The 143421-nt window shown below is 42.6% G+C and overlaps 2 protein-coding genes, 4 long non-coding RNA genes and 1 other non-coding gene across 10 annotated transcripts; 2 read left to right on the top strand and 5 right to left on the bottom strand.

Annotated features, from left to right (window-relative positions):
* Positions 1-18607: 18607 nt before the first annotated feature.
* Positions 18608-23477, bottom strand: LOC140608436 (uncharacterized). Its single transcript, XR_012010473.1, has 2 exons — positions 23347-23477; positions 18608-19583 (listed from the first exon to the last, which is right to left on the bottom strand). It is a non-coding gene; the product is annotated as an uncharacterized lncRNA (long non-coding RNA).
* A 2352-nt stretch (positions 23478-25829) lies between these two features.
* LOC140608187 (uncharacterized) lies at positions 25830-39214 on the top strand. Its single transcript, XR_012010202.1, has 3 exons — positions 25830-25993; positions 33312-33442; positions 37590-39214. It is a non-coding gene; the product is annotated as an uncharacterized lncRNA (long non-coding RNA).
* LOC140608491 (U6 spliceosomal RNA) lies at positions 29105-29206 on the bottom strand. The gene has a single exon (XR_012010514.1). It is a non-coding gene; the product is annotated as a U6 spliceosomal RNA (small nuclear RNA).
* Positions 39215-50165: 10951 nt separating the features above from the next.
* Positions 50166-54159, bottom strand: LOC140608435 (uncharacterized). Its single transcript, XR_012010471.1, has 3 exons — positions 54049-54159; positions 53436-53630; positions 50166-52373 (listed from the first exon to the last, which is right to left on the bottom strand). It is a non-coding gene; the product is annotated as an uncharacterized lncRNA (long non-coding RNA).
* A 5164-nt stretch (positions 54160-59323) lies between these two features.
* On the top strand, positions 59324-115762 carry MED4 (mediator complex subunit 4). Of its 4 annotated transcripts, none has more exons than XM_072783104.1 (8): positions 59324-59481; positions 59710-59822; positions 103681-103747; positions 107642-107812; positions 109933-109990; positions 111620-111706; positions 113172-113303; positions 114876-115762. In XM_072783104.1, the coding sequence occupies exons 2-8, from the start codon at positions 59800-59802 to the stop codon at positions 115046-115048; spliced, it is 711 nt and encodes a 236-aa protein (XP_072639205.1). In that variant the 5' UTR covers positions 59324-59481; positions 59710-59799; the 3' UTR covers positions 115049-115762. The 4 variants fall into 4 exon arrangements, with proteins under 4 accessions (XP_072639205.1, XP_072639207.1, XP_072639206.1 ...); XM_072783105.1 differs by lacking the exons at positions 59324-59481; positions 59710-59822 and adding exons at positions 68689-68865; positions 69317-69386; XM_072783106.1 differs by lacking the exon at positions 59710-59822 and having other exon boundaries at positions 59335-59481.
* On the bottom strand, positions 113498-117981 carry LOC140608188 (uncharacterized). Its single transcript, XR_012010203.1, has 2 exons — positions 117539-117981; positions 113498-117103 (listed from the first exon to the last, which is right to left on the bottom strand). It is a non-coding gene; the product is annotated as an uncharacterized lncRNA (long non-coding RNA).
* A 1103-nt stretch (positions 117982-119084) lies between these two features.
* On the bottom strand, positions 119085-129320 carry NUDT15 (nudix hydrolase 15). Its single transcript, XM_072783107.1, has 3 exons — positions 128968-129320; positions 126014-126210; positions 119085-121815 (listed from the first exon to the last, which is right to left on the bottom strand). Exons 1-3 carry the CDS (start codon positions 129123-129125, stop codon positions 121673-121675), a joined length of 498 nt encoding a protein of 165 aa, XP_072639208.1. The 5' UTR covers positions 129126-129320; the 3' UTR covers positions 119085-121672.
* Between the last annotated feature and the right edge of the window lie 14101 nt (positions 129321-143421).

Raw genomic sequence — 143421 nt, 5'->3', positions numbered from 1 at the left:
CTTTGTGATTTTCTAAGCTAGAAGTTGTTATTGGCATCATTATCAAAACAAGACATAAGAGAGCTGTTAAGAGATGGTCTGAGTTTCAACATGTTTGTCCAAAAATGAAACAAAAATAAGTTAGAAAGAAAGTGGAAAAAGAGAGAGAGAGAAGCAGAAGCAGAGTTAATATTATGGTATTAGGTAGGGGTCCCTGGGTGGCTCAGCAGTTTAGCACCTACCTTCAGCCCAGGGTGTGATCTTGGGGTCCCGGGATCGAGTCCCCCATTGGGCTCCCTGCATGGGCCCTGCTTCTCCCTCTGCCTGCGTCTCTGCCTCTCTCTGTCTGTGTCTCTCATGAATGAATAAATAAAAATCTTCAAAAAAAATATTATGGTATTAGGTAAAATAGATCAGAAACTGAAACAATACAAGTGAGAGACAAGATTGCTATGTAAGTGGTAAAAACTATATGAATATGTAAAATATTAACATTAAATCTAACTGTCTTCAAGAAATAAAGCAAACAAATACCTAAAACAAAAGCTAATGCAGAAATACAGGAAGAAATAAATAAAAATGTATTCCTCATGAAGACTTTATAAACTCCCACTATAAAAATGGCAGATCAATCAAACAATCAAGTAGTTATATAACTGAACAATGAAATAAAGTAGAATTGATACACATGGAGAGAAAAAAATTAGATTTTCTCCTTAAGAAGTAGAATGAGATTCAAAGATGCGTGATAAATGAAAGATCGTAATTCTGCATGCCATTTTGTCTATGATACAATAAGATAGAATTTTTTTTTTAACTTTTATTTATTTATTCCTGAGAGACACAGAGAGAGGCAGAGACACAGGCAGAGGGAGAAGCAGGTTCCATGCAGGGAGCCCGACATGGCACTCGATCCCAGGACCCCAGGATCACATCCTGAGCCGAAGGCCGGCTCCCAACCACTGAGACACCCAGGCATCCCACAAAGATAGAATTTGAAAGTAACCAATCATCTGGAAAGCATGAAACACTCTCTTAAATACCCAAGTCAGAGAAGAAATCAGAACTACTTAATGAAACAGGATGTATATTATCAAAAGCAAGTTGTATACGTTAGAAAGTCCAGTAAACATTGTAGTCAATGGTCCAATATTCTTTCCACTCCGATGACATTGCAAGGGATTTGCTTCTGAGTTGGGTATATACACAATTTTTGCCAATGAATTTAATTCTGTGAAGAAAAACTGCCTTGCTCCTATGAGAGAATCCGAAGGGGAGATGGCCGGTCTATTTCCTCTAGGCTTCTCGTACCTGGATATGATGCTTGGAATCACCTAGCCATTTTGTTGTCAGTGTTAGCACATCTAAGAGCTGGATAGGACGTGGGTCTTTCATGGGATTATTGAAATGATACACTGGTCCACTGCCGATCTTGTCCTATCAAGATCTCTTACTAAGTTAGTGAAGCTAGTCCTTCTTAAATGAGTTTTTTATTGAGTTTTCTGTTATTGTACCAGAAAGAATCCTGACTGATATGAAGCATAAAAGTAAAGAAAATGTTTAAAAAAAAAAAAAAGGAAGAAAATGTGTATGGCATAATGCAATTTTTAAAAAGATTTTATTTATACATGAAAGACACAGAGAGAGACACAGAGACATAAGCAGAGGGAGAAGCATGGGGAGCCTGATACGGGGACTCGATCCCAAGATTCTGGGATCATGACCTGAGCCAAAGGCAGATGCTCAACCACTGAGCTACCCAGGCATCCCCATAATGCAATTTTTAAAAAAGGAACAAAATAGACTCATACGTGAAAATATACAACTGTTAGGAATGGCTAACACTTTATTAAAATTTTTTAATTAAAAAAATAATTTAAAAAATTATTTTAGGAACAGCTAACACTTAAAGAGGATTTACTTTTGGCTGAGCACTGAGCTAACTATTTTATATACATTAACTCATTTAATCTTCAGAATACTTCTAATGAGATGGTTGTCATTATCAGCCCCATTTAACAGATGACAAGGTATTTGTTGTTAATTTGCTAGTGATTGGCAGAGCCAGCATTTGACCCCAGGCAGTCTAATGCCCTAGTGCTCTTATACCTTATGCTACACTGCCGCTCACCTCTCTATATTTTTCTCTGATTTGGAAAAAAAAAAAAAAAAAAGATTATTCCAAATAAAGGATTAGACAAATACAGGCATAGCTTGTTTTATTGTGCATCGCTTTCTTATACCTCACAGATACTGAATTTTCTATAAATTGAAGGTTCGTGAGCCTGTGTCAGCAAGTCTATCAGCGTCATTTTCCAACAACTTTCGCTCCCTTCGTCTGGTTTTCGTCTCTCTGTCACACTTTGGTAATTCTCACAATATTTCAATTTTTTTTCATTATTATTATATTTGTTATGGAGATCTGTGATCGGTCATGATTCACTGAAAGCTCAAATGATGTTTAGCATTGTTTGGCAATAAAATATTTTTAGATTAAATCATGTACTTTTTTGATATAATGCAATCGCGCAGGTAATAGACCATAATACTGGGTAGACATAACTTTTACATGCACTAGGAAGCAAAAAGATTCATTCGACTCGTTTTATTGTGATTCTCACATTATTGCAGTGGTGTGGAACCAAACCCGTAATACCTGCAAGGTATGTCTGTACATGTCAACATTCCAAATTGCATTTGATATATGGTTAAGTGAGATATGCACAGTGTATCCATTGTCTGTTGCTGGGTGACAAACCAGCCCCAAATTTTGTGGTCTGAAACAAAATAATTATTTACTTTGGTCATAAATCTTTAATTTGAGCAGAGCTGAGCAGGGATGCCATACTTCTGTTGGCCAACAGCATTAGCAAGAGGGACTAGTTTGAGTGTTAGTGCGTAAAGGTGACTCAGTCACGTGGCTAACAAGTTGGGACTGGCTGTGTACTGAGCTCAGCCAGGACCGTGGGTTGAGGCCCTCAGTTCTGCTCCTGTGGGCCTCTTTACAGTTTGCTTGGGCTTCCTCACATCTAGGTGGCTTACTTCTAAGAGCAGGTGTATCTTTTGATACACTTCTTTTGAACTCAAACATTCTATAACCTCACTTTGGAGGTCACACGGGTCACTTCTGTCAGAGTCACAAGGCCACTTAAAATGCGGAACAAAAGTGTAGCTTTTACTTCTCACTGGGAGGAGCATCAAAGAAGAAGGTATGGGGCAGTTTGGTTGTCACAGAAAGATTAGGAAAGTACAATCTACCACAAGCACTTTTATACATGTGAGAACCTAGATAGCAAGTCATGGAGTGGGAAAATGTGTCCACAAATATAAAAAATATATATGTATTTTATTATATATGGTGTATATATATGGTGTATATATATATGGTGTATATATGGTGTATATATACATATATACATATATATATTTATATATATATATAAATTTAAAAGCCTTCAAAATAATTAAAATTTTGAGGGTTAGGTGTCTGCCTTCAGCTCAGGTCATGATCCCGGGGTCCTAGGATGGAGCTGTTATCAGGCTCTCTGCTCAGTGGGGAGTCTGCTTCTCCCTCTACCCTTCCCCCTGCTCATGATCTCTCTCAAATAAATACATAAAATCTTTAAAAAAAAAAATAAGAGAATGAAAATTTTGAACCCAGTGTTTGGCAGGGCTGACCATGCACTGTAAATTGGTTTGAGATTTTTAGAAAGCTGCTTCATGTATGCATACTCTTTGACACAATCAAAAATATTCTTAGTACTAACAAGATGTCAGTAAACATGATGACTCCAAACTGCTTAAAAATCATTTGGATGGTGAAAATGGCAATTTTGTAGGCTTGTGAATATAACACACATGCGCATTGGAAAACAAAACAATACAAAAATAGTATGCACAAAATGTTAGAACTATGCAATATGCATTCATATATACTGACAGATTAAAACTGAACATGAAGCAATAGAAATAGAATTTAATGGACTTTTGTGATCTTTTTTCTATAAAATTGCTTAAATGTATTGATAAGTAATTTTAATGTACTATATAAATTGAATATCTCACAAATTCAACAATCAAAAATACAGTACATTAAAGAAAAATACTCATAAAAATAGAGACATTCTACTTTATCATACATGGGTTAATATGTACTATTTGTTGAGAATGTTAACTATTTGGGGGTGTGCCTGGCTCGCTCAGGCAGGAGAGCACACGACTCTTGATCTCTGGGTTGAGCCACGTTGATCATAGAGATGACTTTTTAAAAAATGCTGAATACTGGGTTAAGAATAATTTGCTTGGGGACTCCTGGGGGACTCTGTGGTTGAGTGTCTGCCTTCGGCTCAGGGCCTGATCCTGGAGACCCCGGTTTGAGTCCCACATCAGGCCCCCTGCATGGAGCCTGCTTCTCCCTCTGCCTGTGTCTCTGCCTCCCTCTCTGTCTCTCATGAATAAATAAGTAAAATCTTAAAAAAAAAAAAAAAAAGAACAATTTTCTTGCCTTTTAGAATTTAGAAAAATTATTAAGCTAAGATTGTAAGACTGTTGGTGTGACTTAAAATAACTGTCTGTGGAAGTTATATCTCTCCCACCCCTGCCATGATGGAGGATATGAAGAATGACCTCCCTCTCCACCTGCCCCAGTTCCTCAAAATTACAAAAATTATAAAGATGAAGAGGAATTCATTCTGTTGCTTGAAAATAACAACATATGTTATCAGGAGATCTGAGATTTTGAAAAATTCCAGAAATATTGAAAGCTTATATAATCGGATTAACTGAGCAAACCTCAGTTCTAAAGCTAGTGCCGACTGTAACCAATGCGCATGCTGATGGAGAAGGCAGGGATAGGTGGTGTGTGGGGTGGAGGAGGGGAGATGTAGAGACTCTTTATTTCCTGATCCGTTTACTATGAACTTAAAATTGCCCTAAAAAGATTAAGTCTATTAATAAAAAAAATAACAAAAAAACCCTAGTACATCAGAGACTTTAGAGGTAGGAATGTTTAAAATTCAGAAGCATTGGATAAAGGAGCCAGTTAAGTCTTTGGGCATCTCCTTTCTAAGCAGATTGCAGTAAGAGCATTTACTCCAGCATCCTTGGTACCGAGAGGCAGGGACCTTCCTTGGGGCATGCATTTTCAGCTGGGGGTAAGTGATGCCACTCTCAGTGGGGGTGGGGAAAGAGGAAACAAAAAAGTTAGATATTGCAATAATTTCTGTGGCCATATCTGTGGTATTTCATTGGGCACAAGTGGTGATTAGGTGGGGGAAAGGGCTCAATTAAGGTTTCCTTTGGAGGACAATAGTGAAAAAAAAAAAAAAAGGTTGAGAGACATTGCTCCAGAGAGAGGTGAAATGCAGAAGGAATGGGAGAGAAGTGAGGAGATCCTCTTAGCACCTCTCCCCGCGGCCCAACCACGATGACCAGAGACAAACTCACTGGAACAGAACCAGCTCCCACAAACAGGGACGCTCAATTACAAAGACAGGCAGCAAACCAGGAATCATCAGGCTTTTGAGGAAAAGCAACACCATGAAAGGCAGGCACCAAACCCAATCAATATAAGCACCAATGCCCAAGGAAACAGTTACCGGAGCAAATACAATTTTAAATGAACTATAATCCATAACCTCAGAGATAGGAGAAGTTACTACAACCATACCAGCAGGCAGTTTTTTTTTTTTTTTTTTTTTTTTTAAATTTTTTTTTTATTTATTTATGATAGTCACAGAGAGAGAGAGAGAGAGGCAGAGACATAGGCAGAGGGAGAAGCAGGCTCCATGCACCGGGAGCCCGATGTGGGATTCGATCCCGGGTCTCCAGGATCGCGCCCTGGGCCAAAGGCAGGCGCCAAACCGCTGCGCCACCCAGGGATCCCAAGCAGGCAGTTTTTAATTAAAGAATCAGTTGTTGATCTTGAAAACACTAACTGCAATCATTGAAATACAAACCCTTGTAGATAAACCAAACGGCAAAATAAATATGATGCATTTTAATTGCATCAATAAATTTTTTGAAAAGAAAACATGTGTAACTACAGTCTAGATGTGGTGGGGGAGTTTCCTAAAATGGTCCCTGCTGGTCCTCTAATCTCAGAAGGTTTTAGTTCACTTTTCCATAAGAGGGAAATTTCATGGAATCATTTTAGAAAATGCTTACTTCATAGAATTGCTGGAGAGACTCATTATCACAAAATGCTGCACAGTTTACCAAGACATGTTTTTCTTTCTTTTCCATTATGGTGCTATTGTCTTACTGGGTGACTAAGACTTTGTTTTTGGTGTGTGTGTGTGTGTGTGTGTGTGTGTGTGTGTTTGCCATTACACAGTGAGATCTTAGCATCAATAAATGGATTTGAAATGATTCAGTAACTTTCTAACTTCATTGCATAATGGTAGTGAGTAGAGCTGAGTCATTTGGAGAAGAAATAACATGTCTTAAGTCAGGTGAATAAGAACCCCTTTCATCACAGTAGCCCCGGATTGCATGTTCACTGCATTCTACAATTAGCAGTTAATTGCAATAAGAAACTACTTATCCACATATCATAGCTTAGCAAAGCAAAAAGGAAGCGCTTAACATGATCTTTGCGAACGTTTCAAGCAACAGGAATATTGGAATCTCCTGCCATTCCCAACTTTCCAACATTCCTCTGTACTTCTCTGCTGGACTTGTAGCTCCAGTAGCCTTAGTGGCTCTCTGATGAAGATAGGAGCTCATATAGACGGAACACCTATATTCCAGGTGTTATGCTAAATGCTTTCCATGAATTAACTCAGGTAATGTGTCCACAAGCTAGGTAAGACTCTGATTATCCCCACTTTACAGGTGAGAAAACTGAGGCCCAGAGATGAAGCAACGCACCAAGGCCTTACAGCTGGTAATTGGCAGCGTTCAGTGTAAATCCGGGGGTCTGGCTCCAGAGCCTGTGCTCTCAACTTTGTGCCAAGTAGAGACACCTTGGGGCTGTGGAAGAGCTTTTATGAAGTAGGAGTCAAGAAACGAATTGTGCTATTTGGCAATCCAGATGTGACGGGAAGGCTTGTTACTGCCCAGTGGGAAGTGTTGGCTCTGCGTCTAACGTCTAACGGGTCACTGTATCACATTCTACTTGTATCTTACTCTATCTCTGTTACTTTTTCTCTTGACTTGTTTTCTCCCTTGTTTTTTTCTGTGGATTGATACCAAGCCTAGGGAGAGGTGGCCACCGATCACAAGCCGGCGGTCCTCGTGTGCTGAACAGTGTGTACACATTGAAGAGGAGTTTAGACATAGCACAGGGAGGGTCCATATGGTGATCTTTCAAATTTCAAAGCAAAATATGGGAAGCCTAGTTTCATCCTTTTACCATATTGATGTTTTTCAAATTACATCTGTTATTGGTTTTGTTTTTGTTAAGATTTTCATAGAAAGATATATCCATACTATACTAGCTGGTGATTATATTTCTTAAAAAATTATAGCGTTAATTTGTATTCATTGCAACAAAATAACTGAAGAGTGCAGATTTGTGTAAAGTAAAAACTTCTTTTAAAAAAGATTTTATTTACTTATTCATAATAGACATAGTGAGAGAGGCAGAGACACAGGCAGTGGGAAAAGCAGGCTCCATGCAGGGAGCCCGACGTGGGACTCGATCCTGGGACCCCAGGATCATACCCTGGGCCGAAGGCAGACGCTCAACCACTGAGCCACCCAGGTGCCCCAAGAGTAAAAACTTTTCATGTGGATCAGATATTCAAATGTAATTTAAACCCATAAAATTAGTGGAAGAAAACATTGGTGGGTTTAAATAATCTTGGCCGGAAGGAAGGACTCTATGCCTAAAGCGATAGTCTTGAATGATGAAGGTAAACATCAATCAATATGTAATATTGCACAAGACTTTCTCTTAAAAATGTACCATAAACAAACTAAAATGATTAACAAAAGCAGGGGGACAGAATCTATAACATAAATAGCTATTTAAAAAATATATTCAGGGGCACCTGGGTGCCTGAGGGGTCCCCGCAGGGGAGCCTGCTTCTTCCTCTGCCTGTGTCTCTGCCTCTCTCTCTGTGTCTCTCATGAATAAATGAATAAAATCTTAAAAAAAAAAAAAAAGTTCAAAGAGCTACCTCAGATCAATAAGAAAAATAAAATTAAATAGAAAAATGAGCAAAAGGACACAAACAGCTTACAAGGAAAAAAACCATAAAAATGACTTGACCTCACTCCTAAATAAAAATATTAATACACTGGTGATATGTGATTTTCATCTGTTCTCCAAAAATTTAAACTCTTTATCATACCCAACGTTGCCAAGGGAGTGAAGAAATAATTATGCTCACATAGTCTTAGTAGGAATGTAAATTGATATAACCTTTTGGAAGGCACGACAGCAGTATTCACGAACATTTTCAATTCTCAGATTTATTGACCAAGCAATTCTAGTAGGAATTTCTCTTACGTACATATTCAAACAGGCACAGCAGAGCATGTGTCATTTTGCTAATGTTTGTAACAGGGAACAGCTGCAAACAGCCTCAACGTTCTTCAGAGGAGGGGGAAGGACAAATAAACTGCGATGTTTCCTTTTGACAAAGACTATCTAGTATTTAAACTACAGAAGCTGATCTAAATGTGCTTCCCTGGAAAGATGTTCAGGATCATGTGACTTAGTAAAAAAAGCAATTTGCAGCTCGGTACCTGCGACATGATCCCACTGGGGGATGCATCTTTTACGGTATGTCCAAGTCTTGGTGAGGATGCTCTAGTTCCAAGTAAACAAAAAACCATGACATTTAGCAGATGCCATAGTTGCATGTGTGAGGCCAGTCGGGTTTAGGGTTAGCTTTACCTGCTGGCCCAACTCTCTGTTTTCTGGATTCTCCTGGCTCGGCCTCCTCTGCTGACTCCTCAAACTGGCTCTAGCTGTTCTGGGTCTCACCTCTTGAGAGGAACCACCCCCCCTCGCCCCTCTCAGCAAATTTCCCTTTGGATCTCTCTGGCCTGAGCTGGACCATGGCAGTGACTCAGGAGCTCAGTGTCAGCCCAGGCCCAGGTGAAGGGAAATACCCTGTCCTGATGGCTTAAGGCCTGGATTTCTGAACCAGTTACCAGCAAGGGAGAGGGATTTAACATGATCGTCTTGAGACCAATTAAAGCTCACCCAATAGGTGAACCCAAGGTCAGTATTACGACTCATATGCCAACCCCTCACCCCTGCCAAAGAAAAAAAACAAAACAAATGACAGACAAAATGACAACTGTATATGGAATTGCAGGGAGTGAAAGGCTGTAAGGGTACATACAGAGTTTTATTTTTCACCTTCTACACCATTACTTTTTTTTTTTTTTTATTGCTGCATGAGTCTGATTCAGGATCACAGCAGGGGTCATAGGAACAGATGGCATACTCAGAAGGGTTTGATGAAGAGACTTTAATAAAGAGATTTTATTTACCAAGGTATAGATGAGGTTAAAGGAACAACAACAAAAAAAAGGGATGGGGAAGCAGGTAGGGACAGGCAACCACAGGAAGTTGTTCCTAGCCCTAGGCCTGAGGAGGCCTGGGGAGTGGGTGGGGGCCAGGCAGGCGGGGAAAGGACCACAGTGAGCTGGTGCTTGGGCCCAAGAATGAAAGAAGGGTGAGGCAGGAAGGGAGTGCTGTGTCGGGGAACTAATAAATACCTCGTGCTTTCCCAGCTCCATTAGCCAAACCCAACCAGAAATGAGAGGACAAGCGCTGATGCAACCCACAGAGGTCAGCCTTTTGGGACTCCCAGCCCAGCGGAGCCTGAGCAGGATGGGGAATGGATTGGGGGAAGAGGGGAGCAATGCCCAGCACAGCAAATATTTCCTAATTGAAAACAGGAACACTTAAAAAAAAAAAAAAAAAAAAAAAACAATTAAAAAGCACCAGGAATCCTGTCACATGTGACAAAATGGATGAGCTTTGAGGACACTATGCGAGTGAAATAAAGCAGTCACAGAAAGACCAATACAGTATGATTCTACTTGGGGGGGGGGGGGGGTGACTAGAGTAGTCAAATGCATAGAAACTGAAAATAGAAAATAGAAATACAGGGGGGCTGTGGGGAGGGGAAAGGTGCGGTTTTATTGCTTAATGGGTCTATAGTTTCAGTTCTGTGCTGTGCAGCGATGCGAATAGACTTAGCACCAATGACCCATACGCTTGAACATCAATGATTTCTGGCCATTTTAATAAGTGTGTAGGGGTATCTTGTTTTAATCTGCAAACTTTGCATGACATGCTATGTTGAGCATCTTTTCATATGCTTCTCTGCCACTTGTAGACTTCCCTGGGGAGGTGTCTCTTGCCCCCCCCCTCCTTTTTTTAAGATTTTGTTTATTTATTCATAAGAGACAAGGAGAGAGAGGCAGAGACACAGTTAGAGGGAGAAGCAGGCTCCCTGAGGGGAGCCCAATGCAGGACTCGATCCCGGGACCCTGGGGTCACACTCTGGGCCCAAGGGAGACATTCAACTGCTGAGCCCCCCAGACGTCCCTTTTGCCCCTTTTAAATCAAATTATTTATTTTCTTATTGTTGATTTCTGAGAGCTCTTTGTATATTTGGGATAACAGTCCTTCATTGGATGTGTCTTTTATAAATATTTTCTCCCAGTCTGTGGCTTGTCTGCTCATTCTCTTGGTAGTGTCTTTTGCAAAGCAGAGATTTTTAATCTTAATGAAATCCAGCTTATCAGTTTATTTCACTAACTACACCAAATGCTGGGTTAGGAGGTGGAGTGATGGAAACTTTCAGTCATGGCCGGTGGGGATGAAAAATGATCCAGCCTCTTTGGGAGACATGTTGGAAGTTCCTTGCAAAACTGAACATATTTTTTACCATATGATCCAGTGATTGTGCTCCTTGATTTTGCCCACATGAGTTGAAAACTCATGTCCACACAAATGATTGCAGCAGCTTTATTCATAACTGCCCCCCAAACCTGGTAGCAACCAAAATGTCCCTCAGTTGGTGAATGGATAAATAAGCTGCAGTACATCCATAATATCCAGTGGAATATTATCCAGTGATAAAAAGAAATGAACTATGAAGCTTTGAAAAGCTATGGAGAGGGGGACCTGGGTGGGTCGGTCAGTTAAACATCTGCCTTCAACTCAAGTCATAATCCCAGGGTCCTGGGATCAAGCCCCACACTGGGCTCCCTGCTCAATGGGGGGACTGCTTCTCCCTCAACCCTTCCGCCTGCTGCTCCATCTGCTACTGCTCTTTCTCTCTCTGTGTCAAATAAATAAATAAAACCTTAGGGGAAAAAAAAGACAGAGAAGCTTAAATACATATTGTGAAGTGAAAGAAGACAATCTAAAAAGGCTATTATTATGGAATTCCAACTATAGGACATTCCAGAAGAGGCAAAACTATGGAGACAGTAAAAAGATCAGGGATTGCCAGGGTTTGAGAGAAACTGAAGGATGAATAGGCAGACCAGAGAGGATTGGGGAGTAGTGAAATCACTAGGCATGATGCTGTAATGGTGCAGACCCATCATTAAACATTTGTCCAAACCCATGGGATGTACACCAGCAAGAGTGAACCTTAATGTAAACTATGGACTTGGGTCATAATGATGTATCAAAGTAGTTTCATTGGTTATATCAAATGCACCACTCTGGTGGAGGTTTTTTTAAAAAAAATATTTTATTTATTTATTCATGAGAGACACACAGAGAGAGGCAGAGACATAAGCAGAGGGAGAAGCAGGTTCCCCGCGGGAAGCCTGATGCAAGACTCAAACCCAGGACCCCGGGGTCATGCCCTGAGCCCAAGGCAGACGTTCAACTGCTGAACCACCCAGGTGCCTCTGGTGAAGGATTTTAAAATGGAGGAGCCAAGCATATGTGAGGGCAGGGAGTATATGGGAATATATCCTGCTTATTTTGCTCTGTAACTAATGGTGCTGTAAAAAATAGTCTATTTTTTTAAAAATGGTTATGATGGTAAATTTTATTTTGTTTTTTAACCACAGTTTAAAAAAAATCTTTCCTTTATTCCTCACTCCCTAATCTCATTCACCAGCAGCAGAGACCATTAATTGTGTCCATATTTTTAACCAAGTTCTTTTGTTTTCCAAAGGTAGTTATTTAAAAGCAAAATGGTGCTCAGAGATTGGTCCTGACTGGAGAAATACAGACTTATGAGCTCCCAACATGGGTGTGATGCTCCCATTTGGAAGCGTGGGGTGGATGAAATCTCTAGGGGGCCATGCGCAAAGAATGCAGGATGGGTTGAAGAAGACAGAAGCTGGGAAACTCACGCTGAAGAAGCCAAGAGAGGATTTGGCCAAGGAGAATGAAGAATAAACAAAGAACCGATAAGAAGACAGGAACCAAAGACCGAGAGCATTTTAAGAATAAATGCATAAATCAAGACCACAGTGAGATATTTAGGATGGCTATTAGGGACGAAAGAAAGAAATGAAGAAAGAAAAGAAAGAAAGAAAAGAAAAGAAAGAAAGAAAGAAAGAAAGAAAGAAAGAAAGAAAGAAAGAAAGAAAGAAAGAAAGAAAGAAAGAAGAAAGAAAGAAAGAAAGAAAGAAAGAAAGAAAGAAAGAAAGAAAGAAGAAAGAAAGAAAGAAAGAAAGAAAGAAAGAAAGAAAGAAAGAAAGAAAGAAAGAAAGAAAACAAGTACAAGTGTTGGTGACGATGTAGAGAGAAGCGTTGCTGGTGAGAATGTAAAGTGGCAGAGCCACTGTGGAAACTAGTGTGGCAACTAGGAGTTAAACGGGGTTGCCATAAGGTTCATTCCTAGGTCTATGCTCAAAAGAGGTGACGCAGGGACTTTAGTGTTCATACATTACTAGTCCCAGTAACCAAAACAGTGGAAACCCATCCATGGGTGAACAGATAAACAGAATGTGACACACGGATGCAACGAAATATCGTTTGGTCTTAAGAGGGAATGAAGTTGTGATACGTGCTGGGGCCTGAAGGAACCTTGGAAACATCACGGTGACCAAATAAGCCAGACACAAATGGGCAAACCGTGTCTGAATTCACTTATATGAGGCACCCCAACGAGGCAAATTCATAGAGACAGAAGTTAGGTGACAGGGTACCAGGGGCTGGAGGGCAGGGGACAGTGAGCAGTTGGGGCCTCTGGGGACAGAATTTGGGTTTGGGACGGTGGTGACATCCTGGAGGTGGGTGGTGGTGATGGTTGCACAAGCAAGCGAATGTACCTAACGCCACAGGACTGTACACTTAAAATGGTTGGAAGGGTGAATTCTATGTAATGCTATTTTATCGTAATTTAAAAAAAAAAAGGAGAAAAAAAGGGATAAATGCGGAAAGAAACCAGATGCAAAAGAGTATGTATCATATACATCGGTTTGTGCGAAATTCAAGAATAGGCAAGCTCAATGGGCAGTGGGTGGAGTGGGATTGGTGGGAAAGAAAAACTGTACGTTTCCAGGAGTTTGCAAAGGGAAAAGGGGACAAACAGGGTGATGTGAGCGAGGAAAGCCTAGAGTGAAGCTTTTGTCGGGAAAAGGAAAGTCGGATGTATTTTTAGTGGGAGGACAGATGGAAAGGGAAGGATGGCCGCGAGAGGAGGCTGACACAGTGACACCCGGGGTGCACATGGAGAGGACAGGGCCCAGCAGGGTGCCCCGTGGCACAGCCCCGGGACACCCCCTGTGCTGGGGTCGGACACACAGTGCAGGAATGGGTCTGGGTTAGCCAGGTGGCCGTGTGGAAGGGGGGCCACAGAGGGCGCTCCAAATTGCCGGGTCTTTCCTGCGCAGTGCTCAACTGGCCCCCCTGACCTGTGCACCCTCAGCGTTTCTCTGCAAATCCTATCCGTTCTCTCCCTAAAACAGGACTCTGCACCAAGCACTGCTTTAACAGACGGTTCTGTGGAAGCTTTCCTTGCCCGAACACCCAAATATTCGATTAGAGGACTTCTAAGCTCTACTCCAGGCACAAGATTTTGTCTCACTATGGATGCGAAGTTTAGACTAAGTTGGTGGGAAAATATATGTATTTTTATGTATTTATTTTTTAAAGATTTTATTTATTTATTCACGAAAGACATGAGAGAGGCAGAGTGGGACTCAATCCCAGGACCCCGGGATCATGACCCGAGCAGAAGGCAGATGCTCAATCACTGACCTACCCAGGTGCCACCAAATATATGTATTTTTAATTTCCTTTGTCTCCTAAGTTGAATAAATGCAGCTGAGAAATAGATGGATTATGCCAAAATTATACTGGAAATAGAGAGCTATCTGCAGTCCCTATAAAAGTTTCATTTTTTTTTTAATGAAACTTCCATTCCACCAAGAAAACTGATTTCACACTTAGCTGAATTAAATATATACACACACACACTTGATGTATCAAAACTTGGTTAGTAAGAGGTGAATGATCGGAACAGGTTTCTCTGTCTCTTGGAACAGTGAAGGCTTCATTGTAGTGCAGCAGGTCCTTGATAAGATTCTGGGACAGCTTTAGGATGGGTTGTGTCATTAAGTTAAAAGCTGAGGTCTCTGTTGGAGGGCAGGCAATACTGCAGTAGAGAACTAACTAGAAACTACTTCCGAAGAAGCCCCTTTTCAAAGGGCACACGCAGGCCATTCAGAAGGCGCAGTTATAAGTGGTTCATGCATGCAGGAAAATGGAAAGCTTCATTAATAGTCAAAGGATGAAAATGAAAAGGACACCCAGATGCTGTTTCAGCTTACCAAATGAACAAGATTCGTAAAAATCACACGTAAGAGTAAAGCACGGTGGGAAATCTCGTGGACCGCTGGTAGGAGTACAAATCGGTTCATCTCTCCCACAGAACAGTACAAGGATGTGTCTCAAAGGCCCTCACCACTGACTCCAATGGCCACACCTTTGTGAATCAGTAACGTAAGGCCAGGCTGTCTGTCATCCTTTAAAGAATTCAGAAAAGTGGCGTAAAGCTTCTTCACACAAAGATGTTCATGACAGTGGTTGTGATGATAGGAAAAAATTAGAAACGTCTGAATTTCTGAACTAACACAACAGTATTTAGTCTGATTATGAGAATTTCAATCACAAAAAAAAAAAACAACAACAAAATACACATGATCTGATATGTTTTATAAGCATTTAAAATATGTTTTAAGAAGTTTTAAAGGAGGCACCTGGGGGGCTCAGTTGGTTCAGTGGCAGACTCTTGATTTCAGCCCAGGTCCTGATTTCAGGGTCCTGGGAGAGAGAGCTGGGCGACTGGCTCTTCTCTCTCTTACCCTTGCTCTCTCTCTCTCTCTCTCTCTCTCTAAAATAAATAAATAAATCAAGAAGAAGGAGGAGGAGGAGGAGGAGGAGGAAGGAGGAGGAGGAGGAGGAGGAATAAGAAGAAGAAGAAGAAGAAGAAGAAGAAGAAGAAGAAGAAGAAGAAGAAGAAGAAGAAAAAGAAGTTGTTTTATTTTTATTTATTTTTTTAAGAAGTTGTTTTAACAATGTAGGGAAAGTATGACATATGGTAAGTGATGCAGTATTATTCTACTATGTGAAGATATGTGTATGTATAGAAAAAAAAAAAAAAGACCAGCAAGTGTCAACAGTTAAAGTGGTCATCTCTAACTGGCAGGGTTTTCAGTGTTTTCCCCCTTTCCTTATACTGTTTTTGCATTTGGCAGAATGGATGGGCACCATTTCAAAAATATGACTACGAAGTTATTTTTCAATAACAAGAGAAAGTTCCTTTTGATAATTTTTGGTAACGGTTATCTCCCTGCACTCTAGGAAAACGGACCAAGACACCCAGCTGTAGTCAGCTACTCACTCAACAGTGTTTAGTGAGCACCCACTGCACACCCAGGCCTGAGGATCAAGGGCAGAGAAGACATCCAGACGCAGGCTGGCCCTTGTCAAGCTTACAGTCTAGGGGAAAGTATGGGGCATGAGTTTGCTGAGACCAACCCTAACACGGGTACCAAAGACTGGGTGGCTCAGAAAAGTGGAAATTTATTTCCTCACAATTCTGAAGGCTGGAAGTCTGAGGTGAAGACGTTGGCACAGTTCCCGAGTCTCTCTCCTTGGCATGTAGATGGCCATCTTCTCCCTGGGACTTCCTATTATTAGACCTCTGTGTGTGTCCAAATTTCCTCCTCTTATAAGGACACCACTCATATTGGATTAACACCCACCCCGATGACCTCTTTTCAATTTGGTTACCTCTTCAAAGACTCTATCTCCAAATCCAGCCACTTTCTGAGGGGTCAGTCACAGGTACTGGTGGTTTAGAACTTTGACGTGTATTTGGAGGAGGCAAAACTTAGCCCATCCCATAGTAATTAAACAACACTCGCGTCAAGAAGAAAAATGGAGGGGCACCCGGGGGGCTCAGTATTTGAGCATCTGCCTTTGGCCCAGGGCGTGATCCTGGAGTCCCGGGATCGAGTCCCACATGGGGCTCCCTGCATGGAGCCTGCTTCTCCCTCTGCCTGTATCTCTGCCTCTTTCTCTGTGTCTCTCATGCATAAATAGATAAAATATTTTTTTAAGAAAACAGAAAGCCAAGGACTGGATAGGCTGAGATCAAAGACTAGACTCTGCGCTCGAAGCACGCCTGGTCGTCTCTAGGCAGCGACACTGTGTTCACCGCGCTCCAATGCTTGCTACCTGCAGTCTTCCTTTTCAGTGCTTTGGTATGTTTTGTGGCTTCTTCATTTAACAGGTTGACAGGAAGAAAACAAATTTCCATCTAGTTAGGATGAGATGCAACTGACATTTTAAATTTATCTTCTCTTCAGAGTGTCAGAAAATGAATATTTATTCTCTGATGCCTGATATTACGAAGTCATTCATTATCTTTCAGGGAACAGATTGGGTTGTGCATTGATACCTGCTGAGTTCCCAGATGAGCATATGTCACAATTCCCAAAAAAGGGCTCAGCTGCTTCTAAGTCTCCAGAGCAGTAAACACACCCCGGTCGGGGGAATGAACTCTGTCCGGCCTCATTACTTCTCTGTGACTCATTTTTGATGATTTTCAAAATTCGGAACAATTTTTACAGGGCCCTATGTAGACTCTACCTAATTTACCTAATTGACAATCCGCTTCCTCTAAACCTGTATCCGTTCTGGTCGCCAATCCTTCACGCCACGTGGCAGGCCGTACGTAAATTCATTAAATTCGTTTTAAATGGATAAAACTAAAACAGATTCTTGAAGCTGGATAGACCACAGTCACAAAGTGTTTGTTCCATTGCGTTCCTACCCCTCATCGCCCCCGCTCTGTTCCAGGACCAGACAGAAATTTATACAGTGACTTGACAAGCAATACAGGATTGGTATCACCTGGTGGTGAGGGGCCTGGCCTGCAGGGCGGCAGCCCCACCTTCCACCCCCCTGCAGGATCATGCAGGGGGACCCACTGAACCCCTAGGAGGCCCTTAGAACAAGGCCCGGCACCCAGTGACACACACGACGTATATTGTGAGAGCTGCTCTTATTATTAGACTTCGCAGGGCAGACTTTCCCGTGGATGGGCCCTTGCCCTCTCACCCCCCTCCGACAGGACCAGTGCTCTACGACGACCTTGAGCGCTTCTGTTACATCTTAATAAGATAAACACTTGACCTCTTAACTATGTGAAATCCACTACCTGTGCTTAGCTGGATCCACCCAACTGCAGCGACTCCCTTTTCTATGACCAGTAAAGTTAGAATTTGTGTAACTTTATCTTATTTTATTTTAGATTTTATTTATTTATTCATGAGACACAGAGAGAGAGAGAGGCAGAGACACAGGCAGAGGGAGAAGCAAGCTCCTTGCAGGGAGCCCAATGCGGTACTCGATCCCGGGATGCTGGGGTCACGGCCTGGGCCAAAGGCAGCCACTCAACCCCTGAGCCACCCAGGGACCTCCAAACAATAACCTCTTACTCCATTCATACTGCAGCCCCTGCCAACCGCCATTCTACTTCCTCTCTCTATGAATTTGACTACACTGGGTTTCTCATTATGTAAGTGGAACCTTACAGTACTGGTCCCTTTGTCTCTGGCTTATTTCACTCGGCATGTCTTCAAGGTTCATCCATGTTGCAGCATGTGTCAGATCACATTCCTTCTTAGGGCTAAGACCAACTTTTTTATTTTAGTGGTTGCAAAACATTCCCTTTCTGTTGTTGTAGTTTTAGGTGTTTCCCCCTTTTTAACGACTCCGCCAATGAACGTTGGGCTCCGTATTTAAATGTCCCCAAGTTTTTTGAGGCCTACCGTAATAATGGAAGCTTGAAAAAAAAAAAAAAAAGGAAAAGTCTAATGTCCAGGAAATCTCACTAAAAACACGTCTTTTTGGTTTTATCAGACATAAATAGATTTTAAGATGCATTTCAGATTTTGTTTTAGAAGCCAGGGAAATGTTCAGATGTGTGGCTTTGTTGTCTTTCAGCAATGATTACCACATCATCTTGGCCAATATATTCACTAACCATAAAAGGAGAAAAATGTGCATTTCCTTGATAATATTGAGAATGAGTTGGCAAGTGATCCCTGAGCTCTGGGATAGGCTAAAAGGTGAAATGGAAGATGTTTCACCCTGCCAAGACTTGAGTTCAAGTCCTTAAAAATGGTTTCTTTTCCAATAATCGTTAAGACTTACAATTGCAACACTGGATGAGGAAGCTTCTGGCACGTATTTTATTTCAGACAGCAAACTATTGATGAGAAAAGCAGGGAGACATCAGATGAGAAAAACTGACAACAACCTTGGTAGTTTAAAATACATTTTTCAGTATGAATGGGGGCTCTGGTAACAAGCCTGGGCCTTCGAGGGATATGGATATCCTCTTTTTCTTTCTTTCTTTTTTTTTTTTTTTTTTTTCTCTTTTTCTTATAGGGAGGGAAACTTTTCATTGGATTTTATTTTATTGTCCCAGGTAGAAGAAACATTTTTATATCCATTATTCATATATCCTGCCTAACACAAAAATTATTTAAGTAAATTGAGAGAAAATTAAAGAACATAATTTAAGAAATCTGAATATAAATTCTCTGGCTTGTTTTTTTATTGTTGAGGCATGGAACTTTCCTCTGAAGAGATGAACAGAAACTTCAACACGAACGTGAACTCTGATGACAGTGAGGAAATAACTCAGAGCTTCTCAGATGGTAGTGGCTATGTTTTGTCTACCTAGGGTGGGTCAGCTCAGTCCTCTATTGTAGTTAGGATTTTCTTGGCCCATAAATTGAGTAACCATATGCTGTAGATTTTCTGGAACAGCCTTCATTTAAAATATTCTTTCCTGGTGTTAGACCATGTGTCAGGCCATGTGTTCTGACATTTTTATGGAAAATGTGGTCAGCTTACCCATAGTTTTCAATAGTTCCCTGATGGGTCTTTCCTTCAAGGTACCCAGAGGCATCCGGGTTGGGGTGTGAGTTCTACACATTCTCCAGGAGTCAGCTGATGTCTTTGCATCTCTGTGAAGTCCAACCTGCCTTTGGCAACCATTTCCAGAAACTTTCCCTCTCCATTTCTCACACCATTTACAGAATGTCACAGCCAGCCCAGCGTTCGGTGGTACGTGGTCTTACGTTGCTGTTGTTGCTGCATGTGGTTTAGCTTCATCTCCTCGACTACCTTGTGCAGCCTGGAAGAAAGGAACACCGCCCGATTGCTCTCACAACCTCCCCAGGGCATCACACCATACTGGGCAGACGCAGCTCCAGTTTAAACAAAAAGATTCGTTGAGTTTTTTGTATCATTCAGGGAGAGGAGCCCCTTGGGAAACGTCTCTACCTGAACCCTGTGGTGAACCTGTACTTACTAGGCTATTGGTTAAACCCTCACCACATTCTTGCCAGAATTCAAATATAGATTTTTGGCACCAGATTTCTATTCCAAAGTATTCATTTGATAACAAATAAGTAAACATATATTTGAGGGAAGAGGGGAGTAGAAATCCAGCCCTTGGGTTCTCGTATGTGCTAAGTACAAGAGCTAAGGTTTACGACTTTATGATTTTGTCCGAGACATAGACATAGAATTCCATAATTTCTTTTTCAGGTGTCTCTTCTTTTTTGTCTCCTCACTCCGGAGGCCCTCCCCAACTGTGGTGCTCTATTCTGTCAACGTTTGTTCCATGGGAGTTGCTCATGAGGGAGACAGGAGATGATTGCTCCCAAATCCACATCTCTTGAAGCAGCTCTTCCCTGCGCTCCAGCCAACTGCTCACGGGCAGGTGGAGGGTGTAGGAGAGAGAGAGGGTGAAGGCCTGGGAAGCTTGGGGACACTCGGGCAGCACCAGGCATCAGGGAGCCTTTTCGAAGGATTCAGAACAGATGAGATGGAGTAGATTGGGGTGGGGACACCTGTGGCCCGGATTTCAGAGGGCGTGGGCTCCAGATCGCTTAGTCCCCATGTCCTGAGGCACCTCTGAAGGCCTTGCGTCAGCTTGTGCCTCTATCACGCCTCCTTCCCAAGACCCCATTCCTATTAGTATTAATGCTCATCTTTTTTCCAAGTAATTGGAATGTTTAAGAGAATCTAATTAGCCATATGTATACACATACTGCATTAGATTTATAAGAGTTATTTAAGTACCTGGGGAAGATTTTGCTCATTAGGTTGTAAATTTGCTCTGCAGGCATTTAACATGTGTAAAACAAGAATTGACTCTGTTAAATTTACAAATGCAGTTTAAAATGGTTAAGGGGGTGTAATTATCCAAGTTTGTAAATGATATTGATTGCTTAATTTAACTTCTTTACCATGAGCTAACCAAATATGAATCAAAGAAAAGTGAGAGAATTATTCTTAACTTGCAATATAAGATTACTAATTTGAACTCAAGGAAAACTTGATTTTTAATTCTGTAACTTTAAAGAATGAATATCAATTTGATATCCCAATAAATACAGTTTTTTCTTTAAAAAAAAAAAGATTTTATTTATTTATTCATGAGAGACACAGAGAGAGAGGCCAAGACACAGGCAGAGGGAGAAGCAGGCCCCATGCAGGGAGCCCAATGCAGGACTCGATCCAGGACCCCAGGATCATGGCCTGGGCTGAAGGGAGATGCTCAACCGCTGAGCCCCCCAGGTGCCCCAATATAGGTTTTTTTTCCTACTTCTAAAGATTTCTTTTCCGTCCAAGACATAAAAAACAAACAAGCGAACCTCTGATAATATTAAAAGACAGACCCTAAATATGTTTACATGTAAATGACCCCTTATTGGCCACAGTCTCTTTTTTCTTCTTATGGGGTCCTGAAATTTCTGGAATATAAATGATCCACAAGAGCCTTCCTTACCTAAGGAAGGGAATTGTTAGCACTTTTAAACTTTCCCGTTAAACACAAATTTCCTTCAATATCAGGCATGGGATATGGAACATGTTTGCTTGATGAAATGGAATTTGCTCCTTGATTTATAAATGATCTACGTTAACCCAAGCCTATTACTAAACAAATCACGGAGACTCTTTAGAGCTAGAAAAGTATCTCAGACCTGCTACCTTCCTCTCTCCTCCTGCTTCCTCCTGCCCCCTCTTAGTTTCTCTTCTTGGGGGCAATCCACAGGAAATAAAGAATGAGGATGCCAGCAGCTTCAAACACACATGCAAAACCTAATGTCTTTGATATGGGGAAAGCTGGAACTCTACCCTGCTGCTTCTTTACTTCTGGACGGTGCACTGCTGTCTAAAACTACAAACGAGGGGTGCCTGGGTGGCTGGGGGGTGGTTAAGCATCTGCATTGGGCTCAGATTGACCTCAGGGTCCTAGGATGGGGTCCCACAGTGGGTTCCCTGCTCTGCGGCGGAGGGGGGGAGGGAGGGGGGGTGCTTCTTCCTTTCCCTCTGCCCCTGCCCCTGCTTAGGCTCTCTCTCTGTCTCTCTGAAACAAATACATCTTAAAAAAAAAAAAAAAAGAAGGAAAAAAATAAAATAAAATAAAATAATAAAATAAAATAAAATAAAATAAAATAAAATAAAATAAAATAAAATAAGGTGACAAATGAACCCACTACCATGGCACAGGTACACAATGCCTGATGAAGTGCCCGGCCAGACTCTAGAGCTCTTCCGTGTACTTGCTCTCTTCAGGCCACAGTGACCGAGTGGTGGCAGGTGGCCTACACCAGGGCCAATCACGACCACCTTACCCTCTAGACAGCTACGTACTTTTTGTTTGTTTTTGTTTTGTTTTGTTTTGTTTTGTTTTGTTTTGTTTTTGCTTTGGAGGCTTCTTGCTATTCATACTTGATTTTATTGAGGAAAAAAAATTCCTCTAACACTACCTTCTGGATTAGTCCAATTGAAGAGAACCCTGTCACTGCAGACAAACTATAAAATAGAAAAGCAAATGAAAATGACCATATGCAGGGACTTATCAACGCTTATCAGTGTTTCTTGCTATTATAAGACCCCAATAAAATTCACAAATGAATTAAATATTTGGATGCTAAAGCGTATACCAGATGCAGCTCTACTGCATCACCTGAGAGTTAAACCTTCTCCGTGTATTTAATCAGCCTCCTTTATCTTTTGTGTGTTATATGTTTAAAGCGATAAAATAAATTGTCCTAATAAAAAGGCCACTATTGGGATGCTTGGGTGGCTCAGGGGTTGAGCATCCGCTTTGGGCTCAGGGCATGACCCTGGGGTCCCAGGATCGAGTCCCGTGTCGGGCTCCCTGCATGGAGCCTGCTTCTTCGGCCTGTGTCTCTGCTTCTCTCTCAGTGTCTCTCATGAATAAATAAATAAAATTTAAAAACAAATAAAGGCCACTATTTTTTTTTTCTGCTTCATATATTGGGATTTCAAATGGGAGTTCATTTTTAGAAAGGATTCTCTGCTAAGGAAAGTCTGAAAAGCCACTGATTTACATCAAGCTAAAAGCCTCTTATTTTTCCTCTAGGATTTCAGTCCTCGTCCTTCCTTATCTTGTTGCACAGAAACACCACCAGCAGCGTGCTCGTTCTCCTGAAGATTTCATATTTCCTCCCTCTTCAATAATCTACAAAGGCTCCTTGTAGACTACTAAACTAAATTCGGTGTTTCTGGCCTGGCTTTCCGGGCAGAAATAATCTGACCTGACTTTAGCTTATCCAGACATGTTCTTTCCTAGCCACTCACACAGATCCCTCGAGTCTGGGAAAGGTCACTGTGTCCCCACTTCCTTGTCTGCTGCCCCTGACAGGTCCTGTTGCTCCCCCTGCTCTGGGCCACCACCCATCTGGGATGTGGCCTGAGAGAAATGAAGCCCACTTGCCATCAGCTCTTTCCTACGCCCCAGCGTCTTCTGCATCTTGGTTCATTGTGTCCCTAAATCTGAGACTCTTCCCCTCCCCCTTTCCCCTCTCCTACTTCCTCGGGATCCTTCGCAGTCCACACACCTGGAGACTCTTTATTACCTTCCTGAGTTCATGATGATCTCTTCTTCCCACAGGTTTGTGTTTAATTTTGCCTAATTTTGCTTTCTTTGTTCTATGGTCTTCCCACCAGGATCACAAACTTCTGTATTTCTTCATGAGCTTGTGATGACCAATGGGGCTTAATCCTTGAAGGGTGGGTGGAGTTCTTGGCTGCAATTACATGCCCTGTCTTAGTCCCATCTGTCACTCACTGATTCTGCGATTTTTTATTTTTTTACATTTTTAAAATTTAAATTCACTTTGCCAACATATAATAGAACACCCAGTACTCATCCCATCAAGTGCCCTTCTCAGTGCCTGTCACCCAGTTAACCCCAACCCCACACACACCCCTTCCACAACCCTTTATTTGCTCCCCAGAGTTAGGAGTCTCTCATGGTTTGTCTCCCTAATTGTTCCCACTCAGTTCCCCTCCTTTCCCTTATAATCCCTTTCATTATTTCTTATATTCCCCCTATGAGTGATTCTGCAATTTTAACCAAATCCTGTAAACTTTCAGAGTCTCATTTTCCCCTCTGTAAAATGGGAATAATGAAATCAGTTGGGCTTTAGAATACAGTTGTCACAGACGGAGTGCTCTGCCGCTGGTTTAGGCTAGCTGTCTTAGTGGAGTCACCATGGGTGAAGAAATGATTATTGAGTTGCTCTGGTTCAGAAACCCAACCTTATTAACCCACCCAGAGTTGATGGGTTGTAAGACTCTGAATCCTGAGATTATAGCTCACAAGAGACTGGTGGTTCTTTTGGCTCCTTTTCTGCATTTGCTCCCTGCGTCACTTCTCTAATCCCAAACACTGTTTTTACACACCGGTGACAGTCAAATGTTCGGGGCCCAGTCTGGATCTCTACTAAGCTTCATGGCTGTGAATCTAAAGGGCCCCTTGACATTTCCCCTGGGAGAGCTCACATGCTTCTCAAATGTCACGTGTTCAAGATGAACTCTTGTCCACTCCATAAAGTCGACATTCCCACCCAGGGCCACATCTAGTCTATGCCTCGTCCCTCCTTGCTCATTAGTGAATGGATGGCACCTCCTCAACCCAATTGCTCTTCCCCTACACACAGTCTATCAACAAGGTCTAGTAACCCTATTCCTGGGCATATGGCAACGCTGTCCCCTTCTGCCTACTGCCACCATTCTTGTCCACATCACCATTATCCCTTGACTGGATTATTGCAAAATTCTCCAACCTGGTCTCTCCATTTCTACTTCAATCCTCCCTCTCACCCATTCTTTCTATAGCAAATGGAAGGATCTTTTAGGAGCACAAACGTCATCATATCTCGTCCTAACTTTATATTTTGCATTCCAAATAATTCCAAATCATCTCTGAGTGGCCTCTGTGGCCCTTTGTGGTCTGGTCTGCCTCCCTCTCCAGGTCATTCCTTGTGGTCCTTCTCTTCCCTGACCCCATCCGATCTGTATTGGCCCTTCCGATCCTCAAACACGACAAACTCTTCACTGTCTTCTGACAGTTTTCTCTTTGGTTCCATCAGCTGGTTGACTCCCGGCTCCACGTAAAGTATCAGAAGAGCCTCTCTTACTCCTCTAGCCTGATACACACTTAGTGCAAGGTGCAGTTGTGGTTTTATTCGTGTGGTTACTTGTTTGCCCCTCTCTCCTCTGGACCGTAACACCAGGGCAGGAGCTACTTACCACTGTATGGTGCCAGCCGGATGGTAGGGGCTCCCTAAGTGTTTGCTGAATGGATACTCACTTGTTCGCTTTATAGGGATTGCTTTCCAAGTGGTTCCCTTTCCCAGTGTCTGCAAAGCTGGTCAAAAGAAAAGTACTTGCGTGATAAACATGGACAATGTGAACCAAAATATTTGCATGGTGTCAGGAGAAACTTTGGTCCGTGAACTTGACCAGTCTGGTCTCATACGGGCATCCCTCTTGATGAGATTGTGCTGGATAAACATCCTTCCCAGCTCTTCGGCTTCTCTGCCCTACTAATACGTTTTCGTGATCACAAGCAATTGCAATTTTTCAGGCGGTCAGATCACAATACCATTGATTAGGTAATAGAATTACTCTACTACTAATAATAGGAATCACAACCATAAATGTTCATATCATACTTTATGATTTTCTAAGTGCTCTTAATGGGCATTATGTCTTTAATCTTGGAGTCTGGGCCTGGAGACACATCTGCTACCTCGGTTGATTTGGATGGATCCCAAGCTCTGTCTGGAGGAAAGACTACTTCAGCTGAGTGCTGATGTGAGGCTTTTTTTATATTGACTTTGGGTGGTTCCATCTCCAGATGGTGACCTTTTGGTCACCACATCCTCAAATTCTAGAGGCTTTTACTGGATATAGTCCCCACTTTACCAATTATCATTCCTCCTGAGGTTGTTAAGGCAGATAAATGGGGTAATACTAATAATAACAAATGCTCAAGTGCTCAGTGTGCAGGGCAGTGTCCTAAGTGCTTTACACACACTCCAGTTCACTCAGTCCTGGTAGCTGCCCCAACTCACAGGACGGCCCTGGACTCATCTGCCCACTGGTGCAGGGAGGACTAAGACCCAGGAAGATGAGGTGACTAGTCCCCTTGCCAATAACTGGGGGAGCTGGGACCTGAAGCCAGCAGACGGACTCAGGACTACATGCTCACGGCAGGTAGATCTGTGAGGGCTTGTTCACTCTTCCCTGACCGAGTTCTCCAGGCACCATCATCCAGCCTCAGGAGCGCTTGCCGGGCCTCAAGGCAGCTCAAGGCAGCCACCTCGGTGGTAGGGAAGGCAGGCTCACACAGGCCTGGCCAGGGTGGGTGGGCGTGGGCCCCCTGGTCCAGGGTGGGCTGGGGTGAGCCATGTGGGTCGGGGTGGGCTGTGGTGGGTCAGGGTGAGCCACAGTGGGTCGGGGTGGGCCACGGTGGGCCAGGGATGGGGGACAGGGTGGGCCGGGGTGTGCCACCAGGGGTCGGGGTGGGTGGCGATTGGCCACACCCGGGTGGCCCAGGATGGGGGGAGCTGGGGTGGGCAGTGGTGGGGCCGGGGTGGGTCACAGTGGGTTGTGGGGCCGGGGTGGGTCCCGGTGGGCCGCGGTGGCTGGGGTGGGCCAGGATGTGCCAGGGTGTGCTGCAGTGGGCTGCGGTGGCCCGGGCTGGGCCACGTGGGTTGAGGTGGGCCGGGCTGGGTCGCAGTGGGCCGCAGTGGCTCAGGGTGGGCTGGGGTGGGCCAGCAGTGAGCCGGGCTGGGCCATGGTGGGTTGGGGTGGGTCCCGGTGGGCCACGGTAGCTCGGGGTGGGCTGCGGTGGGTCGGGGTGGGCCGCGGTGGGTCGGGGTAGGTCCCAGTGGGCCGCGGTGGGTCGGGGTGGGCCGCGGTGGGTGGCGGTGGGTCGGGGTGGGCCGCGGTGGGTCGGGGTAGGTCCCAGTGGGCCGCGGTGGGCGGGGTGGGCCGGGGTGGGCCAGGGTGCCCTGTGCTGCGGGAATGAAGGCCCGCTGTGCCGGCCCACGCAGAGCAGGGGACCGCGGCTCCTCCTGCAGTGCGGTCAGGGAGGGCTTCCGAGACGAGGCGACGGGCCGCTGAAGCCTGGGGGGCAGGCCCAGGCGGCCCAGACCCAGGGCAGGAGCGGGGTGTCCCGCAGGGCAGAACCTGCCGCGACTCCCGACGAGCCCGGGGCAGTCCGTGTGGCGCTCCCGGAGCGGGGAGCGGGGAGCGGGGAGCGGGGAGCGGGCCCGGGGACGCTGGAGAGGCAGGGCCCAGGCCCTGGCAAGGCTCCGGGGCTTCGCCCCAAGGGCCTCGGGCCACCTGGGAAGGGGGGGCACTGCGGAGGGCAGGGAGGGGCAGGCAGAGGTCTGGGGGCTGCAGTGCTGGGGGGCGGGGGAGGGCCGGGCAGGGGGGCAGCGGGGCTGCACCGGGTCCAGGAGGGAAAAGGAGCAGGACCGTGGGCGACGCAATGCGCAGGCCGGGGTGGGGGTGCGGGGAGGGCAGGGGGCCAAGGTCTCCATTTGCGCAAGGTCTTCATGATGGAAACCGGAGTGGAGCACGGAAACTGGAGCAGGTGTGCGGCCCCCGGGGCTCCGTGGAGGAGCAGCTGCCTTGGGCCTAGGCCTGACGCCGGGCCCCGGGATCGAGTCCCGCATCGGGCTCCCCGCAGGTGCTTCTCCCTCCGCCTGGGTCTCGGCCTCTGTCTGGGTCTCTCAGAAATAAATAAATAAAATCTAAAAAAGGGGGGGAGGGAAGAAAAGATAAGAAAAGAAAAAAAGAAAGGAAAGAAAGGAAAGGAAGGAAGAAAGGAAGAAAAGAAAGAAAGATAGATTTGGGTGCGGAAATTGTCGGAGTGATGGATCGAATTTCAGGGGTGTTGACACAGAAGGGGATGTGCTGTCCACGAGGCACCTGGCTTGCACGGGTCACGGAGGAGGAATTGGGCTACAGAGTTTCTCTGACTCTGAGATGGTCGTTTTTCATATTTACTACTTCCAAAATTAGAATGTGGCTTAAAAAAAACCTGTTTGTTTGTTTTTTTAAATAGTGTTTTAACAGTGAACTATAATCGATGGTGTCTTAAAATAGACAATAGTCTGTAAAATAAGATTATTTCATAAAAACGTAACTAATATGTATTTAATGGCATTTTGAGAAATCAGAGAAGGGAAGCCTTTAAAAACACCCTTTATCTTTAAAAAAGAGAGAGAGAGAGAGAGATCATCTTTAGTGAAAGTACAATTCAGCAGCAGCACCAAATTTTGACACCATTGCCAAACTGGTAAAGTTTGAGTAATGAGGCTTTAACCACAAATCTTAGGGGCTTGAGGTGTCTGTTCTAAGTCCAGACCATTTCTTGCTCCTGTTTCTACCTGAGACAGAATTGTGCCTAGTGTTAACTTGATGAGCCACCTGTCTCCACGTTACAAAGGTTTGCTTGTCAGCCTTCCACAGAACAATGTGCTTTTGAAATTCAGTCCGTCATCCGTTTTCCCTGAGCGTAAAATGCTGAACCTTTTCCTGTAACTATGGCAGCAGTGTCCCTACTCACCCCACCTACCGCCCCACTCAGCCACATAGGTGGGGCAAGAGCTAAAGAAAGAGTAATGTTAGTTTAGGAGAAGAAAAAGACTTAGCAACATCCCTTTCTCAAATCCTACATCATTTAGTCTCTGAGTTGTTTTTTGGCCAAAATACTATCTTGCATTGTTAATTTAATATTCATAACTGTGTATAAAACCTTCCCGGGATCCCTGGGTGGCGCAGTGGTTTGGTGCCTGCCTTTGGCCCAGGGCACGATCCTGGAGACCCGGGATCGAATCCCACGTCAGGCTCCCGGTGCATGGAGCCTGCTTCTCCCTCTGCCTATGTCTCTGTCTCTCTCTCTCTGTGTGTGTGAGAGAAGGGGCCCAGGCCCCTTCATAAATAAATAAAATAAAATAAAAATTTTATAAATTTTTATCATAAATAAATAAAAATTAAAAAAAAAAAAAACCTTCCCGATTAGATTTTTGCTTAGCAGGGGAGCAAACAACTATAGCTACTCCCTACAATCCTTGGTTCCAGAATCTTTACCTGCCTTTCTGCTTCGCTTTCACCAGATCATTCTGGAGCCTTCGATTAAGGCCTAGGTCTCACCCAGACCACCACTTAGCACGGCCAAAGCTCAAGGGAACTTTTCATTGCAGCAAAATATACATAGCATAAAATTTATCATCTTAAGCATTTTAAGTATGCAATTCAGTGGTATTAAATAGATTCCTCACACTACGCAACTATCACCCCCACCCATCTCTCAAGGAAACTTTTACAAATTTTGCAAGTCATCCTTGTGCAGAGGCCATGCTAATCTTCTCTGTTTTGTTCCAATCTTAGCACGTGTGCTGCTGAAGCAAGCACTCACCAGAAAACTTTTAAAAACAAAACTTTGCTTTCAACTTGTCTATGAGGCCGGCATTACCCTAATACCAAAACCAGATAAAAATACTACAAGAAGAAAATTACAGATCGATAGCTCTCATGAACATAGGTGCAGAAATCATCAACAAAATATTTAGCAAATTGAATCCAATAATGTCTAAAAGAATTATAGACCACGACCGTGTTGGATTTATTCCAGAAGTTCAAGGCTGGTTCTACATTTGAAAATCAACCCATGTAATCCACTATATCAGTAAAGAAAAATAATCATATGATCATATCGATCGATGCAGAAAAAGCATTCGACAAAATCTTACACTTCTCTATTACAAGAACTCTGCACAAACTAGGAATAGAGAACTTTCGCAACATGATAAAAAAAAGAAATCATCTATAAAATCCCACATCAAACATACTACTTTATTGTGAGAAACTGTATGCCTTTTTTTTAAGGTCAGGAAAAAGTCGAGATATCCTCTCTCACCGCTCCTAATTAACAACATACTAAAACCCCTAGGTCGTGCAGTAGGACAATAGAAGGAAACAAAATGTAAACAGACCAAGAAAAAGAACCAAAACAGATCTTTACTCAGAAACAAAGGTCGGCACCTCAAGTCCCTTTTAGAATTTGTAGACTTTCTTTATTGCATATCTGTCTTCTGTTTTGAAGATTTCTACACTTATTTGTATTATTGCCTTCCTTCTATTTTCTTGAGTTTCAGTTGCTGTTCTTTTTCTAGCTTCATAAGATGGAAGCTAAACTCATGTGGACTTTCAATTTTTGTTCTTCTCAAATATATACACGTAAAGCTATGAATTTCCCTTTCAGCCCTGCTTTATCTATATCCCAAATGTTTTGGTATGTCACATTTTCATTATTATTCAGTTTAAATTAATTGATTAATTAATTTATTTAAAAGATTTACCCATTTATTCATGAGAGACCCAGAGAAAGAGGCAGAGACACAGGCCAAGGGAGAAGCAGGCTCCCTGTGGGGATGAGTCCAGGACCCAGGGATCATGCCCTGAGCCAAAGGCAGGTGCTCAACCTCTGAGCCACCTAGGGGCCCTTAAAATAGTTTATAATTTTACTGCAATTTTTTTTCTTAGACCTACAAGCTATTTAGAAATGTGCTGCTTAATTTTCAAACACATGGGGGGTGTCTAGTTATCTTCCTGTTACTGATTTCTAGTTTGATTCCACTGGGGTCAGAGAACACATTTTTTTATGAGTTCACTCTTTAGGAATTGTTTGAGACTTGCTTTATGGCCTAGCAGGTGGTCCATGTTGATAAGGGTTCATATGCTCTCACAAACAGCATGTATGTGGCAATTGTTAAGTATGAAGTTCTGTAATATGTCAATTATGTCAATTTGATTATTTGTGTTGCTCAAGTTTTCTATATTTTTGCTGATTCTTTGTTTCTTTTATCAGCTATTTAAAGAGGTGCTAAAATCTCCTGTAATGATTATTGGTTTATCTATGTCTTGTTTTGGTTCTGTCAACTTTGCTTAACATATATTGAAACTATGCTACATTTTCCACAAATTAGTTATACATTATAAATTATTAGGTGCACACAAATTTGGGGCTGTTTTATCTTATGTAGACTGACGTTTTTATCATTATGAAATTTCCCTTTTTAATCTCTAGAAATAGTTCTTCCCCCAAAGTCTTTGTTGACTGATATTAATATAGCTCTACCAGCTTTCTCTTGGTTAGTGTTTATATGGCATATTATTTTCATTCTTTTTTCTTTAAATCTTTTTATTTTTATATTTAAATTGAGTCTCTAGTAAATAGCACATGGATTTTGCTTTTTTATCCAAAAGCAATTTTGGTCTTTTAATTGGAGTCTTTTAATTGGTCTTTTAATTTTGGAAATCTATTAAGATTTAATGTAATTCTTGAAATGTTTATATTTACTATCTTGTTATATGTTTCTATTTCTGTTCTTTACTGCTTTATTTCTCCTTTTTTGGTAGAAGAATCAAGTTTGTTTTTTTTTTTTAATTTTATTTTTTCCTCCTATTTTAGCTTACTGGTTATTAGCTTTTAGAGGTTCTGGGTTATTTCATCTTTTTTTCTAAAAGGAGGGCAGATGGTACAGGCCAATCACCTTAATCCTGTCAAGGGTTGTTCTAGGCTTTCTTAGGGTTGGTCCTTTTGGGTTTACCTTCATTACCAAGCTATGGTCTTCCTGGAGTCTCAGTCAGAGATTTGGGTATTGCTATCCCAAGTTGGTGAACCTTGTACTCCACCCTCAATCTGTTCAATTCCATGCTGCTGCAGAATCTTTGTACAAAGCGTTCCGTTAGCTTTCCTATAGTCATGGCTATGCTGGCTTAGTTTGGGAGTTAGCAAACACCTCAATAGGAGATTGCTCCTAGCCTCCCGGGTTCACTTGTCGGCAATTCCCCCCTATGTGAGGTTTTACCACCTAAGTCCCAGCCACTTTGGCAACTTTGAACTCCAATCTGTCTCCGCAGCCCAATCGAAGAATAGAGTAGCTACCACTTACCCTATTCCTTGCCCTGTGAATTGGGCTGGGGTGAATACAGAGCTCACCTACTCTTAGGGATTGTCTGCATTGGTTGCTCATCAGTGCCTTCAAATGCTTGTGATATGTATTCCTTTTTTTTTTTTTTTTTTGAAGATTTTATTTGTCAGAGAGAGAGAGCACAAGTGGGGGGAGCGGCAGGTAGAGGGAGAAGCAAGCTCCCTGCTGAGTCTGATGTGGGACTGGATCCCAGGATCCTGGGATCATGACTTGAGCTGAAGGGAGCCACCGACTGAGGCATCCCAGCTTGTGTTATATATTCTGTGCAGCTGATAATAGCTGTTTTCAACAGGGTAGTTGGTTCAGTACAAGCTACTCTATTATGGCTGGAATCAAAAGTGTTCCCCTATTACAATTGGATACACTCTATGTTATAAATAAAAAATCTAAAACAACTCAAGAGTTTTAAGATCTAAAAATCTAAGAGAACTATACCACCATCCTCAAGTATTTCCAACTTGGCATTCTGTTTAGATCCAATGCCCTTCCTTTCTCATCTTCAGCTTGGTTCTTTGGCCAGAGCTTTGCATTTGGACTGAGAAAATGAAGGTTTGGTTCCTAGACTTCTATATAACAATTATGTGATCCTGGACAAATCTCTTCTTTTTACCACTTCAGTTTTGTCATTGGTCAAGGAGGATAGCCATTACTGCCTGCCTACCTTAAGTCTTTTCAGGAACAAGCAGGACAAATACTTGCCCTGTCTTCCTGACAGAGATGGTATGAGATCAGCTTAATGTTGAAAGCAAGGTTCACAGGCTGCCATCCCCATACACACGTGAGAGCTTTCACAATTTTCAGCTCGTGGACAATTTCTTCTCGTGCTCTACTTTTCTTTTTCTCATCTTAATTAGAGCTGTGAATTAGACACAAATGTGATTGCTGTTTCTTCTGCCATCTGGGTCAGACTGTCCTGCCTAACCCCTACAATAAAAAAGAATGCAGGTGTTTGAGTGGGATGTTGGTTTTGGGAGAGCTGGCTGGCCAGGTGACTCTGACCAGAGACTACTTCCTAGAGACAGGCCGTGGAGGAACCCAAACTATCAGAAGGGTTTTGCTCAGCGTGGAAACAGCACATAAAACGCCATGAAACACTGAATGGCATTAAGCTTGGACAGCCAGATGGGGATGTTGTTAGAAGTGCAATTACCTTTTAGCTGGAATTTTGGGGCCTAATGAGACAAGGCTTCAGTGGCACAGCTCCATTTTGTCTCTGACTCTACTTTTTCTAGTTTTTATCCCTGACTAATCCTTTCTGGTGGGTATAGCCTCTTTTAGGTATTTTACTAAAGTCAGCCTGGTTGGTGTCTTGTTGTCCTTTCAGGGTCACCCCACATCTCTGCTCAGATGCCTTATGTGCTCTGTTTACAGGTTGGCTCTTAGAGCGTTGCTGCTTTTTGTTCCAAAATTTGGGGAAAGGACCTTATTATAACCTCTGTGTCTAGACCTATTATAACTCCAATAGGCTCTTTATATATTTGATCTTTACACCAGTCTGGAAGGTTATCACTTTCCTTTTACAGATTTGGAAACTAAGGATCATAGAAGCTAAGACATCTGCCCAAGGTCACAAAGTGGAACGTTACACAGAATTTTCAAATTCAGGTCCGACCTCGAATTCAGAGTTCTGTCTGCCTTTTGGGGCTGCTGCAACGTAAGTACTATGTGGGTGAATCATTCCAAATTCTCATGTCACCTATAGAAGAAAAGAGACCTAAAAAAAAAAGTGATTGAGTCAAACAAAGAACCCTCTGGTCTAGCATATCTTTATGTCTTTCTACCTTAATCCATGTTTCTCCTTCTAGAATTCTGTTCATATCTACCGAGCACTTACGATGTGCTAAGAACACATAGTAATACAAAGACACAAAGCCTACATTCAAGTAAGAGTTTGAATAGATATAACCTTTAGAGAAGGTAATTTAACAACATTTTTCATCTTTCAAATGTGCAGAACTTCTGACCTACTTTAGGAATTACTTATGTGCTCCTAAAGCCTACAGTGTAACTAAGAATAATGACAAATGTATAAATAAATGCAAAATATACAGTATCAAATTGATATAAGTATGTAAAGGGAAAAAAAGGACTGCTATCACTCTGGTTTCCACTAGAACCAGTAGTGTGTGTGTGTGTGTGTGTGTGTGTGTGTGTGTGTGTGCATGTGTGTATTTATTATTTATTTATTTTTTTTTTTATTTATGATTATGAGAGAGATATTTATTACAAGGAGTTGGCTTATGCAGCTGTGGAGCTGGTTAGGCAAGTCTGAAATCTGTAGGGCAGGTCAGCAGGAAGGGAAGGCTGGAAATTTTTGATCAGGGGCTGATGCTGCAATTCCACAGCCCGAGTTTCTTTTCCCTCAGAGAAACTTTGGTTTTGCTTCTAGGGCCTTTCAACTGATTGGATGGGGCCCACTTAGATTATCAAAAAAGTATTCCCCTCCACTTAAAATCAATTTAAGTAGGTTTTAATCACATATACAAAATACCTTCACCTACATTAGTGTTTGACTGAATGACAGAGGACTATAGCCTAACTCTAGCATAAAGTGAACCAGCACAAGAGGGTAAAATATCAATAGAAATATTAAATATAGATGATCAACAAGCTATAGTCATATGCAAAAGCATTTAAAAAGATGGTTAAAGTATGTTACTAAAGCATATATTCAATGAAAAGAAACAAAAAATCTAAGTCAAAGTGTCTTGAACAATAAATTTATTAGTTTACAACATAGGAAAACCAGAAATAGGGTGGAGTGCTTTGGCTCTGGCCATCTTTTTGGCCCTCCATCCTTTGCTGACTCAGTTCTCAGGCTGCTTGATAGGGTGGCTGCAGCAGTCCCAGGCCTCGTCTGCATGAGGAAGAGAGAAATCATATCTTCCTATTACTCTTTGAAGAGTGGGAAACTTTTGAAATGCCTCCAGCAAAACTCCTCTCAAGTCTCATTGGCCTTAATTGGGTCATGGGTCCGTATTAGGGCTAGTCTAGTGATTAGTGAATACCATGCACTAATAGACTTAGCTTGAGTCGGTCAGTAGTAAGGAGAAGGGAAGGTTATAATTGCCCTAGACCAGGGCCTCCCAACCTTTTTGACAAGTAATGATGCATGTATGGCTGGCAGACTGGAATGGCTCAAAGTGAGCGCCTTGGGTCTCCAGACCTCCCCAGGGTCCTCCTGGTTGTCTCAAGAGATAAATATCTCTATACACCAATGGGAAACAACTTGCATGTTGGGTTAGACCAGTTAGGAATCACCCCCTAGGGAAAGGATCCATCCCCAAACTGTGAGACTTCTACGCAGTGGGGGAAGAGTGGACTGGTTAAGTAAGGACACAATGGGTCATAAGGAGAAGAGACAGGAAGGGTCTAGGAATCAAGTGATGGGAATATTTATGTCACAGAAACTGACAAATGCTACAAATCATTGTTTTCCTCTAGAAATCAGTTTTTAAACCTTTACCAGCACCTGAAGGGCCCCAAGACAGATACACTGGAGGAGGAACAGGCTTGGCTTTTATCTCCCTATTGGGAATCCTGCTCATTTTTTTTTTAATTGAGGTGAAATTCATAGAACATAAAATTCACCATCGTACTCATCCCTTTTGAAGTTTATTCAAGCTCATGGTTGTTGCCTCTTTATTCATTATCATATTTAATTTTTGAGAAGGTAACACGTTTACATTCAGAAGGTACAAAGAAATATCCGATGAAAAGCGTCCCTCTGTTTCTGTTCTCCAGTCATCCAGTTTTCTTTCCTTAGAGAAAACCCAGGGTAATGGATCTTTTGGTATTCTTTCTGAAAATTCTTAAATACATCAATCCTTAGACTATTTTTAAACACACACACACACACACACACACACACAGCTCTAACCTTGTTTTTCTTCATCTAACAAAACGTATCAGGGATGGTTCTATTCCAGTACATATAGAACCTCCTTATTTTCACATTCACATACAAGCAGCTACTCTGAATGACTTTGAACATACCCCTTTTTGCATTCATGTGGATGTATCGTAGGACCAGTTATGAGTAAGGTTGCCCATCTTTTTATATGGTCATGGGCCATTTCTGTATCTTTTTTGTTTTTTGTTTTTGTTTTTTTTTTGTAAACTATCTCCTTCGATCTTTTTCCATTTATTCTATTAGATTTTGGGGTACTTTTATTTTTTATTTTTTTAATTTTTTATATTTTTATTTATTTATGATAGTCACACACACAGAAAGAGAGAGGCAGAGACACAGGCAGAGGGAGAAGCAGGCTCCATGCACCGGGAGCCCGACGTGGGACTCGATCCCGGGTCTCCAGGATTGCGCCCTGGGCCAAAGGCAGGCGTCAAACTGCTGCGCCAACCAGGGTTCCCTTTGAGGTACTTTTAAAATTAAAATTTAGTAGTTCTTGTATCTGAAGGAAATTGTCCTCAAATACCTTTTTTTGTTTTTTTCTTCCTGTTTTGTCATTTATCTTTTGGCTTTGTTTCTGGTGGTTTTTTTTCCCATGAGGGTCTTTTTGTTTGTTTTTAAAAATTTTTAATATAATTGAATCAACCAGTTTTGTGTAGTTGAATTTTTTATGGCCTCTTGGTTTTATGTGATACTTCCTCACTCCAAAAATCATCAAAAAACTATTAAAAATGCAACCCAATTTTCTCTAGTACTTTTACATTTTCATTTTTTATATTTAAATCTCTGCTTCATATGGATTTTGTCCTACTTTCAATGTTTTTTTCTATGTGGCCATACAGTTTCCTCAATACCATGTGTTGAGCAATCCACCTTTTCCTCTGCTGTTTTGAAATGTCACCTTTAGATATTCATTTATAGAAGAGAGAATTGGAAGGGTTGGTACCTGCCATGTAGACAAAAGAGAGCCAGCCTTTGCTGTCTTTGGGAAGTGACAGTACAGGCATACAGCCACCTGCTTGACCCGATAGATTTCTGTTTGCTTTAATTTCCTATTTAGAATTTTGTGTAGTTGCACCTGAGTGGCTCAGTGGTTGAGCATCTACCTTCGGTCCAGGGTGTGATCCCGGGGTCTTAGATCGAGTCCTGCATCAGGCTCCTTGTGTGGAGCCTGCTTCTCCCTCTGCCTGTGTCTCTGCCTCTCTCTCTGTGTCTCTCATGAATAAATAAATAAATAAATAAATAAATAAATAAATATCTTTAAAAAAAAACATCTTTGTGTGTGGAGGGGATGGGGCAGGTAACACACAAGTTCTTAGGACAATTGGGAAACAGATATATATATATTTATATTTATATATATATTTATATTCTTGTCTTCTGAGGAGGAGGGGGTCATACAAATGAGAGCAGAAACTGCAGAACTAAGCCATTTTTTGCTTTCAACTACTTGGTTACTTCCTCCCTTTATCAAGAAGTTCTGTGTCTACTTCTTGGGTAACATCGATTTTGCTATTATTATAACTGCAGAGAACAAAAACAGGAATGGTGAATAACATATTAAATAATCTCTTTCAGAGAAAGTAAATTTCCTACACATAAAGAAAACATTTTGACCATGGTTTTGGAGGCTGGAAGGGTTCCTCCTAGCCAAAGCTAATCTTGGCTGGGGATCTATAGACGGTGACACTGTCAACGGTCATTGTTTATGAGGTCAGGAAAAGAAAAAAAAAGGAGGAACTGCAGATAGCTGACGGAGTGGCCAGAGATTGTGACTCGGTCACATGCTGGTCTCCAGAAGTGGTCTCAGACCAGCGCACAAGGCCCTGTTGGTCTGTGGGGGTGAACGGCCCGGGCAGTTTGCTTATTCTTTGTTGCATCTTCTCCACAGAATGGGGTCCTGAGCTGCTGAGCAGAACTTGGAGGGGACAGGCGGCCTATTGGCATCCCCACATCGGGGGGAAGAAGGCTTGGCCAGCCAGGGCTTGAAAATACAAGTAACTCGAACACCCAAAGCGCTCCTCAGTACCTGGAGAACCTGGGGTGGCCTTCCCCCTTCTGTCCACATACTCTGCTGATGTGGCACCTGAGTCAGTTCTTAATCCCTTGTGGGGTCCTTGGTGTTAAAATTTCAGTTTGATTTCACTTACTCCTGTTTGGGTGGGATAAGGGAGGCCAGCCAATAGGAGAGGCTCACTGTGTTGTCCCAAACCCACAGAGTGACTCTGGGCTCCGTTTTACATCGTCTCCCACAGGGGAAATCTCAGGGCGAGTAAAAATAGAGAGCAACCTATGGCATCTTTGGTTGCTGTGTCCCCATGGTAGGTTATTGATCAGGACTGATTTTAGCCTAATAGAAACTTATCGTTGGAGGAGGTAGAGAAATCTTGTCCTTGGTCTTGTTTTCTCCAAACCCCAACTCACCTCTTACTGCCTTCTCACACTTAATCATTACTTGTCAAAAGGTCTTGTGGTCCTTAGCACTTGACGCACAATTCCATCACTCTTAGGGTCATGAGACGGGGGTCAAGACCTTTTCTCCTGTCATAGCTACTAGTCCATCAAGTAAAAATGGCAAACATGCTGGCTTTAAGTAAAATATTAAATCTAGTTATGTAAGGAAAAGATAGGGGCACCTGGGTGGCTCAGTCAGTTAAGTGTCTGCCTTCAGCTCAGGTCATGATGGGGGGGGGGGTTGGCAGGCAGGGGGTATTCTGGAATTGAGTCCTGTGTCGGGCCCCCTGCTCAGTGGGGAGTCTGCTCCTCCCTCTCCCTCTGCTCCTCCTCCTCCTCCCTGCTCATGCTCTCTCTCTCTCTCTCTCACTTACTGTCTCTCAAATAAATTTTAAAAATCTTTAAAAAAAGAGACAAACCATTAAGCATAGTATAAACACAAATAGCATTCTTAAATGCTGGCTTCTTGAAGAGGAGAAGAAGGGGAATGTATTAGCAGAGGAAGGGGGGAGAAAAGAAAGACGGGATATAAGAGGCGGCCACGGATTCAGTGGACAAAAGCAACAGTGTTGGCTCTTGTATATGCTCTCCTTTGAAGTGTCAAAATATTAAAACAACTATTTCCAGTTTTCCATTGCTTTCATTCTTAACTGTTGGTTTCGACTGTGGGAACCAAATCAACCTCCTCAATGAAATCATTTTCTAACCACAAAGGCAAGAAGAACTAAAGTTAACTACCGAAAAGTCGTGTCAGAAGCCAGGTGTTAAGGGCTGATGCCCCAAATTCATACACTATAGCCCTGATCCCCAGTGCGATGGTGTTGGGAGGTAGGGCCTTTGGGAGATAAATACGTTAGATGCGGTAATGAGGCCGGAAGCTTTATGATGGGATAAGTATCTTTATAGGAAGAGGAACACAGGCAGCTTACTCTCTCCCTGTGTACACCTCAAAAAAGAAAAAAAGGCCCTATGAAGTCACAGTGAGAAAGTGGTCATCTACAAGGTAGGAAGGGTTCTTAGCAGAAACCGAGCCTGTTGGCACCTGCATCTTGGACTTTCACCCTTCAGAACTGCGAAAAATAAATGTCTATTGGTTAAGTCACCCAGTCTATGGTATTTTGTCATAGCCACCTGAGGTGACTAAGATACCAGAGAATTGGACAACCACCTATTGGCTAAAGGTCATGGTCATAGTAGGGTTGGGGGGATGGACTATGTGTGTTTGCTCGGATTCTTCATGTGAAAGTCCTCTCAAGGATTCTGACTGTATCCGCATTTTGACATAGGCCTCTTAAATGCCAGGTTGCCTGTAATACGCAAAGGAATGAGTCACTAATGATGGAAGGTCAGGTTCCACACCACGTAAGAAATCTGTTTCTCTGTGGGGAAGGAAGAAATTTTCCATTTCTTTTTTGTCTGTTTGTTTCGACTCTGCCACAGGCCAGAGATTCTCTTCCTATGAGAGATCCTTTGTGGACATATTTGCATCAAAATATCTCTCCCTCCATTTCTCACCTCCTTTCTGACCTTGTACACATGGTTAAGTGCTGCTTATCAAGCAGCTGTTGCTGGGAAAAGGGAGAGGTTGTGTTGGGGGGGCCCTCCCTCTCCTCAGCTATCATGAGCTTCTCTGGCTCTGCTTCTGCAGGATGACAGGGAGTGTCCCACCCACTGTGACTAACACTTCTGTTGAAGCACTTAATTGCTGTCCTTCTGACAAGTCTTCAGAGCATAAGCACAAGTACGCTACACCCCACTGCAACAGATAGCTGATAAGCTGCTGCTGGGGCTTGGGTGAACAATTCACTTTCTACTTCTTTTTTAGAACCTTCCACAGCAGAATGCCTTTAAAGAGCTGGCTATTGCAACCTCTCATAGTCAATGGAGCCAATGACAGTCTCATCCCCAAGAACATTGTTGGTTTGGGGGCAATGCTTTGCATTTAATGAAGACAATAACTTTCCACAACTTCTAGAAAACACAGTTTGGCTCTATGGTGGTGGCAAGTGCTTATTTTCCTTCATATCAGCCCAAAGAAGTTTTCAAAGTTCAGAGATTTTCCTCACTAACAGCTGGTTAATAACTACAGATGGAAATTTCTTTGGCAGCAGGCTGAGGAGCCCGGAGAGGGTAACCAGCGCTCAGAGGACTCTTGCCACCTTGCCACCAAGCAAGAGGAACTGGTTTTCTGCAACTGGTTTTATGACACCAGTGGGGAAACTGATTACCCTCCAGTGGAAGTGCTGCAGCTGGTTTGTTCCATATCATCATTTGCCTCCTTCTCAGTCCCTGCCTTGTGTCAACTATAGTTCCACCTTCCTCAGTTTCAATTTCAGAAATGCAATTTCCCTGAAATGGCTTTTCTCTGACAACCTGGGCTGGTGGCTGCCTCTGGCCACACCTTACCTCCAAGGCAAACAAGCACCTTTAATTTGGGCTCCCAAGTGGAAATAACAGATAGTCATCAAGAACAGAGGGCTCTTGCCTGGGCTTGCTCAGAAAATCCCCTTTGCAGAGGGGGTGCAGCTGTCTCCCCAGCTCCCTAGTTACGTGTCCCTCATCAAATTGTCAGGACATTGAATTCTGTCAAATATTAACCCTTGTCCTTGGTTGCTTTAGTGAAGAGAGATGAGGGTGGAAGGTAAAAGAGAAAGGGCATGTAGAAATCAGAGTGAGAGACACTAAGGGAGGACCGGAAGGAGGAAGGGAAAGAATGAGAGTGGGGGACCCAGCAGGTCCTCTGGGCACAGAGAGCCGCCAGCCTCACTACCTACTTTGCCCATTCGCATTGGGGGTCAGGGCTCTCACCACAGTTCATTGCTCCAGTTGGAGCTTTTGTTCTTATTGTTATGAAAAAATATGTAATTACCAAGTGGGGAATAAAACAGTGAGGCTAAAAGCTGCATGTGCAGTAAGATTCCCCCTTTGAAGTATTTGTTGGCATAAAGGTTTGGAAGGCCATAGATAGAAATTTTAAGTGTTATCTTGGAAAGGTAGGATTATAGATGAGGCTTTCTGTTCTTTTTGCTAATCTCTACTTTCTACAATGGGTGACTATTGTTTACAATAGAAAAGTTAAAGTCATACTAAAAAGGGAAGGAAGAGGCAGACATAGAGGAAGAAACAGTGGAGTCGAGGGAAGAAGATAAAGTTTTGTGAGGCATGTGATAATGCGGGCATTTAATCAAGCTATGCATTTCCCGGTTTTAATTGCCTGTTCTTTACACTCAGGGTACGCATTTGACTACTATTTACAGTTTTTTAAGAGCTCTAATTTTTAAATCTGTAGAGCTATATTTCTTAAGCAGAGGCGCACATGGGAATCAGCAGGGAAATTCTTTCAACATGTCCTTGCCCGGGTCCCACGCTCAGAAGTTCTAATTCAGAATACCCATACGGCCTGGGTAGGAGGTTTTTGAAAAACATTCCCAGGTGTTCTGATCCTCATCCTTGTTGAGATCCACAGTGTGCAAGACAATTCACTGAAAGGAAATATTACAACTTCTAATTTCATTGATTTTCTATGGCATCCTTTAAAGATTTCTACTTGTATGTGTATTAATGCTATATATAATAATATTGATATCATAAGACATGCATAATTTGCAAATAAATGTACATATTTGAGGGTGGGTTAAAGACATTTTTCTTATAAGGATGCACAATAAAAAAAAAATGGAGACAACTGCTTCAGAGAAGTAAATATAAGTGGGATAACTCAAGTGTCCAACCAAATTAGAAATTTTTCTCCAGCCCGAGATAGAGAAATGTCTCACTGCAGATGCTGACTCATTTTGACCTACTTTGTTTCCTTCTTAGAGATGCATTACTATTTACTGGTCCTGGGTCATCATTTGTGGCGTATGATCTTCCCCAGGTAGGCTGCAGCTGTGTCCTTGGTAAATGCACATGCATATACATGCCCCAAGTACAGACGTCAGCATTTGGACGCTCTCAAAGCCTTCAAAAAGCTGATCATTATTTCGTGGTTCCTACTTGCTAAACTCTTATAGCTGCTTTGAAAAAAAGCAACTAGATTGTCTTAGCATAAAAAGAAAAGCCATTAATAATAATTAACAAATAAATATTGATTTAAAGATAAAACTATAGGAAAAAGAGTGGGAAGTAAATCTTCTGGATAAAGATAGGGAATTGAATATGCACATGTCTCCTTCTGCTTTTTTGTGTAACCTCAGTAAAATGATGGTAAATTAATTTTTCAAAGGGAAGAAATAATAGCAATTTAAAACATTTTTAACTCCTCATAGTAACAAAAATTTTGAAATTGAAAAGTAAGAAATGTGGCCAATGACACAGCAGACAGGAAAACTGAATCCTAAGTTAGCAGTGGGGAAACTCAAGAAACTAACCAGAATGTCCTAAAGACTCAGGAATTGGCAGCACTAATTGGCAGTGATGTGGGGGTCATATAAAACCACAAGGAGTGGTTCAAACTCCCTTTAGAAAACAATGAGTCTCCCAGATCCACACCCCTCTCTGCAGAATCAGGCCTGTACTCCTTTCCCCACTGCAGAGAGACTGGATCAGGGGTCTGTAGACTGGAGGAAATCAGGCAGAGATGAGGACAAGTGCTTTAGGGAAAGCAGAGGGATGAAGTGGATAGACAGAGACATGGCTCCTTCCCTGCTCTGCTCCCTTGGTGCTGGAAGTTGGAATGATGTCTCTGGGGATAAGCCCTCAAGAGTTCTCTCTGGGCATTTTGGTCCCCCCAAGAGGCAAAAAAAGGCACTGATTTTGGGGTCCTCCAAGCAAACAGCCCAGCCTCTGATCAATAACCCCTAAGATTCAGAACTTCCACTTAGCTGTTCAACCCCCATTCTTAAGTAGTAGCAAACAGTCAAGATTTCCCAGACATTTAGGAGAGCTTCTTACGTGAAATACAGAGACCAAAATGAATAGAAGAAAGCAACCTAGAGGAAAGAGAGACCATGCAAGTTGAAGAAAACATCTAATACCTTTTGACTAATATCCTCAGAGCTAAGATATGTAACCATCAAATAAGTATATGACATTAGAAAAAGGAACATGTGGGGAAAAAATAAGACCTGTTGGAAATTAGAAATAGGATGATAAAAATTAAAATTCAATAAAAAGGTTAGTAACTTAGGAAGAGTAAATCTCTGAAATTAGAGCAAAAAAGAAAGAAATGAAAGATAAGAACAAAGAGGAATCCATAACTGAAGATCTAATACATGAAAATACAATTTCTGAAAAGAGAGAACAGAGAAACCAGAGAAGAGGCAATCATTAAGGACATAATTCAAAAATATTTCCCACCACAGAGGAGCATGTGTTTCTGGAACAAAAGGGCTACCAAATGCCTACACAAAGATTGAAAATAGACCCATACCAAGACACACCAGTGTGAAATCTCAGTACAAGGAGGACAATGAAAAGATACCACAAGCTTCCAAAAAGGAGGAGAAAATAGCTCCTATGTAGACAATGATGAATCAGAATGATTTCAGGCTTCTTTATAGCAACCCTAGAGGCCAGATGGCAACAGCCTTCAAAATTCTCCAAGAAAATGATTTCCAGTTTAGAATTTTATACCCAGCCCAAACTATCTATCAAGTGTCAGGGTAGATTAAAAATGTTTCAGGCATGTAAATTCTCAAGAATTTATCTTCCACGCCCCTACCTCAGGAAGTCCCCAGCACATGTGTCAAAACATGAAGCAAATAAGAAAAGAGGACACCAGAGCTAACCCAGGAGGAAAGCACCCTGGGGTGACTGTAAAGGGAGATCCCAGGATGAGAGCTCTGCCTCAGATCCAGGTTGCAGTGCATTAGAGGGATTTGGGAGAGAAATTGTTAGAGTACCTAATATCCTAAAGATTCTGGATGTCTTGAGAGCAGACATTGGCAGGTGGCAAATATAAAGGTGTAGAAAATGAAACAAACAAAAAATAAGAGATTTATTGGCCCCAAGGACAACAACAAGGTGTCCGGGAAAGGAAGTCAGCATGATTTACAGCAGTTCAGCTGTGAATAGTGTTTTACAGTCACCCTAACACAAACACTGACAGATGAAAGCATCATGGAACTGAGAGAATGGAGAAGGGGGACAGATGAACGTATATGGTGGGAGCAGCAGGAGGAAAGACATCAAATCCTATCTTCTATCCTGGAGACAAATCAGAAAATGGCTAACGTTGAAAGGGCAAAACACATTTCAAGCTTGTTAATTTGGAGACCTGGAGATAAATATCAAAAGAAAAAGGTTTAAGTGTGGGAAATGGTAAAGAGGGATGGGGACTGCTGTTTCTCATGACAAGCCTTGTAGAACTAACACTATAGATTATGGGTATGTACAACTGACTCTTGGGGATGAAGAACAAAACAAAACAAAACAAAACCTATTAATATTTTCTTCAAGAAAACCAGAGTCCATCTCCTCTCCTTTCTGGATTCTAATTCCCACAGCTCTGCTTGCTAGAGACCTTCCCTGTTCCCTGTGAGCTTCTCCAAAAATATTCTACAGCTGTACACTTATGCTTGCCTCATACCCTGTAGTCCTGATCCAATCTTGTGATCCACCATGATCTTGATAAGAGACATTCAGTTTTTGAGGCTCCCAATATATCAGAAAAGGGGAAGTTGCAAAAATGGGATTTAAAACTGTGGGTGAGCTTTACATGTTTACATTAATAAAGAAATTCCTTTATCGGATACCAAAGTGCTGCCAGAATTCTAAATTTCAGGGCCAATGAGAATGTGAGGCCCAGGCCAAGCTGCCTCCTGCCCCGCACCTCCCCTCACCCCAGCATTGCTCCCCACCCCGCCCCTAATTTCGGGCTCAGCCTTATCCAGGGATCCATTTCTAATTTTACCATCTTCCCTTGCCCCGCCTGTCATTGTGCTATTTCCTTCCCTTCCACAGAATGTATATTATTCTGTATTTGTCTTCACTGAGCTTCATTGAGTTCTGAGCAATTCCTCTGGCACTTCCTCACCCTGCTGTCACCTGTCCTTTGAATCAATATGCTCTCCATCCTAACAACCCTCATTAATTAATTAAAATGCCCTCCTCTGCCTGTTTTCCATTTTGGTACCACATTCACATTTAATGAGCATGCTCACCATTCCATTATTCAGGTCACTGATGAAATGTTACATCACCAGCCCCGATCTCTGTGGACACCACATTTGTTATGTCCTCCCAGGTTAATAATAATCCACTGTACTCATTCTCTAGGCATGCAGCCACTCGTAATTATGTGGTTTAGAATTTAAATTTTAGACCAGTGGTTTGAAAACCTGGCTGCATGCTAGAGACACCGAAGGAGATTTTAAAAATATGGATCCTGGATCCTACAAAAACCCTGTCACACTGTGTTAAAAACTTGGCCCAACAAGTGAGCCTGGTCACCTTAGATACAGAATCTTCTTTGCCTCTTTGAAGAGAAGTTACATATTAGAGATGGTTTGCAGGACCTTGTAATAATAAAAGCGGTGGCAGGCCATCAGATTTTAAGTTCTAGTTTTCCTTTTCTTGACTCTGAAGGGAAAAAAATATTGTTAAATTTGGTCATGGCTGCTGCCTTAATTTCCTATTTCTGTTGCAAACAACTGTAGTGGCTTAAAATAATATAAACTGATTATCATACAATTCTGGAAGCCAGAAGTCTGACGTGAGTCTCACTGGGCTAAAATCAAGGTGTCAGCAGGGCCGTGTTCCATTCTGGCTCTACTCCTTACTTTTTCCAGCTTCTAGAGGCCACCCACATTCCTTGGCTCGTGGCCCCATTTTTCTAGCAATGTGAAGTCCTACTCATGCTGTTAGCTCTCTGGCTCTCTTTCTCTCTTACCTCCCTCTTTCTGCTTTTAAGGAAATTTATGATTCTGTTGGCCCTGCCCAGATAATCCAAGGTAATCTCTGTATCTCAAGGTCAGCTGATTAGAAATCATTTGTTTTTGGAGAGCCTGAGTAGCTCAGTCAGTGGGGGGGTCCCAACTCTTGATCTCAGTTTAGATCTCAATCTCATGATTGTGAGGTCAAGCCCCTCGTTGGGCTCCATACTGGGTGTGGAGCCCTGTTTTTGCCAAGTAGCCTAACATGATCACAATTTGGGGGAGTAGGACATGGACGTTATTATGGGTGGGGATATTATTCTACTTACCACAGGAGCGTATTTAGTTTTCTCCTAATAATTTTTAGATAAGATATAAGTGGATATAAAGCTCCTCAGCTAGAATTCTATATGAAGCTCATAGCCCCCTGGACACAATGGCACATCCTGCCTCCTCCCTAAAGGCCGATTCCCAGAGCCCAGGGACCAGCTGTGACCAGGGCCTTCCATATCAGACTGCAGAGCAATTGCCCACCCTTTGGCTCTGGAGACCACCTCATTAGGCCAGTAGCCCCCAGGAGGGGATCACTGTGTTCAGTATAAGCTGGAGATCTCTTTCCCACAGACACTGGGGGAGGGTGGGCCTGGAGCAGAAGCAATACAGTCATCCCTAGGGTAACCTCAATCCGTTCTCAATCTCTATGGCTGCACAAAGGATTCTAAGCCATCAATTTCCATTGGGAAGTCCCTGGCACCTTCCTATGTTCCCCATTGAGTCAGAAGCTCAAGAGGTGGGGCCCAGGAATCCGTTCTTTAAGACTTCTGGTTTAATTCTGTGTACAGTCAGGTTTACTGGTTTTGACCATACTTTTTAGTTTAATGAATATATTGTAAGGATTAAAACTGAAACCTTGCTAAAATTAAAACGTATTAGCATTAGCATCTATTACTTTTTTAGAAATGTCAGATTCTTATATATTAACATATATACATGTACTTATGTATAACATATATAATATGTTAATATATGCTAATATATAATAACATTAATAACATATAAGTGTTATTCTTATATATTACTCTCTGATAGAAAAAAAATCAGATTAAATGGATGTTCTACTTAAGAAAATCCAATGGGTTGAAACCAGATTTACAAATAATAATAATTAGGGGTAATATTTTATATTGCAAAGTAATTCATTGTATTATTTCCTTTCAACAACAAATCCCACTAGGTCTCTTAAAATATCAGACAATGCACAAAAATTCAGTTTTTATATTGCTTTCCAGGAGAATTTCTAGTGCATCAAGCCCATGGACCTGAACCCTGATGAAGCTGGGCTTTCAGTTTGAGGAATCTCAGTGGAAGGATAAACAAAGAAGTTGACTGACTGGTCTATAGACTCTGTTGTCCAGGTCTTCCTCTCGGAGGTGGGTTAGCACCAGTTGTGCTATTGGCCGCACCCTTGTCTGTGGTCCTGCCTACCTGGCCCCACCTTGAGGCTCAGCCCTGCACTCATCCCTGGGAGGAATCCTGAGGTCACAGGAGTTTTAGCTCAGCACTGAGAACAAGCATCAGATAACCCTGATCTTAGTCCTCACTTTTGATAATTGGGATCTTGGCTTTCCTCACCAAGTATTGGCCTATAGCTCGAGCTTCTGCTTGAGGTGTCTGCTTTCTTTGGAGGCTTTTTTTTTTTTTTTTGAGTGGTGGAGGTGCCAAGGGAGAGGGAGAAAGAGAATCTTAAGCAGGTTCCACGCCCAGTGCAGAGCTTGGCTCTGGGCTTGATCTCATGATCCTAAGATATGATCTGAGCTGAAATCAAAAGTCAGGTGCTTAATTGACTGAGTCACCCAGGTGCCCTCTTCCTCAAAGCTTTTTTCTGCTTCTCTGAATGGCAGGCTTTCGGACTTTTAAGCTGAAACCTTAGCCATGTGCAGAACCGGAGCTGGTACCTGAAGAGATAGGTTCAGATCCACCAACCAGTGGCTTGACAATGATTTGTTCTCCTGAGCTAGGATTCTCTGATGGCCTGGCCACCTCACCCCCTTTGCTATGGACTCTCTCAAATACCCATGACATTGTAGCACATAGCTGTGTACCTGGGCTTTCTTCTTTTGGGCTCTGACTCCTGGGTCTGTTTGTAGCCTTAAACTGGGCCCTGGCCTGCTTCTATGAAGTCTTAATTCTGTTCTAATATATGCATTTCTTCTGATTAAGGGTTACATCCCATTCTCTATATCTCCAGCTGCTCGTTGAATCCTGCTCCAAACCAAACAGATCCTCTGGATCCACTTTAATGGAACAAGATCTCCCCCAAGATGAAAGTCCCTTAGATCTCAACACCTGCCCAGAATAGCCTCAGCAACTCTGAGCATAGTTGTTTGTTCTGTTGTCCATCCTTTGTAAGACCTGCCATGAGATAGGTCAGCCTTCCATCTGGCCCTCTGGTATCATGTAGTTATTTGAGTCTCAATTCTGAGATCCTGAAGTTTGATTCACTTATTTGATCCTTAATAGATTTTATAGATTTCTTCCCATCTAAATGAGCTAATCTACTCCATATGGTAGTTGTGGAATAAGGCATGTAGAGTGCCTTGTGCTTGGCCTATGGTAGGGCGATCTCACTATTTCTTCTTTCTTACTTGTCCCCTAGTGATTACTGCTCTGTGTGGCTAAAAGCTTCACATATTTCATGGCCAAACAGGTCCAGAAACTCTTATCTGGATGACCTATCTCATCTCTACTTCCTTAGAAGTCAAGAAAAGCCTGAGTCACTTGCAATTTTTGAATCTCTTTGTATATAAATAAATCTTAAAAGAATGAAAAACCAAGACACAGACCAAAGAAAATATTTGCAAAACACACATCTGATCAAGGACTTAAGTCGAAGATAAAGTAAAAAAATAAAAACAAAAACTTAAACCCTCTTAAAACAAGGAAACAAACAACCCAATTTAAAGGTGGGCTAAAGATCCAAACAGATACCTCACCAAAGAAGATATATAGTTGGCAAACACTCATATGAAAAGATCCTTAGCATAATTATGTCATTAGGAAATTACAAATTAAAATGAGATGTCCTACTACATGCCTATGAGAATGGCTAAAATCCAGAACATTGGCAACACCAAATGCTGGTAAGGGCTTGGAGCAAAAGCAACTCCTTCATTGCTGATGAAATGCAAAATGGTACAGCTACTTCAGAAAACGATTTGGTGGTTTCTTCAAAACTGCACATACGCTTACCATATGATCCAGAATTTTCACTCCTTGACTTTACCCAAAGGAGTTGGAAATGTATGTTTACACAAAAACTTGGACGTGGTTGTTGTTAGCAGGGTTGTTCATAATTGCTAAAACTTGGAAGCCACCAAGCGACCCATCGCTAGATGAAGGGATACATAAATTGTGGTACCTCTGGACAATGAAACATTATTCTGTGTTAGAAAAAAATGAAACATGAACCAGAAAAAGACATAGAGGAGCCTTAAGTGTGTGTTGCCAAGTGAGAGAAGTCAGTCTGAAAAGGGTACATACTGTGTGATTCCACCTCCATGACCTTCTGGAAAAGATCAGTGGTTACCAAGGGCCCAAGGCTTGAGGAATGAGAAAGGGACAGGAAAACACGGGATTTTTAAAGCAACAAAGCTAGTCTGTAGGATACTGTGATGGTGCACATACGACCTTGCGGGTTTCCTAAAACCTGAGATCTGTACAATGCGAAGAGTGAACCACAATGTACATTGTGGACTTCAGTTAAAAATCACGTGTCAACATTGATTCAATAACTGTGGCAAATGTACTACCAATATACTCTAACACAAAATATTAATAATAGGAAAAACTGCATGTGCGGGTGGGGGAGGGGAGGATATGGGCGCTCTCTACTATCTGCTCCGCTTTTCCATAAATCTAGAACTGTTCCAGGGAGGCCTGGGTGGCTCAATGGGTTAAACATCTGCTTTTGGTTGAGGTCATGATCTCAGGGTCCTGGGATTGAGCCCCACATCGTCCATCGGGCTCCCTGCTCAGTGGGGAGTCTACATCTCCCTCTCCATTTGCCTCTTCTCTCGTTCATGCTCTCTTTCACTCACTCTCTCTCTCAAACAAAGAAACAAAATCTTTAAAAAAAAATCCAAACTGTTCTAAGAAGTAAAGTCTATTCATTACAAAAATAAAGAAATACTAAAACAGGGTTCGTTTTAAATGTGGTTTATTTTAAATATCTCCATTTAAAAACCCAGTGCTTTTTAAACAAACACTAATATAATGCGATATAATTGTGCTGCTCATAAGGTAATTGTGGGATTATAAATATCTTTTTTTTAATTCCAGTATAATTAGGGATTATAAATATCGTAATGCATAATGCATGACAGATGAATGGTCTGGTAATGGGGGCATGTTCCAAGCTGCATGATGAGAGCTCTCTTCCTTCAGTCCTCGGAGTGCATCTCTGTTAATGTACATGAAACTTCACTTGGCAATAACCAGCATGGGGCTCCCTTACTGGGAAGCCTCTGAGAGATGGAGCAGCGGGATGGGCCCTACTGGGACTTAGCTTGGTCTTCCTGAACCCACCTCCGACCCTACCAGTTCCACTTTTGAACTGGAGCTGGCCAGCTGCTTGCAGGTTGGCATGTCTAGTGCTAACTGCATATCTACCTAAACTTCCAAGGCTCTCCTGCTTGTGATGTCCCATGCCTACCTCCTGAGCCTGGCCCCATATAGAACAATATAGAACTGTATAGAACAGTGACTGTACCATTGCGTGTTGCCTACCAGAATGCTTGTGGTTAGTAGATCTCAACAAAGAGGGGACTTGAGATTTAAAAAGAAGGAGGAATATTTCTTCACGCGTAAGGCCCTCCTGCAGGGTCACTTCTGGGTCTAACTGCCTTGGCTGCACTTCCTCTATCCCTGGGGGCAAGCTTAGTCCCAGACAGATAGAAATGAACAGACTTGTTGATTTTACTTTTCTTTCATGTTTTTCAGGTTTTTCTAATTATGACAGGAGTGAGTACTCCTAGAAAATTTGCAAGTCACAGAAATGCATAAAGAAGCACAGAAAGAAAAAAAAAATCAGCCCAAATTACCCAGAGGCAACCATTTATATATGTGTTTAATTTTATGTGTGTGTGTGTTTAGCTCCACAGTCCTTCCTGAACCTCACACAATCAGATTTCGCTCCTCCATTTTCCTGGAACTGTTCTCCCGTGGGTCGATGTCTGTCAACCTCCCTGGTGTGGTCTGGATTCCATCTCGTCTTCCTTCTCCAGGACTTGACTTCCACAATTCTTCACCTTCGCCCACATTATCCATTCTTCCCTTTAGTGGATCGCTCCTATCAGTCTGCAGACCTGCCTTACATCGCACATCTTACACTTTTCCTTGAACCCATTGCCTCCTCCCCAACCCTCTTTATAGCAAAACATCTTAAAAGAGACATCTAGATTTGCCTCCTCTACCTTCTCCCCTCCCGTACTCTTCAATTTGCTTCAGTAGGGCTGTCTTCGCTCTACTGAAAGGACTCTCACCAAGATCATCAGTGGCTCCTAGTTTGCTACATCTAATGGTCGATTCTCTGTCCTTATCTTCACTTCTCAGTAGTGTTTGATATAGCTCAGTCTCCTTCCTTCCAGAAATAATTTAGACTCTTGGCCTTTATTGACATCACACTCTCCTGGTTTTCCACTTATTTCACTCTTCCTTGTAGCTCTTTTTTTGGTCCCGCCTTCTATGTCTGACTTGGAAATGTTGACTGATTTCAGGCCTTCTCTCTACAACCTCTACTTGGTAATCTCACCAATCCCACTGTTTTAAATACCATTTCTATGATATGGACTCTCAAATCAATGTCTCTAGTTTTGGCCCTTAGGATTAGTTTCACATGAGGTTGCATGTTATCAGGAAAAGCCCAAATAATAGTGCTTAAACAAAATAAAAGTTTGTAATTTTTTTCAATGCTTATGAAAATTCATTATATAAGAATACTTATTCAATATATAAGGAAATATATTTGATGTATAAGCTTGAAGGAAAGCAAACTAGGACTTGCATGGTGGCTTAATCACCATCAGAGACCCAGGGAACTTCCCTTTATCTGTTTTATTATCCCAGATCTTGGCTTCCATCCTCAGGGCATGTCATTATTTCAAGTTGGCTACTGGACATCCAGCCATTTCATACACATTCCAGACTGCGATAGGAGAAAAGTGGAAGACAAAAGTGTTCACTTTCCAGTGGACTCAATTCCCTTTAAGGAGGCTTTCTCGTTTCTTCACAAAATGTCCACTTACATCTTGTTATCCAAAACAGAGTCATATGGCCAGGCCTGGCTGCCAGGAAGGCTGGGAAATAGTCTTTATTTCAGATAGCAGTAGAGCCAGCTAAATACCAGGGTTCTGTTACAGAGGAAGAAGAGGAGAGTGAGTCTAGAACATCTCCATTTGGATGCCTATTGGGCTTTTCATACCAAACTTGGACAAACCTCTTGATTCTCTTCACCCTCAAACCTGCTCCTCCCAAACTTTTCCATTTCAGACTAAAAACCTAAAGTGGTTAAAAAACAAAACAAGGGCAGCCCCGGTGGCTCAGCAGTTTAGTGCTGCCTTCAGCCCAGGGCATGATACTGGAGACCCGGGATCAAGTCCCACATGGGGCTCCCTGTGTTGAGCCTGCTTCTCCCTGTACCTGTGCCTTTCTCTCTCTCTCTTTCTGTGTGTGTGTGTGTGTGTGTGTCTCTCTCATGAATAAATGAATAAAATCTTTTTTTTTTTTAATCTTTTGTTAGGAAAACTCAAACATCCTGAAAAGTAGAGCAAATAGTCTAATAAATACCAATAGGTCCAGCATCTACCATGCTTATTTCACCTACTTTTTTGAACTGAAGTATTTTTAAAGTATAGTCATTGTGACATTGAACTCAAATTCTTCAGTTTGCGACTCTAAAACCTAAAGGCATTTTTGTGCATATCTGTGATACTATCACCACTCTTATCAAAATGAACAAACCTTGATTCCTCTCTTCTGCATCTTTTGCAGCAGGTCGATCCCCAAGTGATGTCAGCTCTCAGCCACTCCTTACTCTCTGCAATGCCACCTCATTCCATCACCCATCACCCCTAGACTTCTGCTCTAGATTCTTCCTTCTCTTTTTTTTGCACACAGTACCAAGATGGCCTTTTAAAAACTCAAACTGCATTGTAATCTTCCCTTGATTAAAACCCTCCAGGGATTTTACCCTTGTGATTAGAATAAAACCCAGGCTTCCTTGAGACCTACTTGATCTGACCCCTGCCTGCCCTTCTAAGTGCTCCTCCTCCTCCCCCCTCACTCCTGCCTTGTCTTGTATCTTCAAATACCGGAGCAATTCCTGCCTGGCTCCAGTATTTGCTGTACCTTTTGCCTGGAAGATTTTCCCCAGGTCTTTGGATGGCTGGTTCCTTTTCATCCTCAAGTCTTACCTCAAATGTCACCTCCTCACAGAAGCTCCTCTGCTCATCCTCTCTGGAACAATGCCCCCGTTCCATCTTCAATCAAGGCATAGGCTGTTCTCCTCTTCTAGTTCATGTGGCCTTTATTCCTCTTTTAAATTATATTATTTGTTTACCTATTGATGGCCTGTCTTCCACTTGTGAATGTAAGCTCCATGAAAGTATCTAGAACAATGCAAGATGCAAAATATATGAACAACAAATGATGTTGGAGAATAAATCCATAAACTGATTCCTGGATTCAAAGATGTTGCTTTGAATTTCAGCTCCACGACTTACCAGATGTAGTGGGAAAGTTGCTTAGTTTGGCATTGGAATACCAATGTCACAGAACAATCATAAAAGTTAAGGGGGATAATTATGTAAAGCACTTAGTATATACAGCATTTGATGCATAGTAAGCCCTCAAATATGATAGCTGCTATTATTATTACTGCTATTAATCATTACCTATGTGTGCCGCATATGATCCCTGTGAACATTGCCTCCTTAAGACTCTCCTTTTTTGCCCTTTTGATGCCATATACTACTGTTTTGCTACCCCTGGAATGCCTCCGGGTACCTTCTGTGACACAACCCCCACCTGATGACTGCATAATAATTCTTTCCATGCCAGGTGCCATGTGTTGCTTGCTCACAACTGCCTGGACACGAGACGAGCACCCGATTGATCTCAAGGCAGCATCTGTTGGTTGGCCTTGGTGCTACTCTGGCTCAAGAGCTCCAACCAAGTGTTCTCTATGGAGGGTGATAACCAACTAAATAAATGAGCTCATTTCTTATGAGGAATGTGGACAGAGAGTGAGAGGGAGCATGAGAGAGAGATATTGTATCAAGGGCAGGAGAAGCAGGGGCAGAGAGAACTTGACTACAAGGACGCCTGAGCTGGGCAGATGAACACGTAACCTAGTCACAACAACTTCACTGTATCCTGATGACCTTTCAGGCCCCATGAGTCTTGCTGCTATTTGAGAATGTCTTCTGGGGGTGCCTGGGTGGCTTAGCTGGTGAGCATCTGACTCTTGGTTTTGGCTCAGGTCAGGGTTTCATGGGTTGTGAGACTGAGCCCTGCATAGGGCTCTGTGCTTAGCAGGCAGGGAGTCTGCTGCAGATTTCCTGCCTCCCCACCCCTGCCTTCCCTGCCACTCACTCACGCATGCATTTGTATTCTCTCTCTCTCTCTTTCTAAAATAATTCTTAAAAAAAAAAAAAAAAAAAAAAAAAGCAAAGAATGTCTTCTGGCTTTCTGTGCAACTTCACAATACCTCTATATCCGAGGTCACTTATCTGTTCCTCACATGACGAAGATCCTAACCAACACCCTCCCTGAGCCGTTTCACTGGGTTGATTTAACAACCATTTATTAGCATTTGCCATTGCTCACTGCTCATCCATTCTCATAACTTGAGGACTCCTCTCTCTGTTGGTAATTCACCAATTGCATCTCCAATCTGACTGCTATTATTATTACCTATTTGTGCTGCAGAGGTTCCAACTCAAACTTCTGGGGCCCCACAGGCACTTAAAAGAACTACCTTCCAAACAAACTTAAAATTTGTCCCCTTTCTCTCCTCTCATGCCCTCGGTGGCGCAAATATGTCCTTCCTCTTCTGTTCCCTGTCTTGGCTGATGACACTGCGCCTACTCCCAGTCACTTGGGCTAAAGATCTTGGAATGATCTTTGCAAAATCTGTTTTTATTACCTTCCACAGCTAATCAGCATCTGCTGATGCATCTGTCCCCTTTCTTCTTTTACGATGCCCTTCAAGACTGTAGCTGATGTGGCCCTTCCCCATTACCTCTCTTCCTTCACGACTCTCCCTTTTGGTCACCTGCTCCCAGGCCACTGACCTCCTTGCTTGTCCCTGAACAGGACAGAGACAATCCTGCTCCAGGGCTTTTACATCTGCTGTTCCCTTTGCCCGGAACCCTTTTCCTGAGCTCTACTCTATGTGTTCTTCATATTTCTGCTCAGATCCTTGTGTCACCTTTCCTAATCTCTTTGTTTATGCTCTAAAAACCCGCCAACTGACTCTCTTTAATCCCTTCCACTGTTTTATTTTCTCCATAGCTCTTGAACATGCTACATAATTTACTTCTTCTTTTCATTTGTTGTATTCCCCTCTCCTACTTTGTAACCCTACCTGGTTGAATATGTGCACCCTGGGAGCAGGAATTAATATCCGCAAGGCTCACTACAGTGCCTGGCAAATAGTAAACCCTCAATAACTTAGTGCTTAATCCATTAATTGATTACTCAATCTCTCCCTGCCACCATTGTTTGTTTGTTTTCTTTTTGAACAAACATTTTTCAAGATCCGTTATTATTAAAATGGGTCACGATTCTAACCTTTTGGCCCATTCGGCCACTATACATGCTTGCTCAGCAGCTGAAGGGCATACTTTAGTAGCATGTGTGAAAAGTGAATAAAATTCAAATGAAACAAATATTCAAATAGTTTTCATAGGCTGCGTTCTTGTAGTCTTGCTACAATGCCAATGCTACATCCTGGGCATATGTTTCTGACCCACATGGAAAAATTATAAATCTGGCCAGTTGGAACTGCCATCTGGAATAGCACTAGATTTTTCTAATAAGCTCGGTGTCTTGGCCATTCTCAGCCATTAAGGGCTTAGAACTGTCAGAGTGGTGGTGTTCCCAGCTACCCCAACTGTGCTTTGTCCTTGCTACAAAACGCAGTATCCTGTACCTTCTGGAAAAACAGAGACCCATCTGGTTCCCCCAGGAATATAGTGGAGACTGAATCCTGCAAGAATCTATGATGTTTTTCTTTTAGTTTTCTACTTGCACTGAAGTCTTGGTCCTTCCCTCTTTTTCAATAAGTAAGTATTTTTAGAATATTTAGAATAGACTGATTAATTTTGTCTAAAAGCCATGTTATATTCTGCTTCTATTTTTTAAAGTTGTTTCTCATTATAAAAACAACATATGCACATTTCATTAAAAAATGTAAATATGGGGAAAATCATCCAAAGGTTTTTGGTATAATCACTATTCATAGTTTGCCATGTTTCTTTCTATGAATATTCTTCTAATGAATATATACTTCTTGCTTTTTTTCCAATTAAGATTACATATAACAATATGCCAATGTTAATACAAAACTCTTTATATGCATAATTCTGAATAAATAAGTAACTTAATTTAGGTAACTTCCTTTTTTTTTTCTTTTAAAAATCATTCTCCTACATTTGGACACATATTTCCAATTTCTTACATTAAACTGAAGTTGAGATTAACTTCTTTGTACATATGGCTTTCCTGACTTTGGGATGATTATCTTGGACTGAGGTTCCAGAGAGCAGTTACTCATTCATGGAGCCTGAATGATTATAAAGTGCTTGATATACAACCTAACTTCTTTTCAGAGCTGTTTTCCTTAAGCTCCTTTGGATGCAAAGAGTCACTCAGGTCACTTCAGTCACTGAGAAGTTTATAGGAATGACAATTGGAGAAATATTCAGGACAGGAATGCAGGCCATAAAGCCAAGCCTCATGTAATGTCACAGAATGAAAAAGAATTAGCTGAGCCGTGCAGGCTGTAACTGAAGGTCATTCAGGATGCAGGGAGCTCTGAGGACTGGTTGTCACCTTGTTACCCTCCAACAGTCACAGCTCAGGATGCTCTGCCCTAGAGATCCACCATTAACAACTGGTCTGTTTTATCTTCTGTTCCTATCACCAACTCCTCAACTCTTATTTTTTTAGATTTTATTTATTTATTCATGAGAGACACCAAGAGAGAGGCAGAGACATAGGCAGAGGGAGAAGAAGGTTCCCCCCCCCCAAAAAAAAATAAATAATAAATAAATAAAATAAAAAAAGAAAGAAAGAGAGAAGAAGGCTCCCTGTAGGAAGCCCAATGTGAGACTTGATCCCAGATCCCAGGATCATGCCCTGAGCCAAAGGCAGACGCTCAACCGCTGAGCCACCCAGGTGTCCCTCCTCAACTCTTCCTTATTTTCAGCTCATTTTCACCACAGAAGTAATCTGATTGGCTCAGCCAATAGTCATTATGCTTATTTAGACTGAATTTTTACTTCAGGCCCTGTAATTGGTCACTTGGACAGATTATCTTTGGCTATTCTTGGCCAAGAACCCATTTCTGTCTCAATTTTTTATGGGGCTCAGGAAAACAGAACATGACTTTCTTACATTAATCTTGTGGTAATTTGCTTGTCATTATTTTTTTTAAATAATTCTATTTATTTATTTATTTATTTATTTATTTATTTATTTATTTATTTATGATAGTCACAGAGAGAGAGAGAGAGGCAGAGACACAGGCAGAGGGAGAAGCAGGCTCTATGCACCAGGAGCCCGATGTGGGATTCGATCCCGGGTCTCCAGGATCACGCCCTGGGCCAAAGGCAGGCGCCAAACCACTGCGCCACCCAGGGATCCCTGCTTGTCATTATTAAAAATATTTTGCCACCAGTGGCTGAGGCACTGATGAGTCAGTCCCAGCCAAAGCACCATGATGGAGTATCCCTGTCAGTTACCATCTCTAGATGAGGAACCAGCAGGCTTGGTACCAGTTTACATGTCCATCAAAAAGGTAAGAAATCATAGCAGCACTACTCACAATTGCCAAAAAGTGGAAACAACCCGTGTCCATCAATAAATGAATGCATAAATCAAAATGTGGCATATCCATATAGTGGAGTAGTATTCATCCATAAAAAAGAAATGAAATATTGATACAAGCTACAATGTGTATAAGCCTTGAAAACGTCATTCTAAGCGAAAGAAGCTAGACACAAAGGACCACATGTTGTACGATTCCATTCACTTGAAATACCTAGAATAGGTAAATCCATAGAGACAGAAAGGAGATTGTTGGTTTGTCAGGGGCCGGGGGAATGAGGAGCAGCTGCTTAATGAGTAATGGGATTTCTTTTTGGAAGGTTGAAAATGGATTTGGAACTAGATAGAGGTGGTGCTTGTGCAACACTGTAAATGTACTAAACACCACTGAATTGTTCACTTTACGATGGTTAATTTGATGGTATATGAATTTCACCACCACCACCACCCCCCCCCAAAAAAAAAAAAACCCAGCAATCCTTCTCTGGGTATATATATGCAAAAGAATTGAAACCACGATCTCAAAGAGATACTTGCACGCTCATGTCCATAGCAACATTATTCACAATACCAAGAAATAGAAGCAACCCAAATATCCACTGATGGAGGAGTGGAGAAATGAAAGGTAGCATATACATGTAATGGAAAATTATACAGCCTTAAAAAGGAAGGAGATCCTGTTGTATGCTCCAACACGCATGCAACCCGAGGACGTTATACTAAATGAAATAAGTCAGTCACAAAAAGACAAATCCTGTAGGATTCCACTTATATGAGGTATCTAAAGCAGTCAATTTCATAGAAGCAGAAAGTAGAATGGTTGTTACCAGGGGCTAGAGAATGAGGGAAATGAAGAGTGATTGTTTAATGGGTACATAGTTTCAGTGTTGCACGATGAAAAACTTTGAGATCTATTGCACAACAGTGCGAATATACTTAACACTACTGAACTATACATTTCAAAATGGTTAAGATTGTAAATTTTGCATTGAGTTTTTACCACTTTTTTTTAAAGGTAGAAGGGTGCTGAATATCTGTAATGAGAAGTAGACACTGGCTTTCCTTTTTAATTTCTACCAATTTTATAGGTTAAATCAGTATGTAGTTCTGAGGTCCCTATCTTCTTTTATTATCAGTAATGTTCATTCATTTGTTCAACAAATGTGTAAATGTTGTCCCAGCCATCAGACAGCATGCTTGGTGCTGCGGTAATGAGGTCACAAAGGACAGTTGCTGCCCTGGTAGAGTCATTGGTAGGGGCAGTCCCTACCGACTCGCACTTCTGACACAGTGAATTAGAATTAAACCTGTGTTAAGCACCAGGAAGCTGCCGCATGGGTGTTTCTCAGATTTGTATCAGGGTCCTGGCCTAGTCTGGGAGTTCTCCTTGAGAAAATGAGCTTTCAGGTAAGATCTGAAGGGTGAGCAAACATTGACTAACTCACGGGAATGGATGGATGGGATACGGTGGGGGGAAGGGTACATCACTGTTTAAAGCCCTTGAAATGAGAAGGATCCTTAAGGGATCTTGATCTTCACCTTTTTTAAGCAATGGAAGGTCAGGAAAGGGTCTTAATGGTGTGTGGAGTTGAGATATAATTAGATTAGTCTTTTAAAAATGATATCTCTGTGCAGAGAATGCAATGAAGAAGAGCTACAGAGAGTGCAAGGAGCCCACTTAAGGGGTGCTGCACTAGTCTTAACCTTAATTAGGGTGATGAGAGGATGATGGTGAAGACACTTAGCAGGTAAGATTGACACTATTTTGCAATATATTAGATATGGAGTTGCAGGAGAGGGTGAAACTAATGATGGCTTCCTACTTTAATCTTTTTATGTTTTTTTTCTCCTTTTCTGACTGAAATATTCCTGTCCATTGTTCATACTTAATTTTGAGAGCTTCCTTTTGCTTTATATGAATGGGATATTAAGGACAATAAAACCCATTTTTTGCCTTTGTTTCTTTTCAAGTAAGCTAATTTTAAATTTTTCTTATAATTAAATATTTTCATTGGTATTATGCAATTTTTTGAATGTTTATAGTAACTTCAGTCAGGTTGTTGTCACAATTCCTTTGGTTGTAGGCTGACTATGTATAAATAATGCTAAAATGAATAGGTATGAATTTAAAGCTGAAGGCTAATGAGCAACTAAATTAGTATTTCAAAGAGGTGTCAAAAGATGACCCTTGCCCATTCCCCACCCCATAAGTGTGGCCAAAGTGAAAGTCAGTATCTTAAAGTTTACCTTCAGAAAGTTATTAACATCTCTCATATAGAGGTAAACGGTGAGCAAATCTCACTCCCTCTTCTGTGTCCATTCCACTCAATGCTCCCTCCTTGCAATCACTTTTATTAATTTTCAGAACCTACTTCCTCAAAGGTAAATATATGATTCCATTCTTCCTGCTTATTTTTAAAATAAAAAGTAGCATACTACACACATCGTCCTGACCCATGGTTTATTCATTGAACAGTACGTCACATAGCCCTTTTCATATCAGAATATAGAGTGTGTCTTCATTTTTCAGAGTTGTGTAGTATTACATTTTGTGCCTGTACGCCATAATCTGTTCAAACTATTGAGTTCAACCCTTTTTTTATTACAAACAATTTGGCTCTGAATAATCATACACACATCATTTCACACATGTGAAGAACAACTGTAAGATAAATTCCCACACTTAAGATTTTCTGGGGTTTGGGTAAACTACAAAGATGGATTCAGGTTGTATGGAGCCTGAAGATAATTTTGTGGGCCTTCACTAAGAAAAAGGATACAAAATTATCTAATTCAAAGTAGGTACAAAATGAATATTTTTTGAATATGAAAGCAAATAAATATTTATATAGAATATGAAAGAAAATCACAATAGATTTTTAAATTTTAAAAAGCTGAAAAATGCCATGAATATCACAGAATCTTGAAAAATAACATAAAATCTGTACTAAAGAACTGCCTGGCATATCCCTATAATGCCTTTCTCACTCCCACCCCCCCTTTTTTGGCTGCATACACAAATTACCTCTTCTATGGCCACAGTTTTGTGATATCATTTCAGAGCAGAAAGCAGAAAGATAACTCAGTCTTCTCTTTAGCATGGTTGGCTGAAAATTTTTTTAAAAAATTTTTGACAGTTGGGATTCATAAGGCATTCAATTTCACACAAACATGCTTGCGATGTGTGGTGCTGCTACAAATTTGTGTCCTACAACTCAGGAATGCTGATCAATTCTATTTCATGCGATTCCCATTTTTAAAAAGATTATAAATATCTGGTGCATTTATAATCTCTACATAATCAAGTATATCCTGGCAGGCAAAAATATCCATTTTGACCAGATATCTGTAAAAAGTAAGCATCCTGCTTATAATTTTACATACCTAATGATTAAAATAATTTCCCACAGATCGGTTTCTGGCTCCATTTATATCAAGCTTCGTTTCTTTTCCACTACCTACATGATTCTAATACCAGGCACCAGAAGACATATTCATATTTCTGTAGCAGCTGGTAGTCAGCCTAGCAGGTGGTTGGCAAAGGGAGTAGTAGAAGTATCTGTGGAAACCGGTCCAATCCCAGGATGCCTAGCAGTAACCTGGCTCTCAGGGAAGTGACTGCACAGCACATAAATATTTCCTACTAAATCTAAGCTGAATGTCCCTCCAAGTCGGCTTCCTTTACCTGATTTGAGGAGCTCCTGATGCCATTCCAATGCTATCCTTCACAAAGGAAAGCAGATGGAGAGGAAGTCTGAGTGGAAAGAGAACAATGGCTTTAACCAATTGTGATTAAAATACCTTATTTTGCAAAGTTCTCAAAAACACCATAACACATTAAAAAATTGTTGGGACTCTTCCCAGGGCCTCAAAGGGGGCCTGTGCAAGTGAGGAGTCCTGACGTTTATACTTCATTCGTTCCATAGCAAATCTCCCAAATTGCCCTTCGTGGAGGTTATACCAAATTACTGTTCTACCCATAATGCAAAGGCTTCCTTTCCCAAGGTCTTGAATGCGGAGCGTGTTATCAAATTTGGAGATTTTTGCCAATCTGATGGGGAGGGCAAAAACAACTTAAAACAGTTGCATTTTCACAAATTAGGAGTTAAATTGAGCGTTTTTTTCTTAGGCTTAAGAGCTATATGTGTTGCTTTTTCTGTGAACTCTTAGTTCATTTTCCCCCCTCTTGTTTCTGTTGGATCATTGGTCGTTTTCTTATCAATTGCTGGGAACTTCTTATACATTAGTAGATGCATTTTGATCTTGATATGAATTACAAGTCTTTTTTATCTGTTTGTTCTTATTTATTATTATCTCTTAGCCTCCTTATTATTATTCTTTGAGGTATAATTGACCTCTAACATTATATTAGTTTCAAGTATACAACATAATGATTTGATATTTGTAAACATTTGCAAAGTGATCACTACAACTAGTCTAGTTAATACCTGTTGCCCTACATTGTGACAAAAATTGTTTTTCCCTTGTGATGAGGACTTTCGAGATCTACTCTCTTAGCAACTTTCAAATATACAATACAGTATTACTAACTAGAGTCACGATGCTGTACATGACATCCCTGAGGCTTCTTTATTTTATAACTGCAAGTTTATAAACTTTGAGAACTTTCATCCATTTTTTTTCCTTATTTTGTATGTTTTTGTTGCTCTTGTTGCCACACTGAAATTTTTAATTATTATAGTGTTAACTCTATCATGATTTCATTTTTTTCTATTTGAATCTTTGATCTACATGGTATGGAAAGTGTTTTTTTTTTAAAGTTGATGGTTTATATGAAGAATCTAGCATCTGTAGAAGATGGAGACATTCTTTTTTTTTTTTTTTTTTTGAAGATGGAGACATTCATCAAGGAAAGAGTACTGTTCCCAAGTCTCACTTAAAAAAAAAAAAAAAAAAACTATACTTCTAATCAAAGCTTAAATAATAATATGCTTCCTTCAACAAGTTAATATTTATTGAACACCCATTTCGTGCTAAATCTTTACATTTCTCTCGTTGAAAAATGCAACTCCGGGCATGAGAAAGAGTTCCAAATAAAGAAAGTGAGGACTCATTACTCTCAGAAATAGGAATAAGAAATAAGTACAGTGCTCTGTGGCCAGAAATAAACATTGTTCATGCTTCCCAGACATCTCAACATTTATAGTATTATAGATGGTTCTGTCCTTTCTTCATGGTTGGTGCCACTTGCTTCCTGTGTCCCTCTGTGGGGACGAGCAAGCTTCCTTTGTAGTGCAGGTAGTTATTTTCCAAGAAAAGATCAAATGCTCCTCTCAGCTGGAAACACCCACTCTCCGTGTTGTTTCAAAGGGTTTCTCACTCCTGCATTCCAGACATGTCCAAACTAAACCCTGGTCAGAAAAAGACCTGGCCCTGAGTTTCAAGGCAACTTGTCTTTTACTCTGGAATTAGATCAGAAAAATGTGCGTATCCTTCACTTACGATGATAATGGATTAATTACATAATAACTTTACACGAGTACTTATTCAATATTCATCATTAACAAAAGTAGTCTTTATTCTTCTCTTGTGTTCAAAGGTGAATCACAACCTGGATTCATTTAACATTCAGTTCTGCGGTTCTCCCCTCACTGCTTAACAGAGTTCTTTGAGCAAATTTAGGGAATCAGAACCTACTTATTTTTGAAGGAAAGGGCCATTCTACGGCAAAATCAGGAACTAAAAGACGCGCATTAGAACTGAGAGGTGCCTCTGAAATCTCTTGGTTCAATCCCTTCGTTTTAAAGACAGGGAAGTAAAGACCCAGAAAACGCTGAGTTTAATGACATGTTTCTTGTATTTATCCCAAGTCAGCACGCCCATAAACAATGCCTTCTTTATTTTTATTTGATTAATTCATGTGGTTAGTATGTGAGTTCGATTCCTTTTAAAATGCATGAAGTAAATGTTGGAGAGGATGTGGAGAAAGGGGAACCCTCTTGCACTGTTGCTGGAAATGTGACCTGGTACAGCCACTCTGGAAAACTGTGTGGAGGTTCCTCAAAGAGTTAAAAATAAATCTGCCCTACGACCCAGCAATTGCACTGCTGGGGATTTACCCCAAAGATACAGATGTAATGAAATACCAGGACACCTGCACCCCAATGTTTAAAGCAGCAATGTCCACAATAGCCCAACTGTGGAAGGAGCCTCGGTGTCCATCGAAAGATGAATGGATAAAGAAGATGTGGTTTATGTGTACAGTGGAATATTCCTCAGCCATAAGAAATGACAAATACCCACCATTTGCTTCTATGTGGGTGGACCTGGAGGGTATGATGCTGAGTGAAATAAGTCAATCGGAGAAGGACAAACATTATATGGTCTCATTCATTTGGGGAATATAAAAAATAGTGAAAGGGAATAAAGGGGAAAGGAGAAAAAATGAGTGGGAAATATCAGAAAGGGAGACAGAACATGAGAGACTCCTAACTCTGGGAAACGAACTAGGGGTGGTGGAAGGGGAGGTGGGCGGGGGGTGGGGGTGACTGGGTGACGGGCACTGAGGGGGGCACTTGATGGGATGAGCACTGGGTGTTATTCTATATGTTGACAAATTGAACACCAATAAAAAAATAAATTAAAATAAAAAAATAAAATGCATGAAGTATAAAAAGTTGGGAGAAAAAAATAAATCATCCCAAATCTCTCTACTGAGGGACAGTGACTGTTGACAGGCAGCATGACTGTCACTAAGGGAACAGGCTTTGGACCCAGACAGAACTTCATCATTTAACCTTTCTGAGTTTCCGTGTCTTTATGGCTACACGGGAGATGACAACAGTCACCTCTCGATGAAGATGAGAGTGTCTTGCATGGGTAAAGCACTGAGGCCAGCAAGCGAGACGATCGTATTCAATTCCTATTAGCAACTACTACCAGTACAGTTGAGAGAACGCTCCATACATTTTTGTACCATGCTTTTCCTCACTTACTCTATCACCTGCATTTTCCAGGTCATCAAAGAACCTTTATGAATATAGATCTTTCACGTCATGACCCCCCTTTGTGGAGAAAAAAAAAAAAAAGGAGTTATTTTCCATTCCAAAGCCAAGGTTGCATATACCTTCTCCTCGAAAGAAGTAACGCTGAATCAGCAACTGCCAACAAAGGGGAAAGGAAACAAGGGTTAATTAAGAGGAACTATTTTGGAATAAACAGCTGGATTCACAAGGGTGTGCATGAGAATGCTTTGATGCGTGCATTTAGAGAGTGAAGGATATGGAATAATTGATGGCTCTATTGGCAGATCAAAGTGTCTCAAGGGCATCACAGGCTGCGGAGTTAAACCGTTTGCACTTTTCCTGCATTTAGTGTGTGTATTTTGTGAGCATAATAATAATTTGTACGCACACAGAAGCTTTCATCTGGGGAGGAGCTCAAAGCACTTTGAAGATGTTAATAAGAAAAAGACCTGCTAATTAAGATTGCTTAAAAATAAAAACTCTCCCTTCAGCATGTTTACGTGGTTGCCGGGAGGATTCTGACTTAAAGAGATTTGTTATCACAAGTGAGTTAGTCCACGTTTTCTTTTTAAAACACATTGTTGGATTTAGTGTACTGATAAAAGGTCTTTTTCTGGACAGTCACGCCACACGTAACGAGAATAATTCAGCAGATTATGACGTGCCTGATTTGGAGAACATACTTTCACCCAGAAAATTTTGAGGTAGGGCAAAAAAGCAGTACCGTGTGGCTTATTTGGAGTGAGTTTCCAGTTTCAGACTAAACCCAGCAAAATAAGCTTAGAAGGAGGACAAAGCACTCCCAGGCCTTTCTGAAAATTATATTTGCTGAAGGAAATTCAGACAGCAAAAATCGTATGTCAGTGCATGGTGAAAAGGATGACTTTGTTAAGAATTCTACAAGCTTCTACCTCAACTTCCCTGCATCGAATACACTGAAGCAAATCTCCACACAGATGAAGTCCACTCATGAAACCTCTCCTAATCCAGCTATTAGAACTGGATGCTTCCCTTCCCTGCTCCCTGGGCAGGGAATGTTATTGGTTTAAAATATTATTTGCATAATGACTTAGTATTTGAGTCTTTTTTTTTTCATACGTCAGGTATTTATAGTTTTCCCCACTAGAGGGTAAACTCCAAGTAGGCAACAATATATTTTATTTGTCTTGCTATCTGATAGAGGGCTTAGCACAATGTATGATCCTTAACACAACATACCCATTCATAATAATTTCTTTTAATTAAGAATTTATTAGAGCAGTTTTGTAATAGAAAAAGAAATTGGGGGAAAAAAAGAAATTGAGGGGCAGCCCAGGTGGCTCAACGGTTTAGCACCGCCTTCAGCCCAGGGCCTGATCCTGGAGACCTGGGATCAAGTCCCACGGCAGGCTCCCTGCCTTGAGCCTGCTTCTCCCTCTGCCTGTGTCTCTGCCTCTCTCTCTCTGTGTCTCTCATGAATAAATATATGAAATCTTAAAAAAAAAGAAGAAGAAAGAAAGAAAGAAAGAAAGAAAGAAAGAAAGAAAGAAAGAAAGAAAGAAAGAAAGAAATTGGAACCAGCATAAATGTCCATCAATAGCTCAAGGATGAAATAAAATCATGGGACATCTGTACAATGGGACACTGTGTCGCTATTGAAAAGAATGAGATAGATGGAAAAACTCAGTGATCTGTGGAGTGAACAACTCAAGAAGAAGAATATATATGTTAGTGCCTCCTTTTTTGCAAAAATAAGATGGAATCAGATGGGCGGTTGAGAGATGCGTGGGATGGATAGATGGAGAGATAGATAAACTGATCAATCTTTTTTTTATTATTATTTGTAGAAACTGGAGGCCCTGAGAACTATGAGCAAATCACCAACAGTGAATACTCCTGGCAAGTGGGACTGGGGGGAGTGGGCCGGCTGTGAGAGGGAAGTCCCTCACTTGTTACTCGGTCCTCTGTATTGTCTGAAGTTTTCACGATGAACAAGTATTAGGAAAATGGAAATTATCTATTGACCTGAAGTGTGGATTTGTTGGATTTGCCTTCGGCGGGGCGGATGACCTAATATCCCATATTTCTGTACTTGCAGCCGGTCTCCCGGACAGAGCCTCTGGCACTGAGCGGGCTGCAGGGGACAAAGCCTTCCTTTTTCCAGAGTAAGCATTTAGCCGGATTCAATCTGACTCCCTTGGGCATCTTGCTGGGGCACCTTTCCAGGGCCCAGCTTTCTAAATTCAGCAGACTAATGGGCTGGGACAGATTCCCTGGCTGACTTTGGAAGTTGTCAGAATCTCTGGTAACTTTCCTAGGCTTTTGGTTCTCTAACGAGAGGCCAGGGGACCTTTTTCAGTTGTAAATCAGCTTCCATCAAAATTCAAGCAGGAGGCCAGGCTGGCCCTGAAATCCCTCCTGCTCAGTCCCCCAGCCGCTGAGCTCCCCTGAAACTCCTGCCTCGAGAGATGATCAGAAATACCCACTGGGCTCATTTCCTAAGTGGCCATCCTCTTGTTTTGACCCAGCAAGAGGGGTGTGATCTGTTTTCCACATACAGTTTGTGTGGGTTGGCTTGCTGCCAAGCGTGAGTCTCTCAACATAGAGAAAACTGAACTCTCTCTAAAGCGGGAGGACAAGAGGGAATTTATGGGAATATTACAGATTAATCCACTTTGCTGTGATCTGGCCTGGCCCATTTTTTTAGTGGGGGCTGGTGGAGGGTTAGTCTCTGGTTACATAAACAGGCCAACCATCCGGAAGAGGAAACAATACCCTCTGGTGGTAAGATTACATCCTGCACCATGTACCCTAAATTTCAGCTCTAGGCCAAGCTGCCTTCCCTACTCGTGTGCCACAGGACGCGGGAACATTTTTAGTCACAGAAATCTAGACTTTTTTTTTTTTTTTTTAAGTTTTATTATTATTATTATTTTTTTTACTAATCTCTACACCCTACGTGAGGTTCGAACTCACAACCCTGAGATCAAGAGTTGCATGAGCTACAGACCGAGCCAGCCAGGCGCCCCCAGAAATCTATACTTAAATAAGTCAACTCCACCTTTATCTTGAGTGTTAGTGTAGAGATACAAAGAGTAGAATTCCCATTTCCCAATTTTGTTCTTATTGTTCCGAGTTGCTGCATTAAACATGACGCAGATGAAAATGATGATGTTTGCTTTTCATTCTACTATGGAAGAAAATTCCCAGCATTCTGCAAACCACAGAGCTGACGTTGATTTTTGAATATACACCATTGTTTACGGTGCAGTTATTGTTATGCTCATTGGAGGTCCCTTTTGGCTTTCCCAACGTGTCTATTGTGCGATAAGGAGCTTTGTGGCTCCGCATATATTACTACTCTCTGCTCCGTGTGACAACATTCAGATGTGCTCATAATCATAGGTTCCGGGTTTTCTTGTTAATGTATCCACTCGAATTGTCACAGTTGGGTTGATTGCAAGGGAACATTATCACACCAGCTGCTCTGGCTCTGCAATTAGCAGGCCTGGTATGGAATGTTCTGTGTAAGCTGGAGTTCCTGTGGACTCTGGACATTTGCCTTCCTGAGTCTCTCTGCCTTTGACTTTCCCTTTGGGAATCATGCCATAAAGGTCACAGTTTCCTGTTCCAAATATTCCTTTTAGTTTCTGTTTTGTGAGAACTTTGTGTAAAGCTTTTTCCCTTGACCATTTGTCCTCCCAGGCCTCAGACTGCTTCTGAAGTGGAGAGCATTGAATAAACCCAGGATTCCTTCCTGGGAACTGGGTACTTGTCTTCGAAGAGTAGAGCGTCTTTGCAGAAGCCCATGGAACTAGGATTTGAGGTGAGAGAAGAGAAAGGGGGCTCAGCCCATTGTTTAAAACTTTGCTTCTTGTCAAAATGCTCCTTGGCCAGCTGGTAGGTGACTGACTGTGCTGGTTTGTCTGGGATTGAGGGGTTGTCCGGGACGTGGGACTTCCAGTGGTAGAACTGGATCAGTTGGTCATACCAGTGTGGGTTTAGGACTGTATGGATCCTTTCTTTGTTCCTGTCACTCTCTCTAGGTACTTGTTCTTCCTTTGACAGCACATCGGCTGAGTGTTGTTTCTTATGCACCCTAATAAAACCCATGCTGTCTGAAAATGACTACATGTTAAGGATTTAGGATATTTCAAATATCTTAACCTTGGAAAACCTTTCATTGGAGTTTTAAAATTACATAAAAATCACATGGACATGAACTTGAGACGGGCATGCTTACACCTGTCTAAATAACAACTTATCATCACTTCTAGGCACAGAGTGAAGGTTGGCTGCTAGGTGCCAAGCCTGATGCTGGCAATGGGGAGCTGAATGGATAAACAGGTAAATGCCACAGAATTACCAGCGCTAGGCGAGTGGTGTGGGAGGCTGAAAAACAAAGTGATCACTGTGGGCTGGGATACTGGGAGCGGCTTAAAACAGGAAGTGGGATGTGGAGACAGCTGCAGAAGCATCCAGAAGAAAAGGTAGACTCTAGATGAGGGGAAGGCTTTTCTAGGCAGCGGAAACGGCTGCCTAGAGATTCAGAAATCCCTACGTGGGGCCTGCATAGGCGAGCCGCCCTGAAGCTGGGTTTTCAAACGGGTGATGGGTTTGAAGACGGTGTGTGGGACAATTCTTGTATTTCTGTACCGCTGCGTTGGCAATTACTCTAGACCCAGTGAGCCCGTCTTTACCAAACAGAGGGAGCCCTTTCTCCTCCTGTCCCTCTGCCAGCTTTTGTAGGTTAGGCCCGGCATCTCTAAAGAATGACCCAACTGTCTCAGTAAATATTTGGGGTGCAAAGAACTGGAGCATTGTCAAAATTCTGTGTGCCTACTCCACCCTCCTCCTATCGAGTTCAGGACAGAGTAGGGCGGCTTGCGGACCGTGGCCAAGGAAGCTATCCTTCACCTCCTTGTAAACAAGCTTTGGCTTGGAGACTTGGAGCATCGGCCCCTGCGCCCCAGTTGTCAGCAAAAGCAGTGAACGTTTGTATGTGCAATGGCTACTGGCCCCCCTTACTCTGCCCTGCTCTTTAGTGGGTTTTCAATGACCTTATCATCGATTGGACATAGCAAACCACCATGGCACCATTTTACCGAAATGACCTTTTCCTTACACAAATCCCATTGTGGTTTTTTTGTTTGTTTGTTTTTTATGTTTTTTTTGTTTTGTTTTGTTTTGTTTTGTTTTGTTTTGTTTTGTTGGAAGGAAACTCTTTCAATATGGGCAAAGACAACGGGAAGATGAGTCTGTGAACCAGATAACAACCATCGTCATAAATGGGACCACGGAAGACAGAGGCAAAACCAGAAACGTGCCTTCAGTGAGATGTGGGAGAAGGGGCGGGCGGAAGGTTCTCGTGCCTCTTCCACAAGCTTTCCATCTAAAACTTCCTTCTCGTGGAAAGATGAGCTTTAGCTTGTAAATTCTCCTGGGAAGTTGATACCTGTCTTTACTCTCACACTAATGAATCCACATCAGTATTTTCCCTTTTGTGAGGCATGAGGAGAGCCTTGAGTGCCTCAAGAGTAAGTGTCTGCAGATATGAGAAAATGCTGCCAAAATAGAAAGCATAGCATCTTAAAATCAAATTTATTGCACCTAAATTTTTTTGGAAATTTGTTATAGATTTTATCTGAGATGGCTTGAATCACAACAGCAATCTGTAGAACTGTCTTTTATTTTCCTTCTTTTGGATTTGTAGTTTCTCAATACCGTATGGTCTTGACCGTCCACCACCTTCCTTTCGTTGTTCGGTGTCCTTCCTTTGCTCTCAGACTCTTTTGAAAACTATTTTAAGCTGCCCCATTTCTGCTCCTGAATGTCCCCCCTTTGATTCCCGCTGGTCGTGTTTATTTATTAGCTCACAATGATTGCTTCCTTTCTCAGGTCTGGAGGGGCATGACTGTGCTCAGGTATGACTCTGCCCCTTAAAAAACATGAACACAAGGCATGAATATCATTGAGTTGATGACTGTATCTATTAAAAATATCATGAATCACTGTTCCGCTATCATTTATTTGAAAACATAGGTTGACAACTAATACGTCTATGCTGTAAAAAATGGGAGGGAAATTCCATTAGACAGTATTAATCAGGCACATTTTTTCTTTTTAGAAAACCCTACCTTTATATTTCTTTTTGTGCCTGTTGGTCCTAATCATAGCTACACCCGAGACTCCTTCTTTCCCCATTCTTCTAGTCTCTGGTATCTCCTTACCCACATCTCTTTGTAAATCGTTATTATTATTTATTATTTCTTTAGTTTGCAACTGGTTCTGCCCTTGGTGGTGTCAGTTAGATCACTCTCCTTTGAATTAAGTGCTAAGGTATGGTGTTTGCAATTAGGTTAAATGTTTCCTTGGAGCGGGTCCAGTTCTTTTTATCTTTTTTGATAAGCAGTGGCTTTCAAGGTCCAGGCTGGAAGATTGTTATTTTGAATTAGGAATCCTTATCTCTACATAATTTGAATGATCCCAGACTACAGGGGATTGCCCAGGTCCACCAGACGGCTCTCTGTTAGCGCCGTTCAGCGTGAAAGTCTAGAGAAGAACTAAGGCTGCCAGGGTGGACCGGCCGGCTTGCCCGAGAACAGCCAAAGAAGCTACTCGGAGAATATTCTATCATTTATGCCAACTTAAATACCACTGCCAAGTCATACTGTTCTCTAAAAATTCAGTTAGTCCTGGTTTATGGCTCAAAGCACTTTGCATGTATCAGCCCATTAGGCCTCTGCATTCCTCTGAGTCAGAGAGCTGGCAAGTGGAAATAACCCAGTTTCCGAATGTGGACTCAGAGGCACAGACGCTGCAATAACCGCACCAGGATCACTAATTCAGGCCGCTGAACAGTGTACACGTGGGACCGAGAGGGTGTCACCGTGTTCCATAGGACTAAGCCTAGTAACCTCTGCTGGTCTTCCTGTAAGTGGCGGATCTACAACCTCTGGACACCTTGTCCCTGACCCTTGGGAGGGCATAAGCTGACCTCAGGGAACATCAGTCACATAGGAGAGTTCTGTTTTCTGGGCCATCTTCTCTCTGAGTCAGTTTTCTTTCAGCCATGGCCAAGTGTCTGGACACTAGGACTAGAAATGCTGGAATTCAAACCTCGGCCCTACCAGTATGACCCTAGGCAACTTCCCTAACCTCTCCGTGACTCAGTGTCCTCATCTGTAAATCGATGATTAGTCATAGTGTGTCCCTCAGACAGGGTGATGTGGGGACTGAACACGTTAATTCACGCAAAGCGCTTAGAACAAGAACCTGACACATAAGGATGCCATAACCATGAGTTGCTTCTCTTGTTCTTCCTCTTCTTTGGGAAGCCTTTTCAAGCTTGGGCCTCCTTCCCAAGGAGAAGTTCTCGTAGTTCCTCTTCCTATCAAAATAGCAAAGGACCCAGTAGCAGCTATTAACATTTTAGTGAGAAAGAGATTTATGTTACCTCTGCCAGCTGGTCTGCTTCTCAAGCATCATCTCCAATTGTGGAATGAAAAACTTGATTCCCTGCTTAAGGAAGTTGGGGCACCGTACACGTTTTGAGGGCGTAGGGGGAGGTGGGAGATGAGAACAAGAAAACTCTCAATTGGCCTTAAAAATATCTGAAGGAACCTCCGAAGTATTTACAAGGATCATCTTTTGCTTAAGAACAAGCCCACCTACTTGACCAGAGCCCCTTCCTTCTTTTTTAGTTTTTTATTTTATTTTATTATTTTTTTTTAGCCCTTTCCTTCTTTGAAAAGCCCTCTCCATCCATCCCTATCCTGCTCCTTCCCATCTCAACGTGAACAATGATTCCTTTACTCACCCTTAGGAATTTTTTTTGTTTTAAGATTTTATTTATTCATGAGAGATACACAGAGAGAGGCAGAGACACAGGCAGAGGGAGAAGCAGGCTCCATGCAGGGAGTCTGATGTGGGACTCGATCCCGGGTCTCCAGGGTCAGGCCCTGAGCCTAAGGCAAGTGCTCAATCGCTGAGCCCCCCAGGCATCTCTCACCCTTAGGATTTTATCCTTCTTTCCTCTCCTTCTAGAGCAAGCCCTTTCACTGCCAGGAATGTGGGGCCTGTTTTCATGTGTCTTCTGCTCCATCAGCCAATTCTGGCCTTGGTTCTCTTTGCCCCAACCCTGCTTTGCCTTGATGACACTGCTGTGTAGACCAAAAGTGAGAAGATTTAAACCATGAAAGTATAATTTGCATGTGCCACTTATGCCTGGTTGTCTATCAGCATAATAATATAGAATTTATGTTATTAAATACATAAAACATTGCCTTTATTAGTCTGTATTCGGAAATAACGAAAGTGTTCTCATATGCTTGGCGTTCTTAATTAGTCGCTGTCTGTAGCCTTATCATTTGATCACAGCCTTGTCCACGGTGTTTTTCCTGCCAGGCATGTGTAATTAAATACATGAAACTCAACTCCTAACCCTTTGCGACGTGGGGGAGACAAAGGTAAGGAACGGAGAGGGGAAAGGACCCGCAGGGGAGGGTAGATGTGAGACAAAGAACTCCCAGAGGCCAGAGATTACTTTCCCCTTGGGCCTTTCCCTCAACAGTCACCACCAAGGCCGTAAAAATTAATGATTCTCAGATTTAAGCTTGAGTTAACTTTGAATGACAATCGATCTTTCAAAGCCCCCCCCCCCCACCTTTAAACAGAAACAGAAATTACAGTTCGTGTAGTTGTTTTAAATGACCTAAATAACTTAACAAAAACCCTGGCCAGTTCTTCTAACTGCCCTGGGCAAATCGGAGGTGGTTGCTAATTTCTTAGTCAATGTTTTCTAACTTGCCCATTATCTTTTTGTGCCCTTTGTTTAAAACATTATTATTTGTATTAGTATATGAAATTCACAGGCACTTAAATTTTTATTCACCATCTCACCGAAGTCCTATTATACGTGTTTTAGTGGCCTCTGTGTGTATTCACACACTGTAACCCCAAATAACAGATTTTTAGTTCCTCTAAGCTGATCTGTTAAATGTTTTCCCTGGCATTGTCAACCATAAACTCTTTAAATAAAAATCAAGATCACACCTGTTGGCACAGGCACCAAATGTTGAAAGGAATGTCTTTAGTGGGCCCAACTTTAAAAGTTGCCTCTGGTTATGCTAACACGAGTGGGCCGTATACCTGACCTCACTGTAATCGGTTTAGGATATATATATATTGTGTGTGGGTGTGTGTTTAAGATTCTATTTTTTAAGATATCTCTACACCCAATGTGGGCCTCGAGACCACAACCCCAAGATCAAGAGTCACATGCTCCACCAACTGAGCCACCCAGGTGCCCCTAGGATATATAGCTTTTAATTTTGGTCCAATATGGTTTCCAAACTATGTTCCATAAATACTTGAGATCCACAGCAGACTTTCAAAAAGATTTTATTTATTTATTTTGAGAGAGGGAGAGTGAGGGGCGGGGAGACAGAGGGAGAAGGAGAAGCAGACTCCCCACTGAGCAGGGAGCCCAATGCAGCTCAATGCCAGGACCCTTGGGGCTCATGACCTGAGCCAAAGGTAGACACCTCACCGACTGAGCCACCCAGTCGCCCTTCAACAAGGGATTTTTGAGTGTCTTAGAAAAAAAGAGCATACACGGAATATGCTTTTGATTCATGCCCGGGTTCATTCTCTCTCGTCACCATTCCATAACCAACTACTGTTCTACGGGCAATTATGTAGGAATCTTGCCTGTGTTTGGACACATAAGATATGATTCACATTCACAAACCAGGTCATGCTTTAATGTACGTTAATATTTGCCAAGTCCTTATTATGTGTCAGCATTGACTCGGATTATTTACACTAGTCTTCCTAACCCACTCTGAGATGCAGGTGTGCTTATTAACCTGATGAAGTAGTAGACCTAGGAGATGAGGAAATCCACTCAAAGTCTCAGAGTAAAAGAAATCAAGAGAAGATTGAAGCCCTAGTATTTGGCTCCCAAGTCCATGCCCTTAAACACCCAGGTCCACTATCTCTCTAACAGCAGCAATTGCTGCAGAACAGTCTTCCAGGAATCAAGTTTTCCCTTCGTACAGTATGTTTGGCCCCCACTTCCAACATACCCACCTTGATGAATGCGTTGTCTGATGACCATGCTTGGGCTACCACCTCTTCCCAAAGGTCGGCAAAGCTCGGGGAGGCCAACTGCAGACCCCTGCATCCCCCCAGCTCCTTCAGTTCCTAGGCGTGCTGTCTACAACTGGCTGCTTCTATGTCTGCAAGGGCCTTCAATAGGGGGCCATTCCTTCAGTTTTTGGAAGGGGTCAATGGATCCTGAGCTCTTATTATTCCATCTTGTCAGTCTTAGCTGAGTTGCCCTGGGGCAGGGGAGATGGATTTTGCTGTGGGTGCCCTGTGGTGCTGACTGACCACATCCCTCAACCCCAAATATGGTTCACCACTGCCACTCTGAAGTCTGCAAGCAAGACCACACTGACTCCATTCCTCAAGCTCCTCTGCCCCTCACTTCCCCACGGTCTATCTGTCATGAGGACTGCTCAGTCGTCCCAGAAACCCACACCCCAGTCTCCTTCAGGTAGATGGTGCCCTTGCCTCTCAGGATTGCTCCTCCATGGACACAAATGAGATAGACAGGCTTTCTGCCCTTCTCAGAAAGTCCTGACACCCTTACTCGTTCTTGGGCCTCACAAGGTATCCTATTTATCCAATAGCAGCTTGGTCTACTGGAGGGACAGAGCAGACTTTTGGGGCAATGAGTTAGGAGAAACTACGGGGAAAATTAACCCAAGTTGTCTTCTTCCCAATAACTCTAGGATTAGATCCCTCATCAGTGATTCTTACCATTCTAAGTCAATCAGCCTATCTTGTCCTCCTTTTGCTTCAACAGCATTTCCTGTCTTTTAGGTCACTTTTCTTTGGGACCAGACACCTCTCCCTCCCTCCCTCCCACCCTCCTTCCCTCCTTTCCTCCATTCTTTGATCCACTCACTGTAAAGCATTTACTGAGCCTCTCCTCTAAGGGTCTTTTCAAGCACTTGGGATTACAATGATTAATAATACATAGTGTCTGCCCTTAAGGGGCTTTTAATCTACTGAGAAAGGTTCAAAGATAAATAGGCGGTTACAGTTATCACATATCAAAATGAGTAATGTAGCCTTGCTGAGCACTGAAGGGGGTACATGTAAATGGCCTTAATCTTCCCCCTTTTCTCTTTGGGAATCAGGCATATTCCATCTCACTGTGACTTCTGACCAACCTCATTAGGCTTTTCAAGGTCTGGACTAAAGTTCAATTTATAAAAGGGAAGTGGAAAATGCTGGACTCTTTGATAATGAAACCAGCTCACTTCAGAAGCAAAAGTAACACTGAGAGAAAACATGTTTTCCAGCCTGTGTCAGCTTTTCTTCCTTTCTTTTTTCAAATGACTTATTTGGAGCACTGGAAAGAGCTAATATCTGAGTTATCAAGGCCCTTCCCCTGTCAATTCAGAATATTTATCCTGAGTTGCAAATTCACTTTTCAGGCTTCAGTGGTGGGTGCATTGCAGTGTTTACAGAGAAGGATGTCTCCGAAGTACAATTATTTTGTCATGCACCTTAACTCTGAACATGTTGATGAAGCAAACTACCTTGTAGTTCTTTCTAAATGTTCTAGACCCAGTAGGGCATTCATATTTCCAATGGATCTTCACTTGGAGCACCCCTGCTGCTTCATTGTACCCTCCACAGGTTTCCCAGAATACCCTTGACTCAGACATGCTTCACTCTCCCAAAAGCAGCATTTTGTCTTTCGTCCTACTGCTTCGAAAATGTACTAAGTTAAAAGTCTTTTGGGATGCCTGGGTGGTTCAGTGGTTGAGCATCTGCCTCAGCTCAGCATATGACCCCAGGGTCCTGGGATCGAGTCCCACATCGGGCTCCCTGCAGGGAGCCTGCCTCTCCCTCTGCCTGTGTCTCTGCCTTTCTGTGTGTGTCTCTCATGAATAAATACTTTTATTTTATTTTATTTTATTTTATTTTATTTTATTTATTTTATTTTATTTTCTAATTGAATTTATTTTTTTGTTTTTTTAAATTTTATTTTAATTTATTTTTTATTGGTGTTCAATTTGCCAACATATAGAATAACACCCAGTGCTCATCCTCACCCCATCAAGTGCCCCCCTCAGTGCCCGTCACCCAGTCAACCCCACCCCCTGCCCACCTCCCTTTCTACCACCCCTTGTTCGTTTCCCAGAGTTAGGAGTCTCTCATGTGCTGTCTCCTTTTCTGACATTTCCCACTCATTTTTTTCTCCTTTCCCCTTTTAAATACATTTAAAAAACAAAAAGAAATAAAAGTCTTTTCATTCTTGGACCCCCAATTGAGTCCGCTTGCTCGCTCTGCGAAACACCCTGATGTTTATAACAGACACCCTGAGTGTCTTGGCTCATTGTTGGCCTGACCCAGTAATGGTTCAAATACCCCCCCCAATACTCTTGGATAGAAGAATGAATACAATTAGCACCTGAGAGATTCTAGACATTATGCTATTTTCACTTATGTCATTTCATTTAATTCTCAAAATAATATTAGAAGGCAGGTTGAACAGTGCCTGATGCACAGTGGACGCTCATAGAACGCTTGTTGAATGAATGAAGAAATGACAGCTCCTATCTTACAGTCTAGAAGCCCACAGATGAAAGAGGTCATGTCATTTCAAGACCCCTTGGGGGCCAAGCAGGTCGGTGCGCCTCTTCCTTGTCCATGCTCGCTGTAGCGCGTGCCTTTGGACCAGTAACTCATGAAATATCCTCTCTAAGGAGGCTTATGTTGCGTCACCATCTGACGCCCTAAGGATTTTCTAAATCATGGTAATCAACACTTCCTAAGCCCCCTCAAGTAATCGAAATCTTTTAATCCTCAAATGTGAAAGCTTTAGCTTTGTGTCTGTGTTAGATAAAAGTCTCTCCCGAACCTCATTGGTCTTGGATATCAATTATCCAAAGAAGTGTAGAGAAATTCTCGGGAAAATTCAAGGGCCAAAATTAATTTTAATGGCTTTGATTCACGTCAGGGCTATGAAGGAACTCTAGCTTCCTGACACAATCTTTGCCACATCGCCCTTTGTCTGCCTTATTGAACTCCAACAACTTTTTGGGCTTCATGTTCTTTCTCTCCCGCCCCCCGGCTCCCTAGCGTGTCCCTCTGTTTCCTGAGCCTTCCACCGCTTCCTGTCAGCTTATTCTTATTTGTGGGCCATCCTTTATGATCCATCCTGCACCTGCAAGACTTCTATGTCTCCCCATGACCTGTGTGTGTGTGTGTGTGTGTGTGTGTGTGTCTCCATGACTTATTAAAAAGCAAGGCCTTCTCCCATTTCACTTACAGTCCTGACTCCTTTTCTAAGAGCGGACATTTGCTTTAGTGGACATTTGTGGCACTGGGTGGATAGTCTTTACTTAGTCTTGTCTTGCCAACTGGATTGGACATTTTCCCCCCATCTAAAGATACTCCTAAACATGCCTTAAGTGTTCCTGGGTGTAAGAGGTAGGTGGTGTTAAGTCCTATTAGATACTATTGATAAGCCACTCTCATCCTCTACTAGGCATCAAATAAAAGAGGAACCCGGATACTTCCCCATCTTTCATGGCCTTAGTTCTGAATTTCTTCTACAAAATAGGATAATCTTTCTGGTAGTATCAACCCACAGTTTTCTTTGTCTCCTTAAACTGGATTATCTGCTGTGTTCCTCAAATCCAACAGCCCAAAGATGAGCTCCCCGTTTCTCTAGACCTGTTCCTTTTTTTTTTTTTTTTAAGATTTTATTTATTTATTCATGAGTGACACACACAGAGAGGCAGAGACAGGCAGAGGGAGAAGCAGGTTCCATGTAGGGAGCCGGATGTGGGACTCGATCCCAGGACCCCAGGATCATGCCCTGGGCCAAAGGCAGATGCTCAACCGTTGAGCCACCCAGGCCTCCCTAGACCTGTTCCTTCTTGTGTCTTTGTCATCTAAATTAATGACACTACCTCTACTATGTCACCACCTAATTTAATAATTTAATTCTTCTCCATCTCCCCACCCCCATTTCTCTTTCTCCTAAATGCAATCAGTCAGGCACTCCTTGTTATTTATCTACTGAGTATATTTTAAACTGTCTATGCTTTCCATTTCCCACTACTTGTATTTTGATTCAGACCCACATTATTTCTTGCTGGGACTGTTGCAATATTTCTTTATCTCTTTTCCCTCCTCCCGTCTCTCCTAACTGCCCTCCAACCCATTTGCTAAATGGTTGTGTCACTCTCTTGCTTAAAATTCTTTCACTGACTTCTTATAAAACCAAACCCAATTTTATTATGATTTCTAGCTTAATTGAATCTAATCAGAAAAAGATCGATAAAGATCTCTATGGAAGATACCTTGCTAAGATTTTCTTTGTAGTTAAATACATGAGCAATATTAGTAGATGCTTCATCTACTCTAGTTCACAGAAACGTCTATATTCCCTATTTGTAGTGTCCATATCCTGTTTCTACTAAATTGAGTTTGATTATGTTTTTCAATAGAATGTGATCTTGTGTTTATTTGATATTTGGAGTTCAAAAATTGATTTACCGGGCAGCCCAGGTGGCTCAGCGGTTTAGCACTGTCTTCAGCCCAGGGTGTGATCCTGGAGACCCAGGATCGAGTCCCACGTCGGGCTCCCTGCGGAGCCTGCTTCTCCCTCTGCCTGTGTCTCTGCCTCTCTCTCTCTCTCTCTCTCTGTCTCTCATGAATAAATAAATTAAAAATCTTAAAAAAAAAAACAAAAAAAATCTATTTACCAATGGCTATGTTATAATGATGTTTTGTCAGTTTCCTTATACTTCTGGTTTGTTGGTTTGCTTTTGTTTCTTAGTTAGAATATATATTTCAAGCATTCATTTTTGCAACTGGGGAAACTTCTTTGTTGAAAAAATTTTTACCGTTATTTATTTTTTTAAACAGTCTTGGAAATAAAAATGTCTTCTATGATATGACTTCCCTTTAACTCTCCAGGCTTTTCTTCTGCTATTCCCTACTTTTCTCTTTACGTACCACTCCAATAGCCTGCTTCTTGTGCTTCAGCTCCTTCCAAATATACTTACAATTATGCTCTTCCTGACATTCCTACATAACTATGACTTGATTTTCATATTGAGCTCAACTGTTACATCTTGAACTTCTTTGTAAACGCTTAGCATCTGTACTTACCTGTCTTCTCACTTCCTACCTTATGTTATCTGTGTACATGTCTATGTTTTTCACTAGCATTAAGTCCTTTAAGAACATGGGCCAGATTTCTTTTTTTCTCCCACACAAGGCCTAAAACATGGTAGGTTGCTTAGTTTTCTTGTACTGTACCCAACTAAACTGAACTCCCAATGGTCATTGCGCTTGGAGCCTTGTCCCATTCTAACTCATCCTTCTCAAGTCCAACATGATTGATCATCTTGGGTTTCCATCATAACCTTCACTTGGATGTTTGACCTGACTTCTCCAGTATAAACTGGAGTGCTTCTTAACCAAGATGTAGCTTCTTTTCCAGGTTCTTTTGTCTCATCTTCCTTGAGTAACCACCTGAGAGTTTGTGATCTCTTGCCTCAGAAGTGGTTTCTTGTAATTCAGTATCACCCCTTAGAGACTGAGTGGCAGAGAGACGAGTCCTTCAGACATCGTGGTCATTCAATACTTTTTGTTATGAATCTTTGCTCTTCAAGCCACTTTTTGATTGTCGTTGGACTTAGTATATTTAAAAGTAGTTGATCCACACACATGAGCATCTATCTATGATCACTCAGAAGTTATATTTTTCATTATAACTTCATTCATCTGTATTCCATGTTAATTAAAACTTCTTGAATAATTAGGTGTTTAAAAATTTTTTTTTCTTAATTTATGAGAGAGAGACAGAGTGTAATAGGGGGAGGAGCAGAGGGAGAGGGATAAGCAGACTCTGCACAGAGTGTGGAGCCTGATTCAGGGCCAGATCCCAGGACTCCAAGATCATTACTTGAGCTGAAACCAAGAGTCTGATGCTCTGCTGACTGAGTCATCCAGGCACCCCCTGAAGAATTAGTTTATATAACCATTAATGTTTTATTCAGATTCCTTAAGTTGCAAGAACTGAAACTCAGTCAAATTAGCTTGTGTGTGGATCAGGGGGACAATCATTTAGGTGCAACAGTAAGGGAGACAGAGATCGTGAGGATTCATGAACGGAGCTTATTATAAAGCTGAACCTTTTGGGAACTGAATCAGGAAAGCTGTCAGGAACTGGGGTGGCCCTCTCTCCCTCTCTCATGGGCCACGTGTACTCTTCTTTCCTATTACCCCTTTCTTTCCCTATACTTTGCATATCTTTCCTTTTCCTCACAGCATCTACATATTTTTACTGCTTTATAATTTGCTTACACAATCTATCACAGCCTCTTCAGTTTTTCTCTGTGGTGATTTCTCTCTCTCCCTTTCTCTCCCTTTCTCTGTCTGTCTGTCTCTCTCCTCCTCTCCCTAATTTTTCAGAAAGAGAGTTAGTGCCAGGTTCTTCCTAAGCTATGGATAAATGTATCTGTAATTTGTTAACTTTGCTCCATCTCCATGGCTACTATTTTGGTCAAATGACTATCATTTCTCATGTGAATTAGTACAATGATTTTCCTACCACCATCTTCCTCCACTCCCAATTCATCTTCCATACCCTTTGGATATTTCCCATTGCCATGTTAAAGCATCCTTAACATCCTTATAACATCCTTATAAGACACCTCATGTTCTAGCCTCATGACCTGGTGCCTAGGTACCTTACCAGCCTCATTTCTTCTCAATACTGTACTCTGGCTCCTATCACACTGAAATTACGTAAGTTGCCTAAAACATGCTGTGTTTCCTCTTATGTCGGGTTATATGCTCTTCCTTCCATCTGGAAACTCTTCCTCTTCTACAACTGGCCTTCTCTGAGTCTTCAGCTCTCAGCTTAAACATCACTTTTCCAGGACGTCTTCCTTGGTCAGGTTACTTGACTATGGTGCTATATGCTCCCATAGCACTGTATTTTCCCCACCATCACAGAACAATTAATGTTTGTGTATTTAATTGTCAGTCTTTCTAGGTAGAGTGTAAGACTTATGAGAGCAAGGAAAACGTCTGTTTTGCTTACCATTGTATTCCTGGTATATAACAGTCACTTAATAAATATTCAGTAAAGGAGTGTAGGCCCTTTCCTAGGTAACTGATACTATTAGTTATTGGGAGCAGGGTCAATTAGGAACATATGGATCTACCTTTATTCTAACTAATATATCTTTTTTTAATTTTTAATTTTTATTTATTTATGATAGAGAGAGAGAGAGAGAGAGAGAGAGGCAGAGACACAGGCAGAGGGAGAAGCAGGCTCCATGCACCGGGAGCCCGATATGGGATTTGATCCCGGGTCTCCGGGATCGTGCCCTGGGCCAAAGGCAGGCGCCAAACCGCTGCGCCACCCAGGGATCCCTAACTAATATATCTTTAGCACGTATGTGAGGACAGAGGTTTCCCTTAGTAGGGGCTGTGGTCCTGTTAGGCAACACAACTGAAACATTTAACACACGTTACCCAAAATCTGATTTGTCTTTGTGACCAGGAAGATTGAACGACTACTAGGTTGTGGGAATCCTGTGAAGCTCAACCCAAAGCAATTTAGTGACTGCCCTCTGCACTCCCATTGTAACAAAATGAAAATCCCAGCTCCTTGCCATGACCTGTAAGCATTCACATGATGAGGCCTCTCTGTGGCACTCTCAGCTCACCCCATTCACTGTTTCTCTCACTATGCTCCAGCCTCCTCAAGCCCTCAAATAACCCCAGGTGTTTCCTATCTCAGGGTCTTTGCACTTGCTGTTCATTCTGCTTGGAACTCTCTTCTCTAGATCATTGCACAGTGAGGTCTCCCTTTACATCCTTTGGTTCTTATCGAAAACAAAACTCTCTTCTGAGAGGCCTTCCCTATAAAACGGACTATGTAATATGGTCCCCATTCCTTCATAATATTTTTTTTCCTTCATAATATTTATCACAAACTAAAATTATCTGGTATGTTCCCTTGTTAATTCTCTGCCAGCCCCCTTGAGAAGGTAAGCTCTAGAAGGGCAGAGAACTTATTTGATTCATCCTCTGCTTACAATTCTTACAATACTGTAAGAATCTAGAACAGTATTTATGACAGCAGTTGCTCAATAAATCACTGAATGGATGAATGGATGAATAAATGAATAGGAAGGCTTGGGCTGAGAGTTGACGTAGGGTTTTTGTCATCTGAGCCCTCTTCAGCCTTCCACTGCTATACTGTTTCCTGAAAGAAACCCAAGAAGGAGACAGTCTCGCCAAATGTATGCCAACTATCCCTGACAGAAGCCTAGGTACCAACTGCTCTTCCCTGCAGACTCCTCCAGGATCCCTCATCTTTCCCTGACCCATTCCTGACCTTGACCTTTTGTCCTGACAGCCCAGGGCAGTGTCAAACCTCAGCGGTCTCTTTTCTCCTGTTGGCTGGGGCCGTTTGGAGGAATACCCAGGTTCCTATGGTGCATGTGCAGCAGAAGCTACATGAATATCAAATAATACTTAGAATCAGAAAGAGGGTTAGTTAGAGCTTTATAGTCCCTGGACTTCTTCCCATCTCACTGTCCTTGATGCACACACATGGGCCAGATTCCTCATTAGTACCGTGGATGTAAAGTCGACTAATATCTCAGGATGCAAATAACCCAAAAAGGTACGATTTTGCAAAAAGATTTAAATATGCCTGTGTCAGAATGGTCCACTTGTCACATGCTTATGCACCACCATTCCACCGCTTCGTCTCTAAATCCGGCATTAAACCCACTCCAGGGGTGGGGTCTCCAGGCCCAGCGAAGAGCCACCGATGCAGCCAAAACCAAATGATCTGAATTCCCTTTGAAATTGTAAGGCCTTTGCTGAGGAATGACGTGGTGGTCCCGCCAGAACCCGAGAAATACCTTTGGGGCGCTTTGCACACAGCACACGGGCCAGGCAGGAGCATTGTGTACAGGTCGATCTTGGAAACGGATTGCCTGGTCATCCAGCAAGTGAAGCACTCTGCGTTTGTCTGGTTGAGAAGAGATAAAAAGCATGGATTAGACAGACTGAAATGTGGCCAACATTTGGCAGGGGCTTTCCAATGAAATGAAAAGGTCCTAACAAAGAGTGGAGCTTGCATTTTCAGATCTCCTAGGAGAGAGAATTTGGTGGCTGTAATTAGAAATTTTATATCAGGTGTTAGATTCACAAAATGGGCAGGCCGCTCTCTGGAAGCCTGACTGCTGAGGACAGAGAATCACTGTGCTCCCGGCTGGCTCGGGGCGGCCCGAAGGGAGGAACCAGCGGCTTGGTCTGAGGACCAGACCTGGCTAAAGCCCAGCACGTCGAAGAGCAACAAGTTATCCAAGAAGAGGCAAGGGCCAGGCACCAGAGAATCTGAAAAGACAAAGAAGCTACTGTTCTGCCCTGATGAGCGCCAAGAAACCTCCTTTAACCTCATTGCTTGTATTTGAACATTTAGCAGTAAACTCATCCTTATGCCTTTAATAGTAAAAATCTTCTGGCCCAGGGTCGAAATCAGATAACAGGAGGATAAATGTATTTGAAAGTCAGTGGAAAAATGGGAAGGAATGATGATGTAGTTCTATTAAGAAGGCTAAATGGGCTGGGAATTTGGTGGTTTTGAGGTGGATTCAATTCTTCATTTCCTGGCACTTGGATATTTATCTCTGCCTTTGCAGGGGATACAGTGACTCATTTGCACACGGGGTCATACAGTACTTTCTGGATTATGATAAACATTCAGAGAGACAAGGTTAAGGTGATCCAAGGCCAGTTTTGCCAATTGAACTATAATATTTAGTTCATTAGGTGTTTTCCTAAATTAAATCAAATCAGTAGACATTTATCAAACATCTGCCTATCGTATGAGGGCCCAACGCACAAAAATGAACAAGATTTGAAACGCAAGGAAATGAAAAGCAAACCGGCAGCATGGAGATTGTAGCTAATCTTTTCTGAATTGTCTCCATGGTTAGAGACAGGAAGGGAACTAACTTTGTAACAGCCAGAAAGGAAATTTTTCTGGGAAATCTCCCTTCATCTAGCCAAAACAAATATTTAGATCTGGGAGAAAACAAAAGTTGAAATGAATGTAAAACTGATCTTCACGTTAAGATGCTAGGAAGGTCAACCAACATCAATAAAAATACTGAATCTTTACAATGGAGTGAGAACTAGTTCTATGAAATTAAAAAGACATGGCCAACATTCATGGAGACAAATTTAAACATATATTATTCTATGCAAAAAATGTTCTGTTGTCCTCACACTTTTTTTTCGTTGTTGTTGTTTAGGGATATTAGATATAGAAGAATGTTTAAAAATATATTGTATTTGGCAAAATCTATTATGGACTCCTTGTGTAACAACTGAAGCCATGTGGGTAATGGTATAATTAAGTGGATTTGTATTTGGTTAACTGACCATACCCCAGCAGCATTGGTTTGTTGAATAATGGCTGCTGCATCCCAGAAGATTCTTTTTTCTTTTTCTTTTTTTTTTAACGATGTATTTATTTATTTGGGAGAAAGAGAGAGAGTGTGCATGCAAGGGAGGGAATCTCAAGCAGACTCCCCACTGAGTCCAGAGCCCAACATGCAGGGCTCCATCTCACAACCTTGAGATCATGACCAGAGCCAAATCCAAGAGTCAGACACTCAACTGACTGAACCACCCAGGCACCCCATCCCAGAAGATTCTTGAAGGCATTAGGCTATTGGGGCTAACTGAAATATCACAGATCTTGGCTTTGGATTGGAATTATATTGACTCTATTCAACAAACACTAGCTGAGAAAAGCAGGAAAGGACATTTAGAGTGTATGTAATCCATTCATTCCTCCAGCTACCTTAAATCAGGTTATACCATCAGAAGACTCTATTCCAGGACATTAAGTGAGCCTCTCACAAAATTGTCTTTGTTGGCCCCAGAGGGCTCTTGGGAGGCAAGGCTTTCAGAAAAAAAGGGGTCTGAAAACTACCTGATATGTTGGAACTTTTGTAAAAATAAATGGAGAATTTTTATAAGAGGTTACAGGAAGAAAAAGAAATGGAGAGGCACCTGGGTGGCTCAGGGGTTGAGGGTCTGCCTTTAGCTCAGGGTGTGATCCTGGAGTCCCGGGATCAAGTCCCACATTGGGCTCCCAGTGGGGAGCCCTCTGCCTGTGTCTCTGTCTCTCTCTGTGTGTCTCTCATGAATAAATAAACAAAATCTTTAAAAAAAGAAAAAGAAATAGAAATTACTGGAAAAACTAAAAGCTGTGTAGGAAGGGATTATGTGATTAATATCTTTCTTGGTTCTGCTCTGAATGACAATTATATAAATTATAATATCGTTAGCATTGTTGAGCACTTAAACATACTTTAGTGGCAGTTTACCTGAAAATCATCAGAATTTTTTTTTTTTTTTTTTTTTTAGAGAGAGCTTGTGCACATGAGCAGGGGGAGGGGCAGAAGGAGAAGGAGAATCTTAAGCAGGCTCTACATTCAGCATGGAGCCCAACTTGGGGCTTGAACTTGAGACCCTGAGAGCATGACCCGAGCCAAAATCAAGAGTCGGACACTTAACCAACTGAGCCACTCAGGGGTCCCCAGAATTTTTAAAATAAACTTTCATTTTAGAATAGTATTAGACTAACAGAAAATACTATAGAGATAGTAGAGAGATTCCTATATGTTCCACACTAGTTTCACCTATTATTAATATCTTTTATTAGTATGGCACATTTGTCACAATTAATGAACAAATTCCGATACATTATTATTATTATTAAAGCCCATGCTTTATTCCAATTTTCTTAGTTTTTACCTTGTGTTCTTTTTCTGTTCCAGAATCCATCCAGGATACCATCTTACATTTAGTTGTCATACCTCCTAGGGCTCCTCCTGGTTATGCCAGTTTCTCAGACTTTCCTTGGTTTCGATGACCTTGACATTTTGGAGAAGTCAGCTGCTTTGTAGATGGTCCCTCAGCTGGGTTTGTTGAGTGAGATTATGAGTCTGGAGGAAGATCACAGCAGCAAAATGCCATTCTCATCACATTATATCAGGGGCATTGACTTCTTACTGCTGATATTAAATTTGATCACCTGGTTGAGATAGTATTTGTCAGATTTCTCCACCGTAAGACTTCTTCCTCCACCCTTTCTGTACTGGATTCTTTGGAAGGAAGTTACCATGAGCAACATACACTTAGGGAGCAGAGAATTTATGCACCAACTCCCTGAGGGTAGAGTACCTACATAAATTACTTAGAATTCTACCTGAGAGATTTGTCTGTTCTCCCCAATCTATTTATTTATCCAGAAATTTATTTACATCAGCATGGACTCATGGATACTTATTTTATATTTTAGGTTATAATTCAGTACTATGTTATGTATTTTGTTACTCAGATTGTTCCACCTTTCATCATTGGGAACTCTTTCAGTTGATCCTTTGACATACCGCACTCCATAGGTCTTCCCTTCCCTTCCCTTCCCTTCCCTTCCCTTCCCTTCCCTTCCCTTCCCTTCCCTTCCCTTCCCTTTCCTCTCCTCTTCTTTCCAACACTTCCCTACATTCTGGCACTAAAAAAGATGCCCAGGTTCATCTTGTATGTTTCTTGTCCCAGTGCTAGAATCAGGCATTTCCCCAAGGCAATGAATAATGATATTATAAACCAAGAACCAAGAGCTAGACCCTAAGTGTGCTTGTTGCTACCAGGGGAAAAGGATCATTGCTCCCAGGCCCTGTCCAGATGATGGATCAAGGAAATACATGTGCATGTACTAATCAGAGTTTATTCACACACACACACACACACACACACACACACACACACACACACCCCATATAAATATTGCTCTTTGTAACCATCTGTATCTGTTAAGTAAAAGTGAGTTCATACTGATGTGTCCAGCTCTAATCCACTACCACAGGGATTATTCTCACCTTGCTTGTTTATGACATGTTACCCCATAGTGAGAAACCAGGCTCCCATATCTTCATCTACTTACTTACCTGTTCAATTCCTTTTCTTTTTTTTCTTTTTTTTTTTTTTTTTAAGATTTTATTTATTTATTCCTGAGAGACACAGAGAGAGGCAGAGACACAGGCAGAGGGAGAAGCAGGCTCCATGCAGGGAGCCCGATGTGGGACTCAGTCCCGGGTCTCCAGGATCAAGCCCTGGGCTGAAGGCAGCACTGAACCACTGAGCCACCCTGGCTGCTCTTACCTGTTCAATTCCAATATACATGTATAGTGGTTTCAGAATTGTTGACCTATACTCCCTTGGGGGAAAAAATACTGGAATAACTAGACTACAGTGTTTATACATCATTTATTTTGCTTTTCATCTTACAGATGAAAGTTACTTAGATCAGCACCCATTATACTCACACCCTTTCAGTGTGGTTGTTTCATACATTGTAATACAGTTAGTTAGATGATTTTGTCACATTCTGCATCTCCTCCTAGGGTCTTTTGACCTCCTAAATAATTTTTTGAATTTGTAGACAATAAGGTTCACTCCTTGTTCTGTGAAGTTCTACGAGTTTTTATGAATGCATGGTGTCACGTATCCACCATTGCAACACCATATAAAAAAGTTTCATCATCCTAAAAATCCTCTGTGCTTCAGCTTTCCAATCCTCCCCACTTCCTGAGCCCTTGGCAACCAGTGATGTTTTTACCATCTCAATAGTCAGCTGCTTTTGGAATGTAATAAAGTGGAATCATATAGAATGTAGCCTTTTCTGACCGGTTTCTTTCACTTAGCAATATGCATTTAAGATTCATGTCATTGAAAAAAAAAAAAAGATTCATGTCATTGCATGGCTTGATAGCTCATTCTTTTTTATTGATGAATAGGAATATATTATGTGGATATACTAATGTTTGTTTATTCTGTTACTTATCCAACATACTGAAAGATGTATTGGTTGCTTCCACTTAAAAATTGTTTTAATAAATTGCAAACTTAAAACAAATAAGCAAAAATTACATGACTTCTGAAAAACTTACTGTTTTTCACGTTATCACGGTTATCACGTTAGTTGCTGTACAACATTGCTGTAGTGGTGAAGAACATGGGCTTTGAATTTTGGACTGTATCTCCCAAGATGTGAGCGGAGCTGCATTACCTAAATGTGCTGGGCCTCAGTTTCCTTGTTTGTAAACACGGAGAGTGATTATACCTATAGAGTATTAAACAGTACTTGCCTTGATAAGCGTTAGCTATTATTATAACCTATATTGTTTCCACACTGCATGTAACAAATATTTTAACTGTATTATTTTATGCCTTCCTCTTATGCCTTCCAACAAGCTTTCAAAGGAGTATGATTTGTAGATGGAAAACCTGAAATGCAGAGGCCATAAATCAATGGAATCAGGACTTGAACTGAGGTCCACAGTATTGCAAAGGCTCTGATCTTTTAACTTTACTATAGTGATTCTCCAGAGCATAAGAGGAGCCCCCTTTTATTCAGCTGTAGACCAACCGTACCAGGAACATCATCTTCACTTTGAGTTGCTGCATTTTAAGAAGGGCCACCTGGTGGCTCAGAGGTTGAGCATCTGCCTTCGGCTCAGGGCGTGATCCCGGGGTCCTGGGATTGAGTCCCACATCGGGCTCCCCACACAGGGAGCCTGCTTCTCCCTCTGCCTGTGTCCTGCCTATGTCTCTGCTACTCTCTGTCTCTCAAGAACGAATAAATAAAATCTTAAAAGAAAAAAAGAAGGGCCATCTAGAATATGTGAAAGAGTAATTAGAATGATGAAACATCTAGAAACTCTTTAAATGAGGTGCTACTGAAGGAACTAGGGATGATTGGTATGGAAAACAAAAAGTCGGGGAAAAAATATAGTAAAATGGTAAAAATATGTGTCTCTTAATGGTGGGTTAACAGGTAATTTTATTTTTTCTTTGTGTTTCCCAGATTTTTAAAGAAGAACATGTTTTCCTTTTGGTTTGCCTTTAATTTTTATACTTTTATAATAAAAGAAAAAACACTAACAAATCATAGTTAAAAGGAAAAATTGAGTGATGGATGTTAACTAAACTTAACCTGGTAATCATTTCATAATATATACATATATCAAATCATTATGCTCTATATGTAAGTTATACAATATGATGTCATTTGTATCTCAATAAAACTAGAACAAAATAATAGTTACATATAAATATCCAGCACAATATTTACCCTTATTTTTTAAAGATTTTATTTATTTATTTATTTATATACTTATTTATTTATTTGAGAGACAGAGAGAGAGAGAGAGAGAGAGGCAGAGACACAGGCAGAGGGAGAAGCAGGCTCCATGCTGGGAGCCCGACGTGGGACCCGATCCCAGGACCCCAGGATCATGCCCCGGGCCAAAGGCAGGCGCTGAACCACTGAGCCACCCAGGGATCCCCAAGGCCCTTTTTTAAAAAATGAGTTACTCAGGTTTTATTTGGAAATCTAAAACTGAAAATTTTGAAATGTGTATTTGAAAACATAATCATTTTTCTTGTTAATTCTATAAATACAGTGCACATTGAGAAGAAAGAGAAAGAAAGAAAGAAAAAGAAAGAAAGAAAGAAAGAAAGAAAGAAAGAAAGGAAGAAACTTTAATGTGAATCTGTGAAAGACAGATTAGATGTATTATTTATGACCTCAGAAGACAGGTTAGGCCCAATGTGTGAAAAATATCCTGATGTACATTTGGGCTCAAAATAAATGAAAATGGCTGATGGGTGAGGAGGCCGGCCTTCCTGTGCCAGAAAATGTTTAATCACAGGCTGGGGTCAAACTAGAGTAGATGACCTCTTAGGACCTCTGAGATGTCTTTCAGCACTTTTTTTTTTAAGATTTTATTTATTCATGAGAAACACAGAGAGAGAGAGAGACAGAGACACAGGCAGGGGGAGAAGCAGGCTCCATGCAGGGAGCCCGACGTGGGACTCGATCCCAGGTCTCCGGGATCAGCTCCGGGGTGAAGGCAGCACTAAACCACTGAGCCACCCAGGCTGCCCTCTTTCGGCTTTTCTTTCATAACCTGGGCTTCTACTAATGATCACAACAGGTTTTTAACTGTTTTAGCTCACAATGCACAAATCGATGCTGCTAATATAAATGCATTTAGTTTATCGATCTTCAGGCGCCCAAAACACACTTAGCAATTTGCTTTATGTATGAGAAGAAACAAAACCCTGTTTCCTTAGAATCTAATTGAGAACATCTCATTCAAACCAGTTTGTACTGGTTGCCTAGGGCTACTGTAATTAATTGGCGCAAACCGGAGGCGCCTGGGTGGCACAGTCAGTTGAGCAACCAACTCTTGGTTTCAGCTCAGGTTGTGATCTCAGGGTTTTGAGATCAAGTCCTGCATCATGTTCTACACTCAGCACAGAATCTGCTTGTTCCTCTCCCTCTGCTCCTCCCCCACCCCCACTCTAGCTCTCTCTCTCAAAATAAATAAATAAATAAATTAATTAATTTAAAAAAAAAGAGGTTGGTGAGATACTTTAACCATTCTCTTTCTGACATTGACTCCTTCCTTATCTCTGCCAGTCTTCCTGCTCCATCTGCTTTCTTTTTTTTTTCTTTTTTTAAGATTTTATTTATTTATTCATGAGAGACACAGAGAAAGAGGCAGAGACACAGGCAGAGGGAGAAGCAGGCTCCACGCAGGGAGCCCGACGTGGGACTCATCCCGGGACCCCAGGATCAGACCCTGAGCTGAGGGCAGATGCTCCACCGCTGAGCTCCCCAAGTGTCCCTGCCCCATCTGCTTTCTTAGGAGTCTCTACTTTCACTTCCTCCAGGAAGACTTCCGACCACTGCTGTCTTGTTCACCTTTGCAGGCCCAGCATTTAGTGTGGTCCCTGGCATGTAAACAGAGCTGAATAAATATTTGTTGAAAAAAATAAATGAATCTATGAAAGGAGGCCATTAGTGTTACCCACCTTTCTTTTGGGTTACTGAGAAGTGGTTAGTTTTCAACGATGCCTGGGGAATCTCAGGAAGATGAGACTTTATTTATAGAAGGTCTGTTCATACCAGGAAACCTTTCCATTGAAACCACACCACAAATATTTAAAGAGAATGAGATGTTGAACCTAAACTGTTTTTTAATTCTCAAGGCACAGGAATGTAGGGAGTTAAAGACAAATGCCATGATTTTAATTTAATTAATGATGTTAATTTAATTAACATTGAGCAATGTTGGATGGTGGAAATTTTTGCTGTGCCATGTTTTGGAATGAGGAGGATGGAGCTCTTCAGATGGAGGCTCCATCATGTAACTAGGACAGGGGTGGGGGGGTGAAGGACATAAGAGGCTTTATTCAGACTGTTAGCTTCTCTTGCTGTACAGAAGCCCCAGCTGGATTTACCAGAGATAACCTGGCTTATTAAAAGCAGTTTAGGGGCACGTGGGTGGGTCAGTTGGTTAAGCATGTGACTTTTGATTTTCAGGCCCTAATCTCAGGGTGGTGAGACTCAGCCCCACGTTGGGCTCCATGTTCAGCACTAAGTCTGCTTGAGGTTCTCTGTCTCTCCTTCTGCCCATCCCACCACCTCTAAAAAACCCAAAATTTAGTTTAAATGGCACATTTTGAGGCTTTGCAATTCATTTAAAAATTGAAGTGTTGTCTTAAGACCTAGCTAGTTGCTGGGAAACCACCTCTTCCCCCAATAGGTTTTTGAGAGGTAATTCATGTTTTCAAAAACCGTAAATGGTGTTTTTGAGATGGAGGCTTGATCTCGAATTGAGTGTTATTTTTACCTGGGATTAGGGTCTCTGAGGCTCATGCTCTGAAGTAGAATTTCAAGGTTTTTCGCTTCTTCAAGAGAGTTAGTGGATGTATGGGGCTTGTTTTCCTCTACTGACAGCCTGACTGCTGGGAGAGAATCACCTAAACCTGACTCCCTACCCCACTCTTAGTGGGTTTGACGTTGAACAACAGTCCTCAAAAACTTACTTGGGAGAGTGGCTGGGGAAAGGAGCCTCAGGACTAGTGTTTGTTGGGTTACAAAGTAACCATGACCACCATCGATGGAATATTCCATTTCTGGTTGAGGATTTTATAAATATTTGGAGTTGCTTTTGAGAAACCCCAAGGAGAAACACGGACAGAAAAGACTGAAATTATGGTTTTACCATTTAGAGGCAAAACGACAGAAAGCTATAGTTTGTTTCCAGCGCCTCTGGTGGTTTTAGCACCTCGGTCAACAACAAACGTAGAAACACTCACCGGGGCCCAGCCTGCGGCAGGCAGCACATCAGCACCGGCCGCCTTAGTGGGCAAAGGACAAGACCAGGGACAAAGTGGAAGGCCAAGCTCGCACTCAGGGGAAGCAGTACTTAGCAAAACACGCATCAACTCACGTACAGCAAGTTAGAAGATGACGGATGCTGTGGAAAAGGGCAAAGCAGGGAAAAGAGAATGGAAGGTGGGGGTCGACTGCAGTGAGGAAAAGGGAGTCAGGGAGGCCTGGGGGGCTCAGCGGGGAGCCTCTGTCCTGGGCCCAGGCTGTGACCCTGAGGTCACGGGATCAGTCCCACGTCGGGCTCCCTACATGGGGCCTGCTTCTCCCTCTGCCTGGGTCTCTGCCTCTTTCTGTGTGTCAAGAAAGAGAAAGAAAAAAAAGAAAAGAAAAAAGAAAAGAAAAGAAAGAAAAGAAAAGAAAAAAAAGAAAAGAAAAGAAGAAAAGAAAAAAGAAAAGAAAAAAAAGAAGAAAGAAAAGGAAGGAAGGAAGGAAGGAAGGAAGGAAGGAAGGAAGGAAGGAAGGAAGGGAGAGAGCCAGGTGGGCCTGCCTGGGGAAGGGAGGCTCCTGCAGGGAGTGAGAGGGGGACTACTGGGGGCCCCCGGGGGCAGGTGGGGACAGCAGGAGGGTGCCTGAGGCCCGGGAGGCCCGCCGCAGAGGGGACAGAGGCCAGCAAGAAGGGAAGGCCAGGGGGATGCCCGGGTGGCTCAGCGGTGGAGCATCTACCTTCGGCCCAGGGTGTGACCTCGAGGTCTCAGGATCGAGTCCCGCGTCGGGCTCCCTGCATGGAGCCTGCTTCTCCCTCTGCCTGGGTCTCTGCCTCCCTCTCTCTCTCTCTTTCATGAATAAATAAATTAAAAAAAAATAAAAATAATTTTTTAAAAAGGAGGGAAAGCCAGAGGAACGGTGCCGAGGGCCTCCCCGCAGCAGCTCCGGGTGGGAGGGGAGCCCTTGCAGAGGTGGGAGGCGGCGGGGCGGCCCCCAGGACAGGCACGGGGGGGGAGGGGTGCACCTGCCATCGGCCAAGGCCCGGGCGTGGCCTGCGGGCCCAGGGGGTCTCTCGGCTCCTGGACGGTGCGCGGGCGGGGGCCAAGCAGCAGGGCGTCTGCACCGGGAGCACGAAGGCACCAGCTGGGGGCGGGCGGCTAGACCCGCAGGTGGGCTGTGCCTCGGAGCCCCGCCCAGGTGGAGGCGTAACACCCCCCCCCCACCGCGCTAAGGGCAGCGAGGCGCCCCCCTTGCCCTGGGGCTCGCAGGCCACCTACACCCCAGGTCAACCCCGGGCACCCGCTTCTCGGGCGCCGGGTGGACCCTCCTCTCCTGAGCCTGCTCCTGGAGCACCCAGCAGCACCCTCCAGCACCCTGTAGCACCCTCCAGCACCCTGCAACACCCTGCAGCACCCTGGAGCACCCTCCAGCACTCTGGAGCACCCTGTAGCACCCTCCAGCACTCTCTAGCACCCTGCAGCACCCTCCAGCACCCTGTAGCACCCTCCAGCACCCTGCAACACCCTGCAGCACCCTGGAGCACCCTCCAGCACCCTGGAGCACCCTGCAGCACCCTCCAGCACTCTCTAGCACCCTCCAGCACTCTCTAGCACCCTGCAGCACCCTCCAGCACCCTGCAGCACCCTCCAGCACTCTCTAGCACCCTCCAGCACCCTGCAGCCCCCCGACGGAAGGCCGGGCTCTGGGCCAGTGGGCCGGCGCCTCTGCGGCCCGCTCACCCCCTGGAGCAACTCTGCCTTCCCCCAGCCCCTGGGTCGGCTCCCCAGTGGCTTCCCCCAGTGGCTCGGCTGCTCAGGCCCGCAGGTCACTAGCAGTTGTCTGGAGGTCACAGAAGCAGCCAGGAGGCTGGTCGACAAGCCTGCGTCCAGGGGTCAGGTCTGCAGGGGAGGCCATTCATGGTGGCATTCAAGGCCCCTGGCCTGGGTGACCCGACCAGGAGGGAGTGGTGGACAGGAGGACCAAGATTGGGCGCAGGCCCCTGTGTAGGCGCAGGGTGGCCAGGAGAAGGCGGCCGGAGACACTGAGAGAGGGCAGGAGGAAGGAGCAAAACGGAGAGAGCCCGGCCGGCTGGAAATCTGGAAATTGCAGCAGAGGACTGCCCTCCAGGACGCGGGAGGACTGAGGCCCCGGCGCCCTCACCTGCAGCCACGCGCTGGTTTCCAGGGACTGTTACACCCGTGGGCTGCTGGGGAAGCCAGGGTGAAAACTAATTGCAAAAAAAAAAAGGATCCCTGGGTAGCTCAGCAGTTTAGCACCTGCCTTGGGCCCAGGCTGTGACCCTGGGGTCACGAGATCGACAATGTCGGGCTCCCTGCATGGAGCCTGCTTCTCCCTCTGCCTGTGTCTCTGCCTCTGTGTGTGTGTGTCTCAGGAATAAATAAATAAAATTAAAAAAAAAAAAGAAATAAAACTAATTGCAACAGGTCTAAGGAGAGAGCGGGATTGAGAGCAAAATACCCAGCTAAGTCTGCAGGTGTTTTGCCGCCCGGGAGCAGAGAAGCGAGGCAGTCGCTGGTGAGGCAAGTGGGGCGAGAATGGTTGAAAAGCAGGGAAGTAAGTCAGTCGGAGAAGGACAAACATTATATGTTCTCATTCATTTGGGGAATATAAATAATAGTGAAAGGGAAAATAAGGGAAGGGAGAAGAAATGTGTGGGAAATATCAGAAAGGGAGACAGAACGTAAAGACTGCTAACTCTGGGAAACGAACTAGGGGTGGTAGAAGGGGAGGAGGGCGGGGGGTGGGAGTGAATGGGTGACGGGCACTGGGTGTTATTCTGTATGTTAGTAAATTGAACACCAATAAAAAAAAAAAAAAAAAAAAAAAAAAGAAAAGCAGGGAAGTAGCAGCAGGCCCCGATGATAGCGGGGAGGGGGTGGCCTGAGGCTGCCAGGCCTCGGATAGCTGGGGCTGCGGGGAGAGAACCTTCTGTGGCCCCCAGCAGGGGAGGAGCAGGGGAAGGGCACCCAGGGCCTGAGACAGAGGGATTCCTCCTCCTTCTCAGTGAGTTAGAAAGCAAGGTCCCAGGTTGAAAGTGGGGATGGGGGAGGGGGGGTTTGGGGGAAGGTGTTGGAGGTTTGGAGAAAGAGGAAATGGTGGGAAGGTGCGGCGAGGACAGTGGGGAGGGCGGGAACAAGGGGGCACAGCCCTGTGTGCAGCTGCAGTAGCCCCCTGTGTGGTCTGGCCCAGGGAGTGGGCCAAATCAAGGTAAGGGCAGGGAGGTCAAGGGTGTATATGCAAGGCAGTGCTTAGAAATCTCCAGATGCCCGCCTGCAACCTCTCTGTTAGTCTGCTAAAACTCTTACAACAAGATACCACAGACCGGCTTAAATGACGCACACTTACTTTCTCAGGGTTCTAGAGGCAGGAAGTCCCCAAGATCAAGGTTTGGTTTGGTTTCTTCTGAGGTTTGTCTCATTGGATTGCAGAAGGTCCCCTTCCGGCGGCTGTCATTATTCTTTTCTTTTCTTTTTAATATTTTATTTATTTGAGAGAGAGAGAGAGAGCACACAAGCTGGGGAGAGAGGCAGAGAGAGAGGGAGAAGCAGACTCTCTGAGAGCAGGGGGCCAGACATGGGGCTCCATCCCAGGACCCCCCACCGGGATCAGGACCTGAGCTGAAGGCAGACGCTTAACCAACTGAGCCACCCAGGCATCCCTGCCTTCATGTATTTCTGTAAAAACACCAATCAGATTAGATTAGAGCCACCCTAACAGCCTCATTTTAACTTACTCACTTTGAAGGCCCAAATATAGTTACATTCTGAGGTTCTGAGGAACTGGGCTGTAAGGGCCTCATGACTGCAATTTTGAGGGCACACGACTGAGCCCATAACACCCTCCATCTACGCAATGAATCCCAGAGAATCATCTCAACACAAAGTTTTATTGTACTTTAACTTTCCACCCCTAGAATACAAAACTTATATAGATCCTTCCTTTGAGGCCCTTCTGGTGGAAGGAGTTGTTTTCCTAAGGGGCAGGGTTGGCATCCTCCGTATGCTCCAATGCTTGCAAACTTTTTCAATCCACAGTAAAAATATATAATTTATATTTGACCCGGTGCACACACACATAAATATGTAACTGGAAAGTCTGCACAGAGCAGTGCAATGTGTTTCGATGTCCAAGACAAATTTCCGTCCTTTTCCATTTTATATTTCAAAACCTCTATGGAAATATCTGTTAGGCATCTCAAATAAATCACATTGACACAGTTATATGTAAATAATAGCGTAGCAAGGAAAGAATTGACTATTGATTTAACAAAAAATTGGGTTCTGTGCATTGAGAGGACAGAAGAAGGGGAATGGGGCATGGAAGAGAGATGAAATCCTTATTCAGCGCAACAGGAAAGAGATTTCTAAAAGAGTTGGAAAAAAGATATAGAATGTATGCGAATTACTTTAAAATAGGGAAACAGGGCAGGCCGGGTGGCTCAGGGGTTTGGTGCCACCTATAGCCCGGGTTGTGATCCAGGAGACCGGGAATCGAGTCCCACGTCAGGTCCCTGCTTGGAGCCTGCTTCTCCCTCTCTGTGTCTCTCATGAATAAATAAATAAAATCTTTTATAAATAAATAAATAAATAAATAAATAAATAATAAGGAAAGCATAGGAGAAACCGTGAAGAATGTCGAGCGTAGCTGCCAGTAGGGAGCTGGATATCCTTCATAGTTTCTTCTACGCTTTTGAGCAGTATTTCACTTTTTGATCTTTACATATATTGCTCGGTAAAAATAAAAAAATAATTTTTAAAATGCACATAATACATGTAGCCACCTATTTTGCTTACTCTTAGGGACAGGCCAGTGGAGTTTCTTGCTGTATGCTTCCATTCCACCTCTTACCAAAAGTTTGTAAACTTCTTTTTACTCCAAATCCCAAACTCTGCATTAGAAAGTGCTTGTATTTTAGACCAGAGGTTCCCAACCCCTTTTCGATGCATGAAGATATCTCTTTCTTTAAAAACAGAGACAGTAGTTCTGCAAAAGAAGACTGTCCACTTCGTGAACTATTAAATAAAGTTCATAAAAAATAAAAATAAAAAAATTAAGAGAGAAGACAGGATAAATAACCAGTGGCTAAGAGCACAGACCTTGGAGCCAGACTCTGTTCAGATCCCAGCTTTGGCGCTTATCAGCTGTATGATTTGGGGCAAGTCTCTGAATTCCTCTGCCTCCTCAGCTTCGTTATCTGTAACATAGAGATAATAACAATACTCACCTCCAGAAGGTGTTGTGAAAATTCATGGAGTTCATTTTTTTTAAGCGCTTAGACCAGTGTCTGGCATGTTAAATACGTAAAATTTCACAAGAAGGTAGTACTTACCCTTTTGAATCGATAGATTGGGAAACTAAATTCGGAGTTACCTGGAGTTATTTATTAACTATTAAAAATATATATGATATTCCTATTAGTTATAAAATAATTCGTATTTTCTTTATCACACCAGAATCTGCAGTTTGCCATAGAGTATGCCTGTAGGAAATGTTATTTCCTGTCAGTCTATGGACAACGTTCAATACGCATATGACTTTGTGATGAATCTGAGGAGGTCTGGCATTCACAAGACACATATACTGTCCATCTACTAACCCTCCATGCCTGCAAAGTAGGACCTATAATTGGTCATTTTTAAGTGATTAGGGTTCTAACTGATTGTATGTGGAAGCTACACTAATAGGATCTCCCCACTCCCTGCACCAGAATCATGCCCAAGATGAACCTATGAGAAGAAAACCAACACAGACTACAGTTGAGCCCCTCAGAAACTTAAGAAATCACTGACCAGAGCTGCTGGCAGGTATGCTTGGAATACAAGGGTCATTAGGAAGCTTAAATCTAATGTATTCCATTGTCTGAGAATGGACCATATTTAGAGAAGGGTTTAGCCAAGAGCAGAAGTAGGGAATGGTTGGAAAACAAAAGGTGTCCTCAGGTCTCTTGCATGGTCTGGGGACACAGATATTCCAATCTCTTTACTACAAACATCCGTATGCTATGTGGATACAAATCCTGATGGTTAAAAAAAAAAAAAAAAAAAATCCTGATGGTTGCATTTTTTTAAAAAATCTATATTCATTTGTTATAATCCAGGTTTACCAAGCCACATTCTGGTGATAATTGGTCTTCCTGTATAAGTTTGTCCACAAGGAAAATTGTGCTTGGCACTAATATTTTTTATTGTAAATGAATAAATCAGCATTCTGGATTGTATAGCAGTTGCTATGAATGGTTTTGTTTTGTTTTCGCATGAGTCCCTGAGGAAATCCTCAAGTCTGGGTACCCAGCAGGAAGCAGGCTAAGCACCTCCAAGAGAACAGGCCAGAGGTCAGGATGACAGAATGAAGGAGACACTCCAAGCTGTTGTCTGTAGGTGACATCTCTCCATCTCATCTTTGAAAATCACAGCTTGGCCCCATACAGAACCCGCATCCCCAGTACTGTTGCAACTTTGGGTTTTCCTGATAGGGAGAGTTTCCAACTACATTGCTCTCTCCAGGAAAAGTGAGTTGAGGCGGAGTTTGGGCTTTCATTTGGAATCTGTGTTGTATTGATTATTTAAACCATTTTCATACACTACCTCTTACCTGCTATATTTACTCATTCACTTCCAACAGGCATCTTGATCAGTGAGCAAAACACTTTGTTGGGAGATAGATGGTTATAAAGATGGATTGTGAAACCGTAGAAGCAACCCCAATGTGTGCGGATGAAAGAATGGATAAGCACAATGCGATGGCTATACGTTAGGGAATATTGTCCGGCCTTAAAAAGGAGGGAAATTCTGACACGTGCTAACACAGGGATGGGAGTGGAGGACATTAGGACATTACACTAAGTCAAATGACACAGTCCCCAAAAGACGAATATTGTATGATTTCATTTATATGAGGTCCCTAGAGTAGTCAAAATTTGGAGACAGAGGGTAGAACGGTGGCTGTCAGGGGCTGGGGCAGGAAGGAAGGGGGACTTGTTGTTCAGTGGACACAGTCCCAGTTCTGCAAGATGGAAAGAGGTAATGGATGATGGTGAAAGTAGCATAACCACATGACTATGCTTAAGGCCCCTGACCCTACACTTAGCCATGGTTAACACGGTCCGTTTTAGGTTATGTGTGTTTTACAACCATAAAGAAAAAGAGGCAGATGATGGCTCTTGTCCTATGGTGCTTACAACCCCTAGGAGAGGCCAAACAGGAGGGTGGGGCTAGCACTGTAGGGATGCACACTAAAGACGGTTAATACTGAGACCAGCCCATCTCACAAAGAAACTGATAGAAGGGGGCATCTGGGGGGCTCAGCGGTGGAGCACCTGCCTCCGGCCCAGGTCGTGACCCCGGGTCACGGGTTCGAGTCCCACATCGGGCTCCCTGCAGGCAGCCTGCTTCTCCCTCTGTAAATAAAATCCTAAAAAAAGAAAAAAGAAACTGATACAAGATGTAAGTTGTTATGCAAATTTCCCGACATGCTTAAAACCCCTCCCATTGGTGCTTGAGCCCTGAGCGCCCCGAGCCTGCTCCCAGGGCTGCACAGCGCCGCCGCCCGCAGTGCACCGCCAGGCACGTAGGGGGCGCTGCGGCCCCGCCTCTGCTCCGCGCCCCCCCCCCCCCGCCCCGCCTCGGTGGCCCTCACTTCCGCTTCCGGAGCCCGCCTCCGCGCGCCGGGGTCTGCGCAGTCTCCGGCTTCCGGCCCGCGAGCAGCATGGCGGCGGCCTCGGGTGGGGAGAAGGAGAAGGAGCGGCCGGGGGGCGGCGCGGGCGCGGCGGGCGGGAACAGCACGCGGGAGCGGCTGCTGTCTGCGCTGGAGGACCTGGAGGTCTTGTCGAGGTAGGGGCGTCGGGCGGGCGGCCTGGCTGGAGTCGGGGAGGCGGCGCTCCGGAGACCGCGGCGGGGTCGTGGCCTCGAGGTCGCAGCCCCACGAGACCCGGACGCGGCCTCTTCCCCCCGCACAGCCCCCGGGGGACGCTTGATAGCGGCGGTGACCCCGGGACCCTGACACTGGGAGATGGGGGGAGGGGGGACCTGGGGGGGCGCTCGGTGACCTGCAGGGACACCCGGGACCTGACACTGGGAGATGGGGGAGGGGGGACGTGGGGGGGCGCTCGGTACCTGCAGGGACACTCCGGGACCTGACACTCGGTGATGGGGGAGGGGGGACCTGGGGGAGCGCTCAGTGACCTGCAGGGACACCCCGGGACCCCGGCACTGGGAGATGGGGGGAGGGGGGACCTGGGAGGGCGCTCGGTACCTGCAGGGACACCCGGGACCTGACACTCGGAGATGGGGGGACTGGGGATCTGGGGGGGCGCTCGGTACCTGCAGGGACACTCCGGGACCTGACACTTGGTGATGGGGGAGGGGGGACCTGGGGGGCGCTCGGTGACCTGCAGGGACACCCCGGACCCCGGCACTCAGAGATAGCTGTCACCTATTTCCATGACTGTGTCCCAGCGGCTAGGACCTAGTCAAAGCAGATGCCATCCTTTGTCTACAGAAGCCACTTAACTTGATTTCCATTCTACTCCTCTTAAAATCCATTTTCCAGGTAGCTTAGCAATTGCTTAAAAACATAAATCAGGTCATGTCATTTCCATTTAAAATGATGCATCAGTGGGGCGCCTGGGTTGCTCAGTCAGTGGGGCGTCCACCTTGGGCTCAGGTGGGTGCAGGGTCCTGGATTGAGCCCTGAATCCGCTCCTTCCTCTGCCTCCCCCTCCTTCATTTTTTTTTTCTCTCTCAAAATAAAAAAATCTTTTTAAAAAAGTTAAAATGATCCAGTCGCTTTCCATTGTACCTGGAATGAAATGCTGATTCTTTACCATGACCTGTGAGGCCCTCACACAGCCTGGCCCACCCGCCCTCCGGACCCGTCCTCATTGTGTATCCTGCTCCTCGGTACTGACTGCTGTGTCCTGGCCACCCTTCCTCAAACCCATCTTTGGGCCCCTGAACCCGGCTTTTCTCACTTATAGAAGCCCTCCCTGACTCCACCAGTGTGAGTGGCCAGACAACTCACTGACACACTCTAACACTGCTTCAGTTTCTTCCCAGCCCTTCTTCTAACTCTGGTTTGATTTACCTGCTTTCTTGGTTTTTCTCTTCTGTATTATAATTTAAATTCCTTTGTTCACTTTCATAAGCTAGGCATCCAGAAAGTGCCTGGCACACAGTGGAAACTTAAATGTTTAATCAGTGGGTGAATGAAGACTTTCCATTGCCATATCCACTTTATTCATTAATTAGCTAGCTAGTGCATGCATAATGGTATGAGAACCTCAAAGTGGGGAAGGTTGGGTCCAGTTGGCACCATCCAGAAAAATAGTTTGAGGCTGGCAGTAAGGAAGATGGAAATATAAAGGTGAAAATAGTCTGGCGGCCAGTGAGAAGGTACAGGCTTTACTGGGGCTGACTGGTGGTGTCCTGTTGCTAATTGTGCATCTGTACCTCTTGCATAATTTCTGGAGTCCCATCTGTCAGCAAGTTTGAAACTAGTGTATCAGGATATTACCTGATACATATTTTATACTCCTCTTTATACTAGTTTTCATAAAGGAAAATTGGCATGTCTAGTAAATAAGCATTCCAGAAAGATAGGACTTTATTATACATTAGAATCCCTTAGTTGATACCTGTTTGGTTAATTAAAAATTTCAGTTCACATAGAAAATCATTTAAAAAATGATTCATCTACTCCTTAATTTAGGGGGTTTTCTTGCATAAACCACCCATAATGCCTTGTCCACCAATTTCTAGTGTGTTTCGTTAAAGTGAAATGAGGGGTGCCTGACTGGCTCAGGCAGTAGAGTATGCGACTTGATCTATGGGTTGTGAATTTGAGCCCCACCTTGGGCATAGAGATTACTTTAAAAAAAAAAAAAAGTAAATAAACTTAAATGCTTATCAAGCAGTCTTAGGGTAGACTTGCTGAATTTTCATGACTTTGCAGTTCTTTGCAGGCAGCTGTTGAGTCTTTCCCAAGTATTCAGTTTAGGTTTTTATGGAAATTACTCTTTTCTGTTGACAGTCATATTTCGTTGGTATTTATGAAATGGATATTTAATATATTTAACTATACTAGTAAAGTAAAACTTGCATAACTGGATCTGGTAACAGACATAACTGAGTCTTGGTGAGAGAGTACCGCTTAGCTGATGAGAGCCCAAGCGCACGGTCACTGGGCAGGGGCTCTGAATACTCAGCATGCTGTGGGTGCCATGAATCTAGCAAGTCAGTTAGGTAGAGATCAGTTAATAAAGCTTCTGTTGTATTTTGCAAAGATGTTTTTGTTTTTCTTTTTTAGAGAACTTATAGAAATGCTGGCAATTTCAAGAAACCAAAAGTTGTTGCCGCCTGATGAGGAAAACCAGGTAAGTGGTTTCTTTTTATATTACAAACAAGAAATCCCCATTATTTGTGCAATTTCCCTATTTACATTTACTTTGTGTGAGAACAGGAAGATTGGATTCTGTTAAATTATAGATTACAATTTTTAAATTGATACTTCGAATCACTTACATAGGGTAACACTGCTTGAGAAGAAAAAAGTCTAAAGGTTTAGCAGTATTGTTTTTTCTTCTAGTTACACATTTATTCGTTTTTGTCTTTTGAATTAACCAACTAATAAACTTGTTAAATGGAGGTTAAAACAATATTTGAAATAAAAAAAGTTAATGCTGTCATAAACTACCTTTTATTATATAGACCTGGTTCCCCTAATGCAACTTGAGAAGTAATAGAAATTAAAGAGCATACAACTGTTAACAGAAGTTATTTTGTGGAGGTTAAATTTACATGTTTTTATTTTCTTTATTCCTTTCTGTGCTTTGTAATTTTCTACGGTGAGCAGATTTTTTTTTCTGATCCAAAACCTTTTTTAAATTAATTAATTTGTATTATTTATTTACTCATGAGAGACACAGGCAGAGGGAGAAGTAGGTCCTCTGTGGGGAGCCCGATGTGGGACTCGATCCCAGGACCCCGGGATCACAGCCTGAGCTGAAGGCAGACACTCAGCCACTAAGCCACCCAGGAATGATCCAAAAACTTTTTAAAGTTAAGAGGGCAAATGTCATTTTATGTGTTTTCTACTGTAATTTAAAAAAAAAAAAAAAAGTTTTTTTAAAAGAAAACAGCTGGGAAAGATTAACCTTTTTAGTAACAGGAGACATCTCATAGATCTCTTCTCCCTCCTCTCTGCCCTATTATTATCTTAGTTTTATTTTATGATATGTTTTGAGGGCAGAGAAATTCAATTGACTGATAATAGAGAAGTATCATAAAACTTGTTTTCTTCAACGATTAATCCCTTCAGGTGGAGAGGGGGAATTAGATACGCTACAAGTAGTAAAAGCTGGGACTTTGGGGGAGATTAAAGTTGTTTTTAGTATGTTGTTTGTTTTTAGGAAAAGCTTATAGAGAAAAATGCTAATAGAGGAATGCCAGTCTCAGATACTTTATTGATAAATACATGTAAAATTAAGTAAGTACTTACTACAAAATGAAATATAGGTTTTGACTTTACTTCCCAGGCACACAGATTATTCAATAGGTCATAACCAAGACCTGCCTGGTCAGCACTAACTTTTCTTATACTTTTTAAGGACTAGCAGTTCTGTCCCTAAAAAATAACAGTACCTTGTCACATAAAGTTGTTGTGAGGATTTACGATACTGCATGTTAAGTACAAATAAGGAGAGCTCAGTAATGGATAATTGTCATCGTCACTACCCAGGGAAAGAATTAAACTTTATACTTAGTGTTGTGAATTCCTGTATAATTTTCAACGAAAGTACTAAATATTAGTTTGGATGTGCCCATATGAAAATTTATTTTTGGAAATTGCTCTTTTTTAAACCATCTTCATCATAAAACAATAGTATGCATGACATCACAGGTCTAATATGAGTTATGTATTTTCTTGAACATAATAGCAAAAATGTGCAACTGTAAAAGTTTTTTTAAGTATCAGACATTTATCATAATAGTATTTCTGCAGTCAGCTTAACTCTGAGACAGCCATAATGAAGCATTTACTTAATTATATTGTCAAGTTTCCTTATATAGTTTAATATTTTACTCATTTATTTGCTATATTTATTTATTTATTATTATTATTATTATTTATTTTATAGTTGATTATATACAATTTTGTGACTTTAAAAAATGTACATTTTGTCATGTCTTTGCATCGTGTTTAGCACTTCAGGCTTTTAAATTTTTTTCTACTCTTATTGAGATAACAGTAGAAATATAACATCGCATTAGTTTAAGATATGCGACAATGATTTGATACATGTATGTATTGTGAAGTGATTATCACAGTAAGTTTAGTTAATTTACGTTACCTCACATACTTAAAATTTTTTTTTCTTAAGAACTTTTAAGAAGATGTCAGGGAAACTGTGGCACCTTTTCATGTACCTGTTGGTGATTTGGGTGCCTTTGGAAAAATTTCTATTCTGTTTCTCTGTACATTTTTAAGAACTTTCTTAAAGTTGCTAAAATTTACTGTCTTAGCAACTTTCAAATATACAATGCAGTATTGTTAACTGTACTCACCATTTCTGTACATTACATTTCCGGAACTTATCTTATAGCTGGAAGTTTGTACCTTTTGATCATCTTCACCCATTTTGCCCTGGCAACCACCAATCTGATTTGTTATTCTTTGAATTTGGCTCTTGTAGATTCCACATGTAAGTGAGATCATGCAGTATTTGCCTTTCTCTGACTTATTTGACCTAATATAATGGCCTGAGGGTTCATCCATGTTGTCACAAATGACAAGATTTCATTCTTTTTTATGGCTGAATAATATTTCTGTGTGTGTGTGTGTGTGTGTATACATTCCACATTTTCTACTAGTTCGAAGGGATACAGGTACCCAATGTTTTTAGCAGTATTATCAGCAATAGCCAAATTATGGGAAAAGCCCAAATGTTCATCAGCTAATGAATGGGTAAGAAGAGGTGGTGTATAGAGGTGCTTACACACACACACACACACACACACACACTAGAATATTACTCATAAAAAAATAATGAAATCCTGCCATTTGTAGCAATCTGGATGGAGCTACAAAGTATTAGGCTAAGTGAAATAAGTCAGAAAAAGACAAATACCATATAATTTCATTCATGTGGAATTTAAGAAACAAAACAAGTGATCATAGGGGAAAAAAGAGGGAAATCAAGAAACAGACTCTTAACTATAGAGAACAAATTGATGGTTACCAGAGGGGAGGTGTTTAGGAGAATGGGTGAATATAGGTGATGGGGACTAAGGAGTGTACTTGTGATCAGCGAGTATGATGTATGTATTGTACACTTGAAACTAATATTACACTGTATTGCTACTAACTGGAATTTAAATAAGAACTAAAAAAAAAAAATACCACATTTTCTTTATCCATCCATATATTGATAGATTGTTAGTTTGCTTTCAGTCCTGGCTATTGTAAATAATGCAGCAGTGAACACACGGGTGTAAATATGTTTTTGAGATGATAATTTCATTTTCTTCAGATAGGTACCCAGAAGTGAAATTGCTAGATCATATGGTAGTTCTATTTTAAATTTTTTTAAGTAACTTCCATACTGTTTTCCATGGTGGTTGCACTAGTTAACATTCCTACCATCAGTGCACGAGGGTTCCCTTTTCTCCACATCCTCACCAACACTTACCTCTTGTTTTTTTGATTACAGCCTTTGTAACTGGTATGAGGTGATACCCAATTGTGGTTTTGATTTGCATTTCCCTGATAAGTTAGTGATGTTGAGCACCATTGCATGTACCTCGTTTATATGTCTTTGGAAAAATGTTCAGTTTCTTTGCCCATTTTTAATCAGACTATTTGTTTTGTACAAATTTTTTTTTGTACGAATTTTTTAAAGTTCCTGGTGTCATCTAAAATAATCTCAAATACTAAAATTGGGGGGAACCTCCATTACATTATATTTTTAAGGATAAACTTTAAAATTTTTATTTTTACCGGGAAATGAATAAACCTCATTTTGGCATGTTGGAAGTTTGAAGACTTGTTTTGTATGAAAGAATAGCATATAATCAGAAAAAAAAGTTTTGATACTAATTTGTTTTCTAAAATAATCATAGGCTATTTTTATTCTTAACATTGATTAGAGTAATACATTGAAGGTGCTAAAATTTTATAGCCTGGCCAATTCACATGTAGAGTCTTTGTTTCATTGGAATGTCATTTTTCAGTATTCTGCTGTCTGCTTTAATCAACTGTTACCTGATAGGTCCTGGAGTTGTTAATTCATAGAGATGGGGAATTTCAAGAACTGATGAAGTTGGCACTTAATCAGGGAAAAATCCATCATGAAATGCAAGTTTTAGAAAAGGAAGTGGAGAAGAGGGACAGTGATATTCAGCAACTACAGAAACAGCTAAAGGAAGCAGAGCAAATACTGGTAAGTTGATAGAAGGAAGATAAAAAAGGATATTGTTTAATCTGTTTCTGAAAAAGAAAGCCATTTTAAAGTTTATTTAGATTTCCACAGGACTGGATTAATAGAACTGGGAACTTGTACTTTTATCCTGTCCTGTTAGAAGTTTTCAGTTATTAGTAGCCTAAATCTTTACTTCAGCTTTAAAAATATTTTGAAATCGGTAGAAATATGTACCAATTTTAAAAATTGATTAAAATTTATATTAACTGGGACAACCTGGGTGGCTCAGTGGTTGAGCTTCTGCCTTCGGCTCAGGTTGTGGTCCCGAGGTCCTGGGATTGAGTCCCACATCCGGCTCCCCGCGGGGAGCCTGCTTCTCCTTCTGCCTGTGTCTCTGCCTCTCTGTCTCTGTATCTCTCAGGAAAAAATCAATGAACTCTTAAAAAAAAAAGTTTATAATAACTTATTTAGTCTTCCATTCTAAACTAGGTGGAATTTGGGCATATGTCAACTACTCTAGTTTTTTTTTTTTTTTTTTTTTTCTTGCTCTTGGCTACTATTTCAAAAAAAACAATTTCTTTGCTGTTATTTGCCCAGTTGTTTTACTAAATAACTGACTAATGAAATTGTTATGTGGTGGTATCACAGCAGTAGCTGAGTCTGAGTCTCAAATGGAGCAGATATTGCTGGAATCCTTATCCCTAATGAATCTTCCAAATGTGTCACAATGTCACAATGGGCTTTAGTAAAAAGAAACCTCAGTGGTTCAGGATACTTTAACCACTCCTGCTGAAGAAATGACCCCAAGTAAATGCTTTTTAAAAAAATATATAATAAAATTATTTTCCATTAGGAAAGTAATACTTGCCAAAAGATATTCAGAAAGTAGAGAAAGTAGAAAGAAGAGGAAAACATTGTCTTTAGTCCCTCTGTTCAGATTACCATTATTCTTAGTTTTGTGCATTTCATTTCAGTGCCAGATGTATTTTTTTTTTTTTAATTTTCCTGTAGGCTTATAGTTGATTTTTAAATTGAAGTCTGATTGACACACGGTGTTACAGAGGTTTCAGGTATACAAACTTTTTTTTTTTTCCCAGAAGTTTTCATTTTTTATGTCATAATTAATAGGATACTAACCGGCTTTCTATTACTGTTTATTAAAACTTAAGTGTTTTTCATATATCCTTTGTTTAGTTTTCCAACTTTCTGTTATAAAGAATGCTTTGAGTATCATTGCAAAAAAGTTCTTTTTCTCTTCTGCATTTCAGATTGTATTCTTTAGATTTGATTTCCAAAAATGTAATTATTAAATTAAAGACAGTTAATGCAAGGACCATAAAAAGATGGAATTTTATGACTTAGGTATAGCAACTATCATTTATTGGGCACTTGTGCATCAGGCCTTGTGCTTATTTGCAATTTACATGTATTATCTCAGTCTTCTTAACAGTTACTCTAGGTTAGTATTTTACAGATGAAGAAACCCAAGATTTTAAATTTTTTAAATTAACGACTTTGCCCAGGAAGAGTGAAAAGTAGAGAGATGGAACTTAAACCTAGTTCTCTCTGACTCCATATTCTTAACTACTGTTCTAGTTGAGGATGCATATACTAGCTTAACTTCATTTTACCCTTTAATGGAGCAGGATTGAGGGGGGAACTTGGGGATGTTTTCATTATAGCAATCATTAAGCATGGAGGTAATGGTATTGTATAAGTGAGTAAGACTGTCAATCCAAGAATGTATCTTGAAATTAGAAAAAAAAAATATTTTGGTATTTTCTCTTTGAACAAGAAGAGATAAACGCAAGAATAGGATGTTTTATGAGTCATATGTGATCTGGTTATCTTATGCATATCTGTGATAGAAGGCATAAAGAAATGTTAGTAAACAATCTAATTTATACTTTATTTCTAACAACTAATGAATGAAGACTGATTCATGAATACATATTTCTTTTATTAACCAACTGATATAAATGATTCCCAAGTGGTGTTTCAGAATATTGCAAATAAATTATGGGGATTTCCAAATTTTGCATATTGTTCCTGTGGGATTAATCATTTTGTGAATGAAGGTAAACATTCTGCTTGATAAAGTTAAGAATAAACCATATTTCTTTTTTTAATGTTCAAATTAGGCAACAGCTGTTTACCAAGCAAAAGAAAAACTCAAATCAATAGAAAAGGCAAGAAAAGGTTAGTACTATTGGGAACATGAATGACTTTCTGTGTAAAATCCAAGTTTTGGTTTCAAGAAATGGATGAGAGTATTACTGGTAATCATTTGTTGCTATTGAAATGATTCCAATAAATTTTTATTGTAAAGTGTCTGCTAGGCTCTAGTACTATATGCTATGTATTGTTAGGGAGATATACCTTTTTCAGGTTCTGAGAAGCAATAATATAAGGGAAGTTATGGCTTTGTATCTGAATGTGCAGTAGACAGGTTTATAAAGTTGTTGGGAAAAAGGAAGAGAACTGCAAGCTGGAAGCAAGTGGCATGTGAGTTGGATCTTTTTTTTTTGTTTTGTTTTATGATAGTCACAGAGAGAGAATGAGAGGCGCAGAGACACAGGCAGAGGGAGAAGCAGGCTCCATGCACCGGGAGCCTGATGTGGGATTCGATCCCGGGTCTCCAGGATCACGCCCTGGGCCAAAGGCAGGCGCCAAACTGCTGCGCCACCCAGGGATCCCTGAGTTGGATCTTAAAAGACAGGATAGAGAGTGAAAGAAAATGTGCAGTGGGCGACTGAAGTGAAACGAGAGTGTCCTGAAGTCAGAAGTAGATGTGGCTTTGGGATGTGTGCACATTTAATGGTGCAACCCCAGCATGCCTCCTTTTTTTTTTTTTTTTTTTAAGATTTTATTTATTTATTCATGAGAAACACACAGAGAGAGAGGCAGAGACACAGGCAGAGGGAGAAGCAGGCTCCAGGCAGGGAGCCTGACTTGGGACTCGATCCTGGGACTCCCCGATCTGCTGAGCCACCCAGGGATCCCCCTGGTTTATAGATTATTTACCTATAATCACCTCAGAGTTATCTAACTTTCCTCCTCTTTTCCTATTTCAGATAACCACTGTTAATGTTTAGTGTGTGTCCATTTTTTAGGTGTTTAATGCAAATACATATATATACATATATTCTAAAACAAAAACCAGGTCATGCTGTATGTATTATTTAGCAGCTTACTTTTTTTTTTTTTTTTAAGATTTTTTTTGAGTGGGGGGAGAGAGCACAAGGAATGGGGAGGGGTAGAAGGAGAAGCAGACCCACTGAGCAGGGAGCCCAGTGTGAGACACCATCACAGGGCCCTGGGATCACGACCTGAACCAAAGGCAAATGTTTAACCAACTGAGCCACCCAGGCATCGAGCAGCTTAGTTTTTAAATCTAATGAGTATATTGTGGACATGTTTCTACTTGGGTCTACTTCTTTCCTTAGGGTCACGTTAAGTCACAATTGAGTGGTGTAGTATGAGCTGCTGCTTTAATAGCTAAGCTGTTAATGCAAGACAAAACACCCTTTCCTGTGTCTTATTTGTGTTCACTGTTGCTTTCAGAACAGTAGGAATGTTTAATGGTAGTTAGAAATCAAGGTCAGTGGGCATTATCATGCTAATGTCCCAAATATGATGCTTTATCAGCTGTATTTTCTAGATGTCTTGTTCTTTAGTTGGGAAATCTTATATGATTTAACAATATACATATTAGTTTTTATTAGGGAAGGTAGGTAACTCGGATTATCCTATTTTCAGGTAATTTAAAATTTAGTAAGTGACTTGTAAGTTACTAGACTAACATGTTACTCTCTCTTCTTGACTCAGGTGCCATCTCCTCTGAAGAAATAATTAAATATGCACATAGAATAAGTGCAAGTAATGCTGTGTGTGCTCCACTGACCTGGGTTCCAGGTAAAAACACTTCTCTTTTTATTAGGTATATATGGTTTTGAAAATTCTTAGGTAACTATACTTAAAAATAGGAAAAAAGATTTAAATATAGGATATATTTATCCTTAGAAACATCCTCCGTATATTTTCATATCTTTAATATCTTACAAGTAATAATTTGGGTTATGGGTTTATCAGTTTGGTTTTCTGCAAAGCTTTTGCCATAGAGACTGTGTTTTTGTCCTTTTTAAAGAAAAATCATAAATTGATGTTTAAAAGTACGAGATGATATGTAATGATTCTAAGCTGTAGATTTATATGTCTGTAATACCCAGGCTGGCCAGAAGCCCACTTCTTAGAACCATTGGGATTTCGTCAAGGGTTCTGGCCTTGGGATCCCTGGGTGGCGCAGCGGTTTGGCGCCTGCCTTTGGCCCAGGGCGCGATCCTGGAGACCCGGGATCGAATCCCACATCGGGCTCCTGGTGCGTGGAGCCTGCTTCTCCCTCTGCCTGTGTCTCTGCCTCTCTCTCTTTCTCTCTGTGTGACTATCATAAATAAATAAAAATTTAAAAAAAAATTAAAAAAAAAAAAAAAAAGGGTTCTGGCCTTGGAAACGAGACAGTCCCAGATCTTCAGTGATACAGTGAAGCACTGAGTGCTCACAAACAAACACATGGGACTGGAAAGAGCTGGAATAATTAGAAACAACAAAAAAGGGTAACAAACTACAACATACATTGACAGCACATAAAACATTTATAAGACAGGGACCTGCGGTAGAGCAGTAATCTTCTGGGAGGAGTGGGAGAGTATCTCAGCATCAGAATCTCATGATGGTGGCATTTCACCATACTAAAAACACTAAGATTAACTGCAGTTTTGGAGGTGAGTGATCTGGAGTAAGAAATATTACTAAAAAGTTGGTCCAAATCTGCCAAGTTTTCATTATCCCAAAACTATCATGATTAGAAATGAAAGCTCCTGATAAACCTCCACTGGAAAGTTCTAGGAATTAATCTCTAAATGACAAGATCAAAGAGGTTGATTAGAAAAAGTTTTAATTTAGGTAGTCCTTCAAATAAGCAGTCCTTTCTGTCTTGTAAAAAAAAAAACAAAAAAAACAAAACACCATATATTTATTCTCCTTCAGAGTATGTATCATTTGTTCTTACTAGGAAATGTGGGTAACTTAGAAGACTCAAGATCATTATTATTTTCTTAATTTGTCATCTAGAATTGCTAAAATGACACTTTTTTTTTGTATGGAGAATAGTATATTTCTGTGCAGATTCAGAGAAGAAATGCATGTATTTTTAAATTTAATATATTATGCTCTTAATCACAATTGATAAGATGACCTTCCTGTATGAAAATTGAAAATATATTTCTGAGTTTTTCAAAGAGAACCAAGGAAAATCAATACTTCAGAGAAGGTATTGCTGCTTATTTTGCATAAGATTCAATTAAAAGCAGTCTTTTTTTAGGGGACCCACGGAGACCATACCCAACTGATTTAGAGATGAGAAGTGGATTATTGGGTCAAATGAACAATCCTTCCACGAATGGTGTAAATGGTCATTTACCAGGGGATGCACTTGCAGCAGGCAGATTGCCAGGTAATACTAATCAGAATGGGGTTTTCAAACACACCAAAGTTTTTAAGACATGACTGTCTGGCTGTTGAACAAGTTTGAGAGTCTAGACCCAACTCGTTTTAATAGCTAGGTTTTTTGCCAGTTATCCTGCTCTGTAGATCAAAAACTGTTCTAGTTGGAGTTTATGAAATTAGAACAAATTAATTTCTCTGTCATTTATTGATGGTTTATTTGCCTTGGCATTAGGCCTTTAATTATTAAAATCTAAACAGCTTTTTAAATAAAATTGTGAAATATACTGTACCAACAGAATAAGAAATATAAATGTTCATTTTAAAGAATACAAAGTGAAATCACTCTTGAAAAACTCCCAAGTTAACAAAACGAGTAACAACTTTTTACTTTTGAATAACTAAATAGCACTTCTGTGAGACTTGGGCTGTTTTGAATTTCAGCCTTCCTCAAGTTTTACATGTAGTTTTGCGTTATTACATTTATTTTGTTTCCCACCTTTTATCTTCTGTAGGTGACTTGTTTTGATTTGGTAGAACATTTAAAAAGTTTTTTAAAACTGCTTAAAGGACAAACTGAGAGCTCACTGTGCATTAGTTTCCTTTGATATCTTTGCCTTTTTCTCATTTGGGTTATTCCATATCCTGCCAGTCACAGGCCAGTCAGGAGGCAGAAACCACATAGTAATATGAACAAGGAAAATTTAAAGAAAATTTGGTACTGACTACTAAAGGGTAAAGAGAGCTGTTTTTAAAAAATAGAGCACTAACAGATGCGGGAAGCATCTGTGGCCCACGGGATGGCAGAGAGGCTGGAGGGGGTGTTCCCAGGCTGCAGCCGGCAGGCAGGGATCCATCCACCAGCCTTCAGGTTCCTGGGAGCCCGGCTGGGAAGCCGCCTTGAGGGTGAGGGTGAGACTTCAATGCCCCTGAAACTTGCGAGGGAGTGAGCACCGCTTGAGGTGCTTGATGTCCCTGCGCAGCCGGCACCACAGGCCTGAGAAGGAAAACTACATACAGATCCCTAGGCCTGGTCCCCTTGCACAGTCCCTCCAGTGCCCTCTGCTGACGAAGATTAACATGGTGGCTGCTGGCAAAGGAGAAACGTTTTCAGTGGATTCAAAGCTTAGGCAGTTTAAACTTGTAATACTTAGTATAGCACATGTTAGCTATTTAAAATGTGTAGAGAGAATACTATATACGACCTAATACATATCTGTGTATAGTTTACATTGACACGTATAAGACACATTTGATGGGTCATCGTGAACGTCTTACAAAAGAAAAATTAGGTCAGCTGATTATATAAAGTTACCTAGATGGAAGCATGATTTTTAAAAAAATAAAACACAGGTTCTGGTTATTAAACACCATGCTTTTTCTTTTTTTTTTTTTTTTTTTTTTTAACACCATGCTTTTTCTTGATAACTTTGATCTTCATTAATTTTGCCAAATGTATGTTTTGATTCCTGGCCTTAAAAAAATACTGGCTTCAGATTCTGTGCATGAAGGGAAGTGTAGTTAAGTAGTAAATTAATTACTGGTAGAAGTGTTGTTACATATACTTCTTTCTTTTCTCCAGATGTCCTTGCTCCGCAGTACCCATGGCAGTCAAATGACATGTCAATGAATATGTTACCACCAAATCACAGTAATGACTTCTTGTTGGAACCTCCGGGGCATAATAAAGAAAATGAAGATGATGTAGAAGTTATGTCAACAGACTCCTCGAGCAGTAGCAGTGACTCTGATTAAAAACATAAAAGACACAATTCATACAGAATTGAATACCATGGGGAGCACTTGGGTGGCTCGGCTGAGTGTCAGACTCTTGATTTTGGCTCAGGTCGTGATCTCAGGGTTGTGAGGTTGAGCCCCGTATCTGGCTCTGTGCTGGGCATGGAGTCTGCTGAAGATTCTCTGAAGATTCCCCCTGCCTCTCTCCCTCTCTAAAAACCAAACAAAACAGAATTGAATGCTGTGGAATTCTGTTTTCTAAAACTATTGTAAACCTGTAAAAAATAGCCGGGTAATACTGGCTATAGCGGAATGGTGCGTCCCATCAAGAATCACTGGACTTTTCTTTTAAAAGCCAAAAATCATGGTTTCAGTTCTAAACCACTAAATGAATATTTAAAGAATAATCAAAATTTATTGTTGGGAAAAAAATTACTCAGTGCTGTTCTACGCCATTATATTCCAGTTATGTTGGACTTGTACATAGTAGGTCTGGAAATACACGTTGAGGGAAGTGACCGCTGTACATACACTAATCAGCCCCTGGAATTAGTTAGAAAAGCATTTTAAATAAGGGCAGTGGATCACTGAATGTCTATCATATCTCAGAATAACAAAACCCTCATTTTAAAGTGAAGGCTGGTAGCTTCGGTCACAGTAACAGGGGAAATTGTCTCAATTTGTACTATCTGTAATTATTGTAAGTTTTGTAAATAAACTCTCTTGTTTGTACTCTGTATGCTTTTTTCTTTTAATTGAAATATGTCGTCAGTGAAAGTAAATTATTTCTGTAAATCCAGTTGCATTTTATATGCACTAAAGTAGAATTCGGGAGTGTGAATGAACATGATGTACTGCATACAGCTGAACTAGTAGTCACAACTGGTAGGTCTCACAAAGGCCCATACTGACCTTAGAAGAAATATAATGAAGTTGGTTCTTGTGGGTTTTTTTTGTTTTTTTCCATTAGTCTTCCCACTTGTTTTTTGTTGTTGTTTTTTTTTTTTTTTAATAATTTTAAAAAGCTTACATAATGTCTGATCTTAAGAGTGACATTGAAAGGTTTTAGAATGGGAAGCATGCCTCTTGCCTTCACCTTCCGTTTCACTGCAGTTCCCAGAGGGAATCACTTAACCACTTTTAACTTCTAATGGTTAACCTCCATGTTTAAATAATATGCTTATACAGTTACAATTTATTTTAGTGTACTTTTAAATTTTTTTTCAGGTTGCAAAAGTAACAACATCCATAGTGGAGCATTTAGCAAATAGAGTAAATTACATAGGAGAAAATGAAACATATTCTACCAAGAGATCCTGTCAACATTTTTGGGTAGGTTTTTTGATCTGTTTTAAAGATCCACATGTATACACTTTTTAAAATGAGAATGTGTATTTCCTGAGATGCTATAATAGTTTTTAGTAATCTACATCCTTGCAACTCTTTTTCCTTTTTAGTATTTAAATGAAGACCTGTAGAAAAACATTTGTCTTCCAACTTCAGCAATTACCCTGGAAATGAAATTACATTTTTAGATTGGAATCTTGAATAATACAAGGAACAAAGTGTGAGTGTCCTGGTTTGGGATTCTAACAAAATACAAATTATCTCAGTTCAATGTCTTTACTTTTAATGTGGATTCATCGGCATGCCACAGTCACGGGTATGTGGCATGGTAAAATATTGGTTGCCTAATTAAAAAATATACGTGCATATATACTATAGCCAAGGGAAAGGAGGTGGAAAGGAGTGAGCTGAAACGAGGCAAAATCAGTGCTTTTCTGAGTGTAGGGTATATGGAAGTTCACTGTACTATTTTCTGCTTCTGGTATGTTTGAAAATTTTTCATGTTAACATTTTGTTTTCTGCATCAAGTGTTAATTCTATTCCAATTTTATTCTGTTTTAAAATGCCAAGGAAAGGGAAAAGCTTGGACTCTTCAGTAAGATGGCTTTGATGCTGAAGCTCCACTTCAGGGATGGCAGACCCACAATAGCAAACGTTGGTTGTTTCGGTTCCAGTTCCTTAAGCCCTGATACTTAGGCCACCTGTTGGGTCAGTCTGTTAGGTGAGCTGTAACAAAAGAACAGACTCAGGTCTTGAGCAGGAATTTTCAGAGTTCTGGATTTTAGAAGTCCCAAGATGAGGGTGTTGGGAGGTTTGGCAAGTCTCGTGGCTTGCCTTCTTGCCGTGTCCTCACATGACGTTTTCTCTGAACACATACCTCCCCCTCCCCAGTCCTAGTGTCTCTGTGGATCCAAATTTTCTAAAGACTGTAGGCAGACCAGATTAGGGTTCACCCTAATGGCCTCAGTTTAGTCATCCCTTTAAAGATCTCTCCAAATGCAGTCACATTCTGAGGTATTGGGGTTTAGGCCTTCCACACTGGAATTTTGGGTTCTGATACCAGTCCCAACGTGTGTGGTGGGAGGGGGTGGTTCCCTGCACCCCCAACAACAAGCAATCTGGACAACAGCAAGAGGCCCTACAATTCAGTTCTGATACTACCTGGCTATAGGATCTGGTTCCTCCCTCCACTTGGCCAAGCTGGTGATGCCAGTCGCATGCCCAGGTTGTCGTTACCTGTATTTCTGACTGACTGGCTATAAATCCGAACTTCCCCGCACTCCTTCCTGAGGTTTGATTAATGTGCTAGAATGGCCCACAGGACTCAGGAAAGCTATTTATGCACTAGATTACTGATCTGTTATAAAAGGATACAAGTCAGCAACATCCAGATGCTCAAGATGAACTGGGCAAGAATAGGGAACAAGCTGAGCTTCCATGCCCTCCCCAGGCATGCCACCCTCCCCAGATGGCCAACCCAGAATTCTCTGATCTCTGCCCTTCAGGGTTTTTATGATTACATTGTTGTCCTTTGGTGATTACTTCAGCCCGTAGGCCCCTCCCCTCTGCAGAGGAGGTGTGCAAGGCCCGATCCTCTAATCACCCTACTCACTTAGGTGGCTCCATTGGCAACCAGCCTTCATTCTGGGCCCTTTCCCAAAGCCGCATTAACGAAAGACACTTTTTTATCACTCTCCATACTGCGGAAATTACAAGGGTTTTGGAAGCTGTAAGCCAGGAACTGTGGACAAAAGCCAAATAGATCTATGAGAAATTCGGATGACCAAAGTCACAATATTGTATGGGGACACAGATCGGCCCATTACATCACCCAGGAGACTGGATAAGCTTTATGAAGTAAATGTTTAATGGTCTGGTAACGTATTTGCTTTTTTAATCTTATATTCAATTTGGCATATGTGAGGTCCTTTCTAAGGTCCCTTGCATAATCAATACATACACTTAAGACCATTTTACTGAATTTGGTTAGTATTTTCAATGAACTATTTTGTTGTATCATCATTTTAACACAAATTTTTTTTCAGCAGTTTGTATGAGACCAAACCTTTGGCCAGCATGTATCTCCCTAATTATAACATTTACCTGGTAAAATGATTTTCTTTGTAACAATTGACTTCAAGGCCATTTAAGTGAATTCTGTTGCCACAAAATGGGTACTTTTATTTCTTAAATAACTATATTGTCTTCTAAATCTTTTGCTGAAACCTCCCTTTTAAATGTCTTAGCTACTTTACTTTCTAAGGAACTTGCTGGTTGCCTGCTGACTGGAGATCTGGGTGAGGCCTTCCACCCAGTTTGAGCATCAGACCCTAAAGCCTTTCGGGGACCCATCTAAGACTATTAGCATTAGTGATCATGCAGAACAGATTTCCACTAGGTTCACCTCCCAGTGACAGGTGCTGGCTGCCGTATCGAAGGCCTCCTAGGCCGACGTGGGGTCAGTGAGAAGCAATATTTGCCATTCACAGTGTCGATCTCGAGCCCCCGTAGCTAAGTCCCCCTCCCCTTTATCCCGTCCTTTGCTTTCCCTTTCCTTCCTTATGTGTTTGAGCATCTTCCAAGTGCTGAGGGTACAGTGAGGAATAAGACAGAGGCTGCAGGGCAGGGGAGGGCCAGATAATACGCACACGACCCAAACACCAAGACAAATCCAAATAGTGGCAAGCACAATAAAACACAGGGACAGTTCAAAACTTCAACATTTATTGCAACAATGACTTCTAAGAAGGTAAAAACAAAACAAAACAAAACAACTTCCCAAGAGTTGTGGCATGGAGCAGAAGGTCTTCAAAAATCAATAAATACACATATGAGTATTAATTTAAAGACATTAGTATCAAAGACATCATGACTAAAAATGTCATAATCGAACACTTGGGTCTCCTGAGGTACAATCCAAAGTTTGCATCAATTTTTTATTATCTTTTTTAAAGACTTATTTATCAGAGAGAGAGAGAGAGAGAGAATGAGCAGGGGGGAGGGGCAGAGCGAGAGGGAGAGAATCTCAAGCAGATTCCGTGCTGCGCACAAGCAGCCTGACATGGGGCCCAGTCCCACGACCCTGAGACCATGACCTGAACAGAAACTGAGTCAGATGCTCGACCAACTGTGCCACCCGGGCACCTCAAAAGTTTGCATAAATTTTTAAACAACCCCCCACCCCCACCCCCAAAAAAGTCATGCTTTTGGATTGCTGCTTTTCCTGTACTGGAAAGTTCACTCCTTGATCCTGACGCAAGTATCTGAGACTCATGTACATGGGACCCTTGTTAAAGTGAGCGTCTCCGACGTGGGAGCAGAAAGCTTTCCCCTTCTTCTAGGTTCTTTGGCTGGTCTAATTGCTAAATCGACATGGAGTCACAGGAAGAGAAATCTAATTTTGTATATACGGGAGCCCATACGAATATGAAAATCAACGAAGTGCCCGGCGCAGGCATCTTTTATACCTTTTAGATGAAGGAACGATGCATTCGTGAAGAACTGACAAAACCAAAGGGGTCTGAGCTTGGGGTGGTTAATCAGTGAAGAAGTAACGATATCTCAGTCTTCTTGTTGCTAAATCCCCTATCTCTGGGGATAACCGTGTCTCTCTTCCTCCTGGTGCATATGGAGGGTGCCTTTCACGTGGGAGATTTATTTCCCGCTTTCAGGAACACAGAGGATGCCTTCTTGCACTGGCTATTTCTTCAGTAACCTTAATTAAAATTAATCAATATGCCAAAATGGCCCATTTAAGGGTGGCGTATTCCCCTTTACCTAATAGCGCTCATTTCTCTGTCACTGAAAACCCGGTTGCCACAGGTTTGGTATGAAAACATCCTCAGGAATCACTGCTTAGTGCTCTAAGAATGGGCTTTTCCAGAATCCCCTCTGCTCAATTTTTTTCTAACCTGCATACCAGAACATTCCGTGCTCTCGTCTCTACTGTGCAACAATAGGGTTTCACTTTGATTAAGTGTCAACAGTAATGTTGATATTTGGTCTGATTTATTACAATGGGATTCCACTCAAAGTGTCCAAGGTTTAAAATTAGTATCCTACAGCTGCCTTTCCCATATTAAGGATGTTAGGTTTGTGCAAAGCACAACGGCCACATTGGTTACACGGCCAAGTGCCTGGAACGCAGTGTTTCTCCAAATGTGGCTACATTCAAGCGTTTCAGAGTCACGGAGAGGCTGTGGGAAGACGGCCTGGAGAAGTTGCCCGCTGCCTGCTGCCTGGAGACCTGGGTGGGGCCTTCCACTCAAGTTTGAGCATCCGGCCCTACAGCCTTTTGGGACCCGTTTCAGGCACTGCATCACGGTTCAAGGGTCTTAGTACCTCTTCCCTCCAGGAAGCTTGTGGTTGCACTCACAGACCAACACAGACAAAATGACAACAAATAAACCCAAACAGAAAAACAAAGAGGACTAAGGAACATAGATTCCTTATGAAGGTTCATGGGACAGACGATTAAAAAAGAAAAGGGAGGGACACTCGGGGTGGGGGGCGCTCAGCAGCTGAGCATCTGCCTTCGGCCCAGGGCGTGATCCCGGGGTTCCGGGATCGAGTCCTGCATCGGGCTCCCCGCAGGGAACCTGCTTCTCCCTCTGCCTCGGTCTCTGCCTCTTTGTGTCTCTCATAAATAAAAAAAATAAAATAAAATAAAAAATTTTTAAAGATTTTATTTATTTATTCATGAGAGACACAGAGTGAGAGAGGGAGGCAGAGACACAGGCAGAGGGAGGAGCAGGCTCCATGCAGGGAGCCTGACGTGGGACTCGATCCCGGGTCTCCAGGATCACGTCCTACGGCAGGTGCGTTTTAAACCATGGAGCTATCCAGGGATCCCCTGAAATTTTTGTTTTAAATAAAACAGGAAAATCAACATACGTGACAAATGCTGCAGCAGGCATGAATGTCAGCATCTGAACGAGGATCTCTATTTGAAGGGACACAGGGAGGCTGTTCTATTGCCGTCCCCTCCATGCAGCGGGTAACGGCAAACTGCACAGTAAATATCACAGAAGAGTACAGGATGCAGAATTGCCACAATATCACCATTTATCACACTTTCTGAGTCTCAGTCTCACATGACCTAACTGACCTAATGCCAGAAAATGTTTCACAAGTCCTGGCTGAGAGGGTGGTGGGTATATGAAGAGACAGCAAATAAATTGACAATCATATGGAAACTTTTAGATAGAATGCAGTTGTTCTGAAATGTGGGTTATTTTTCATTCTCTAACAGGACCTCATTTTGTCTTTTCAAAATAAATCACGTTATCTTCTTGCCTAGAGATGATGATGGCCTTTGTACCCCACCAGATGATCCAAGTCCTCTTTAAATGGATTGTAGCCTTGTTCCTTTAAACATCGCAGTACCCAGAAAAGCTGGTCCAGGGTAGGAAATTCTTCCCAGGGAACCCACTCCCAACCTAGAAAAGAAGATACCAAATCAATTTATTTAGCTGGAAGGAACAGAGAATATTTATGTTGGCAAGTTAATCTACACTTAGAAAAAAAAATTAAATTTAAAAATGACTTGCTAATAACAGCATGCTACTAATCACAGTGGGGCTATGCATTAGCTCCGCTGTGCCAACATAATTTGCGTTTAGGATGATCTTAACAGAACGGTGATCGTTTAAAACATGCTGCTATGTCATCGTGAAGCCGAGCTTATAAAGGCCCCATATGGTAAAACCCAGACTAAGGACCACTCAATTTTTGCTTGAATATTTGGCTAAACAAAACGCACAGAACTTTATATACTATAGGTTACAACACTACATTAAAATAGACCAGTTACCTCACCTATAGAACAGGTAATCACGAAATTCCTCAGCTATCCTCCACCTTTTTTTTTAGTATGTATGTATGTATGTATTCATTCATTCATTCATTCATTCATGAGAGACACAGAGAGGGGTAGAGACACAGGCAGAGGGAGAAGCAGGCTCCCTGCGGGGAGCCCGATGCAGGACTCGATCCCAGGACCTCAGGGTCACGATCTGAGCCAAAGGCAGACTGTCAACCACTGAGCCCCCCAGGCAATGGAAACTGTGCAGAGAATAAAAAGTATTCTTCTTGGTGTACTTTAGATAGACAGTATGGATGGGACTGAATTACAAAAAAATCCATTGGAAGAGGAAAGATTTACAGACGCCTGCGTGGCTCAGTGGAGGAGCATCTGCCTTTGGCTCCTGGGGTCCTGAGATCGAGTCCTGCATCGGGCTCCCTACATGGAGCCTGCTTCTCCCTCTGCCTGTGTCTCATGAATAAATAAAATCTTTAAAAAAAAGAAAAAAAGAGGAGAAGCTGTTACAAAGCAGGGCAGGGTAGGCTGGGTATGAGGGAACCCCATCCCTCTCATCCCCTCCTTCCTTCAACATATTCTGAGCAACGTACTCTATGAACAGGAGCGGGGCAAAGGTGAATGAGCCTACGTATCTGCTTTTGTGTATTCACAGTTCAGGAGAGGACGACTTGAAGCTGAACCCTTGAACTGAACCCGAGGTGCCTTCTGAACGTCAGGGGAGAACGCAGGCCTGCAGCGTGGGGCAGGACGGGAAGTCCCTGTGCACCAGGGCTCGGCCATGCACACCCCTGCCAATCCCCGCAGAGGCCAGGTGAGCGGGGCCCTGGGAGACACAGGCTGCTGGCCGGGGACTGGCCAGAGCTGGGGGGACAGTCGGTCCCTTGGGTGCTTTCTCCTCAGCCCTTCTCTACAAATGAACACTTCCTATGTCTGCTTCTTGAGGACGTGAGGTATGCAAAACCAAACCATTTCATCATTTTGTCTCAGGTTTGTTTTTTTGCCTGTATTAGAGATAAAAATTAGGAAATGGTCATTCCTCCTCAAGTTTAGGGTTTTTAAGATAACAGTCGGGGACACCTGGGTGGCTCAGCGGTTGAGCGTCTGCCTTTGGCCCAGGCCGTGATCCTGGAGTCCCGAGATCGAGTCCCACATCGGGCTCCCTGCATGCAGCCTACTTCTCCCTCTGCCTGTGTCTCTGCCTCCCTCTCTCTGTCTCTCATTGATGGATAAATAAAATCTTAAAAAAAAAAGATAACAATAATTGGTGCATATTACCTGAATAAAAGAAACCTCAGACTGATTTTTAAAAAATTGTTATATGAATTATATTTTGCTTTGTAAAGGGAAAAAAGTAAACTGAGTCCCAAGAAAGGTATTAAAGTGGAAACCTGCATATTTACACCTCAATTTAATATTAAAAAGACAAGTAATCAACTGCTCCTCCCTGCAGCTTCAGGATGTCAAGACTCTTTTTTGTTTCCACTGTTACGGTCCTCAATTCACCCAGGACAGTTAGGGGTGGGAGAGAGTGCCGAACTCGTAGTGGGCTCCCCCAGCGAACCTGGTGCGTTTCTCACCTACCTCTCCTGCTTTCCCGTTTTGGAGCATGAATGATTTCAGCTGTACTCTAGGCCAATTGAGTCCCTTTGGATACTTTTTGGGTGTTTGTGTATGTGTTACTGTGATATAAGAAATACGTATCTGGCCTTCCTCCCTGTTCCCTGGCACAGAGCTCCTGAGACCTTTGTAATTTTCCGAGTGACAGAGGTGAGAGCAGCATCACTTGTCATCCAAAAGGAGCCCCCTTCAGGGGCTGACCTGAGTTTATGTTAATAAGCTGATGGGTCCTTGGGGTTCCCTACATAGCTTCAGCCTGGGGGCTGGTGACCAGAAGGACTTTGCACCACCCACATCCCACCGGAAGGGAAGGGAGAAGAGCTGGAGATTGAGTTAATCGCCAGCAGACAATGATTTAATAAATTACAGCAATAATAGTATGTAATGATCCTATTCCATAGGCACCTCCGTGAAAACCCTACAAGAGCCTCCCGGTTGGTGACTGCATCAAGGTGCCAGGAGGGCGTCCTGCTCGTCCAGAGTGTGGAAGCTCTGCGTCCCTCTCCCCACCAACCTGGCCCAGTGCCCCTCTTCCATTTGGCTCTCCTTGAGTTGTTTCCTTTATAATAACCTGGTAACATCAGCAAAGTGCTTTCCTCAGTTGGGCAGGCCCGTTCTAGCAAATAAGGAACCTAAAGAGGAGGTTGTGGGCAGTCAGGAGTATAGGAGGCTGGGACTTGCGACTGGTGTTTGGAGTGGGGGCAGTCCTGTGGGGCGGAGCTCCTTAAGTTTTGGGATCCGACACGGACTCCAGACAGTGTAATCCTAAGACCCTAACGGATGTCTGGAGAACTGTGTGGTGTGAGGAGAAAAGCTGCACATCTGGCGTGAGAGTGCAGTGAGTAAAAACAGCTCAGACTCTGCAGCTCACTGTAGAGGGATTCGAGGAGCTGCTTTATGAAAAATCGTCTCGGAGTCAACAGGCCTTTGGGTGGAACATGCCTTTCTGTTCATGCAAGCAGTTCGGTCTGCAAAACACTTCAGCGGTGATTCATTCATTCCAGAGACATCACTGCCTCCAGGCCTAGGCATCTCCGCCCGCCCCCCCCCCCCCCAGCCCTCCCTGACCACCCTACCTGATGCGGTACCCAAGTGTCCCTGTTTTTCTTCTTATTCCTCACCGTTGGATTTTAAAACACCTGTTAATTCCTTGCCTTACCCAACCCACCCCTAAAACGTAAAGTCTGAGAGGGCAGGGGCTTTGCTCTACCCACCAGGATTCCTTTAGTGCCTAGAACAGTGTCTGGCACATGGTACTTGGTGAGTAACATTAGAGAATAAATGAAATGTTCCCAGGGGGAGGTCCAGTACATAAGACACACCTGGGTAAGGTTTCCGATGGCAAATAGTATGTTTGAGAAGTTTGAGATTTTATTCTTTCTCGTGGAGCTTTACGAAATTTCAAGTGAGGTGAGACATGCAAAGCCCCCAGAACAATGCTTAGCATTCGGCAAATGTCAATTGTTGTTAAAGCTTTTGGAGCACTGGACTCAACACAGAGGATTAGCGGTTTTGTCAGGTTCATCACTTGCTTTTCGGGAAATTAATTAATTAATTAATTATATTTGGGAAATCAATTAATTAATTTATAGATTTTACTTATTTATTCATGAGAGACACAGAGACACAGGTAGAGGGAAAAGCAGGCTCCATGCAGGGAGCCTGATGTGGGACTTGATCCTGAGTCCCCGGGATCACGCCCTGGGACGAAGGCAGGTGCTAAATCACTGAGCACCCGGGCATCCCTATTCGGGAAATTTATACCTTTCTTGCACAGGTGAGAACACTGAGGGTGGCCCCTTAAATGTTTCGCTGAGAATCAGTTTGAAACAAAATTAAACACTAACAATAAAACTAAGATTTCCTGAGCACTTGTGGTGTCCACTTGGTTCTTTATACGTGTTAACTCATTCCATCCCTATAACCACCCACCTGAGGTGGTTACTTGTATCACAGAGGAGAAAAGAGGCCCAGAGACCTTATATAACTTGCCCGAGGTGACACATCTCTAGTGGGGAAAACCAGGATGTGAGTCAGGAGGTATGTCTGCGGAGCCAGTTCTCTTTCCTGCTGTGTCCTTATGTCCCCGAGGGGGGGGTGGGGAGGAGGGTATATTTATATTTCCATATGAAGAGACTCTAATTCTCTTTCCGTGATATGCTGCTCTAAGAAGGTGCATGATTATAGAATTATCTTACTTTCATTTTTTTCAGGCTCTGTGTTCTTTGGCTCTGGGTTGTGAGTCAGATCCACCTCTCCTTTCATTAGTATGGTCACATAATGGTAATTTTCTTTCTTGAAGAAGGAATTCACAACTGAGGCAAAGCGAACATTTTTCAGGTGAAGAGCTGCTTCTTCCCAAGTCTCCCTTTGAGCACATTCTTCCCACGTTTCCCTGGAACACAGAAGCACGCCACTGTATTCAATTCCGTTTACCTACTTTACTATTTTTTTTTGCTATGAAATTCTTGGCTAGGAATTTCTAGTGTAAAGCAAAAAGAACCGGCTCATGCTTTAAAACAATCAACAACCCAGCTTTTGATACTCTTCTTATCTGGGGTATAAGGTATCTGAAGTTATCGGAAGGCCAGAAGGACTTCCTATGGAGTAAAAAAAAAAAAAATTATTAAACATTCAGCCAATTCAGCACCAGGTCACGTGCCTGGAGGCCGTATGTCACCAGGAGACAGTTTAGCATACCAGGTAAAGAGCACAGGCTTTGGAACCAGCTAGACCTAGCTTTGATTTCAAAGTCCATTACTTTCTACCTTGGACAAATAAAAAGAGATAAGCCACCCCCTCACTGGGTTGTACGTGTATCAAGGAGTGAATGATGTCTTTTCCTATAGCTCAGATTTTTTTTTTTTAAAGATTTATTTATTTATTTATTTATTTATTTATTTATTTATTTATTTGAGCAAGGAGAAAGGGCAATCGCAAAGGCATTTCCACTGCAAATTTCCTCTGGGCCCACTGCAAATTTCCTCTGGGCCCAGCAGATACTACAGGAGACCACCAGGGGCGGGGGGGTCTGCCTGTGTCTCTGCCTCTCTCTCTGTGTGACTATCATAAATAAAAAAAAAAAAAAAAAAAGACAATGGAAGAGGACGCCTAGGTGGCTCAGCGGTTGAGCATCTGCCTTCGGCTCGGCACGTGACCCCGGGGGTCCTGGGATCGAGTCCCACCTCAGGCTCCCTGCATGGAGCCTGCTTCTCCCTCTGCCTGTGTCACTGCCTCTCTCTTTCTGTCTCTCATGTATAAATAAATAAAAATCTTAAAAAAAAAAAAAGTGAAAGCACACATGTGAAGAGCTTAGCATAATATCCAGCACTTAGTAAAAAGCTCACTAAAGTTCAATTCTGGCTCTTATCATTGCATATCTGAGTGAAGATTCCAACACTTCATTGTGTAATTATTACTTTTAGCCATTGCTCCAGTACTTATATATTTTAACTAGTGCTTAGTTTGTGACCTAACACTTACTATCAACAAGGTACAATATAGTGTGTCCGTCTGGGCAATGTGATGCTCAACCTAAAAATTGTATGACTTATTAACTGACGGCTTATATCAATTATCTAAAAATGATAAACATTTTTTTCTTAAGATTTATTTATTCATGAGAGACACAGAGGGAGAGGCAGAGACACAGGCAGAGGGAGAAGCAGGCTTCAGGCAGGGAGCCCGAGGTGGGACTCAATCCCGGGACCCCAGGGTCACAACCTGAGCCTGAGGCAGGTGCTCAACTGCTAAGCCTCCCAAGCCTGCCTAAAAATGATAGGCTTATTGATGCTTTTTAAAATCCTGAAGACCAGAGATTCCTGGGTGGCTCAACGGTTTTGCGCCTGCCTTCAGCCCAGGGCGTGACCCTGGAGGCCTGCGATCAAGTCCTGCATCAGGTCCCCTGCATGGAGCCTGCTTCTCCCTCTGCCTGTGTCTCTGCCTCTCTTTGTGTCTCTCGTGAATACATAAAGAACATCTTTAAATAAAATCCTGAAGACCTTTTAAAAAACTCCATGTGCTGAAGGATCGCAAGAACTCCATGTTTCATAAAAGACAAAGTCTGATTAAACGGAGCTGGGACAAATAAATAAATAATAATAATAAAAACAAAAAACGGAGCTGGGACAAGGCTCCACGCCTAACGAGCACTTTGGAACAGATGGATTAGGAGAATATAGTCAGAAGGTACCAAGTTCTCCATATGACCCAGATTCTTCACCAGGGCACGGAAAGAAAGGGAAAGTGTGTGTGTGTGTGTGTGTGGGGGGGGGGTGTTACTGTTGGATTTGGAGATTTAAGAAATTCATCAACCGTAAAATACATGTAATTTTTTTTAAAGATTTTATTTATTTCTTCAAGAGACACACACAGAGAGAGGCAGGGACCCAGGCAGAGGGAGAAGCGGGCTCCCTGCGGGAGCGGATGCAGGACTCGATCCCTGGACCTTGCGGTCATGCCCTGGGCCGAAGGCAGGCGCTCCCCGGGCGCCCAATATATGTGATTTGTGCTCTTCTTCGCTCCCGATCGGTACAATAGAAAGGCATTTTCAAGACAATTTGGGGAAACAGTACAGACCGAGCAGCACAGCTTGTTCAAGAGTTATCTCGCTGGGGTGAGGAAACGGCACGTTGTCAAGGTGGGAACGCACGTGTCCGTTTTCTAGAAACCTGCCCCCGGCACGTGCCCGCCCTCGAGGGCTGCGATAATACATATCGGAGTCGCCCAGCAGCCGGGTCCGCACGGCAGGGGCGGCGGGCGTCTGTCGGGTGACGGGGCCCCACGGACAGCCGGGCGACCTCGAGGCCGCTGCAAAGCCCCGAGCTGGCTCCGACCAAGGCTTGGCCGCTGCTTCCCCGCGCTCGGCCCCCAGCTCGCGGGCACCGGATGCAGCTGGCACAGGTGCAGAGGCCCAGCCGGCCACCCCGCCCGCTCGAGGTTAGAGACCCACCGCCCCGCCCCCCGCAGCTGAGCACCCCACGGCGCAGGCGCGGCTCTCGGCAGGCACCGGGCCAGGGGGCGGGGCGCAGCAGCCCGAGGGGCGGCGGGCGACCCCGAGGCGACGCAGCGTCAGCACGCACGCACGCACGCACGGCGCGCGCCCGTCCCCCGCACCTGGGGCTCTCCCGGGGTATATCCTGTGGCCGCTCACCCGAACTCCAAGTGGCCCCCCGGAAGTTGAAAACTGCCGGCTCCGAAGGACCCTTTCCTCTTGCCCAGGAGGACACAGCGCGGGTGCCTGCTGCTCGTCACCACCACGCCGACCCCGACCCCAGGCCGCCGCCTCGCAGCCTCCGGGAGGGCGACCATCGCGCGGGCGGGCTGCTGGCCGGAAGTGACGTCGGCCCCGCCCCCCGGGCCGCCACCAATCGCTCCCCGCGTCTGCGCCGGCGCAGAACTCAAAGCCCGAGTTCTGGGGCTTCCCTTGGAGTGCGGCGTCTCTGCTTCACGTGGGCCGGGGGCGGGGCTGGGGAGCCAGTGGCGCACCCAGGCCGGCCGGTCGGGGCTCTAGGGAGGCCTCTTAACCGCCGCGCTTGCCGCGTTGCCGTATCTGATGTGGGAAAGGAGGGCAACAACATTGTGAATTTCCTTACTGTGTGTAGACCATCGGTGACTCGTGGAAAGGGGCACAGTGACCTTCCTCTGGGAGCCCAGCCGCCTCCGGGTTAATACTTTCCTTTCCAGGCAACCTGAGCCTGATCCCTGTAGGACCCTGTAAGCCTTCTTTAATTTGTAAAAATTCCTTTGGAAATTTCCCCTTATCTCTATCCTCCAAGATAGATGTTGGGAATCATCCCCCAAGCCTGTGGCCCACTGATACACATCCGAAGGGTCTCGTGCCTGAGTTTTTATTAAACAGGAATAAATGACCTTATTTTCCCCTAATGGTAGGCCCCTCAGGATCCAGAAACCTTGTTTCCAAAATATCTTGGAGGCTTGTACTGTCCCTAACCTCCTCCCAACTTGAAAGGATATAATAATCTTCACTCTGGGAAACAAACAGGGTTGCCGAAGGGGAGGTGGGTAGGGGGATGGGATAACTGGGTGATGGGAGGAGCCCTGGGTGTTAGAGCAACTGACTAATTATTGAAATCTACATCGGAAAGTAATAATGTACTATATGTTGGCAAATTGAATTTAAAGAAATGAAACAAAAAGAAAGCATGTGATCAGTCACCTGTCACAACCCCAGTGCAGTTCTTTCTGCCCGCGGGTCCTGTCCCCATGCTTTAATAAAACCACCTTTTTTTGCAGCAAAGATGTCTCAGGAAATCTTTCTTAACCACTTGTTCCAAACCCCAACAATTTCTATATTAATATCTACTCTCAGATTCATCCAAACCCTGCATTTATCAGCCACCTGCTTTTATAATCCTCTGTGCCTTGCACATCCTATTTCTTTTTTTGTTTGTTTGGATGAATTTCTCCACCACAGGAAATTCATTGTAGCTACAGCTCAAATCAGTGTGGTACCAGGGCAAGGACAAATGATATAGAAACAACCTGGTATAAATAATTCAGAGTATTAACACAACATGGAAAAAAGTTAAACACAATCAATACATTGTGCTGGAAGGAGTTACTAGGTATCTGGGAGGAAGGAGAACCTGTTTGAGTTGTTCACACTATGCACCACCAAAAAAAAAAAAAAAAAAAAAGTCCCAGCTCAATCAGAGTTGTAATGAAAACAAACTAAAAACAAACAAATGACTAGTCTCTGGATGGGGAAGATTTACTTTTTTCCATTACTATAAATTAAATTTGACTTCTATCAAAGTAATGTGCATATAATCTAAAAACATTGAAAAACGAGGACGAATGGGGATGACTGTATGCACCAGTCTTGCTTTCATTCACTTTTAGCTCTTTGAACTGTTATTTCTGATATTTGCCTACATATTTCAAAGTAATATGTTTATTCTTCATGTTCTTTTTTTTATTCTTCGTGTTCTGATAAATGACTAAACATTTGTGCATCTCTCCTTCCACCGACAAATACGTCCTTTAATAGGTTATGCACCCCAAAGATGTTCTATGATATTTTCTCAAATAAAAATTGGCAACAGGGATCCCTGGGTGGCGCAGCGGTTTGGCGCCTGCCTTTGGCCCAGGGCGTGATCCTGGAGACCCGGGATCAAATCCCACGTCGGGCTCCCGGTGCATGGAGCCTGCTTCTCCCTCTGCCTGTGTCTCTGCCTCTCTCTCTCTCTCTCTCTCTCTGTGTGACTATCATAAATAAATAAAAAAAAATTTTTAAAAATGGCAACATATAAGAAAGGATAATACATCATGACTGAATGGAGTTATTACAGAACTACAAAGTGGGCTTAATATTTGAGAAATCAATCAATAGAATTTATTATATTAAAAAAGAAAAAAGGAACACATATAATCATCTTAATAGATGTAGAAAAAAACGAGAAAATTCAGCACTTATTAATGATTTTAGAAAGTTAAGCAAACTAGAAATAAAGGAATTTTAACAACCTGATTTAGGACATTTACAAAGACCTACAACCAACATCATAATTAATGGTTGTTATGGACTGAGTTACACCCCCTTCCTCAAATTTGTGTGTTGAAATCCTAACCCCCTGATACTTCAGAATATAACTATTGTAGAGATAGAGCCTTCATAGAGGTAATTAAGTTAAAATGGAGTCATTAGGATGCGTCCTAATCCAATATGAATGATGTCCTTAAAGAAGGGAAGATTAAAGCAAACACAGAGGAAAAATCCATGTAAAAACACAGGGAGAAGATAGCCATCTGCAAGCTAAGGAGAGAGGCCTCAAAAAGCCAACCCCACCGACACCTTGATCTTAGACTTCTAGACTCCAGAATTACATGAAAATAAATGCTATTTAAATCACCTAGTCTGGTACTTCCTTATGGCAGCCCTAGGAGACCAATGCAATGATGAAAGACTAAGATTTAAGAGAAGCAAGGATATCACTTTAAGTCATCACATCGCTGGAGGTTCTAGATAGTGCAACCAATAAAATCAAGAAATATCAGTGAAAGTTACATTGGAAAGGGAGAAGTGTCTTTATTCGCAGACAATCCTAAGGAATCCACAAAAAGCTACTAAAACAAATAAGTTTAGCAAGTTCATAGAATTCAAGGTCAATATACAAAATCAATTATATTTCCATATACAGATAGTGCCCAAATTATGAGGTTCTATTTATAGTTTTTTGACTCTATGGTAGTGTGAGATCAGCATACATTCTGTAGAAACCATCATTTGAATTTTGAATTTTTATGTTTTCCCAGGGTAGCGATATGCAATGTGGTACTCTCTTGTGTTGCTGTCCAGGGGCAGTGAGATACAGCTCCCTGTACCTTTACAACCATTCAGTTTTTTATGTTCAGTGGAGTATTCAAAAAATTACATGAGATATTCAATGCTTTATTATAAAGTAATAGTAAATAATATTTAATAAATTCAGAAACTGAATCTGAAAAGCAACATCGTGGAAAATATAAAATATTAAGGGATAAATTTAGCAAAAGATGTGTAAAATCTGTACAATGAAAACTATTAGACATTCCTGATGGAAATTAACTAAAAGAGAAATACCATGATTTTGGATCAGAAGACTCCATATGGTTAAGTTGTCAAATCTCTTCATTTTTTAAAAGATTTTATTTATGTATTTGTGAGAGACACAGAGAGAAAGACAGAGACACAGGCAGGGGGAGAAGCAGGTCCCATGCAGGGAGCCTGATGTGGGACTCGATCCCAGGATCCTGGGATCATACCCTGAGCCGAAGGCAGATGCTCAACTGCTGAGCCACCCAGGTGCCCCCCTCTTCATTTTTTCAATTAAATTTAATTTTTTTAGATTTTATTTATTTATTTATTTATTTATTTATTTATTTATTTATTTATTTATGTAAGAGAGAAAGCACATGAGAGAGAGAGAGAGAGAGAAAGAGAGCGCGCATGGCAGTTGGGAGGGGCAGAGGGAGAGGGAGAAGCAGATGCCCTGCTGAGCAGAGAGTCCAATGTGAGGCTCCATCCCAGGATCCCAGGATCATGACCTGGGCTGACAGCAGATGATTAACCAACTGAGCTACCCAGGCACCCCTGTCAAATCTCTTCAAATTGATTTACAGGGATTCAATGATATTCCAACAAAAATGCCAGAAGGCTTTTTTTTTTTTTCCCAGTAAAAATTGACAGTCTAATTTTAAAATTTATATAGCGATGAAAAGGAATTGAATATTTAAAACAACTTTTAAAAAGGAAAAACTTAGAGGATTCATATTACCTGATTTCAAGACCCAGGATAGGGACTCCTGGGTGGCTCCGTGGTTGAGCATCTGCCTTCAGCTCAGGGTGTGATCCCGGGGTCCTGGAATCAAGTCCCACATCAGGCTCCCTGCATGGATCCTGCTTCTCCCTCTGCCTGTGTCTCTGCCTCCCTTTCTGTGTCTCTCCTGAATAAATAATATCTTGGAAAAAAAAAAGACCCAGGATAATGCCACACTAATCAAGAGAGTGTGGTTTATTTGTTGATTTATTTATTTAAGAAAGAGAACAAGCACTAGGGGGGAAGGGCAAGGAAGGGGGAGAGATAGAGAGTCCTAAGCAGGGTTCATGCCTAGCATGGAGCATGATGTGGGACTTGAACCCAGGGCCCTGAGATCATGACCTGAGCCAACACCTAGAGTCAGATGCCGACTGAGCCACCCAGGCACCTGCAGACTGTGGTATTTATTAAAGCATAGGCACATAGACCAATGGAACAGAATGGAGAAGCCAGAGATAGACCTTTTTTAACAGATGGTGCTAGAACATCATCAACAACAACATATCATTTATACTTGGCGCCACGTATAACAGTTCATCAAAATGGACTGTTCCTCAATAAAAATACCTAAAAAAGTATACATTTTCTCTAAGAAAATGTAAGACAATATCTTTGTGATCTAGGTTAGGCATAGATTTCCTCTATATGACACCAAAGGCATGATTTGTTAAAACAACTGATAATGTGGACTTCAACAAAACTTAGAAATTATTCTTGTTGAGAGACACCATTAGGGACTGCATTGTATTTCACTCCTCCCCAAATTCATACGATGAAGTCCTCTCTCCTCAAATATTTTTTATTATGAGGACTTTGGGAGGTAATTAGACTTAGATGAGGTCATAAATGTAGGGTCCTCATAATGGGACTAGTGCCCTTACAAGAGACCAGAGAGCTTGATCTTTCTTTCTCCAACATGTGAGGAGAATTTAAGAAGGTAGCTGTCTGCACACCAGAAAGAGGGCTCTCACAAGGAATCAAATCTGTTGGCACATTGATCTTGGTATTCCCAGCCTCCAGAACTGAGAAACAAATGTCTGGCATATCTGGTATTTTATTATAGAAACCTGAACAAAGCAAGTTATAAACTATTTTTCAAAATGGAAAGACAAGCTACAAACTTAGGAGAAAAATGTGCAAAGCACATTTCTGATAAAGGACTTGGATCTGGAATACGTAAGGAATCCTCAAAACCCAACAATAAAGTGAAACAACAGTAAATAAATGGGCAAAATTACTGAACTGAGATTTCACCAAAAAGAGGTATGGGTGGCAAATAAACACATGCATGTGTTCAACATGGTGAGTCATTAAAAATTTAAGCTACACAGAGGCATACCTGTATACATGTATTATAATAATATATATATTATATATATATTTATATATTTCTTAACCACAAGGACCTATAATACCAAGTCCTGGGAGTTCAGTTAGAACTCTCACACATTCTTGGAAATGCGAAATGGTACGGCCACTTTGGTAAACAATTTACCATTTTGTATAATGTTAAGCATAGGTTTATCGTACAACTCAGCAATCCCAGTCTTAGATATTTACCCAGAAGAAATGAAAACTTATGTTTATTCAGGACCTGGATGCAAATACTTTAGTGGTTTTATTTATAATTAACAAAAGGGCAGCCCCGGGTGGCTCAGCGGTTTAGCGCCACCTTCAGCCCAGGGTGTGATGCTGGAGACCCAGGATCGAGTCCCACGTCGGGCTCCCTGCGTGGAGCCTGCTTCTCCCTCTGCCTGTGTCTCTGCCTCTCTCTCTCTCTCTCTCTCTCTCTGTGTCTTTCATGAATAAATACAGAAATAAATCTTAAAAAAAAAACCGTAAATAACTGAAAGGGTCTCCAGCTGGCGAAGGGATTAATCAGCTGTAGAACAGTCATACAGTGAGGTAAATTCATACAATAAAAAACTATTCAGCAATATAAAGGAACAAACTTCTGATACATTTAACATGGATAAACTTATGTTATAGTAAGTGAAAGAAATCAGATGTAAAAAGCTACCACGTGTATGATTTATTTATTTATTTATTTATTTATTTATTTATTTATTTATTTATTATGATTTCTTTTATATGACATTCTGGAACAGGCAAAACTATAGTCATAGGCAAAAGGTCAATTTTGCCTGGGGCTGAGCATGTGAGGAGGGCTCAAAGGGCGCGAGCTGTGGGTGAAGGAGCTGTTCTACATCTTGATTGTGGCAGTGATAACACAGTATGTGTTTGTCAAAACTCATTGAACCCTTCACTAACATGGGTGAATTTTACTATATGTATATTGTACCTCAATAATCTGACTTTTAAAACAGGCAAAAAAGAAAAGATGCAATGTGGACCTGCAGAAAGAAAAGGTGGATTGGCAATTCAGCAGTAGAGAGCTTCAGGGCAGACCAGAGCTAAACTGCTCTATTTTACCAAAGTTAAGAGTTTTCATTCTTGTTTGTGGAGTTGTCCTTTGGAGATTATTGTGTTTCCTGGGAGCTAGCCTTGGGCTGGAGCCTGAACTGGGGTGGGAGGGGGAGGGTGTTGGGGGGATATGTTCAAGGTCACAAGCATCCTGTTAAGGAGGGTGGGCTACTCCCTACGCTTAGTAGAGAATCAGGGGCTAAAGGGAGTGATGGTTGGGGGGGGGCACCTGGGTGGCTCACTCAGTGAAGCGTCCAACTGTGGTTTCAGCTCAGGTCATGATCTCAGGGTTGTGAGACTGAGCCCCATGCATGGTGCAGAGTTGGCTTGAGATTCTCTCCCTCTTACACTGCCCCTCCACCTGCTTATACTCTCTTACTCTCAAATAAATAAATCTTTGAAAAAAAAATAAAAGGAGTGGTGGGTGAGGACAGCCTGTGACATTCAGGAGTCACATTTAGTAGCCAGGTTAAAGTTTTCCTTTATTGGGTTTATAATTCCGTTTTACTATCCTGAAGTCTTCAATAAAGTCTGGTTACCTGTTACAGCCTGGTCTTACCTATGCTCTGAAGAGTTGTGTAAAGATATGAAAAAAGAACAGCATCAGGCCAGAGAAGCGCTGAGGTCAAGGAGAGTATCTTTGATCTCAGTTTCCTGGGGACTTGGGAGTAGTGACTGAAATGGAAGTGCCCTACAGATGAATACTGGAACAGAAGCTTCTCTCCTCCTTATTGATGTGGAGAATGAAGGCAAAAGAAAAGAAATTAAACTTCCTGATAACTTACAGCCCGTTGACAAGTGTCTGGGACAGGCAGTGTGACCTTCCCCCAGGAACTCAAGTGCCTCAATGTTCATACTTTGCTAAAGGCAAAAGGCAACCTTAGCTTGACATCAGGCTGACCTCCAGGATCCTGTGAGTCTACTTAAACATATGAAAATCCCTCTGGAAACTCCCTTTATCTCTACCTGCCCTCCTCCCCACGATATATGTTAGCAATCCCCCTCCAAGCATACGGCCCACTGATACACATCTGAAAAGTCTCATGATTAGGGCTTTACCAGACAGTAGTAATGACCTTATCCCAACAGCAGCTAGCTTTTCAAGGTCCTAGAAACCTTGCTTCCAAATTCCTTAGAGACTCACGCTATCCCTAATCCTCTCCTAACTTGAGAGCATGTCATCAGCCTCTCCTCATAACCCCAGGACAGCTCTTTCTGCTCAGGGGTCCTGTCCCTGCGCTTTAATAAAACCACCCTTTTTGCACCAAAGATGTATCAAGAATTCTTTCTTGACCGTTCGCTCCCAAACCCCAACATTTCATATTAATTACCAGTGTAGCAAACTAATATCAATGCATTTAAGCAAATCAGAAAACGATGTTTTTCTTGAAATATTTATGCATATGTAAAAAGGTGGCATGATTCACATGAAATACAAATAGTTATGAAGGGAATGAGACACCAAGCTGATGTTCTTGAATCATATAAGAGAAGTGTGAATCAACCCACTTTGTTGTCACTTACTCTATTCTAGAGAATCCACATACCACAATTCCCTTCGACGGGGTTCCCAACTAGTTGAACGAGGTATACCAGTAGTTACTGCAGCATTAGAAGCTAACAGAGCTTCTCTCTCTCTCTCTCTCTCAAGATTTTATTTATTTATTCATGAGAGACACAGGCAGAGGGAGAAGCAGGCTCCTTGTGGGACTCGACCCCAGCACCCTGGCATCCAACCCTGAGCCAAAGGAGGATGCTCAACCGCTGAGCCACCAGGCGGCCCCTAACAGAGCTTCTTATTGCCACATCGCCTTCCTAGTTTATCCAGGTTCCCAGGTGAAGGTACCAGGCACAAGAGCCCCTCCCTTGCTCAATTCCAGCACTTTACGGGGAGAGCATTGTTCTCCTCCCAGTCTGTCCAGTGTTTGATATTCAAAGCTGTATATAACTCAAGCATCCACCTTACGGTTTTAGTATGGTATTGTACGCATGATGGCAAAATTTGAAGTTAATAAATTTAACTCACATCACAACTCAGATGTACAAAAATAATGGCTTTCTTTCTCTTTCTCCTTCCCTTCCTTCCTTCCTTTCATTTTTCTCCCCAAATCCTTTGTCCCTATTGGCATTTGGCTTTGTAGAAAATTCATTAAATATTCAATCTGGTTCAAAACAGTCCAGTTTAATAATTTAGTCAGGCCTGGGCAGCCCCGGTGGCTCAGCGGTTTAGTGCTGCTTACAGCCCAGGGTGTGATCCTGGAGACCCTGGATCGCGTCCCACATCGGGCTCCCTGTGTGGAGCCTGCTTCTCCCTCTGCCTGTGTCTCTGCCTCTCTCTCTGTGTGTGTCTCTATGAATAAATAAATAAAATCTTTAAAAAAATAATTTAGTCAGGCCCCTTAAATCACAGTCTCTCTTGTTTTATTTATTTATTTATTTATTTTTCATTTTAAAAAATATTTTATTTATTTATTCCTGAGAGACCCAGAGAGAGGCAGAGACACAGGCAGAAGGAGAAGCAGGCTTCTTGTGGGGAGCCCCATGTAAGACTCCATCCCAGGACCCCGGGGTCACGCCCTGAACCAAAGGCAGATGCTCAACCGCTGAGCCCCCTGGGCGTCCTGAGTGTCTCTTGGTTTAAACACCTGAGTTTATCTTTCTCCTCATTTTTTACTTAAGATATCCAAATGTATGAAGCCCTGTGTGTGACTTGTGACATATTGTAACACTTTTGGAAGACAGTTTCCTTGAATCCATGTGGACTTACCATGTGCCCAGGGACCAGGCAGGTAAGAAATCTGGAGTCCTCCCAGAACAACCAAGGGTGGCCGAAAGCCCCCCTCCGTCTGACTATCCCATGTTACCAAGCGGGGCCTGGTTCAGGAGATTCTTCAAGGCAACCTCCTTCCAAGGGCCTCAAAATGTTAGTGTGACGAGGCTGGGGCAAGACAGATCTGCCTTCAACATTGTTCCCAGTGGAGCAGTGATGCCAAGTTCATTCCATATTTCTTATGTAGGAGACATAGGACTATTTTTGTACATCTGAAGTTTAATTCTATTATTAACCTTATTACATTGAGTGCTAGGAACTTCGCCTCTGGTGCATCAAGATCTATCTCCCACCCTCCTCCTCCTTAGATCCAGGAGGTAAATGCAGTGACAGATGAGCAGGGGCCATCTAGCCTTTGGCATTGTTAGCTAACTAAGCTGACATTTATTGTCACAGCCCGCTTCCCATATGCTCTGCGTCATTGTTCTTCACAGTCTATCCTTCCATGTTTCCACCTGCTGTCTCTCCATGCTTGTCTACAGAGCTGTCAAGGGTTCTGGAAGCCCCTGCAGGCTTACCCAGCTTTGGTGCAGTGGGTACAAATCCTGGGAATATGATTCGACTCCATCTGCAGGTGTACACCAGCCTGCCGGAGGTTCCCACTCCTCTGCCACCACTGGGCTCAGGGGATTTTGCGTCTCCTTCCAATATTCCTTGTTTTAGATTTCCAAATTATTTGGGGGATGGAAAAACCCTCCATCTTGGACACAGTGGGCTTGGAGAGTATACAACACAGGGGCCTCCTCGGAACCACCAGGGTATCTGGCTTTCCTCTCACTTTCTCCGCTCCATCCTCTCTACGGGTGAGGTAATTCCAATTCTGTTTCCGAGGCATAAACTTTCCTCGAGTCCTTCTTGGTCCTGGCTTTTGAAACTTGAAGTCCAGTCTCCTGCCAATCCCAAATCCTTGCATTTGCATCTTACAACGTGTCCTCCACTGCTCTGCACCATCATTCTTTCCTTTAGGTGGTGTATACTGTTAACTAAGTGGAGTGAAAGGTAAAAGGTTAAAGAAAATGATAAGATGATACGAATCTTGTTATCTCAAATTCTCATCTTGACGTACAGAATTGGGTTCAGATGTTGTGCTGGAACAATCAAGTAAACGCTGTGACTCTGGGCAATTTACTTGGTTTCTGAGACTTCATTTTCCCTTCTGTAAGATGCAAGATTGTGAGGATTACTAAGAAGATGTGTATCTCTTTGTCCTTTGCCCTTGCCATTCTAGGGTCGTCTAGATAAGTGTTCCTACTATTATTTCTGAGGCTTTAAGAGAACAAAGAGCAACGTTGTGTAAACTTACAGGTGTCTATCCTGTGTTACACATCTTCCTTCACCCCTAAACTTTAGTTCAAGTGCCTATATAAATCTGGCAACTGTTTCTTTCTCTGGCAGGGGATTGGATGGGTAAAATGGAATAAGATGAAAACCAGGGAATTATGAAAAGTTTTCCCGGCAAAATAAAGGATAGGAGGAAAAATGTATATAAGGATCTGACGCTAAAAACCAGGTGTTCAGTAAATAACTATTATTCACTCAGCCATCAATAGAAGTTCAGGGTAAGCAGATATATTGAAAGTTGTTTCTACAGCACTTTGTAATTCTGTTAATTCTATAGTTGACAACAGCACAATTTATTTTTTTTGAGGATTTCAAGGGCTTCATTTCACTGTAAAAAATTTCGCAAGAGTAATTTGAACTGCATTTCAAACTCGCCTCCTTGTATGACTTCCAGTTCAAACCAAGCGTTTTTTTTTTCCTGTGCCTTGGTTGGGTTGTAATACTTGTTTCTAAGTTTGAATCAGTCTCCACCATTTCATCCATTGCATTTTCAAAGTCGTACAAGATAGCCACTTTTCTCATCTGTGTCGACGAGTTTGCAGTCATTAACTGGCTGTGTATCTAGAGCCTCTCGAGTCTAGATAGCGTTAACATGGATTGGCAGTGCTAACATTTCCAAGTTCTCTTCTATGACTCCATTTACATTTGATTCAAATACTTCAAAGTTATTTGTAAAGTGAGGTAAAAGATTTAAAAAAATTTATTTTAATTCCAGTTGTTAACATAGAGTGTTATATTAGTTTTAGGCATACAATATAGTGATTTAACACTTCCATATATCACCCAGTGCTCATCACAGCAAGTGTGCTCCTTAATCCCCATCACCTAACCAACTGGACAGTTTTCATAAGGCTTCGCTCTGGACAACAAAATGTGGAGGGCATAAAAAGTTTAATCATTTTAAGGGATTGTGAAAAAAAAATTAAAGTCTTTCCCCCAGGAAATTTCTTTCCCCTTTTCCTGCATACCACCTGCACCATTAATCTGCAAGTAGAAGGCAGGGACAAAGTGGGAGACTATTTCATTTTTTAAAAAGTCTGAGTGCCTAATGGTGAAGCAAGGTTAGCAGGTAGGAGTCCCATCATTTTACCTCACTGAATTATTTTATCAAGACTCACAGAGCTCTGAGCACAATCAAGAAGTGCTGAGGCAGGAGTGCACCTCTGCCCCTCGCTTGGGCTTCCAAAGGAGCCAGCCCCACAAGATCTGCACATTCTCCTTCTCACTCCTTGGCTTAGTCCATATTTCTGCTGTTGCTTTTCCTGTTAAGAGAGTATCGAAGACATGCCAGGAGAGATGTTTAATAGATCACCCGTGACCTAGACTTGAAAGTACATTATTAGTACATTGACTTCTTCTTTTTTTTTTTTTAAGATTTTATTTACTTATTCATGAGAGACAGAGAAAGAGAGAGAGAGAGAGAGAGAGAGAGAGAGAGAGAGAGGCAGAGACACGGGCCAAGGGAGAAGCAGGCTCCATGCAGGGAGCCTGAGGCAGGACTCCATCCCGGGACTCCAGGATCACACCCTGAGTTTACCCATGTGCCCTTTAAATAACTGTCCTTGGACTCAGTCGGTTTGTTGTACCTGGTAACGTGACAACTGTGTTTATTAGCAATTAAAAAAAAAAAGACTGGAAGATAAGTATGTCTTACTCAGTCTGATGGGATATGTGTTCCTAATAGAAACTGGAAGGTCTGAGCCCCAGCTTTTTGGACAGAATTTTTTTTTTGGACAGATTACCCAGATCTTAATTGATTGGCAGTGATGGGCAGGAGATGCAAGAGGCACTTGAACACCAATGTCTGTTTCCCTCCCCTCTGTTTCTAACCTTACCTAACTAACTAACACCTCTTAGTGATGAAGGGAGCCTTGAGGACGGTCCTCCGTGAGTGCCAATGAAATTAAAAAGTCCTTGACAAAGTCTTGCCTTTAAGAGGTCAGAGATTTGGGGGGCTGCAAAAAGCCCCTCTCCGTTCCCTAAGCTGACACGCTGCTTGTTTTAGATTCATTCTTTTCTTTATACATTGCTGTTCTGTGCATCGGGCCACTGGGCTTCAGAAGCAGGTGCCGCAGCCTGTACAACGCTTGCCAGCCACTCCCATCTATCTGTTCCTGGGTTAGCATCTTGTACACTGAAAACTCTTGGGCACATTTTAAAGCTAGCTATCCAGGGGGGCCTCGGCGCCCAGTCGCCTGCCCAGTGGCCAGGTCTGGATGGGGCACATGTCATCTAGGCCTTCTCTTTACTTTCTTTCTTTTCTTTTCTTTTTTTTTGTTTTTTTTAAGGGATCCACTAGGAAGTGGGCCCATTTATTTAAACAATTTTTTTTTAAGATTTCATTTATTTATTCATGAGACAGAGACAGAGGCAGAGAGAGAAGCACCTGATCCCAGGACCCCAGGATCTCGCCCTGAGCCTCCCAGGCGTCCCCAGCTCAGGGTTTTCAGGGCTCAAGGTGCGCATCTCAATCCCCTTGAGAACTCCAAGAAATACCCATGTCCTGACTCCACTCCTCGGAGGATGTGTCTGGGGAAGGGAATTTTTCGGAACTGTCCTAGGTGATTGTGAGTCATCTGGATTGGTAACTGGTGGCGGATTTCTTTTCTTTTCTCTTTTCTTTTCCTTTTCTCTTTCCTTTCCTCTTTTCTTTTCTTTTTTTTCTTTTTTCTTTCTTTTTGGAAGACTGAACAGCTCGGTGTTATTCACCGCCGCGGGCACGCACCTGGCACAGCGCAGACGCTGAGAACGCGTGAACACCCCGCGCCCCGCAGGTGCGGCCCCCGGCTCCGAGCAGCCCCGACCCCCTCCTTCCGGAGCGCGTCGCCCCAGGGGGCGTGCAGGTGGCCCGGCCGCCGCGGAGCTCCACGGGGCAAGGTCCGCGGGCCGGAGCGGGCGCGGCCGGCTCCGGGGCCCGGCACAGGGAACCCACGCCCCCCGCGCCCCCGCGCAAGGAACCCGCGCCCCCGCACAAGTCACCCGCCCCCCCCGCGTCCCCGCGCAGGGAACCCGGGCACCCCGCGCCCCCGCACAGGTACCCACGCCCCCGCGCCCCCCGCACAACTCACCCGCCCCCCACCCCCGCGCACCCGCACAGGTCACCCGCGCCCCCGCGCCCCCCGCACAGGTACCCACAACCCCGCGCCCCCGCACAGGTACCCACGCCCCCGCGCCCCCCGCACAGGTCACCCGCGCCCCCCGCGCCCCCGCACAGGTCACCGGCCCCCCCCCGCGCACCCGCACAGGTCACCGGCCCCCCCCACCCCCGCGCACCCGCACAGGTCACCCGCGTCCCCGCGCCCCCCGCACAGGTACCCACGACCCCGCGCCCCCGCACAGGTACCCACGCCCCCGCGCCCCCCGCACAGGTCACCCGCGCCCCCCGCGCACCCGCACAGGTCACCGGCCCCCCCCCCCCCGCGCACCCGCACAGGTCACCGGCGCCCCCGCGCAGGTCACCCGCCCCCCCCCCGCGCACCCGCACAGGTCACCCGCGCCCCCGCGCCCCCCGGCGCAGGGACCCTGGGACCCCGCGCCCCCGTTCAGGGAACCTGCCCCCTCCGCGCCCTCGCGCAAGGAACCCGCGCCCCCGCGCCCCCCGCACAGGTCACTCGCGCCCCCCGCGCCGGGAACCGGGCCCCTGCGCCCCCTCCCGCCCCCCCATGCATGCAGGGAACCCAGGCGCCCGCCC

The sequence above is a fragment of the Canis lupus genome, chromosome 17, assembly GCF_048164855.1.
Source record: "Canis lupus baileyi chromosome 17, mCanLup2.hap1, whole genome shotgun sequence".
NCBI classification, from domain to species: domain Eukaryota; kingdom Metazoa; phylum Chordata; class Mammalia; order Carnivora; family Canidae; genus Canis; species Canis lupus.
Note: the sequence above shows the minus strand (reverse complement) of the source record. Positions and strands in the feature narration are given on the sequence as shown.

Excerpts from the sequence above, each read along its gene's own strand:
- MED4 (XM_072783103.1), top strand. The coding sequence starts at position 101,083 with ATGGCGGCGGCCTCGGGTGGGGAGAAGGAGAAGGAGCGGCCGGGGGGC. Across the intron at positions 101,208-103,680 it reads GACCTGGAGGTCTTGTCGAG|AGAACTTATAGAAATGCTGG; the intron begins GTAGGGGCGTCG and ends TTTCTTTTTTAG. Across the intron at positions 107,813-109,932 it reads AGGAAGCAGAGCAAATACTG|GCAACAGCTGTTTACCAAGC; the intron begins GTAAGTTGATAG and ends TGTTCAAATTAG.
- NUDT15 (XM_072783107.1), bottom strand. The coding sequence starts at position 129,125 with ATGGTCGCCCTCCCGGAGGCTGCGAGGCGGCGGCCTGGGGTCGGGGTC. Across the intron at positions 126,211-128,967 it reads GGGGGCCACTTGGAGTTCGG|GGAAACGTGGGAAGAATGTG; the intron begins GTGAGCGGCCAC and ends TCTGTGTTCCAG. Across the intron at positions 121,816-126,013 it reads AGAGCCTGAAAAAAATGAAA|GTTGGGAGTGGGTTCCCTGG; the intron begins GTAAGATAATTC and ends CTTCTTTTCTAG.